This window comes from Corvus hawaiiensis, chromosome 23, assembly GCF_020740725.1.
Source record: "Corvus hawaiiensis isolate bCorHaw1 chromosome 23, bCorHaw1.pri.cur, whole genome shotgun sequence".
Taxonomy (NCBI): domain Eukaryota; kingdom Metazoa; phylum Chordata; class Aves; order Passeriformes; family Corvidae; genus Corvus; species Corvus hawaiiensis.
The window spans coordinates 5,719,424-5,856,570 of record NC_063235.1 but is presented as its reverse complement, the minus strand read 5'-3'; the positions used below and the strand labels follow the sequence as shown (position 1 = coordinate 5,856,570).

At 57.3% G+C, this 137,147-nt stretch overlaps 4 protein-coding genes and 1 long non-coding RNA gene across 20 annotated transcripts; all 5 read left to right on the top strand.

The window, feature by feature from the left end:
- The first annotated feature begins 3,873 nt into the window (after nt 1-3,873).
- PTP4A2 (protein tyrosine phosphatase 4A2) lies at nt 3,874-25,430 on the top strand. Its single transcript, XM_048327004.1, has 6 exons — nt 3,874-3,939; nt 11,285-11,980; nt 13,677-13,769; nt 17,975-18,105; nt 20,489-20,563; nt 23,200-25,430. The coding sequence occupies exons 2-6, from the start codon at nt 11,885-11,887 to the stop codon at nt 23,306-23,308; spliced, it is 504 nt and encodes a 167-aa protein (XP_048182961.1). The 5' UTR covers nt 3,874-3,939; nt 11,285-11,884; the 3' UTR covers nt 23,309-25,430.
- A 10,977-nt stretch (nt 25,431-36,407) lies between these two features.
- Nucleotides 36,408-48,252, top strand: LOC125337364. Its single transcript, XR_007208026.1, has 2 exons — nt 36,408-37,369; nt 47,927-48,252. It is a non-coding gene; the product is annotated as an uncharacterized LOC125337364 (long non-coding RNA).
- On the top strand, nt 39,199-43,483 carry LOC125337361. Of its 5 annotated transcripts, none has more exons than XM_048326998.1 (2): nt 39,199-42,276; nt 42,818-43,483. In XM_048326998.1, the coding sequence occupies exon 1, from the start codon at nt 40,925-40,927 to the stop codon at nt 41,828-41,830; it is 906 nt and encodes a 301-aa protein (XP_048182955.1). In that variant the 5' UTR covers nt 39,199-40,924; the 3' UTR covers nt 41,831-42,276; nt 42,818-43,483. The 5 variants fall into 5 exon arrangements, with proteins under 5 accessions (XP_048182955.1, XP_048182959.1, XP_048182958.1 ...); XM_048327002.1 differs by lacking the exon at nt 42,818-43,483 and having other exon boundaries at nt 39,199-42,038; nt 42,186-42,639; XM_048327001.1 differs by lacking the exon at nt 42,818-43,483 and having other exon boundaries at nt 39,199-42,073; nt 42,186-42,639.
- Nucleotides 46,738-48,252, top strand: C23H13orf46 (chromosome 23 C13orf46 homolog). Its single transcript, XM_048326992.1, has 2 exons — nt 46,738-48,039; nt 48,125-48,252. Exon 1 carries the CDS (start codon nt 46,749-46,751, stop codon nt 47,697-47,699), a length of 951 nt encoding a protein of 316 aa, XP_048182949.1. The 5' UTR covers nt 46,738-46,748; the 3' UTR covers nt 47,700-48,039; nt 48,125-48,252.
- Nucleotides 48,253-73,790: 25,538 nt separating this feature from the next.
- On the top strand, nt 73,791-134,801 carry ADGRB2 (adhesion G protein-coupled receptor B2). 12 transcript variants are annotated; one of them, XM_048326975.1, is made up of 32 exons: nt 73,791-73,891; nt 108,530-109,340; nt 115,411-115,494; nt 117,410-117,574; nt 119,049-119,213; nt 120,491-120,655; nt 121,304-121,468; nt 121,542-121,643; nt 122,036-122,142; nt 122,760-122,954; nt 123,049-123,117; nt 123,225-123,333; nt 123,408-123,554; nt 124,533-124,608; nt 124,678-124,780; nt 125,451-125,494; nt 127,293-127,419; nt 127,939-128,042; nt 129,410-129,512; nt 129,759-129,909; nt 130,152-130,221; nt 130,334-130,400; nt 130,525-130,610; nt 131,163-131,261; nt 131,946-132,117; nt 132,189-132,284; nt 132,412-132,451; nt 132,582-133,240; nt 133,509-133,544; nt 133,824-133,928; nt 134,069-134,122; nt 134,232-134,801. In XM_048326975.1, the coding sequence occupies exons 2-32, from the start codon at nt 108,545-108,547 to the stop codon at nt 134,424-134,426; spliced, it is 4,656 nt and encodes a 1,551-aa protein (XP_048182932.1). In that variant the 5' UTR covers nt 73,791-73,891; nt 108,530-108,544; the 3' UTR covers nt 134,427-134,801. The 12 variants fall into 12 exon arrangements, with proteins under 12 accessions (XP_048182932.1, XP_048182933.1, XP_048182934.1 ...); XM_048326976.1 differs by lacking the exon at nt 73,791-73,891 and adding an exon at nt 101,780-101,870; XM_048326966.1 differs by lacking the exon at nt 73,791-73,891 and adding an exon at nt 103,558-104,166 and having other exon boundaries at nt 121,307-121,468.
- The last annotated feature ends 2,346 nt before the right edge of the window (nt 134,802-137,147 follow it).

The window sequence follows — 137,147 nt, the reverse complement described above, 5'->3', positions numbered from 1 at the left end:
TATACCTTTTTACAACTTCTGTATTCTCAGTGCTTTTTGCTTCCATTCTTGGACTTGTTTGTCAAGCTGAGAGACTCAACATTTTAGAAGCTTCGTAGCCAGGGATCAGTGTGCCCCAGAGCCCAAGGTGCTCTCCAGAACACATTCTGTAAACCAAGATAGAACCATCCAGGGGAAGGTTCCTTGGGGAGGGGGAGCTCACTCGAGCCTCTCCTTGGGGAATCTTTGATAGATCTGCTAATTAGAAAAACCTATAATGTTATACCCGATCTTTGGGGACACACTCGGCGGGGTGCATCTCGATGCATAGGACCTGGACGTGTGCACCTAAGGGTTCTTAAAATAAATACCAAAGTAAAATCCCTTTCCCCCTTCTAACCGTGTCTGACTCTTGATTTTAAGACCAGGGAAAGGCATCAGAAGAGACCAACTCATCCGCTCCATCAGCGCTGCCACTGTAGTGCCTAAACCGCATCACGCAGCGCCTCTAAACACGGTGACTCCACCGCTTCCCCAAGCATCCCCTTCCAATGTCTGACCGTGAATGAATTTTAATATCTACTTTGAGTCTCCCCTGTCTCAGCTTGAGGCCATTTCCTGTCGGTCAGCCCACTCTTCTCACAGTAGAAGAGACCGGCCCCACCTCACCACAAGCTCCTGTCAGGTGCATGTGGAGAGCGATGAGGTCCCCCTTGAGCCTCCATTTCTTCAAAGTAAACCCAGCTCCCCCAGCCGCTCCTCACAAGACACGTCCTTTCACCTCGCACAAGCCTTTGAGGGGCCCAGAACTGAACGCAGCACTGGAGGTGCGGCCTCACCAATGCGGCTTAAACAGAATCATAAAATCTAAAGCTGGAAGAGAACCGATGATGGCCTTGGGAGCGCGGGCGGGATTCGAACCGGCGACCAGACGGGAACCGCCGGCTGCAGGATTCGAACCGGCGACTTCAGGATTCGAACCGCCGGCTGCAGGATTCGAACCGGCGGCTGCAGGATTCGAACCGGCGGCTCCGCTTCTCGTGCCCGCGCCACATCGGTCCCGGGGGCCGATGGGAAAAAAGTGCCTCGGTGGAGGCACTGCGCATGCGCGCTCGGCTTTTCCGCCAGGCGGCGGCGCTGAGGCGCGGGAAGGGGCTGAGGGGGGACCGGGGACCCGGGACCCGGGACCCGGGACCCGGGACCCGGGACCCGGACCCGGACCCGGACCCGGACCCGGACCCGAGACTTTGGGCTGCCCGGCTCACAGCGCTGCCCTGAGGTACAGGGGTAGTGCTGCTGTGAGGGCTCAGCGTGTCCCTCCTGCCACTGTCACCCTGAGGGAGAGGCTGCGGTAGTGAGGGCTCAGCGTGTCCCCCCTGGCCTTCAGAGACCAGCAGGGCTTTGGCAGTGTCCTTGTGGGAGCTGAGGCTTCCTCTGCCTGCCCCTATGTTCCTGTGGAGCAGAGCCCACTCTGGGGATGAGCCCTTGGTGTCTCTGTCTTGGCTCTGTGCTGGAGGACAGGGCTTTGGAGAGGAGATGTGTGCAGGTGATGTCACACAGTGCTGAAAAAGGAAAGAAAAGAGCCTTAAGGCCTCTGATTATCAGAGCTTATGTGACTCCAGTTATGGCTTTGCAGAGCCATTAAACCCAGCAAAGTGGCACTGAGCAGCTTCTCTGTGTATTTTGAGGGACAAAGGTTTGCTGGTTCGTTTTTTCCTCTCTGTGGATCCGCCCTCAATTTTGCCCCTTCATGGACGATTCAAGTTTCTTTGCTGATGGGTTTGGGCAAGGAGCTGGACCTGGTGGCCCCTACTGGTCCCTTCCAACTTGAGATATTCCATGATTCTATAAATGCAAAACCCCTTTTGTGCAGGGGTTTCTGTTACTGTGGTGTGTAGAGGCAGCACTTCACTAGCACAGACACATTCCAGGCACCGCAGCTGCTTAAATTAGCATAAAACACGGCCTTCTATTAATATTTCGACAGTCAGAGCACGGGAAAGGGGAAGACAACAGCTTTTATAACTGGGGAGATTCCACATCTCCTCCAGCCTGTGCAGGAAAGAAGGGATTCTTATTTATCCGCCTCTCCCTGAGCTGTGAGAAGATGTCACCCCATGTTTGGGCACACGTGGCACTTGGTAGCCCCAGCTGGGACCGGCGGCTCTGAGTGGCTCCTTCTCAGCGGGATTGTGACGGGAGCAGACCCGGTTTTCCAGGTGGGATTGGGAAGCGGGTGTTTCCCAAGCACTCCTGAGGCCACGCTGCTGTGCCCAGCGTGGGGTTTCCTGCCCTCCAGGATCCTGCTCCCACCACGCTCTTGATGCCTTTTCGTGGTCTTAAAATCAAGAGTCATGCACGGTTAGAAGGGGAAAAGGGATTTTAATTTGGTATTTATTTTTAAGGATCCTTAGGTGCACACGTCCAGGTCCTATGCATCGAGATGCACCCACTGAGTGTGTCCCCAAAGATCGGGTATATCATTCTAGGTGTTACTAATTAGCAGATCTATCAAAGATTCCCCAATGAGAGGCTCAAGTGAGCCCCCCTCCCCAAGGAGCCTTCCCCTGGATGGCTCTATCTGAGTTTACAGAATGTGTTCTGGAGAGGACCTTGGGCTCTGGGGCACACTGATCCCTGGCTACGAAGCTTCTAAAATGTTGAGTCTCTCAGCTTGACAAACAAGGCCAAGAATGGAGGCAAAAATCACTAGGAATACAGAAGTTGTAAAAAGGTATAACAGGGGTATAAAACAAAAGGCAAACAATCTTCATGGCATCACTCTCAGTCCCGGAATGCCGTGCTCCAGCCGGGAGCGGGGAAGGGAACACCAGGCCAGGCCGGGGACAGCTCCTTCATTAACTGCCGTTCCACCGTGTGCTGGCGCTCCCGAGGGACAACGGGGCTTCCAGAGGGGGCCAGGGCGGGACGCACCAGTGTTTCCCACTGTGTTCTTCACCCAGGTCCCGCTCCCCAAATCCCGATCCCGATCCAGATCCCGATCCCGGTCCCGATCCCGGTCCCGATCCCGGTCCCGCCGCGGGCTCAGGGAAGCGGAACCCGTGGGAACCCCCCGGAGGACCGAACCACTGGCCGCTGGGGTGGGGGGGAAGGGGGGGAGCGGGCTGTACCACTGCGCTGGCAGGGTGGGATGCTGGCGTGGAAGGCTCCGCATGCACGTGCGGCCTGAGGGCCGGTCCAAGTGCCCCGGGGGGGGCCGGGGCGCACCAAAGGTGACTGGGGACGGTCGGTGCCCGCTCAGGGCGAGCCGCCCTCGGGCCGTACCAATGCCCAAGGGGGGTAGAAAGAGGGCTGTACCATAGGGTATGGGGGGGGGGGTTGTTATAAAAGCAGCGGGATGGAAGGAGCCGTTCTCCGCTGCATGGAGAAGGGGCACCTCCCACTAGAGCAGGTTGCTCAAGGTATTATCTAACCTGGCTTTGAGCAATTCCAGGGTCGAGGCATTCCACAACCTGCGCCAGTGCCTCGCCACGCTCACAGGGAGGCATTTCCTCCTAATACCCAACCTATATTGCTCCTTGTGCTACCACTACAGTTCCTGACGAAGGATCCCTTTCCGGCTTCCCTAGATGCCCCTCCAGACACTGGAAGCTGCTGCGACACCCTCACGCAGCCCTCCTTTCCCCAGCCATGCCCCCCACCTCCCCCCCCGCGGCGCCTCGAATGGACGCGCCCACCGCGCTGCCCCGGGGCGGGGGCGCGTGTGGGCGGACCGTACCACTCTGCCGGCCGTGGGTGTGAGGGGCGGGCCGTACCACGGGGCCGCGGGCGGGAGGGGGGGGGCGCGGCCTGTGCGCGAGGAGCCGTGTGGCGGCGCGCGGGCTCTCGGTGTCTCCGGCCGGACCGGGCCCAGCGCAGCCCCAGCCCCGTCACGGGCCCCGCCGCCCGCCCGCGACCCCGCCCGACCCCGCCCGGCCCCCGGCCCGCTCAATGCCCAGGGTGAGGGGGCAACCGGGGGGCTTCGGGGGAACGGAGGGGACGTGCGGAGGCTGGAGCCGCCGCCCCGGGAGCCGGGGAAGGGGGGGAATCCCGGGTGTTGCTTGGCGTGTTTGGAGGGGATTCCCTGCTCTGGGGGGGGGGGGGCTCTCTGATCTGGGGAGTCTCCTTAGGCCCTTGTGGGTGGTTTGGAGGGGCTTTTGTGCTCTGAGGGGCTGTTTTGGAGGGTCTCGGGGTTGTAGAAGGCTGAGGCGTTGATTTGGGGTGGGCTTGGCGGTCCAGGAGGCTCCCTCTGGGCTGAAGGGCTGGGTTTTGGGGGGGGGATTTGGGGGTCTACGAGGCTCTTTCTGGGCTGAGGGGCTGGTTCGTGGAGTCCTTCCTGTTCTGGAGGAAATTCCTGGCCTGTGGGGTTTGTTTGGGGGATCCTTTGGGGCTTTGAGAGCTCCCTGCGTGCGAGGAGGAGGTTTGGGGGTCGCTGCTCACCTTTGGGGTCCCTCCTCTGCTTGGGGGGGGCTGCACTGGGGGTCCCCCTGGGGCTGGTTGGGGACAGTGGCCCTGACCTGCAGCATTGGAGGGGTCCCTTCTACCTGCAGGGCTGGTTTGGGGGGTCCTCCCTCACCTGGGGGAGGGGCTGCGAGGAGTGAACCCCAAGGGAGGGAGTCCAAGCCCCCCCTTGCAGCCGGTTTTGGGGGGATGTTGAGGAAGGGAGGGCGTTTCCTGTAGGATTGAAACAGTGGGAGGACAAGGAGGCTGCAGGAGGGGTTGTACCTGGTTTTTGGGGGGGGTTCTACCTGGTTTGGGGGGCGTTTGGAGCGGGGTGTTTGAGGGGAGGGGTGTTACTTATTCCTGTGTGGATGGGGGACAAGTTTGAGAAAAGCTGAGGATTTTTTTAGAGGGGAAAGGGAAGCTTCGAGGCGGTCTGTAAAGAGTGAAGGGTTTTTTCTGTGTTTAGGGCTGGAAAATAGAGGGGGAAAGGCTGGGGAGGGTGACATTTCTCAGGCTGGAGGGGGGCAGATGGAGCAGGAAAGGAAGGGTGTCCAGGATGTGGTGGTTTTCCTGGGGTTGGAGTGGGGGCAGGGCTGCGAACGCCGGGGCCGGTTTGTCTGGATAAAGGGCTGCCCTGTGGGATTTGGGGCTGGAAGAGGGGGGAGCCGATGAATTCTAGGACAAGCAATGCCTCAGGAAAGCCCTGGCGTGGCCCAGGGTGCTGCGAGTGACCTGCGGGAAGGTCTGAGTCAGGGAGGGACGGATTAATTGGGAATGTCAGCTCGGGGCGTGCTGTGGGTGAGAAGGAGCTGAGCTTTGGGATTTGGGGCTTTGGAGCACAGGTGAGGAAGTGCTGGAAGTGGCCTCCCCTCAGTCGCATGATGGTTCCTGGGTGTGATTAGTCACGATCTGCATTTTCTCCCGGGGCAGTCTGTGCTCGCTGGTTTCGGGGCGAGGAGGAGGAGGAAGGCAGAAATTTGGCTTTGAAAGACTCCTGTATAAATGGAAACTCGCCTCAAAACTCCCCTAACGAACCAGGCAGGGTCTGACTCAGAACTGCAGTTAGGATTTAAAGGAGAGGGGAAAAAAAAAAAATTAAAAAAAAAAAGAGAAACCCACCAGTAGCAGCAGCCAGAAAACTCTGTCTCCTTATGACTCAACATGTAGAAATACTTGGATTTAATCAGCTCAAACTCAGCTGGAGTTAAGGTAGGAGTGTGGATGCACAGCCAGGAATGTGGATCTTACTCAGGGTCTAGTTGTGATTTTTTTTTTTCTTTAGCTACACCTCATAAACTTCAGTGAATGATTCCAGGCTGAATTCCCTGCAGAGATCCGTCCTTCTCTTGCACCCTGCAGTGCTCCAAGCTTTCTGTGCGTCAGGGCAGAGCTGAGGGTGCTTCCCTGACTCCTGCCTGGACTTTGACCCGCTCTGGAATTCCGGGTCTGTTACCTGTGGAGCGGTCTGGGAGGGAGAGCCAGGTGATTCATTGAAAAGCATGCTCCAGGAGGGTGATCCACAGCTGGAAAAGGTGTAGGGCAAGCAGGGAACTTCCTACAAGAGCATGGAGTGCCAGGACAAGGGGGAACGGCTTCACACTGACACAGAGTGGCTTTAGAGATGAGGGAAAGAATTCCTCCCTGTGAGGGTGAGGAGGGACTGGGGTGGAATTCCCAGAGAAGCTGTGGCTGTCCCATCCCTGGAAGTGTCCAAGGTTGGGTTGGAACAACCTGGGATGGTGGAAGGTGTCCCTGCCCACCTGAACCATCCTGAGATTTGTGTTTTGGTGTTGTGTATTTTGGCCGTGTTTTGGGAGGGCAACTCGTGTTGTCAGGGATGTTCCTGCGCTGGCAGAGAGCAGCTCGGTGCTGTCGGTGCCTCTGGATCAGTTTGACAGCTGGAGATTTGGAGCAGCTCAGTGTAAACATTGGAAATCAGCCCTGCTGGCTTGGAGGTTGCTCTTTTTGGGGCAGGTGAGCTGAAGCTGGATCAGCCTGGCAGCTCTTCAGGCTCTTATACAAGAGTATAAAACCCCTTTAGAGAGGCTTTGCTATCATCCCCTGGCTCGTTTTGCTGATTGTGAAGGGCTAAATGAGCCTGAAATCTCCTTTCCCAGCTCTAAGACCTCTCCAGGTTGGCTCCATTCGGGTCACTGTTACTTGTAGCTTTTTGTTGCCCCTTGTTTCTCTCTGTGCTGTGCTAAAAAGTTCAGTTCTTTGCTCTCTGCCCTGAAAACCGAGCTGTGCCCCGGAGAATGGGCTGTGGCTGGGAACAATCGGGACTTTGTGGCGGGCCAGTGACATTTATCAGTCAGCCCCAGGCTCAGTTGTCAGCCTGGCTTTAACTCCTCAGAGGAGCCAGCTCCACTTTCCCAGCAGAGGTGGATGGCAAACTCAAATTAGCGAGATGAGCGAGGTGCAAGTGACTCAACTCTGCAGCTTCTGTGTTTTCTGTGTGATTTTTGAAGTTGCTTTTAAGTCTTGCTTGACTTGTTAATGGGGTTTTGGTGTTGGGTTTGATATTTCAGCTGGAAGTGTGAGAATATTTAGTCTGAGTTGTTTGGGGGGAGCTGCTGATCAGGCAGGGCCTTGTTATCAAAGCCCAGCTTAGACAACTCAGCATTCTGATTTTTAACAAGGAGTTATTGATGTCGCAAACAAATTTCTGAAAGTAATTTTTGATTTTACTTGAATATAATTCTGTGGCTTAAACAAGATTGTAGCTTCATTTTTATTTATTTATTTTTTTTCTCAGCAGGGCCTTTTGCTTTTGACTTCAAACACTTTTAGCAACTTCGACTTCAAACACTTTCAGCAACTTTCAACTTTTTGGGCATGGAATGCAAATAACATTCAAATATATCCTCTAAAAGCTTAAGCGATGGGTGGGGAAGGTGTTTTTAAAAAAAAACCCCAGTGTCAGAACAGCACTTTAAGAGAGGGAAGAGCATAAAGCACCTTCCTGGAAGAATTATGGCAGTGTCCAGTTGCTTCCCAGTGCTTCCAGGGTGATTTCTGCATCCATTCCTGTTTAGGGATGGCAGCTCAACTTCCTGAGCTTTGCCGCAGGCCTGTCCTCCCCCTGAGCAGGTGACAATTGTCACCATTTCCTGACGTGTCACTTTCGAGCCGAGGAGGCTTCTTTCATCCATCCGGAGGTTTTTGTGTTCCTGCTCGGGCAGATCCGTATCTGCTGCGGCTTTTACACAGCTTTGGTGCGAAAGGAAACGAGTGAGTCACTCCCAGAGCTTGTCAGCGAACTGGGAGGGACTGGGAGGGAGCTGGGAAGGAGCTCCAGCCGCCCGCGGGGGTGGACAGGGTGGAACAGTGAAATTTTTTTGACCTCACCCCTCTCCGGGCACGTGTCAGTCTGAGCAGGCTTCCTTCAGAGAGGGTTTCCAAGGAGTTCATCCAAAACCATTTCGTTCCAGGGTTTTCCTCCATGTGCTGGGAGAGGTTATTTTAGAAAAGATCTTTTTTAGGTTCTTGCTGATTTGTGTTCTAAGTTTTAAGGCTTGTTTTGGAGGTCTCTGACTTCTTTCACTTGGGAAATGCTCCAGATGAAAGATTTTGGCAGTGGAGGGATCCAATGGGGGTCACTCAGTGGGGAATTTTCAGGAAGGGGAAGTGAAACCTGGCGTGGGCAGAGTGACAGAAAAAGGCCTGGCCTGATGGCAGGATGGCAAATTTGATGGGATCCACTGGTGGTGCTGATTTCACGTGTGGAAATGCCAGAGATGTTATGGAAGAGAAAAATCCAGCAGCTCACGAATTTAACGCTGAACGTGGATTCTCCCTTAGAGGAACAAAATGATTTGGGATGGCTCGAGGCCTTCCAAACACCCAAGTATCCTTTTTATTCCGAGTAACAAATTAGCAGGGAGTGCTGTGCATCCTGTGCCCTGGGGCATTTGGAAAGGGGATCCCAGTGACCTTTCCAGGGGGATCCGTGTTTTGCAATCCCTGGAAGCTGCAGCTGTTCCGAGCTGTTTCTCTCTCTCTCTCTCTCTCTCTCTGTCTCTGGGCAGCTCAGTTTTGGAGGAGCCGGTGGAACTGGGAATTCCTCATGGTGTGATTCCTTGTTTTTCATTTACCCTGGACTGGTGTTGGCTCAATCGAGGGCCACTGGCTCTGCTGGAATCTCTAATTTAGGAATCAATGCCACAGCAGCCCCTGGAGATGGAGGTCGTGGGTGTGTTGGCTTTTCACTTCCAGCCATCTCCAGAGTGCCTCCTGTCGAGCCAGGAATTCATTTCCCTGATCTCTCCTGATCAGTTATGACCTTGGTTGATTTATGCTGCTTAATGACTGCCCTTCCCATAGGTTTTCAGCTTATTTTTACCCATTCATGGGATTTTAAAGGAAATTCCTCTCAAATTTGCCTTGGATCAGGCTCTCCCTGGCCGTGGGTGAGGGGAGCCCAATCCTGGTGGCATCTCTGTGTGTGTTCAGCTACAGCTTCCCTAAATCCCTCCCACCTGCACAGATCGATAACCTCTCCATGCTGATTGATAACCATTCCCTGATAACACCACCAGGAGCTGCCTCCCAGGCACATCCTTTCAGCCCCAGGAGTGTTTATTCCCGGCTGTTTGTCCTGCTGGGTCTCTGCTTTTCCTCCTCCTCTTCCTCCTCTGCTTCCTCCTCGGATGTTCTGCTCCCTTTTCCAGGCCAGCCACGTCAAACACGCTGTCATTTTTTGGTTGCTCTCCATGTCCTAGCTCACTTTCTGCCTATAAAATCGGAAGGTTAATTGGCTGAAAAACGATTCCTTGTTTGCTGCTGTCCACAGACCTGGTTACAATTTATTGCCATCAGTTCTCTCGGGGTTTTGAAGTGTGAATTTATTTGGTAACATGGGGAGGGAGATTTTTAAAAAGTATTTACTTGGGGAAATTGGACGTTGTAGACAATAAGTTTTCATTTTCTTAATTAGAAGCCTGATTTTTCTTTTTAAACTTGATATTTGTCAGTAACCCAAACTTTTAAAATTCGACTTGCGTGCTACATCAACTCCTTATCCTGCTGGGAATAACTTTTTCAGGCTTAAATACAGTGCTTTACATTTTTAATCACTCCTGAGCTAGGAGCTAATTAAATGCTTCAGGAATATCCCTTTGGGAAGGGGAGCCGGTGTCATTCCCGTTTTTCAGAGGAGGTGAGCCACTCCAAAAGACTTGGCCAAGGTCACCAAGGAGTTGGTGACTCCTTGCCATGCTTAGGACACGTGGAAATGAGATATTCCACTTCTTCATGACCTGGTAAATTGTTTGTACAACCACCTTTTAAAATAATTGGGGTGAAATTCCCTCTTTGATTTGAAGTGTATCCAAAATGACCCTGATTTGATACCACTTCCAGGGCAAAAATAGCTCTGGATGAGGCTCTTCCAACCCAAATCTTGGAAAAGGAAATCTAGGAATGGAGTTTCTCCTTTCTCCTCATTTTGCCATTAAATTATTTATAAAAACCATTTTTATTCTCCTTAATTAAGTTCTAATTGGGCTTTCACCTCTAAGTTTTCTATGATCTATGAGAGAGCGAATTGATAAATGTAAGGACTTGAGTCTGATGTGTTTAGAGGGCACTCTCCCATCTGGGCTGAGGTTCCATCCTGTGGATAAAACATCCCAGGATTCATGGAGGAAATTTGTATTTCAGTCACTCAGAGCAGGAGCTGCGTTAAGGTCGGGGGAGGTGATTGAACACAGCTTTTCTCTTGCCTCTGGCAAGCTAATTAATACCATTTTTGGCACTGAAAGCTGTACTTTAAGGGAATAATTGCTGTTCTTTGGGTGATTTTTGACTTGATGGCAGTGGAAAAGGTAATTTCGTAGCGCTTAATTTGCCTGTTTGAAAGTGAGGATCTCATTAAACACTGAGCACTGCACAAGTTTGGGATGGGAACTCCGTGGGGGTGTGTTTTTCCCTAATTATCCTCACTCCACTGTGCCACGGTGACCTTTCCACTCCAGTTGCAGAAGTCTGTGACTTCTGCCTGCGGGGTGGGATTTGATCCATCTGATTTCGACCTTTTTTCCCCTCAAAAAAGGAGGTGTCAGCAGCGACTCCTTGGCTTCATTATTTTTGAAAGCACTGAAGAGCCACGTTGATAATTTAATATTTCGCTCCTGATTCGAGGTAGTTGGGGATAAGTCCATTTTCATCTCCCTAAATTTCATGGTTTGTTCCATCCTTCACTGCTGAAACATTTGTATTTTGAATTTTGGGTCTTCAAACTGGCTGCCTTTAAAGCCCAGGTCTGTAAATAGAGATAAGGCTGAGAATAACCAAAAGTTATTATGGTTATAACTGAAATAATTGAGAATAACTAAAAGTTATTGCAGCTAAATGACCATTTGGCCATCACTTTGATAGATTTCTGGGGGATACTTCAAGTTGGGTGAAATTTATCTGCTAGCAAGAGCTCAAAGACATGAAAAATTGATTATACTCTTATTATTTTTTTTTTATTCTGCTCTTACTTCTGCTCCTGCTGCTGGTTTTGTTCAGAAAATAGAGCCACAGCAGTGCTATTTTTTATATATTTGGGCTCCAGCCAAGCAGGTGGGGCTGTGCCCATGACATTTCCAAGTGTGTGCTTGGCTTTATGCTGTTCTCTGTTATTCCAGGACACCTGGTTGGGGGCACAGCGAGAATTCCATGTTCTTAGTGGCTCCAGGAGCAGGAATTACAACAAATCCCGAGAGAATATTCACAATATTTGGGATTAGGGCTCTCAGAACTTCTATTCATTTGGGGTTTTTTTCAGTGTTGGCCTTAATTTTGAGTTCCTCTGGGCGAGTCAATGATGGAAACAGAAACCACCAACGCTTTTCCCGCTGTTTTTCCCTGATTCCAGGTGTTCTGTTGGAGGATACTTGGCACATTTATGGCGATTCTGAGCGTCAGGGCAGACTTCTGCCAGGCCCAGCACAGCACCCTGGCTGCCAAGTGAGCTGAGGGGGCTCCCCACGGGTGTGCCAGAATTCCCTTTGCCTTGAAGACTCCGGGAACACAGCGGGACGCGCTCAAATTTATGGGATATCTCCTGCCCATTGGAAGCAGATTCCTGTCACTGACTCTGGCAGAACTCAGCGCCAGGAAAACGAAGTGGAGACAAAACCTGCCCTTACTTCCTTCGCCTCACCAGTGCCTAAATGTAGAACAGGCTGCCTAGTCTTGCATGTAGTCGGAATTTCGGGAGTCTGAAGGATACCACCCGCCAGGAATTGAGGATTCTGAAGCAAACCTGCTTTTCTAGGAGCAAAATCCCTGAGGAACAAACCCGTCAAAGCAAGCTCTGATCAATCCCAAGCATATTAGTGGTCTTTTTGATGTTTTCTGCTGTGAAACGTTTCCAAGGTCATTGATTTTTTTTTTCCCTCCCCTTTTATTTTTCTTCTTTTTTTTCTTTTCTTTTCTTTTTTTTTTTGGCCCCTCACACATTTTCTTTGCCATTATGAACCGTCCAGCCCCCGTGGAAATTACATACGAGAATCTGCGTTTCCTGATCACTCACAACCCAACCAATGCAACCCTCAGCAAGTTCATCGAGGTAAGGAGGCCAAAAAACAATTCCCAAATTCCTCAGAATTCCTGCTCAGGTGCTGACCAGTCCTTCCTCACCTCTGCTGCTCAGTGCTTTGCCTGTTACCTGAAATTAAAGGGTAAAATTTAAGGGGTTTTTGTCTTCATTATTCACATTCTCCTCACAGTACGAGGAGAGAAGCCACTGATGATTTTTTTCTAAGCCACTGATGATTTTTTTCTGAATTCTTGCATTTCTTGGCTTGAAAGAGCTTCAGTTTTGGGATACAAACACACCCCCCCTTACCATCAAGGATTTACTCCTTGGACAAGAGTAATGGGTTCAAACTGGAAAAGGGAAAATTTAGGTTAAATATCCAGGAAATTCCTCCCTGTGAGGGTGGTGAGGGGTTGGGATGGAATTCCCAGAGAGGCTGTGGCTGCCCCATCCTTGGAAGTGTCCGAGGCGAGGCTGGATGGGGCTTGGAGCAATCTGGGATAGGGGAAGGTGTCCCTGTCCCCTGGAACTGGATGGGCTTTAAGTTCCCTTCCCACCCAAACCATTCCATGATTCTGCTGTTCTTGTCCTGGTTTTTGAATATTCTGCGACTCCAGATGTTCTTTTTCATTGAACAATGGTTTTTGTTGGTTTTTAATAAACCAACCCCTTGCTCAGCTGTTGCTTTTCAAGAAGCAGGTAGGAGTTGGAACTGAGCTTTCTCTTCCCTCAGAGGATTAAATGCAAGACTCAAACAGAAGTTTAAATTTACAGGATGAGTTATCCAGCTCCTCTGTCCATCCCAGAACTGTCAGGGATTTCAGGTGCCAGAGCTGATCCATGAAAAGTGGCCTCTGCTGGGTCACCCTGCCAGAGGAGCCAAGTGCTGTGGGTCACGCTGTGACTGACATAGTGACATCTTAAATACAGCAAAATGCAATTTTCTGTGCGAGTGGCAGATGGGCTCAGCAGAGGAGCAGCAGCACAGTGGATTTCACATCTCTGTGCCCTTCTGGCTTCTCTCAAGAGGGCTTTTATCTGCTGTGTGCAGGTTTTTGTCATTCCAGAGGGATCCTGTCATCTCCAGCTGCTGCCTGAGTGTCCCTTCACGTGGGTCTGCTCAGATACCACTGCTCCATTTCCCTCACGGCCACGTTTTGTTTTTATTTCACCCCCGTTATTGAGAATTTTCTTCCCTTTTCAGGAGTCTCTCTCCAGTAGATACTCCTGTTAATTGTGAGGTGCAATAAGGATTCAGCTCAGACACCAGAGGAAATTCCTACTTGCTTTATGAACCTTCAGAGTGAACTGGAGCAACTTTTGTTTGATCCTCTGATTCTTTATCTGGCACCGAGTGCTACTTATAGTGCATTACCAGGAAGCTGGACTATGGTGGGGTGTGTGTTCTGTTCCTCCCTGCCTCCAAATGTCAACACTGGCTGAAGCAAACAGTCCCAGGCTTCTATTTAAAGAGGAGGAGAAGAAGCTGCTTGGAGGATTTAAGCAGCTATTTTAACTTTGCTTTTAAAATTGTAATTTTTTTCCCCCTCAGAGATGTTTCTCTTTTGTCCTCTCTCTTGTAACTCGTCCTCACAAACTTTATCTCTTGCTCCTTCCTTGGGCAGTCACCTCGGTGCATTGAAACTGTGGAAAATGTTGAGGTTTATAGCTGGTAAAATGAGATTTATAATTCATCAGTGCTCACATGTTTTCCTTTCCCTTCAAGGAGCTGAAGAAGTACGGGGTGACAACCTTGGTGCGAGTTTGTGATGCCACTTATGATCAAGCTCCAATCGAGAAAGAAGGAATCCAAGTTCTAGTGAGTTGCCTTTAAAACTGGCTAAAAATGTGAATTTTCATGTGTAGAACTTGTGGGAATCTCTTCATGCTTTGGGCAAGAGCTTGGGGCTGCTCCAGCTTGGCCAAAAGGAAAGTAAAGTAGCACCAGGTAAAGGTGGCTTTGGGAAACTCACTGGACCTTTGTGTATTTTTGGATTTGTTGGGATATTTTGTTTGCTTTTTTAGTGATTATTTTTGGTAAAATCTGGTGTTCAGCCCTGTGGTTGAAGCCTGGTTTGGTCCTTGTCTGTGGCCACGGCATTTTTTGGCTTTGCTGTTGGTTTTCTCAGGATGTGGATAAAATTTCCGTTCCTTGCTCTTACAGAAAGCTCCACTTTTGAGCCTGTAGGTGACACATTAATACAGATTTCTGTGGAATGGCTGCAGCAGGAGAGAGTCATGGAATCCTGGAATGTTTTGGGTCTGAAGGGATCTTAAAGCTCATCCATGCCAGGGGCAGGGACACCTCCCACTATCCCAGATTGCTCCAACCCAACCTTGGACACTTCCAGGGATGGAGCAGCCACAGCTTCTCTGGGAATTCCATCCCAACCCGTCCCCACCTTCCCAGGGAAGAATTCCTTCCCAAAATCCCATCAAACCCTGTCCTCCTGACCTCTGACTGGCACTTCCCAGTTCAGCAGGTGGAATTCCTTCCCTGCTTAATCACAGCTGCCATTGTGCAATGGTGTCTGACTGTTCCAGGGGAGGTTTTTTTAAGAGGTGTGTGCTCACCCTGAGCTTGCAGGCAGTGTTTTTCCAGGCAATACTTGGGAATTATTAGAGTGTGCCTGATATAATCAGTTTATTTTGCTGCAGTGAGTAACACTCGGGTGTTGTGAGGGCAGAAATTGCACCTCAACCTTCCTGCAGCTCTCCATTGCCTCTTGCTTTCCGTGGCTCAGCCGGAGGAAAACTCCTGCAGTTTTCCATGAGGAGAAAAAAACTTGTATCCTGGCGTATCAGTGAAAACTCCAGGTCAGTCAGGTTTCTTGGCTTCCAGCCCTGCAATGCTTTTATTCCAGTTCCAGGCAGCCACGTGAGCTTCAGTGTTGTTGGAAAAGTCGCTCCTTGCAGGGCTGCCCTCTGGAATTGCGTTTTTCCTCCTTCCAGAGTTCCAGAGCTGTCTGGGACTTGGACACGGAGGTGTTTTTGGACACACTGCTGTGAAACCTCTCCCTGGGATACTCCTCAGGCTGCCAGAGGTTGGAAGGATTAAATTGTGCTGCAGAATCCCTCTGAGCCCTAAGTTAAGCTGGGGCTTGGGAGAGAATTCCTGTGCCGGAGGGGAGATTCTTCCTGAGCTGGCATGGAATTCCCACCTTTTCCAGGCTGTGGGGCAGCTGCAGGAGCTGGGCAGTGCTCTGGAGCCTGTGTTTCTAAAATAATTCAAGGTTTTGGTTCTCAGGAAGCTTTCAAACCTCAATTTTGAACCGAAAGCTGCTCTTTGAGGAAGCTTTGCTAAAAAAACTGGAAATGGGGTTTCCTGCAGCTCTGCCCTGCTGTGGAGCCTCTCACTTTGAGCAGAATCTCCTGTCTGAAGACATTTCCCTCAGCCTAAAAAGCCTCAGCACACTGCTCCAGGAGGGAGATCAATCCAGCTACTCTTCCCCATGAATTCCTGCTTTTTTTTTCTCCCAGGCAGAGCCCTGTCACTGCTCAGAAATGGGATCGAGTTACCCCCGGCTGAGAAAACACCTTGCTATTTAAAGCTAATATTTGCCTGTAAAAAAGAACATTAAAGATTAAAACCGCAGCCTGGGGGTGATCAGTGCCTCTTTTAGCACCATTTAATGTCTTTTTTTTTTACCCTGCTGAGGTCAAAAACTCAGTGAAACCCCCGAAAATGAGAGTGTTTTGGCAAAGCTGGGAGTTGGATCACGGGTAGAACGTGGCGGCTCCGGAGCTTTTTTCCAGATGGCAGAGTGAGAAAGTAGGGAATGAGCTGTTCCCTGGGTGCAGCAGGAATACTATTGCCTGCACGTGTTTGTCAGCAGGGCTGGGATCCAGGAGCTGGGCATGGATTTAGTTCCTGTGGGCTGGGTTCGTGTGGCAAGGCTCAGAACACAAATGGGACCGTCAGGAAAACCGGGAGGGATTTTTATTCCTGGGAGGATTTTTTTGGCAACCAGAGGGGTTGTGGTGGCTTTGTTCATCTTCAGGATCGAAGGGATATTTCCTTGTCCTCCTTCTTTCACTCCTTGATTTATTGGATCGGATTTTCTTGACCCTCTGTGCCCCTCAAGAGCTGCCACCAGGATGCCACAGGCAGGTGGAAGTGCCCCGTTGGAGGTGGGAATTCCTTGCCATGCGATTCCAGGCTGGAAGTGGAAGCTGTGGGCTCATCCTGCACAGATTCAGGCCAGCTCTGGGAGCTCCTAATTCCAGTATTTTTGAAGAAAAGGTTCTTTGTCACCTCAAAGTTCTGTCGCTTCTTCACCACCTGGAGCCAGGGCAGACCTGGAGCTGTTGGGCTGTTCCAGAAAAAGGGAAAAGAGGATAAATCCCTTTCCTTTCCTGCCTCTCCCCCCTTCCCACTGCTGCAGGGAGAGCTGTGTTTTCCCTTTGTGCAATCCTGGTTATTAATCACTGTTTTCATTGTGCAGCTCAGAAATGGCTTTTCTGTCCTGTCCAGCAGGAATCCAGGGGTGGCAGAACTCGGAATAAGGAAAAAATTCCTGCAAAACTCTGCTGCAATTCCTTCCCTGGTGCCAGAATTATTCTTGTTCCTCATTCTGGACTGTGTTTTAGCAGCTCTGGGATCAGCTGGGGTTGACTCAGGCCAGCCCAGGAGTTGTGTGAATATGAAGGAAAAGATTTAATTTAATTTATACACAGAAATCCCGTTTCAAAAGCAGCATCCTGCAGTCTGTACCTCTCTTCCTGGGACAGGGGGTGCCACAGCCCTAAAATAATCCAGGCAGCACTGTGGGGTTGAGTGGAAAATCCCATAAAAGCCTTTTATTAGAAAGAACAAGTTTTACTTGCTGATCTTATTCCTGTGGCCTTTTACTTTGCTGTGTTGTCCCAGATATTTTTAATTTTCCAAGTACTTTAACAAAGGAGTTCTCTGCACTCTTCAGGCTTGGAGAATTCATCCCATATAAAGTTATTTCAGTATTTTTGGGGGTTTTGTAGCTCTCAGACTCATTCCCACTTTGCAGCACATTGCTGAGCTGTTGTTTGTTCTTCAGGAAGTGTTGAAGTGCATCTCAGAATGAAAACTCCGGTGGTTTTCGGGTTTCAGAGAATATTATTAAATCAGAACCTGTTCTTAAAGTGCTCCAGGAAAGGGTTGTTTGTGCCTGATGAGGGGAGAGGGCTCCTTTCAAAGCAATTTCCTTCCATTTCCAGAGCTTGTGGAATAGTCCAGGAGTTTTTGTGGTAAAATACATCACCATCATCTAAAGAAAAGTGCTAAATAACTACAAAATACTGGGTTTTTTCCCCCCCTTTACATCCTTTCTCCAGCACTCCCCACATCCAAAAGGATTATAAACTGTGGGATGTTGTGCTTGGGCCTGCAAGGAAAGATGTGGAGCACAAATTCCAGGAGAGTTGTGTGTCCTCAGGAAAATGGGAAGCTGCTTCCATGGCATTTTTGATTGTTGATATTAAATGTGGCCTGGATTTACTGCTGGCTGCAAAAATGTGGCTTTTAGCCATTATTTAAACACCTTTCTGCTTGTGAATGTGGGTTTTTTTTTTCAAATTAAAACCATCCAGGTGATTGGTAACTCCCTGATTCCCAGCAGCTGGAGGAGCTGCTCCATTGGAACTGGGAATTTTTAGGAACAGCTTCTCCTCCACAGAGCCTGAAGCACAAATAGGATTTCAGAAGGAACTCTGCAGAGTTCTCCTCTCTCCCGTGTTTATTTGAAAACACCTATTGATTTTCACATCTTTTTTAATAAAATGGGATTTCAAGGGCAGCTATTTTTTCTAAAAAAATCCTTCATTGCAGAGGAGTTCGTGTGGGGTTTATTGCAGAGTGCAGTTAAATGGTTGTTAAACATTTAATGTTGCATTATAATATCGACCTACAAACTCCTGTGCCACCAGAAAAACACCCCCAGAACTGTGTTTATTATGCCTTTTTTTTTTTTTTTTTTCCCACTAAATCCAGGATTCTTCTCCCACTGCTGGAGGTTGTGGATTTCATGGAATTTTTTTCCCCCCCCTCAGGATTGGCCGTTTGATGATGGAGCACCACCCCCAAGTCAGATCGTGGAGGACTGGCTGAACCTTTTGAAAACCAAATTTCGGGAGGAGCCTGGATGCTGTGTGGCTGTTCACTGTGTGGCAGGCTTGGGAAGGTCAGTGCTCTGCTCTCCTGGCTCTAAATGGGATTAAGATGTCATTTCTTTTGCAGCTAGGTGTTTAACAAACCCCAATTTCTCTGTTTTCTCCCAAATAATTTAAGCCAACAAGCTCAAATTTGTGTCATTAAAGCAGCAGGGACTTAGTGCAGCTTAAAAATACTCAGTGATTTCAGAACTCTGATCAAAAACCTTGGAGAGATGGGTCAGAACACTTCTGTCAATCATGAATTCAGTAATTTAAGAATATTATAAAATCATTAATTTAAAAGTGTTAGGAATTCATTAATTTAAAAGTATTTGTGCTAAAACAATAAACACTTCTGTGCTACTTCACATAAGTAGAATACATTTTTAATACGTTTTTGTTTTATTTCCTTCTCTTTTCCACTGATAAACTATCCTGTGGAAATTAAAAAAAAAAAAGCCATTTAGGAGCACTAATTTAATTACTTTTCTTCCTCTCAAGTGGCTTCCCTTCAGTTTGGAGAAGTCAGCCTGGTGTTTCTTCCTCACCACTCCAGCTTTGAGGAAGAACCTTTCAAGATTTAAAAAAAAAAATGCTGCAATTCCCAAATGGAATCCCTGGATGTTGTATTTATCCTGGGGGATAAACGGAATTGAAGTGTTGGTGCTGTTCCAGTGTGGCATTAATTAACATCTTGAAGGAGTGGAAAACAAAGATTAAAGAGTGGGGAGTGCATCAAGTTCTTAAATTCCCACCTCTGCAAGAGAAGAGAGGAGGAGATGAGGAGCCAGAGGGAGAAATGGCCAATATTTCATGGCACAGGAGCCATTAACATTTGTTTTCCCATTTGGGCTCTGGTTTTATCCAAGGAACATCTTCAGGACCTGGCCACATGTGGCTCGAGTGGTTTTTCCAGAGGTTTCTCCTCTCTTGTGTCACCTCCACACCTCAAATCCATCTGCTCCTTCCACAGGGCCCTTTCCCTGCTGCTCTCAGGCACAGGGAAAAGCAGGAGCTGCACAGAAATCCTGGGTTAATCCAGAAAATTGGTTGCCTGCAGTGGGGAACTGAGTTCAGGCCTAGAAAAGAGACAGCGATTTTATTTCGATTTTATTTCGATTTTATTTCGATTTTATTTCGATTTTATTTCGATTTTATTTCGATTTTATTTCGATTTTATTTCGATTTTTCCTATTTTTTTCCTATTTTTTTCCTATTTTTTTCCTATTTTTTTCCTATTTTTTCCGATTTTTTCCAATTTTTTCCGATTTTTTCCGATTTTTTTCCTATTTTTTTCCTATTTTTTTCCTATTTTTTTCCTATTTTTTTCCTATTTTTTTTCCTATTTTTTTTCCTGTTTTTTTCCTGTTTTTTCCTGTTTTTTCCTGTTTTTTTCCTGTTTTTTTCCTGTTTTTTTCCTGTTTTTTTCCTGTTTTTTTCCTGTTTTTTCCTGTTTTTCCCTAGTTTTTCCCTAGTTTTTCCCTAGTTTTTCCCTAGTTTTTCCCTAGTTTTTCCCTAGTTTTTCCCTAGTTTTTCCCTAGTTTTTCCCTAGTTTTTCCCTAGTTTTTCTCTAGTTTTTTCCAGTTTTTTCCAGTTTTTTCCAGTTTTTTCCAGTTTTTTCCAGTTTTTTCCAGTTTTTCCCTGTTTGTTTTTCCCTGTTCTCTTTTAGTCTCTCCTATTCTCTTTTAGTCTATTGTATTTCATTCAAGTGCCCTTAGAGTTTCAAATTCACACTTGGCAAGTGAATAATTGTATTTATGCAGGTGCAGGGTGATAGTGGGAGTCATTCCTCCTGAATTTTGTTATTTTACCCCCATGAATTGTCCAATTCCTGGCACCTCTTTAATCCTTTTTTACTCCACCCTTAGAGGTGCCTGTTGCCCTGTGGGGTGAACATCAATCCAGGAGAAAATCAGTGTATTCTGGGATTCTTGCTTGTTAAAACCACTTTTTTTTTCCACTTAACTGACTTCCAAAATGAAGATCCCAAAGCAGAAAATTCTCTTTATTCCCGTTTCTTTACAGAATGTACTTTAAAAAATAAATATGTGAATATATATGAAGCCGTGTGTTCATAGCTCTGCCTCTGTACAGCTCAATCCACGCTGTAAAAGGCATTCAAGAAGATGTTAAAAAGCAGAAAATCAGGTTCAAGTGAGATAAAAAAGCATAAAAATCCAGAATTATTATCTCACACCCCAACCACTAAAGAGCTGCTATTGATTTTTATTTCCTTTGGAAGCAGAACTCCCTTCCAAAAAGTCATTTTACATCAGGCAAACTCCTTCCTGTGGGTAATACTCCAAGAAAAAAACCCTTCAGCTGCTTGTTGGGAGAGGAATTTGATGAATTTTGAAGGGTTCAATTTATTGTTTCTGTGGATCTTCCTTAAATACTGATTTTTTCCTGCAGGGCTCCTGTTCTGGTTGCACTTGCTCTCATTGAATGTGGAATGAAGTATGAGGATGCAGTTCAGTTTATAAGGCAGTAAGTGAAAATTCCCATTTTTTTGCTTCTTTTCCCCAGGAATCTTTCATTCCAGTGGTTTTGACAGGCCTGTTAAGGAAGAGATTTGGGGTTTTTTAGGAGTTTTAGCCTGAAATAATGGCATGGCTTTGCCATAAATCTGAGCTTCGTGCCTTTCCCTCTCTTCAGAGGGGAGGATTCTCAGGTGATTTTTCTCTTTCTGTTTAAAATCTGGATTTAAATGTGAAGAAAAACCTTAAGTATTTTGATTTTTGTGAGGTAAAAGTGCTGAGAATGGGGCTGTAAAAGTTAATTCTAATTAATGAGGATTAACAGGTGATCTCTCTTTAAAATCTGGGTTTAAATGTGAAGAAAAACCTCAAAAATTTTGATTTTGGTGAGGTAAAAGTGTCAAGGATGGGGCTGTAAAAGTTAATTCTAATTAATGAGGATTAGCAGGTCATCTCTTTCCTTAAAATCTGGGTTTAAATGTGAAGAAAAACCTCAAAAATTTTGATTTTTGTGAGGTAAAAGTGCTGAGAATGGGGCTGTAAAAATTAATTCTAATTAATGAAGATTAACAGGTGATCTTCCCCACTTTCTCCTTGAAATCTGGGTTTAAATGTGAAGAAAACGCTCAAAAATTTTGATTTTTGAGGTAAAAATGTCTAGGATGGGACTATAAAAATTGCTGGTAATTAGTGAGGATTAACAGGTGATCTCTCTTCTTAAATTCTGGGTTTAAATGTGAAGAAAAGCCTCAAAAATTTTGATTTTTGTGAGGTAGAAGTGCTGAGAATGGGGCTGTAAAAATTAATTCTAATTAATGAGGATTAACAGGTGATCTCTCTTTAAAATCTGGGTTTAAATGTGAAGAAAAACCTCAAATATTTGGATTTTTGTGAGGTAAAAAGGTCTAGGCTGGAGCAGTAAAAATTGCTAATTAATGAAGATTATTGGGTGATCTCTCTCCTTAAATTCTGGATTTGAATGTTAAGAAAAGGCTCAAAAATTTTGATTTTTGTGAGGTAAAAATGTCAAAAATGGGACTATAAAAATTGCTGCTGATTAATGAGGATTAGCAGGTGATCTCTCTCTTTAAAATCTGGGTTTAAATGTGAAGAAAAGCCTCAAAAATTTTGATTTTTGTGAGGTAAAAGTGCTGAGAATGGGGCTGTAAAAATTAATTCTAATTAATGAGGATTAGCAGGTGATCTCTCTTTAAAATCTGGGTTTAAATGTGAAGAAAAACCTCAAATATTTGGATTTTTGTGAGGTAAAAAGGTCTAGGCTGGAGCAGTAAAAATTGCTAATTAATGAAGATTATTGGGTGATCTCTCTCCTTAAATTCTGGATTTGAATGTTAAGAAAAGGCTCAAAAATTTTGATTTTTGTGAGGTAAAAATGTCAAAAATGGGACTATAAAAATTGCTGCTGATTAATGAGGATTAGCAGGTGATCTCTCTCTTTAAAATCTGGGTTTAAATGTGAAGAAAAGCCTCAAAAATTTTGATTTTTGTGAGGTAAAAGTGCTGAGAATGGGGCTGTAAAAATTAATTCTAATTAATGAGGATTAGCAGGTGATCTCTCTCTTTAAAATCTTGGCTTAAATGTGAAGTAAAGCCTCAAAAATTTTGATTTTTGTGAGGTAAAAGTGCTGAGAATGGGGCTGTAAAAATTAATTCTAATTAATGAGGATTAACAGGTGATCTCTCTTTAAAATCTGGGTTTAAATGTGAAGTAAAGCCTCAAAAATTTGGATTTTTGTGAGGTAGAAGTGTCAAGGATGGGGCTGTAAAAATTAATTCTAATTAATGAGGATTAACAGGTGATCTCTCTTTAAAATCTGGGTTTAAATGTGAAGAAAAACCTCAAATATTTGGATTTTTGTGAGGTAAAAAGGTCTAGGCTGGAGCAGTAAAAATTGCTAATTAATGAAGATTATTGGGTGATCTCTCTCCTTAAATTCTGGATTTGAATGTTAAGAAAAGGCTCAAAAATTTTGATTTTTGTGAGGTAAAAATGTCAAAAATGAGACTGTAAAAATTACTTTTAATTAATAAAAATACAAATTAAATTCTGGGGGGGGGGGTGTCGAGCCAACAAACAGAGGAGCTCAGCATTCCCAGGGGAATTTTGGGGGCACATTCCCATCTTGGGGAGAAAAACCTGGGGCAGGATGAATTCAGTGACAACATCCCTGGAAATGAAGCTCAGCAGGTGAGATTTCTGTGGAGGGAGCTTTGCCACGAAGCAATTCCAGCTTTTCCTGGCTTCCCAGGGTCTCCAGTTTTCCTTGGATTGCTGGCAACAGATTTTCCTGCCTTTTTGGAAATTCTTTTTTTTTTTTCCCTTTATCTCTTTGTCTCTTTTAGCTGATAAGCAGCACCTGGGGAGGGTGACCTTGATGTTGTTCCTTAACTACTGCAAGGCATGGGAATAAAATCTCCCTTTAAAAAAAAAAAAAAGCTGGAATTAGATCAGGATATTCCCCTGGAATATTGTGCTGGTTTATCCCCCCTCTCCCAAGCCACGAATTCCAGCCAAAATTCTGCTTTTTCGAGCTAAAAAACCTCATTAAAACAACAAATAATCTGCCTGAAGTGAGCGAAGTGGTGCTTTTTCCATTGATATCCTCCTTCCTTGTGTTTTTTTAGGAAAAGGAGGGGAGCTTTCAATTCCAAACAGCTGCTTTATCTGGAGAAATACCGGCCTAAGATGCGATTACGCTTCAAAGATGCCAACGGTCACTGCTGTGTTCAATAAATAAACAAACAAAAAGATCTCAAAAGGAAGGCAGAAGTGAGCAGGGGGCTCTTCTCTGGACTCTTGGCACCTGGAAATGTGAATCTGGAATCAAAACAAAACGTCATCAAATTAACGGTGGAGTCAGTGCTCCTCAACCTGTGTCCTAAAAAATAATAATAATAAAAAAAAATGGGTGATGATGATTGAGAGGAAAAAAAAAACCAACCCAAAATTAAAAAAATATAATAATAATAATAATAATAATAAAACCCAATTAAGAGAAACATTTCAGTGAAGGATTGTTTTCTCCTTACGCTGCAATCTGCGAGGAGAAAAGCAGTTTCTGACCCTTCTGTATTTTTAACTTTTTAAGAAAAGAAATAAAGTCAACTTTATGTCTGAGGAAAAGCAGCAGAGCATTGGCTTGTGCAGGGAGTATTTTCTTGAGGAAAGCACCCCCCAGTCAGGGCCTGAGCCATGAATTCCTCTTTAAACTCTTGGAAAAGGAGGTTTTTTTTGGTTTTAACCTGGCAGAGACACGAGGAGGAGCCTTTGTGGCTGGCTGGGAACAGCCTTAAGCCCCTTTTTGGGCACATCCCAGGGGATTGGGTGATGTCTGTGCTGGGTGTTTCCCATGGAATTCTGACTCCTGGGGGGCTTGAACAGAAACCTCACTGCCTAAACCCTCTGGTGATTCTACTTTTGAGAGTGTGTGAGATTCTCTGTGTGTGTCAGTCTTGATTTTTTTTTCCAAAGAATTTGGCTGAAATGTTAATTACTCCCTTTCTGTTGCTAGACAGAAAATCCATCCTGGCACAGGACTGATGTTCCAAAGTGTCCTGGGTGAGCAAGGGGCGATTCAGACAAGGACTTAAAATTAATTTCTCTGTCAAAAAGATGGAAAAGGCTTTTTTTTTTTTTTTTTTTTTTTTTTTTTTTTGCTGCTGCTATCCACATTCCCTGCCTTGCTGAGCGCAGGAAATTGGGATTTGGGGCCAGGTGTGAGGGAAAAATGAGGGGGGATTTTCTCAACTGAACCACTGATTGCCTTCTTCTTTTTTATTGGGGTCTTTGGGAGGGAGAATCCCTAATTGCACCCCAAAATCCTGGCACCCTTCATCAGCAAACCCTAACAACTCGGATTTTTGGAGATCTTTTTGTGGGGCTGCCAGGGAACCAATTAAGGGATTTTAGGAGCAATTTTAGCCAGGCTGCTTCTACCAAACACACTTTTTGTAGTGCCCTGCCTCAGGGGTGACCTTGTGCACCTTCTCCTGGATGTTTTTCCATAATATCCAGCCTTGGAAGGGTTTGGATCCAGGTTTAGGACTCTGTTCCCTTGGGATATTTTGCTGTTGTTCTGTACCTGCAGCAGGTGTGGCCTCGTACCCATCCTCCCTTCCCAGGATTTCTCCCTCTTCCAGACTCCTGCACGAACCTTTCCAGAGCACAGGGAATGGACTTTTGCAATTCCAATCCTTGGGAGAGCTTTTAGAAATTTAAGCAGAAAATGTCAGTACTTGTCAAGCCCCTCAGGTGAGGTCCCCAGCCCCCGGTGCTGTGGTTGTGCTGAATTCCCTCCTCCCTGTGGAATATTCCTGAGTCTTTCCATGGATCGAGGAGGGCTGGGAGTGTTTGTGGTGTGGATGCTGCCCTGAGGAATGGCCCGAGCCCAGGTGGGAGGGAAATGGTGCTGAAATCACCCACTTCTGGCCTTTACCTTCCCCTCCTGCACTCCCAGCCTGAAGTTCCACCTTTCTGCAAATAAAAAAATGGATATTTTTTTTTTTTTTTTAGCAAAAGGAATCCTGCTTTAAAACCAATTTGACAAATGAAGTCAGATTGGAGGGGAAGGTGCTGAGCTGGATGGAAAACCCCAACCCCAACTCCTCCTGAAGAACAATAAAACAGATTTTAAAGGCTCTCTGTATAACTTTGCATTCTTCCCCCTCCTCCCCTAATTCCCCTCTTGATTATAATGTACTAATTATCATCTCCAGCCTTAATTTGAGGGGGAAACAGTGAAGAAATGCAGATTGTCACAGTGTGGGGCTGTCACTGTGCCCCCCTATGTCCCACAGGCACAACTCCTGGCTCAGCCCTTGAACGTGGTGCAATAAAGTTCTTGCAGTAAAATCTCTTTTTCCTCTGCCTCTCGATGCTTTTATTGCAGCTCATTAATGGGGAATAATCACCTTTAATTAGGTTTAATTATCTCCACGAGTCGTGGTTTGGAATTGCTGCTGGAAAAAGCTGTTTTTAACAGGGAAATAGGAACAATTCTTTTCCTTTCTTCCTTTATCTTTTTAAAAATTTAAAAAAAAAGGTGTAAACTTACCTTGAAACAAACCAAACAACAGCTCTGACCTTTCCCAAGAGCTGTTGCCAAAACTTTTCTGGACACCTGGCAGCACCTGAATGGGGGGATTGTTTTGGGGTGACAATAGGGGAAATTTGGGATCCTGGATCCCAATATTTTCCTTAGCACTGGAATGCTGTTTGTTGAATTTATTTCAATAATTTCAGGTGGGTTTTTTTATTATTTTTCCTTACAGAAGTCGATCTGGGTAATTCCTTTAAATAATTCCTTTAAATAATTCCTTTAAATCATTTCTTTAAATCATTTCAGGTGGTTTTTTTCCCCCTGGGTTTTCACAGATAATGATCAGCTTTGCTCTGCTGCCATCAGAGAAATCTCCTTGCAAATAGGTGTTGGATTTCTAACATTTATCAGATTTTTCCCACTCCCAGAACAAATTTTTAGTCCCTGTTGGCTGTGAGAGAACAAAACCTTTGGGAGGAGAGGCTGGAAGTTCCAGCTCCTCTTTTTTAGCTTTTTTTTGGGTTTTCTAACACCAAACTCTTGTTTGTTTTTCAAAGTTTCTGGTTTTTTTTTTATTACCACACCCTGAAGTGAAATGTCCTGCTAATTAAAAGCTAATTTAGGATAAAAATTAGCAGCTCCTTAATTGGAACTGAGATCTTTCCTGTGTTGACAGGAGTCACTTTTTCCTCTGGATGGTTTTTTTTTTTCACCAAAATCTAGGCTGGTGCTGGAATTGGAGATAGAGCTGTGATTAAAGTGTTGTTTCTATCACTTAAAATGTTGCTTTTGGAGCAGTTAAGGATGATGGGCACAGGAATCACTTCAGAGAATTCCAGGCTGGATTGGGTTGGGAGAGAACCTTAAGGATCATCTCATTCCAGAGGCTCCAACCTGGACACTTCCAACCTCACCACGGCCCCAGGATGTTTGAAAAGATTAGAAATTCCTGAATTTCAGTGGAACTCTTCAGCCCAGCTCTGTGGTAAATGACTCCTGATCTCTGTGGTTCTGGTGTCCTGCGTTGGGTGGATTTGGGGGGTCACAAATGATCCCAGAACTCCTCCAAGTGGAAATGTCAGACATTCCTGCCTGCAAGTAGATTGATTCCTCCTGAAATCCCAAGGGATGCACCAGGTAACATTTCCACAACCCCTTTCAAGCTCTCCAGGGCTGATTAAACTGAAATATTCCTGCAGGACCCCAACTCTTTGGGATGGAGTGGGAATCTTAGGCCCTTCCCTTGTTTTAGCTGGCCTTAAATCCTAAATCAGCAAAGAGGAAGTGAAATTTTAACTCTTTTCCATGCCACAAATTCCCTCTGGATCCTGCTGACCTGGGAGACATCAACAGGAAAACTGGGAGCCTCAGAGAGTTTGGGAATTTTTGGGTTCTCTTGCCACGCTGTTCCCTTTGGAGCATGGAGCAGAGCCCTCGTGCCAGGGTGGGGTTGGTGCCAGGTACTTTTTGGGGTCACCAGCCAGGATTTTGTGTCTTGGAACAGCTCTGGGGGAATGTGGAGGCTGCCAGGGAGATCCTTTATTTTTCCTTTTTTTTCCTTTTTTTTTCCTTTCCCCCCCCTTTTTCCCCCCCTTTTTTTTTTTCCTTCTTTTTTCCTTCTTTTTTCCTTCTTTTTTCCTTTTTTCCCTTTTTTTCCTTTTTTCCTTTTTTCCTTTTTTTCCTTTTTCCCCTTTTTTCCTTTTTTTCCTTTTTTTCCTTTTTTCCTTCTTTTTTTCCTTCTTTTTTTCCTTCTTTTTTTCCCTTTTTTTTCCCTTTTTTCCCTTTTTTCCTTTTTTCCCTTTTTTCTTTTTTCCTTCATTTTTCCTTCATTTTTCCTTCATTTTTCCTTCATTTTTCCTTCATTTTTCCTTCATTTTTCCTTCATTTTTCCTTCATTTTTCCTTTGTTTCTTCCTTTGTTTTTCCTTCGTTTTTTCCTTTGTTTTTTCCTTCGTTTTTTCCTTCATTTCCTCTTTCTTTTTTCTTCTTTTTTTCTTCTTTTTTTTTTCTTCTTTTCTTTCTTCTTTTCTTTCTTTTTTCTTTCTTTTTTCTTTCTTTTTCCTTTCTTTTTCCTTTCTTTTTCCTTTCTTTTTTCTTCTTTTTTCTTTCTTTTTTCTTTCTTTTTTCTTCTTTTTCTTTTTTTCTTTCTTTTTTCTTTTTTTCTTTCTTTTTTCTTTCTTTTTTCTTTATTATTTCTTTATTTTCTTATTCTTTATTTTTTCTTTATTATTTTTTCTTTATTATTTCTTTATTTTCTTTATTCTTTATTTTTTTCTTTACTCCTAATTTTTTTTCTTTATTTTTTCTTCATTATTTTTTCTTTTTTTTCTCTATTATTTTTTCTTTATTTTTTCTTCTTTTTTTCGTTTTTCCTTTTTTCTCCCCTTTATTTTTTTCTTTATTTATTCTTTATTTATTCCTTATTCTGGAGGGGAGCTGGGATTTGAGGTGTCTCTGCCCTCTCCTACAGGGCTGAACTCTACACATGGAGAAGGAAAACCGGAGCCAGCTCCAAGGAAAATCCCCAATCCAAGCCTGGAGATGGATTAGAAGAGCTGGAGCAGGGAAATCGCCAGGTAAGGAATCACTTCTCTGTCCAGAGGGAGGGAATCTGCTCCCAGGTTATGGGATTGTCCTCTGTGGAAGGAGGGAATCTGCTCCCAGGATTGGAAAACCCTCTGGAAGGAGGGAATCTGGGAATTTGGAATGTGCTGCCTCTGTGGAGAGAGGGAATCTGGTCCCAAGATATGGGATGTCCTTTGTGGAAGGAGGGAATCTGCTCCCAGGATATGGGACACCCTCTGGAAGGAGGGAATCTGGTCCCAGGATGTGGGGTGTCCTCTGTGGAAGGAGGGAATCTGCTCCCAGGATATGGGATGTCCTTTGTGGAAGGAGGGAATCTGCTCCCAGGATATGGGATGTCCTCTGGAAGGAGGGAATCTGCTCCCAGGATATGGGATGTCCTTTGTGGAAGGAGGGAATCTGCTCCCAGGATATGGGACACCCTCTGGAAGGAGGGAATCTGCTCCCAGGATGTGGGGTGTCCTCTGTGGAAGGAGGGAATCTGCTCCCAGGACGTGGAAAACCCTCTGGAAGGAGGGAATCTGCTCCCAGGATTCCCTCTGCGTTCCCTAAAGCCTCTTTTCCAGGGAGTTGCTGCTGGCTGGAATCCTTCCCTGCCAGCGCCCTGAGGGGCCGCATCCCGAGGCGATCCCGATGGGATGCCGTGGGAGCTCCCAACATCTGGAGCGTTTGCTGGGAACGTGGAGCCCAGCAGGAATCCCTGGCTGCAAAAACCCCCTGGGCTGTGGGACTCGTGACCTTCCCGGGCTGCTGCTTGGTGGCTGTTTTCCCATTGTCCCTGTTTTCCAGAGGTTATTCCAGCTGGCTGGGCTCGGGGCTTTGGGGTCCCTGTGGAGAATTCCACAGGCAGAGGCTGCCTCTCCTCTGCTGGGTGATTTATTGGTGTTCCAATTCCCAACAGTGAAAGGGAAGAGGAGATTCCAGCGTGGAATAGAAATGGCTGGAGCAGGGATCTGAAGTTTTCCTGAACCCGTCAGGGCCTGGGGGGAAATGTTCAAATGTTGAAATGCTGAAATAGCAGCAGTGTGTTGACATCTGATCCCGGCTGCGGGAGTTCGGGGAGAGCATCCTGGTTTTCCAAGGGCTCGGATGGGATTGATGTGTTCCCGAGGAACGCTTCAATCCCATCCTTCCAGCGCCTGGCAGGGAGGGGAGCGAGCAGCTGCTCTGCTGGGAGATCACTGACAGAGAGGCAGGGAGTGAGTCAGAGCCTTTCCTGCCATCGCATCAGGAGCAGGGCAGAGAAAAATAGGGATTTGATGGATCCCAAGGGATGGAGGGGCCGGCTGAGGCTTTGGAGTGTGTTGGGCCCAGGGACTGCAGCAGCTCGGAGCGGGGATGATCCATGGATTTCTCCCCTTTCCTCCTCCCTGGACAGCAAAAACAAGGTCAGAGAATCCCATTAAGGTTGGAAAAGGCCCCAAAGGACAACGAGTCCAACCTTTGATGGATCAGCTGGACCTTGTCAGCCACATCCAGCCGTGGTCTGAAACTCCTCCAGGGACGGTGACTCCACCAATTCCTGACAACCCCTCTGCGGAGAGGATGGAGGGGAACAAAATACTGCCGGGGGAAAATCCAGAGGAGTTTTGAGAGCTGCCTCATCCCCAGCTTAATGCTAATTCCAACCTTCCCAGCTGTTCCTGCTGCTCCTGCCCGGCTGGATGAGGGACAGGGCCGTGGTGTCACAGCCGGGATTTGGGATGCGCTGCCGGTTCAGATTCCTGACACCCGGGGTTCAAAGTCGGTGGAGTGGCGCGAGGAAAAACAGGGATTCTCTTGAGAAAAACCGGGAATGTTGGCAAGGAAACCGCTCTGCCAGTGTGGCACAGGGAGTTGTGTGTGCACACATGGGATGGGGACTGCAGGGTTCGCTCAGAGCTCCCTTCAAAGCTTTGTGTTCACTGCTGGGGATCCATCCCAGCCTGCTGGAGTCGTTTTGTCCCTTCCTTAACGAGCCAGCCGTGCTTCCCTTTCTCCACAGCCAGCCTGGAATGTTAAATGGAAAGGGTCAGGAGGGAGGTGACAGAAATCACAGCTTCGGGAGCGGGGATTCTTTTAAGGAGAGTCCCTTAAATCCAGACAAAAGCTCTGCGCTTCCAGCGAGCTCCTCCCCAGCCCCAAACCCATCCCGGCTCCGACATTCCCGTCTTTGTCCCTTAATGATGGCAGTGAATTCAAACACCCCGGGAGGGCTGGGAAGAGCTGCCAAGTTCCTGGGATGCTCCTGCTTCGACTCCCCACGTGTTCGAGGCTCCCGGAGCGATGAGGGAGCTGAGTTTTCCTTGGGAGCTGAGATTCCCACACATTCCCATTATCCTGGAACCGGGTGTGACGGCTGAGCTGTGGCTGTTTCCTGGTTACCAGGTAATGGCGCTGTCCCAGGTGAATCCCGTGTGCCTGCAGAGCTGATTTATCACCCGCCTCTCCCGTTGGAAAGCTGGATCCAAGATTTCCATTAATTCCGTGGCCTCGGTGAGGAATCAAAGCAGGGCAGCGGAATTGAACGGTTGGAATTAAAGTGGCTTTGAATTAATTCTGGTGCTCACAGAGCCGGGGCTGCTGCACAGAGCAGGGCTGGGAGGCTCTTCTGGGCAGCTCTTTGTCACTTGTCACCTTCCCCTGCCCCGCAGCTGGGTGACAACTGAGCCAGAGCCTTCTCCGAGCGTGGATATGTGGGAAATTCCTCTGGGAGCAAAGTCCCAGGCGGCTCTGCCGCGCTGCTGGCACTGCCCTGCTGTCCCCTGTCACCCTGCGGTGTCCAGAGAATCGTGTTCCAGCCACTGGGAATTCTGCCCTTGGAAGCTGCAGCGATGACAGCGCTGCTTCCTTGTGAGGCTGAGCTTGTCCCTCCCAAACAAATCAGCTCTGAGGCAGGGCTGGGAGCTGGGAATGCTCTTCCCAGCTCTCCTGTTCATGGATGGATGCCGTGTGCACTGGAATTACTCCACCTGTTTGGTGCTGATGGGTGGTTGGGATCAGAGCAGCCGGTGACATTTTTCTCCAGGCTTATCTTTGGGGGACAGAGCCAGGCCTGCCACAACCTGGAGCAGAGGACAAAGCTGCGGTTGTGCAGGGCCAGGAGAAAGGAAAAGCCCAGGGGATGGGCTGAGCGCTGTGTGTGATATCCCTGCTCCATCCCTCCTCCATCCCTGCTCCATCCCCGCTCCATCCCCGCTCCATCCCCGCTCCATCCCCGTTCCCATCCCTGCTCCATCCCCGTTCCCATCCCCGTTCCCATCCCTGCTCCATCCCTGCTCCATCCCCGCTCCATCCCTGCTCCATCCCCGCTCCATCCCCGCTCCATCCCCGCTCCATCCCCGCTCCATCCCCGCTCCATCCCCGTTCCCATCCCTGCTCCATCCCCGTTCCCATCCCCGTTCCCATCCCTGCTCCATCCCTGCTCCATCCCTGCTCCATCCCCGCTCCATCCCCGCTCCATCCCCGCTCCATCCCCGCTCCATCCCTGCTCCATCCCCGTTCCCATCCCCGCTCCATCCCCATTCCCATCCCCGTTCCCATCCCCGCTCCATCCCTGCTCCATCCCCGCTCCATCCCCGCTCCATCCCTGCTCCATCCCCGCTCCATCCCCGCTCCATCCCCGCTCCATCCCCGCTCCATCCCCGCTCCATCCCCGCTCCATCCCCGCTCCATCCCCGCTCCATCCCCGCTCCATCCCCGCTCCATCCCCGCTCCATCCCCGCTCCATCCCCGCTCCATCCCCGCTCCATCCCCGCTCCATCCCCGCTCCATCCCCGCTCCATCCCTGCTCCATCCCCGCTCCATCCCCGTTCCCATCCCCGTTCCCATCCCTGCTCCATCCCCGTTCCCATCCCCGCTCCATCCCTGTTCCCATCCCCGCTCCATCCCTGCTCCATCCCCGCTCCATCCCCGTTCCCATCCCTGCTCCATCCCTGCTCCATCCCCGTTCCCATCCCTGCTCCATCCCCATTCCCATCCCCGTTCCCATCCCTGCTCCATCCCCGCTCCATCCCCGCTCCATCCCCGCTCCATCCCCGTTCCCATCCCTGCTCCATCCCCGTTCCCATCCCCGCTCCATCCCTGTTCCCATCCCCGCTCCATCCCCGCTCCATCCCCGCTCCATCCCCGCTCCATCCCCGTTCCCATCCCCGCTCCATCCCTGCTCCATCCCCGCTCCATCCCCGCTCCATCCCTGCTCCATCCCCGCTCCATCCCCGCTCCATCCCCGCTCCATCCCCGCTCCATCCCCGCTCCATCCCCGCTCCATCCCCGCTCCATCCCCGCTCCATCCCCGCTCCATCCCCGTTCCCATCCCTGCTCCATCCCCGTTCCCATCCCCGCTCCATCCCTGTTCCCATCCCCGCTCCATCCCTGCTCCATCCCCGCTCCATCCCCGTTCCCATCCCTGCTCCATCCCTGCTCCATCCCCGTTCCCATCCCTGCTCCATCCCCATTCCCATCCCCGTTCCCATCCCTGCTCCATCCCTGCTCCATCCCCGCTCCATCCCCGCTCCATCCCCGCTCCACCCCTGCTCCATCCCCATTCCCATCCCCGTTCCCATCCCCGTTCCCATCCCCGCTCCATCCCCGCTCCATCCCTGCTCCATCCCCGCTCCATCCCCATTCCCATCCCTGCTCCATCCCTGCTCCATCCCCGTTCCCATCCCCGCTCCATCCCCATTCCCATCCCTGCTCCATCCCTGCTCCATCCCCGTTCCCATCCCCGCTCCATCCCCGTTCCCATCCCTGCTCCATCCCTGCTCCATCCCCGCTCCATCCCCGTTCCCATCCCTGCTCCATCCCCTGCTCCATCCCCGTTCCCATCCCCGCTCCATCCCCGTTCCCATCCCCGCTCCATCCCTGCTCCATCCCTGCTCCATCCCCGTTCCCATCCCTGCTCCATCCCCTGCTCCATCCCCGCTCCATCCCCGCTCCATCCCCGTTCCCATCCCTGCTCCATCCCCGTTCCCATCCCCGCTCCATCCCCGTTCCCATCCCTGCTCCATCCCCGCTCCATCCCCGTTCCCATCCCCGCTCCATCCCCGTTCCCATCCCTGCTCCATCCCTGCTCCATTCCTGCTCCATCCCCGTTCCCATCCCTGCTCCATCCCTGCTCCATCCCCTGCTCCATCCCCGCTCCATCCCCACTCCATCCCCGTTCCCATCCCCGCTCCATCCCCGTTCCCATCCCCGCTCCATCCCCGTTCCCATCCCTGCTCCCTCCCCGTTCCCATCCCCGCTCCATCCCCGCTCCATCCCCGTTCCCATCCCCGTTCCCATCCCCGCTCCATCCCCGCTCCATCCCTGCTCCAGCATTAATGCAGGAACTCAAGGTCAGAGGCTGCCCAGCTCTGGGAGCTGCAGGCACAAAGAGCCTGGAGGAAAAAGAGGAGGAAAGGTTTCATTCTTTATCTCCTGGAGCCGTGTATCGATTATCCCTGGCATCTCAAAGCCTGTGATGGGAATGGGTTTTTCTTTTTTCTGCTCTTTTAAGAGAGGTTTTGGCATCTCTTGCTGGTGGCGTGGCCTGGGACAGGGGAGAGCCAAGGGCAGCAGCTTCCCTGGGATCTCAGGTGCTCCTGCTGGCGCTGCTGAGGCAAATGGTGCTGCTGATGGGAATTTGGGAAGGCTGCTGTGCTCTGCTCCACAGGGATCGGAGAGGAATTGGAGCCCTGTGGGGCAGGGAGTGGTCATGGGGTTAAGAAAACGGGGTCAGCTCTGAAACAGAAGGGTTGAAAAAGCCAGTTTTGTCGGGATTTTGGGATGAGGAGCTGCTGTCAGCTTGGCTCTGCTGCAGGGTCCTGTTGTGACGCTGTCACAGCCTCATCACCTCCTCCTGGGGCTGTTTGGGATTGGTGTTCCCCATCCTTATCCCCTGGAGAGGATGCTCCTGCACCTCCTTGGGATGGATCGTGGCAAGGCCCCGCTCCAACCCCATGGAAAAGCCCATCCACAGCTCCAGGAGAGCAGGAATTTCTGCTGAGCAGGGCAAGGGCTGAGCCTCATCCCAGCCCTGGCTCCGAGGGGATCCCGTTGTCCCTGTGAATGGATCCTGTGGAGTGCAAATGGATCTGGGCTGCAGCACGGGCATCCCGCAGGACACTTCACACCCAGCCTGGCCTCAGCATTCCCTGGCCACTTTCCCGCTGCTGCCAGCTCCTCCTTGGCCCAGAAACACGGCATGGAGAAAGCAGGAGAGGCTCAGAGGTGATTCCCAGGATCCTGGCCTCTCTGGGATAACAGGAGGCTGTTTCCACTTTGAGATTGTTGAAATCAATTCCTTGTTTTGGGGGAAAACTCTGCCCTGCTGCCTCCTGCTCCTTCCTGCTCTGTGAGCTCTGGGAATGTGTCCCTGTGGAAGCAGGAAAACTTTCCTCTGGAGCTGGACCAGGAGCTGGGCACAGTTTTTTAAAGGAGCTGAGTTATTGCCTTTAACCCTTCCCAAAGTCTGGGATTCCTGACCTGCCTCAGGACCCTTCTCTCTGCACTGGCACCATCCTGCTCTTCCTCACATCCTTCCCTTCCCTGGAATCCCTTCCTTTTTTCAGTTTTACTCCCTGCAAAATCATCATTCCAGGCAGGTGGAGGCCTTGGATCATGAATCTCCTGAGTTTCCACTGCCTGAGCCCTACCAGAACCAACCTCCCCAAAACTGGGAATGGGATCTTTGGAGCAGGATGGGCTTTGATGGGTGCTGCTCCATCTTTTTCTCTTGCCACCTCTTCAGGCAGCTCCCTGGAGAGGAGCCTCATCCCTCTTATCCCAATGGAAAAACAACAGCTCCGTGCTGCTCCATCCCCTTTTCCTGGGGTTATTCCAGAGATCCCTGCAGTGCCCTCGCTGTCGCTCATCCACTGGCAATTTTTGGTGCTGGGAATAAATGTGACCTCACAGGGATCAATCTCCTATTGGAAATGCAGTAACACAGCCAGGAATTGCTCTTGGAGTCAGGCTGGGAGGGCTCCTCGAGGCTTTAATGCAGCGGGAGCCTCTCCCTAATTGATGGGAGCTCCCAAAATCCGATAGGATCGATCCGAGGGCACGGAGGGAGCAGCATTAAATCCGTGCCTCCTCAGGACCTCCCAGGAGAAGGGCGAGAAATAGATTTGGAGCCTCCTGAAGTGATTTCCTGGCAGGACACAGAGCTCTGCCTGCTCAGTCCCATCCCCGTGTTCCCGGCGTGGCTCCACGCTCCATAAAATCCTCATTATCCCCGTCTCCTTGGTGTTTGCCCCGGAGCTGAGGCAGCACAGGGGTGGCAATGGCCATCCATAAAGACTGAGGGAATGTTCCCTGCTCGCCTGGAACCCAGGGAGAAAAGGGTCGTAAACCACCAGGGAATGTGTCATTCCCAGGGAATGGTAGAGGGTGACGAGCTGGGAGCAGCCGGGGCTGCCTCGTGTCCGGCTGTCCGGCTGTCCCGCTGTCCCGCTGTCCGGCTGTCCTGCTCCCTGCCAGAGGGAGTCGCACGTGCCAGGGCTCGGAGCAGGGATGGGAGCGAGGGATGTGTCCCTTCCCTTCCCTTCCCTTCCCTTCCCTTCCCTTCCCTTCCCTTCCCTTCCCTTCCCTTCCCTTCCCTTCCCTTCCCTTCCCTTCCCTTCCCTTCCCTTCCCTTCCCTTCCCTTCCCTTCCCTTCCCTTCCCTTCCCTTCCCTTCCCTTCTTCCAGACTGCTCCCTGCCCCCTCTCTGCTTCCAAACTCTGCTCCCTGTCCCACTTTCCCTCTCCATTTCCCGTCCCCTCCCTGCTTCCCCTCTGTTCCCTCACTGTTTTCCAGGTCTTTTCCCTGTCCCCTCCCTGTTTGCCCTCTCCATTCCCTGTTCCCTCCTTGCTTCCAGACTCTGTTCCCTGCTCCCTCTCTGCTTCCCCTCTCCATTCCCTGTCCCCTCCCTGCTTCCCAGCCCTATTCCTTGTCCCTTCCCTGCTCCAGGTCCCCTCTCTGCTTCCCCTCTCCGTTCCCTGTTCCCTCCCTGCTTCCAGGCTCTGTTCCCTGCCCCCTCTCTGCTTCCCAGCCCTATTCCTTGTCCCTTCCCTGCTCCAGGTCCCTTCCCTGCTCCAGGTCCCCTCCCTGCTTCCCCTCTCCATTCCCTGTTCCCTCTCTGCTTCCCAGCCCTATTCCTTGTCCCTTCCCTGCTCCAGGTCCCCTCCCTGCTTCCCCTCTCCATTCCCTGTCCCCTCCCTGCTTCCCAGCCCTATTCCTTGTCCCTTCCCTGCTCCAGGTCCCCTCCCTGTTTCCCCTCTCCATTCCCCATCCCCTCCCTGCTTCCTCTCTCTGCTCCCTGTCCCCTTGCCGCTGGCACAGTGCCAGTCCCACCTGGAATTCCTGGGATCCCTCTCCAACCCCACCACACACACCCCGCACTTGCCCGGACCTGGCAACACTGACCCTTCCCAAACCCCATCCCGGCCCCTTTTCCATGTGCTCTGCAAACTCCGCCTCAGGGATGAAACCTGAGGATTTGATGATGCTTTCCCAGCTTTTCCAGGAAGGGCTGTAGTAGGATGAGATTTCCAGGTGTTCCTAGGAATCTCCTGCCCTGGGAGAGAGGGATCAGCTGTCAGTGATGCTCCAGCTCTCCCATTTTCCTGGCTCCCCGCTTCCTGAGTGACTTTTAAAAAGCTGTGGAGCGTTCCTGGAGTCACATCCTGCAGGGAACAGAGCGGGGTGGGAGCAGATCCTGAAAAGCCCTGGATGCAAGGGGAAAGAGGGGGATTGGCCCGCGTGGGAAGGAGCCTTGGCAGCGCCACAAAGAGCTGGGGGGAAAAAAACCGGGAATCTGCGATTTGTTTGGCGTTTCATTCCCGGTTTTCTCACATTCCTCCGCCTGACTCACAAACCTGCTGCTCTGCATTTCTGGGATTCATCCTGGATGTCCTGGAGCTCTGCAGCCTCCCTGGAATCCTGCTCCTCCCAGGATGGATCCCAGGGCATCCCTGCTCCGCAGGGAAGTTTTTTTCCCTTGGAAACAGCTGATTGCTGTTTAATTAACAACACTTCCCACGTTCCCTGAGCTTTGGGAATTGTGCAGAGGAGCTTTTCTCCAGGATGCTGCTCTCTGTGCTTATTCCCTAAGCCGGGATGAGTCGATCCAAGAGGTTCCCGTAATTTTGGAAGTCGCCCTGGATAATCCACAAACACAGAAGGATCAGGAACAAATCCGTGACAGCGGGGAGAAAACAAAATTTCATCCAAGGTTTTTTTTTTTTTTGATTCCATGGAGAAACTGATAATGAACCTCCCTTCTTCCCGAAGCGTTGCCATGGCAACCGGCGGGATGTGCCGGGATCCGGGGATGGATGCGAAGTGTCACCCGTGAGGGGAGTGGGGACAGCTGCTGCCTTCGGGGCACCTGGGATAGAGGGGCTGCGGCTGGAATAAAGGATTCCAGCTGGAATAGAGGGGTTACAGGTGGAAAAAAGGAAATTCCAGCTGGAATAGAGGGGTTCTAGCTGGAATAGAGGGGTTCCAGCTGGAATAATGGGGTTCCAGGTGGAATAAAGGGGTTCCAGATGGAATAATGGGGTTCCAGGTGGAATCAAGGAGTTCCAGGTGGAATAATGGGGTTCCAGGTGGAATCAAGGAGTTCCAGGTGGAATCAAGGGGTTCCAGGTGGAATAGAGGGGTTCCAGCTGGAATAGTGGGGTTACAGGTGGAAAAAAGGAAATTCCAGCTGGAATAGAGGGGTTCCAGCTGGAATAAAGGGGTTCCAGCTGGAGTGAAGGGTTCCAGCTGGAATAAAGGGGTTCTAGCTGGAATAAAAGATTTCAGCTGGAATAAAGGGGTACTAGCTGGAATAGAGGGGTTCCAGCTGGAATAATGGGGTTACAGGTAGAACAAAATTGTCCCGGCAGGAAATAAAAGAATTCCAGCTGGAATAAAGGGGTTCTAGCTGGAATAAAGGGGTTCCATCTGGAATAAAGGGGTTCCAGCTGCAGTGAAGGGTTCCATCTGGAATAAGGGATTCCAGCAAGAATTCCAGCTGGAATAAAGGGGTTCCAGCTGGAATAAAGGGGTTCCAGCAAGAATTCCAGCTGGAATAAAGGGGTTCCAGCTGGAATAAAGGGGTTCCAGCAAGAATTCCAGCTGGAATAAAGGGGTTCCAGCTGGAATAAAGGGGTTCTAGCTGGAATAGAGGGGTTCCAGCTGGAATAACGGGGTTACAGGTAGAACAAAATTGTCCAGGCAGGAAATAAAAGAATTCCAGCTGGAATAAAGGGGTTCTAGCTGGAATAAAGGGGTTCTAGCTGGAATAAGGGGCTCCAGCAAGGATTCTGGCTGGAATAATGGGTTCCAGCTGCAGTGAAGGGTTCCGTCTGGAATAAGGGGTTCCAGCAAGAATTCCAGCTGGAATAAGGGGTTCCAGCTGGAATAAAGAGGTTATTATCCTGCTCCAGCAAGGATTCCAGCTGGAATAAAGGGGTTCCAGCTGGAATAATGAGTTCCAGCTGAAGGACACGCAGTGCTAATCCCAGTTCCCTCTCCATCCAGGCAGGAAGAGGCTCCCTGTGCTCCCTCCACCCCACAACAACCCCTGTGCGTCGCTGCTATTTGGGATTTTTGTTTGTTACCTTTTCCCCCACTCCCGGGAGGAGCTTTGGGATCAAACTCAGCACTTTAAAACCTTGTCCCAGAGCCAGCTCCAGGTATGCAGGAGGGAATGGGAGGATGTGGATGGGATGCGCTGGGATATGGATCCAAGTCCCTGCTGGGAACGGGACCGTGACGCTCTCGGCTGTCAGGGCAGTGCCACCGATGGGAACAGGGAAGGAGCCACTCAGGGAGGGCCAGACCTGCCTGGTACAGCTGGCAAAGCATCCAGGAACAGCTTTTTTCCTGGGAATGGCTGTCAGGAAGCAGCAGGAGATGGAAAGGAGCCAGCCTGGAGCTGCCTGGGCACGGCAGGGCCGGAGCTAGGCCCGGGAGGCTCCCTGAGAGGGGAGGCAGCTTTTCCCTGGCTCTCGTTTTTCCAGCCTTTTCCTGCTGTTAAAACCTCCTGGATTCTGCTCCAGAGGCTGGAATTGCAGAGCTTGGAAGGGCTGGGGGTGGGGGGGGGTCTCCTCTGTGCCTGCTCCGTGTTCCTTTGGTTGTGGGCTTGAAGATGGAAAATAAAAGCTGGGAAGTGGAGCAGGGAGAACTCCTCCAGGAGTCAGAAATCGGGAATCTCCCGAGGGATGTGAATATTCCTGGTTATTCCACAACCTGCCATCCTCCCTGCCCTCGTGTCCTTGTTGGTCAGCAGGGTTTGGAGTGGGAATTTGGGAAAAGCTCTTGGATCTCCTGCAGAGGCAGGAGCTGTCGCTGAGCCAGGGGCAGAGCAGATGGTGACCTGGTTTTGCCAGGGAAGGGATGAGGTTGGGAATGCACCGTTGGAAGCGGGATATGGGGAAGAGGCAGGGCCTGGGATGCACAGGGATTCATTGCAGCCAGCTCAGCCCCGGTCTTTTGGAGAAATAAATCCCTGTGGTCCTTAACTTTTAACCCTGGGATTGGGATTTGTGTCTTTCGTGTGGAAGGATTGATCCATCAGGTGTGTAAGCTCCAACTGTTCCCACCAAAAATTCCAGGAGAAGTGGCCCTTCCCCAGCCAGACCCCGATTTAACATTCCAGCCCCATCCCTGAGAAAGATTTCCCCGGAACAGGGAAAATTGAGGATATTTTCCCGTTGTTTCCCCATGGACTGTTTCAAGCTGATTCCCTGTTCTGCCTGGGAACATCTGTTTCTCCTTGGATTCTTGGATTTCTTGGCTCCAGGAGCTTCTCCCAGGAATTTGGCCACGTTTTGCTTCGTGTTCAAGCTTTGTGAGGGGTTCAGCTCCAGGGAAATGGGGCTTGGAGCTGCATTCCTGCTCCTCATCCCACTCCTGCCTTGGAAAGAACTCAATTCCTGGTAGTTTTTGCTGGAGCAGGAGGTGCCTGAGGCAGGAGGATCCTGAATCACCTGGAGATGTGGAGCTGGGAGGCGCTGGATGAGTTTCCCTGGGAGGGATTTGGCTCATTTGGAAGCATTTTGGGCACTTTGCTCCTTGCAGGGATAAGATCCACACTGGGATACTCGGCTCTCATTCCAACCAGGAATGCAAAACTAACAGGAAAAGGATTTCCAGGACTTTTTCAGGCTCTCCCATCCCTGGAAGTGTCCAAGGCCAGGTTGGAGCAGCCTGGGATAGTGGGAGGTGTCCAGAATGGAACTGAATGGGATTTAATGTCCCAACCCAAACCATTCCATGATTCCCTGCTGGGAATTCTGCCCTGATCCCACAAAAGCAGTGGGGCAGAGGGGCTGCCCCCCCACACCCAGTGGCCCAGCTCCCAGGAATTCCCAGACCTGGCCACAGGATGGATATTCCAGTTTATCCCAAGGGTGCTGTGCCATGGACAGGTTTTTGGGAGTCAGGGAGCGTTCCCAGGTCTGGGGAAGCAGGAAAATTCAGGAACGTTCTGCTGGCAAATGGGGATTTTTGGGAAGTAATAATGAGAGGCTGGAGGTGTTCCCAGCTCTAGAGAAGCAGGAAAACTCTGGAATATTCTGCTGGAAAATGGGGATTTTGGGGAGGCAATAATGGGAGGCGGGGAGCATTTCCAGGTCTGGGGAAGCAGGAAAATGGCTGGAATGTTCTGCTGGAAAATGGGGATTTTTGGGAGGTTTCTGGGGGGTAATAATGGGAGGGAGGGAATATTTCCGTGTCTGGGGAAGCAGGAAAACTCCTGAATATTCTGCTGGAAATTGGGGATTTTGGGGATGTAGTAATGGGAGAAAGGGAGGATTCCCAGGTCCGGGGAAGCAGGAAAATAGCTGGAATGTTCTGCTGGAAAATGAGGATTTTTTGGGAGTGTAATAATGAGAGGCAGGGAGCATTCCTAGGTCTGGAGAAGCAGGAACACTCTGGAATAGTCTGCTGGAAAAGGGGGATTTTGGGGAGTTTTTTGCAGATAATAATGAGAGAGAAGGAGCATTCCCAAATCTGGAGAAGCAGGAAAACTCAGGAATGTTCTGCTGGAAAACAGGAACCGTGCAGAGCGAGAGAGAGGCTGAGGAAGGTTCTGGAAATCAGGGCAGGGGAGGCAGACGAGTCACTGGGAGAATCAGGGAAATCCCAGCAGGATTATTCCGAGGGAAAAATCCAGCAGGCGTTGGATCTCAGGAATCACCAGGAACTTCGCAGGGCACCGACCTTGGCACCAAACCCCCTTGCGTTTGATGGGATTTGGCTGCCGAGCCATGGGCACGGATGCATCCCTGTGGGAAGGCGGGGCAGGTGGCACCGGGCACGGGGCCAGTGGTGGCCGCAGGGTGGGGGACAGGGCTGTGCCCGTCCTGTGCCACCCCCTGGCTGGCACACCGGCACCCCCAGCGCTTTTCCTGCCGCTCCTGCAGGGGATTTGAGGAATCCCCACATGAGGACGAATCCCTGTCCCTTTGTCGCCCGCTGCCAGCGCCGGTGCCCCCCGCCGTGTCCCGGATTTCCCGCAGGGAATGGGGAATGCTGGCAGGGATCCGGCTCCTCGCTGCTCTCGGTGGAAAAGTGTCCCTGGGTTTCGGGACAAGGGGACGCTTGTGACATTTCCTGGCGCCGGGTGGCAGTGGGGGGACACGCCCCGCAGGGAGCGGTGGCACTGCCCAGGGCCAGCAGCTGGCGGCTGGCAATTGTTTGATTCCAGGTGATCCCTGTTTGATTCCAGGTGATCCCTGTTTGATTCCAGGTGATCCCTGTTTCATTCCAGTTGTTTTATCCCAGGTGATCCCTGTTTTATTCCAATTGTTTGATTCCAGGTGATCCCTGTTTCATTCCAGTTGTTTTATCCCAGGTGATCCCTGCTTATTCCATGTGATTCCTGCTTTATTCCAATTATTTTATTCCATGTGATCCCTGTTTTATTCCAGTTATTTTATCCCAGGTGATCCCTGTTTCATTCCAGGTGATCCCTGTTTCATTCCAGTTATTTTATCCCAGGTGATCCCTGCTTTATTCCAATTGTTTGATTCCAGGTGATCCCTGTTTCATTCCAGGTGATCCCTGTTTTATTCCAATTGTTTTATCCCAGGTGATCCCTGTTTTATTCCAGGTGATCCCTGTTTCATTCCAGTTGTTTTATTCCAGGTGAAAATTGTTTATTCCAATTATTTTATCCCAGGTGATCCCTGTTTTATTCCAATTGTTTTATTCCAGGTGAAAATTGTTTTATTCCATGTGATCCCTGCTTTATTCTGGGTACCCCCTGTTTTATTCCATGTGATCCCTGTTTTATTCCAATTGTTTCATTCCATGTGATCTGTGTTTATTCCAATTGTTTTATTCCAGGTGCCCCCTGTTTATTCCATGTGATCCCTGTTTCATTCCAGGTGATCCCTGTTTTTTTCCAGGTGATCCCTGTTTTATTCCAATTGTTTTATTCCAGGTGATCCCTGTTTCATTCCATGTAATCCCTGTTTTATTCCAATTGTTTTATTTCAGGTGATCCCTGTTTCATTCCAGGTGATCCCTGCTTTATTCCAATTGTTTTATTCCATGTGATCCCTGCTTTATTCTGGGTACCCCCTGTTTTATTCCATGTGATCCCTGTTTTATTCCAATTGTTTCATTCCATGTGATCTGTGTTTATTCCAATTGTTTTATTCCAGGTGCCCCCTGTTTATTCCAGCTGCCCCCTGTTTCATTCCAGGTGATCCCTGTTTTATTCCAGGTGATCCCGGTTTTATTCCAGTTGTTTTATCCCAGGTGATCCCCGTTTTATCCCAGGTGATCCCTGTTTATTCCAGGTGATCCCTGTTTCATTCCAGTTGTTTCATTCCAGGTGCCCCCTGTTTATTCCCAGTCCCATTCCCGGAATAGTTCCCATTCCCCACCCCGGTGCTGGCTATAAACTGATTCTCCTTAATCCCAAAAAGATCCCGCAGCGCCGCCGCTCAGGCGGATTAAGGGACTTTTGGGGGAATTTGGGAGGACGGAGGGATGAGCATTCCTGCTTTGAGCATTCCATGGAATTTCGCTGCTTCCTCAGAGCATCGTCCCTCTGGATGTGGGGTTTGAGTGCCCTTAGGTGCTCCCGGCGGGCAGAGGGGACCCAGCCCTGCTGGCACCTGCGGGGAAGCTCGGGAATGTTGGATAGAGCTGGGAAGAAGATGGGAAAGGGTGGCAGATCAAAGTCAGGCCCGTGTTTGCCTCCGAAGCTGTCCCACGGGAGCTTCCTGCCCGCTGGAATTGGCCTTTTCCAGCCCCATCGCCGGCCAGAAGGAGCCTTTCCTCCTGTGTTCTTTCCGTTCTCTTTCGGATTTCTTTCCAGTTCCTTTCTGACCTCTTTCTGATTTCTTTCTGCTTTTTTTCCAAATTCTTTTTCATTTCTTTCTGATTTCTTTCTGATTTCTTTCTGATTCCTTTCTGCTTTTTTTCCAAATTCTTTTTCATTTCTTTCTGATTTCTTTCTGATTTCTTTCTGATTCCTTTCTGATTTCTTTCTGGTTTTTTTTTCTGATTTCTTTTTCATTTAATTTTAATTTCATTTTGATTTCTTTCTGATTTCTTTCCAGTTCCTTTCTGATTTCTTTCTGATTTCTTTCTGGGTTTTTTTTCTGATTTCTTATTCATTTAATTTTAATTTCATTTTGATTTCTTTCTGATTTCTTTCCAGTTCCTTTCTAATCTCTTTCTGATTTCTTTCTGCTTTTTTTCCAAATTCTTTTTCATTTCTTTCTGATTTCTTTCTGATTCCTTTCTGTTTTCTTTCTGATTTCTTTCTGGGTTTTTTTTCTGATTTCTTTTTCATTTCATTTTAATTTCATTTTGATTCCTTTCTGATTTCTTTCCAGTTCCTTTCTGATTTCTTTCTGATTTCTTTCTGCTTTTTTTCCAAATTCTTTTTCATTTCTTTTTCATTTCTTTCTGATTTCTTTCTGATTCCTTTCTGATTTCTTTCTCGTTTTTTTCTGATTTCTTTTTCACTTAATTTTAATTTCGTTTTGATTTCTTTCTGATTTCTTTCTGGTTAATTTTAATTTCATTTTGATTTCTTTCTGATTTCTTTCTGATTTCTTTCCAGTTTCTTTCTGATTTCTTTCTGTTTTTTTTTCCAAATTCTTTTTCATTTCTTTCTGATTTCTTTCGATTTCTTTCTGATTTCTTTTTCATTTCATTTTAATTTCGTTTTGATTTCTTTCTGATTTCTTTCCAGTTTCTTTCTGTTTTTTTTTCTGATTTCTTTTTCATTTAATTTTAATTTCGTTTTGATTTCTTTCTGATTTCTTTTTGTTTTCTTCCTGATTTCTTTCCAGTTTCTTTCTGATTTCTTTCTGATTCTTTTCCGATTTCTTTTTATTTTCTTTCTGATTTCTTTCGATTTCTTTCTGATTTCTTTCCGCTTTTTTTCCAAATTCTTTTTCATTTCTTTCAGATTTCTTTCGATTTCTTTCGGATTTCTTTCGGATTTCTTTCTAATTTGGATGGATCCAGGGCTCCCTGGCCTTGGCAGAGGAATTCTCATCCTGAGGGAAGCTCTGGATCAGCCCCCAGGGTCCCCAGCCCTGGGACAGCGTCACCTTCGGTGTCACCCAACCCAGCCAAGGTGCTCCTCCTCCCCTTGAGCTCCCCTGTCCCGAGCATCCGCCGGGAATTGTGCCGGGATCCGCAGTCCCAGGAGGTCTGGGAAGAGCTGCCACCAACTCCTGAGGGTCCCCAAGGGGGACGTGGCCACCAGCGCGGGGCCACAGGTGGTCCCGTGCCACCAGCCCTGGGAACTGGCAGCATTTTGCTGCCCTCTAGTGAGGTCTGGCAGCCCCCGACGTCCCTTGGGGGGGTCCCCACGGCACCCCCAGCTCCTTTTGGGGACCCTTTTGGGGACCCTGAGGGGTGGTGGCACTTGGTGATGGTCCCTCCGTGTCCCCCCTGCAGGACGAGTGGCCAGCTGTGACCCCAAAGCGGCTGTGCCCCCCCTTTCCCACGCCCCCCTTGTGGCCCTGCCTTGTCCTGGTGTCACCAAGGTGCCACCAAGGTGCCACCTCCTGCCACCCGCTTCCCTCGGGATGTGCCCTTTGCCGAGCGGGCACTGCCCGGGCGGCTGCTGCGTGTAAATAACACTGATTAATTGAAAGGGAAATCAAATCTAGGCTCGCTTGTAATTAGATCATCCACAGGCCCCTGGCTTAATTAATTATGTTAATAAGGCCGGGGAAGGCGTGCAGGGGATGGGCACAGCAGGGGCTGGAGAGGGATTGGGAGCAGAGGGAATTTGGGGGGTGCTGAGCTCTGGTCCCCCACAGCAGGGATGTGACCCCGACCCCTGTCCCTGGCGTGGGGATCAGTGGGGCCCAGTGTCCTTTTCCAATCGTGGAATGATGGGAAATCCTCATCCCCATCCCAAGGGGGCTCAGCTGATGGGGTTTGAGCTCTTTTCTCCTGATCCCCCCAGCCCAGCTCGCCCTGGACCCTTCGCCGTGGTCCCTGAGCCCCACTCCGGTTCTCCAGCCTGGGACTGGGAGAGCCCCAGGAACTTCACCCCTCCTGCCCATCTCCAGAGCTCCCGGGGCTCCTGCAGAGCATCCCTGTCCTGGGATGTGAAATATCCCAGTCCCGGGGTGTGAAATATCCCTGTCTGTCCTGGGGTGTGAAATATCCCTGTCTGTCCTGGGATGTGAAATATCCCTGCCTTGTGGCACAGAGCATCCTTGTCCTGGGATCCCAGAGCATCCTGGATCCTGGAGTGCAGAGCATCCTTGTTCTGGGGTCAAGAACATCCTGACCCTGGAGTGCAGAGCATCCTTGTCCCGGGATCCAAAACATCCTTGTCTTTGGGTCTGGGGCATCCCTGACCCCGGAGTGCAGGGCATCCTTGTCCAGGGGTCAAAAACATCCTGACCCTAGATCCCAGAATGTCCCTGTCCTGGGATGCAGAGCCTCCTCATCCTGGGATGCAGAGCCTCCTCATCCTGGGATCCAGAGCCTCACCCTGGGATGCAGAGCCTCCTTATCCTGGGATGCAGAGCCTCCTCACCCTGGGATGCAGAGCCTCCTTATCCTGGGATCCAGAGCCTCCTTATCCTGGGATCCAGAGCCTCACCCTGGGATGCAGAGCCTCCTCACCCTGGGATGCAGAGCCTCCTTATCCTGGGATCCAGAGCCTCACCCTGGGATGCAGAGCCTCCTTATCCTGGGATCCAGAGCCTCCTCATCCTGGGATCCAGAGCCTCCTCATCCTGGGATGCAGAGCCTCACCCTGGGATGCAGAGCCTCCTTATCCTGGGATGCAGAGCCTCCTTATCCTGGGATCCAGAGCCTCCTCATCCTGGGATCCAGAGCCTCCTCACCCTGGGATGCAGAGCCTCCTCACCCTGGGATGCAGAGCCTCCTTATCCTGGGATGCAGAGCCTCCTCACCCTGGGATGCAGAGCCTCCTCACCCTGGGATCCAGAGCCTCCTTATCCTGGGATCCAGAGCCTCACCCTGGGATCCAGAGCCTCCTTATCCTGGGATCCAGAGCCTCCTTATCCTGGGATCCAGAGCCTCCTCACCCTGGGATGCAGAGCCTCCTCACCCTGGGATCCAGAGCCTCCTTATCCTGGGATCCAGAGCCTCACCCTGGGATGCAGAGCCTCCTTATCCTGGGATCCAGAGCCTCCTCATCCTGGGATCCAGAGCCTCACCCTGGGATGCAGAGCCTCCTTATCCTGGGATGCAGAGCCTCCTCATCCTGGGATCCAGAGCCTCCTCATCCTGGGATGCAGAGCCTCCTCACCCTGGGATGCAGAGCCTCCTTATCCTGGGATCCAGAGCCTCACCCTGGGATGCAGAGCCTCCTTATCCTGGGATCCAGAGCCTCCTCATCCTGGGATCCAGAGCCTCCTCATCCTGGGATCCAGAGCCTCCTTATCCTGGGATCCAGAGCCTCCTCACCCTGGGATGCAGAGCCTCCTTATCCTGGGATCCAGAGCCTCCTCACCCTGGGATGCAGAGCCTCCTCATCCTGGGATGCAGAGCCTCCTCACCCTGGGGTGCAGAGCCTCCTTATCCTGGGATGCAGAGCCTCACCCTGGGATGCAGAGCCTCCTTATCCTGGGATCCAGAGCCTCCTCACCCTGGGATGCAGAGCCTCCTTATCCTGGGATCCAGAGCCTCTTCACCCTGGGGTGCAGAGCCTCCTCACCCTGGGGTGCAGAGCCTCCTTATCCTGGGATCCAGAGCCTCCTCACCCTGGGATGCAGAGCCTCCTCACCCTGGGATGCAGAGCCTCCTCACCCTGGGGTGCAGAGCCCGCCCAGCGCTCCCACAGCAGCCGTGCCGTGCCGTGCCGGGCAGGCCGAGGCCGCGGGGTGCCGGCAGAGCTGCCCGCCCTGAGCAGCTCCGTCCCGGCAGGAGCATTTCCCAGGGGGAGAGGCTTTTCCCGGGAGGAGGAATTCCCTGGCAGCGGCTTCCCCGCGGCAGAGGGCAGCAGCAGGCTGGGCACGGGCACCCGGCACTGCCGCGGGCTTGGCGGGGCTGTGGGGCACGGGATGGGCACCCCCGGATGTGGATTTGGATTCCCAAATCTCGGATGATTTGTGGCAGGGGGATAATTCAGCGCCTGAAGTAGAACAGGGCTTGAGCTTCCCTTTCCTTTCCCTTCCCTTTTTCCCCCCAGTTTTTCCTCTTTTCCACCCCTGCATGCCAACAGGATGGGGTTGAGCTCTTCCCAAGCCCATCCCATGCTCCCGGCTCTCCATGATTCCCAGAAAAGGCGCTGGCGCGGCGTTTTCCTGCTGTTTGATGGTGTTTTATCCCCCAGGGACACGCGGGGAAGCGCAAGGACAAGGACACGGACGTGGGATACGGGCGGATTCAGGATTGGAAGGATTGCTCCCTGGAGTTTTGCCGGGAAAACAAACCTGGAATTAACAGGTAATTTTTCCATATTTCCACCTGCCTTTAACTAAAATAATCCCAAATTACCGCCTCCCAGCCCAGCCTTTGCTCCAACTTCCAGAAGACTCCGGAACGGCGACTTTATAGCCCAAAACTCCATAAAACCAGAGCTGGAATTACCTCGTTCTCCTGGGGAAACAATTCCAGGTTTTATCTGTGGATATTAAAAGGGGATGATTGTTCCGTGTAGTTAAATATTTTCCTTTTTTTTGTTGTTTTTTATATATGTAATTTAATCTTTATGGATCCGGACAACGCTGGCAGCCTCCCGGGGATGGGAGAAGGGATTGGGAGAAGGATTTTGGGGGAATTTGGGACTGTGGTAAGGAGCTGGAGACCTTCCTGGCTTTCCTCATCCTGGCAGGAGAAAAGAGATGGGGAGATGATTTGGGGGAGAATTTGGGATAAGGACCTGGGGATCTTCCCAGCTCGGCAGGAAAAAGGGGGTGAGGACAAGGATTTGGGGGGAATTTGGGACTGTGATAAGAAGCTGGAGACCATTCCCAGCTCGGCAGGAAAAGGGTGATCGGGAGAAGGATTTTGGGAGGAATTTGGGACTGCACTAAGGACCTGGAGACCTTCCCAGCTCTTCCCATCATGGCAGGAAAAAAGGCATGGGGAGAAGGATTTGGGGCTGTGATAAGATGCTGGAGACCCTTCCCATCGTGGCAGGAAAAAGAGGATTGGGAGAAGGATTTTGGGAGGAATTTGGGGCTGCGATAAGGACCTGGAGACCTTCCCAGCTCTCCCCATCAGAAAAGAGCCGGGATAGAGTTTTAGGAATGGGAAGGACCCTGGCGTGGCCGCATCCCACTCCCGGTGCCGTGGCACGGCTCCAATCCCAGGTAATTGGATTTACAGGGAGCGCTGTATCCAATTACAGCGCCCTAATTAACGGCCCGCAATTACAAGTGCGCCGTGCCTCGCTGGCAGCAATTAGGATTAATTTTTCCAGGATCCACAGGCAGCCGCTGATTGCAGGATCCGCGGGAGCGGAATGCGGGTAATGGAGCTGGCAGGAGGAGCAGGAGGCACCTCCAGGGGTGATGGATGGGCACAACCCTGGGATTTGAGGGTCCTTCTGGCTCCTCCCTGGGATAAGGAGGATGTGGAATTGCTGGAGCAAATCCAGAGAAAGGCCTGGAGATGCTCCGGGAGATGGAGCTGCTCTGGAGCCAGGCTGGGAGAGGTGGGAATGTTCGCCTGGAGAGGGGAAGGATCCAGGGAGAGCTCAGAGCCTAAAGGGGCTCCAGGAGAGCTGGAGAGGGATTTGGGATAAGGGATGAAGGGACAGGGAATGGCTTCCCACTGCCAGAGGGCAGGGATGGATGGGATATTGGGGAGGAATTCCTCCCTGGGAGGGTGAGGAGGGGCTGGGATGGAATTCCCAGAGAAGCTGTGGCTGCCCCCTGGATCCCTGGAAGTGTCCCAGGCCAGCTTGGAGCAGCCTGGGATAGTGGAAGGTGTCCCTGCCCGTGGAATGAGACGCTCTTTAAGTTCCCTTCCAACCCAAACCATTCCATGACTCCATGGTTCTATGACGAAGCTCTGGAATTCCTAGAGATTCCCTGGGATATTCCCTGGGATATTCCCATGCATGGACACACCAGATTTGGGGATGAGGAGCAACATCCCTGTGTGGCACATCCCATTTTCCACACGGCTCCAGTCCCTCTCCAGCATTTCCCATCCCTGGGGGTGTTGATTCCTCAATCCCTCCCTGCTGGATCCAGCCGCTGCCGAGCCATTCCCGGAAAAGCCTGAGGGATCACCAGCTGGGAATTGTTTTATTCCATGACAATCCTTGGCTGGGAAAGCTGCTGCAGCTCCAGGTGTCTGCCCTGCAGCAGCGCTGGGATTCATCCCCTTTTCCCTCCTCAGGAAAAAAATCAAGTCCCAAAGTGAAAAGAGCCTAAGGAATCTCCATCACTCCATTAATCCCTGGGATTTTCCTGCATCCCAGAGCTCGTGGCAGCACCCAAGGGGCAGCCAGACCTCCAGGCTTCCTTGCCAGGCTTCATCCCGGGATTTCTGGCCCTGGAAAAGCAGTGGGATCATTTCTCCTCATTGCTCTGTTTGCTGTTCCTCATTATGATGTTCCCAAGCATCCGCCAGTTCCCGGCTTGGGACATTAATCCAGCACAAGCCAGAGGCTTATCCAAACAGGGAATCTTCCTCGGTGATTTCAAACTAAACTTGATAAATCCTTCATCAAAGAAAAAGGGTTTTCATCTCCGAAGGGTCCGCGGAGGAGCTGAGCAGGGATAACAGCTCCAGAGCTGCACATCTTCATTTGCTCCCGGATTTTCCCCGGGAGCTCCATGTTTGCTCTTGTTCCCGCTGGATTTTTTCCTGCTGGTGGAGAAATCCCGGCTTGGGGACCATTCCCAAGGCCGTGCTCTTGGCTTTGGTGTCCCACATGAGCCGGGATATGGTGCTGGATCTTAGGGATTTGTGGGATGCACCAAGAGGGAAGCGCTGATGGGCAGGGGGGACCTTCCCTCCACCTGTGTCCAGGGAAACCCTTTGGTTGTCCCTTCCTAGGATCATCCCAGTGGCTTTTTGCGGGATAAGTGGGGACATCTGCCCATGTCCCTGTCAGTCCCTTCCTGCCCACCCTGAGCCCTCTATTCCCGGATTTGGGAGTGGCAGGATGTGGCAGTGGGACCCAGTTTGGTGCCAGGGACATTCCTTGGGGTGCTCTCAGCTGCATCCCCCCCGATGCTCAGCTCCTTCCCAGGAATCGGGAAGCTCCAAACGGATCCCTGAGAGCCGCATCTCCGGCCTCTCCATCTTTTTATTCCGAGCTCTCTCTCCTTCCTCTCCCTCTCCGAGCCCCCTCAGCTCCTCCGATGCTCGCGCAGGGCTTTGATCTCCGGAAAGCCCCTTCCCTTCTCCAAACCCTCTGGAATGCTCGGAGGAGCCTCATTAAAATAGATGAGGCTCCTTTTGATCGCCACGGTGCTCCCAGGACCTTTCGCGGTGCCGGGCTTCAAGCGCGGCCGCTTCCCTTTCATCCCTGCTCCCAGCTCTCCAGCCTGGAAACCCAGAGCTGCTCCTCACCTTCCCGGGAAAAGCTGGGGGATCCCAGTCCTTGGGGAGCCCGCGGGGATGGGGCGGGAGCGCGATGAATCCCTGGAAGCTCAGCAGGGATTTAGAGAGGTGGAAAAGCTGGAGGGATTCGGGGAAGCTTGGCAAGGACACAGAGACGGTGCTGGAACTCTGGGGAAAACGGGAAAGGGAAAAAGGTGGAGATAAAAACGATCCTGGAGACAAAAAGGGAAAGGGTTGGGAAGCGAAGAGGAGGCAGCCAAGGGCAGCTGCACCCCTGGGCAAAGCTCGTCGGGTCTTTGGAGCGACGTGTATGGGTTGGATAAACCGGGAATAATTAATGAATTCTGTCCCTTCCCATCCCTGGATCAGGATCTGGGCGCTCCCTGCTCCGAGCAGGGCTGCGGGACTGGGATGGGAACTGGGATGATGGGGTGTGAGGGTGCAGGGAATGGGTTGGGGAATGCAGGATACAGGGAATGGGGATGTGGGATTACAGGGATATGGGGAATCAGGACTTCAGGACAGGGGTGCAGGCTGCAAGGATTTGGGGACACAGGGATTTGAGGACACAGGGATGCAGAGAGTGGGGATGTGGTTTACAGGACTCAGGGGTGGCAGGCTGCCAGGATATGGGGTTACAGGGATTCAGGGAATATGGGATGCAGGCTGCAAGGATGTGGGAGCACAGGGGTGCAGGACACAGGCGTTTGGGGATACAGGGAATAGGGATGTGCGATGCAGGGTATGGAGGCATTCCAGGAGAATCCTCCAAGGGAAGTGTCCCCGCTTCGGACCTGCCCCTCCTGCTGAGAGGGGACACGAAGGTGGCACCCGGGGCAGCCAGCGGGGCCACAGGGGACCTTGGGGACACTGAGGGCCCCGCGTGGCTCCCGGCCTTTCCAGCTCCATCCCCCCGGGAGCCAGCCCGGCCCGCGGAGGCAGCAGCACTCCCTGAGCAAATACTGGCCCAGGCTGTTAAAATGAGGCGAATCCTGCTAATTAGGGCTAATTAACGGCCGGGTGGGCAGCGCCTCCCGCGTCCCACCGGCAGGGCACACCCAGAGCCGGCACCGTGGGCAGGTCCCCAAACCCCGGTGGCATCTGCCCCCTTGGGTGAACGGCAGTGCCAAGGGTGGCACTGTGACAGCGAGGATCACAGAGCATCACCGAGGACGGCACCGCATCCCCGAGGATGATCCTGTGCCATCGGGAATCCCGGCGCGGCACCAGGGATTGCTCTGTGCCACCAAGGAGGGCACCGTGGCGCCGGGGATGGCGCTGGGCACCACACCCCGCTGAGGATGGCACCGTGCCACCGAGGGGCACACCGTGCCACCAAGGTTGGCACTGGCTCACCGAGGATCATGCCATGCCACCAGGGATGTCACACGGCCCCCCTGTCCCACCATGGCCCTTGTCCCACCAGGGTCCTGTGGTCCCTTGTCCCACCAGGGTCCCCTCATCCCACCTGGTCCCTTGTCCCATCTTTGTCCCTCTATCCCACCACGGTCCCTTGTCCTATCATGGTCCTTTGTCCCACCAGGGTCCCTCTGTCCCACCAGGGTCCCCTGTGTCCCACCACGGGCTCCTCATCCCATCATTGTCCTTCTGTCCCACCAGGTTCCCTTGTCCCATATTTGTCCCTCCATTCCACCACAGCCGCTTGTCCCACCACTGCTCCTGCATCCCACCACGGTCCCTCCGTCCCACCAGGGTCCCCTGTGTCCCACCACGGCCCCCTCATCCCATCATTGTCCTTCTGTCCCACCATTGTCCCTCCATCCCAGCACGGTCCTGCCTGGCAGGGCCCGCGCTGAGCCCTTAATAAGCCGTGATTCACACCCTGTTCTTAATTAGCGATTCCGTTAACGGTTTGTAATTCAGGCACGACCCTGATTGCATCCGAGCGCTGCTTTATTTCTTCTCCGCCGCTCGCATTCTGAGCACTAATTACGCCTCTTTGGATGCTAATTGCTTCCCAGCCCTCTGCCGCTGTCTTTCCTGAGCAACATTTATTTTTCATGCGTCCGTGTGTTTAAACTGAGAAAAGCCGGGAGGGAGGTGGGAGGAGGGAGCGGCGTCGGTCCAAGGCTCCTCCGGGATCAGACGTGCCGGGAAAGGTGAGCTGGGAAGTGCGAGCGGGGAGGAGTGGGCGTGGGAAAGAGCCGGGATGCCTCCTCCTCTTCCTCCTCTTCCTCCTCTTCCTCCTCTTCCTCCTCTTCCTCCTCTTCCTCCTCTTCTTCCATCCTCTGCTCCAAACCCCTCTGTGCCCCCTCAGGATGGGGGTCCCGAGGCCGGCCGGGATTCACCGAGGTCCAGCTCCTTTGGGACATTCCAGACCGGGTGGAAACCGGGTTCAGGCCGGGCTCGGGATGGAGCCCTGGGGGAATCAGGACGGGGCGCTGGAATAGGAATGAAGCCGGGGGGGGGTTCAAATTGTGGTGTGGATTAGGGATGAAGCCCTGGGGGATCAAGACGGGGCCCTGGATGAAGGGATGGAACCTGGGGAGCTCAGTCTGGGGAGCTGGATTTGGGATGAAGCCCTGGGGGGGGGGGGGGGGGGGTGGAGAATCAGTTTGTGATGCAGGAATAGGAATGAAGCCTTGGAGAGCTCAGCCTGGGGTGCTGGATTAGGAATGAAAGCTGGGGGACTCAAATTATGGTGCAGGATTAGGGATGAAGCCCTGGGGGGGATCAGGATGGGGCCCTGGATTTGGGGATGAAGCCCGGGGGAGATCAGGATGGGGCACTGGAATAGGAATGAAGTCGGGGGGGGTTCAAATTGTGGTGCAGGATTAGGGATGAAGCCTGGGGGGATCAGGATGGGGCCCTGGATTCAGGGTGAAGCCTTGGGGGGGGGGGGGGGGGGGGGTGGAATCAGGTTGTGATTCAGGAATAGGAACGAAGCCCTGGAGAGCTCACTCTGGGGCCCTGGATTCGGGATGAAGCCCTGGAGACTCAGGTTAGGGATGAAGCCCTGGGGGGTTCACATTTGGGGTCTGGATTCGGGACGAAGCCCTGGGAGCTCAGGCTGGGGCAGGCAGGAGATGCCCACGGCATCCCCGGGGCCGCGGGGACAGCGCGGGGCAGTGTCACCCCCTCCGGTGACCTTCCCGGGGTCCCTTTTGGGATCGCCCCTCCTGTCCCTGCTCACGGGATGTCCAGGAGCCACCCGAGCCCGCGGAAGAGCCTCTCCTGCTTTGTTCCAGCTGGGAAAAATCCCGGCCCCGCAGCCCCGCGGGTGTCCCGGGCAGAGGCAGGGTCGCCTTTGATGGCCCTCGCTAATGAGTGGCTCATTAACAGCGGTTTAATTAGCTCAGTGACGGGGCCGTGGTGGTGAAGAGGCGTCAGCGCCGAGCGCCACCGACAGCCAGAGCCGGCAGTGTCACCTCCCTGTCCCCTGCTGTGCCAGGCTGGCCCTGTCCCGCTCCGTGCCTCAGTTTCCCCACCCCGAGCAGAACACGGGGACGCATCCCGGTGGCAGGGCCAGCTCTGGGATGTTCCAGGGATATTCCAGGGGGGATGAGGATTATGGACATGCGGGATGGTGGCGGTGATCACCCAAGGTCACACCGTGGGGGTTCTGGTGCCCCTGGCTGCCCCCAGCGTCCCAGGAAGGCGGGAAGAGCAGGGGAGATATCCATGTTTTCCTGCCTTTTCCAGCACTTTCTGCAGCTGGCACGGCACGGGAGGATCAGGGTCGCCGGTGCCAGGCCTGGAGGAGCTGATTCCCGGGCCAAGCCCGTTGGAATTTGCATTTTGCCTGGTGTTCCATGAATAGTTAATGGAGAAAACCCACAGAAGGGTCCCGCCGCAGCATGGAAAGCATCCCATGAATATTCATCTGCCGGGAAGCCGCGGCCAGAGACAGCTTTGAGTGACAGCTGTCAATCACCCAGCCCCGGGCATCCTTGCGGGGAGGCCGCGCCTGGCACGGGGGGTTTGGGGGGGGGGGGGGGGCCCATTGAGGGGTGCAGGAGGTGGCACCAACATTCCAACCCCGGGATTTGGGAGCTCCGACGGGTGGGGGAGACCCCATGGATCCAGGAGAGGCTGGAGCCAGGCTGCGGAGGGTTAAACCGCGGGATGGGAGGTGGGAGGTGGGAGCCGCATCCTCCTGATTAGCGCCTGCATTGCGGCCCATTAATGCACAGCGTTATCGAGCCGTCCTTCCCCGGCGATGCTCCCGACAAATCCACCCCCTTTCCCAGCTTTTCCCGGACCGAGTTTGGGCTCATCCCGCCGTGTTTGGGCTGTGGTAGAGGCTGCGAGTGCACCTGCGAGCCTCACGCTGCTCTCCATTGACGCAATCGTGTTTATTTCTTTCAAATATTTGGCAGCGGCCGAGCGGGAGCCGAGGAATGCGAAATCCCATTTGCATCGGATTCCTGCGGAATGGCCCCGCCACCCCGGCAGGCGCCGGCCAATTAAAGATCCATCAGGAGCAAGGAAAACAAACTCATGGATCCCTCACGCTCCGTGTTAAAAGTTAATGACAGAGCCGGCACCTGCGGCGGGAGAGGGGAGCGGCGCTGGGAGGAACGCAGGGAACGGGGGGTGGGAGCAATTAACAACCGGGAAAAGATGAAGGGAAGCGGTTAGGAGGGGGCTGAGTGCGGGCACGTGTGAGGGAGGCGCGCCAGAGGTGCCGCGGCCTGGAATCGTGGAATGGTTTGGGTTGGGAGAGCCATAAAGCTCATCCCGTTCCATCCCTGCCACGGGCAGGGACACCTTTCCCAATCCCAGGCTGCTCCAGCCTAGCCTTGGACATTTCCAGGGATGGAGCAGCCCCAGCTTCTCTGGGAAATCCATCCCAGCCCCTCCCCGGCCTCACAGGGAAGGATTTCATCCCAATATCCCATTTATCCCGCCCTAAAAGGCAGTGGGAAGCCATTCCCATTTGTCCTGGCACTCCAGGCCCTTCTCCAAGTCTGTATCCATTTCTTGGAGCTCCTTCAGGTCCTGGAAGGTCACAAGTAGGTCATTCTGAAGCTTTCCCTCTCCAGCTGAACATTCCCAACTCTCCCAGCCTTTCCCACAGCTGCCCCATCCCTCTGGACTCCCCTTGGTGCCCACCTCGCTCCAGCAGCTCCGTGTCCTTCCCAAACCCGGATCCAGCCCTGCAGGGAGGCTTTTCCCACCTTTCTGGGAGTTCCTGGGATGCTTTTCCCACCTTTCTGGGAGTTCCTGGGATGCTTTTCCCGCCTTTCTGGGAGTTCCTGCAGGGATGCTTTTCCCGCCTTTCTGGGAGTTCCTGGGATGCTTTTCCCACCTTTCTGGGAGTTCCTGTGGTGCTTTTCCCGCCTTTCTGGGAGCTTCAGGGATGCTTTTCCCGCCTTTCTGGGAGTTCCTGGGGTGCTTTTTCCGCCTTTCTGGGAGTTCCTGGGGTGCTTTTCCCGCCTTTCTGGGAGTTCCTGGGGTGCTTTTTCCGCCTTTCTGGGAGTTCCTGGGATGCTTTTCCCACCTTTCTGGGAGTTCCTGGGGTGCTTTTCCCACCTTTCTGGGAGTTCCTGTGGTGCTTTTCCCACCTTTCTGGGAGTTTCAGGGATGCTTTTCCCGCCTTTCTGGGAGTTCCTGGGGTGCTTTTCCCGCCTTTCTGGGAGTTCCTGGGGTGCTTTTCCCACCTTTCTGGGAGTTCCTGGGGTGCTTTTCCCACCTTTCTGGGAGTTTCAGGGATGCTTTTCCCACCTTTCTGGGAGTTCCTGGGATGCTTTCCTGGCTCCCCAGCCCAGACCTTGCAGGGTTTGGGGTCAATCCTGACCCTTCCCCTTGGCTCCAGGGTGTCCGGCCGCGCTCTGTTCCCATTCCCAGCTGGAATAACCCCCCCAGCCCCACTCGGGAGTGACTCCAGCAGCTCCAGCTCCTCAGCACCGCTCCCTCCCCCCCTCCATCGATCGGATTTATTAAGCCATTAAATGATTTTGCTGTTTCAGAGCTCGCTCGATAAACGCCGAAGCCGCGACAGGAACGACCTTTCCCGTGGGCGGCTCCCAGGGAACAAAACCTGCAGCGCCTGGATCACCCTGGAGCTGCTCCCTCTCCTTCCTTTGGGATGTTTTCCATGGAAAAACGGGCGGCCAGGGCTGGTTTGGCAGCGCCGGGTTGGCTCCTGGCTGCTGAGCGAGTGCTGGGATCAGGGGGATGCTCCCAGCCCTGGGGCAGGGTTGGGGTTTTCCCACCCTGGGGGGTGATGGAGTGAAAATTCCTGGGTTTTCCAGGCCTGGAAAATGACATAAAACTGGGAGAAAAGGAGCTGAGTGTTCTGTATTAATCTTAAAACAGGGGCAAGAGGAGGAGGAGGAAGAAGAAGAGGAAGAGGAGGGGAGCCTCGTGTTTGCACCACGCCCCATTGCAGAGTCTGGATCCCAATTTCCCGGCGTTTTGCCCCATTCCGGAGTCTGGATCCCAATTTTCCAGATTTTTTCCCCATTCTGGAGTCTGGATCCCAATTTCCCGGCATTTTGTCCCATTCTGGAGTCTGGATCCCAATTTTTACAGAATTTTGCCCCATTCTGGAGTCTGGATCCCAATTTCCCGGCGTTTTGCCCCATTCTGGAGTCTGCATCCCTCCACATCCCAGCCTGGCCGCACCCCCAGGGACACTGAGGGAAGGCACCTTCATTTTGGGGACAACACTGAGGTTTTACGGGATCTGCTGCGGATTTTGGTATCAAACCCACCCTGGAGCCCCATCAAAAGGGGGATTTTTTTTTTTTTTTTTGAGGGGGATTTGTAAATCCACGAGCTAAATCCATGCTGGGAGAGGAGATGGGAGAGATCCCAGAAGTCGGATTTTCCAGCGGCTCTTTTGAACCGCGGGCTTTTTTTTTTTTTGGGTCGTTACTCTCTTTTTCATCATTATTATTATTATTTTGAAATTGGGTCTGTCACAACCCAAAAGGGAGAGCTGATATCTCGGAATATGCAGCAGAAACGTTTCCTCGCCGGCTTTAAACGGGAAAAAAAAGTGAAATGTTTTAAGTGTTACAATGGAATATTATTAGAAGGGCACCGGCAGGACGGGAACTCGCTGCTGGCACAGCAATGAAAGGAGAATAAAATCCAGCCCTGAAAGCTCAAAGCCAAACGGTCGCTTCCAATCCCTGACTTTTATTATATTATATTATTTTTTTTCCATTAGATATATTTTTGGAAAGGCGAAAAAAAAAAAATCAAAAATATTCATTTCAGAGCACGGTTTTTGATCCCGGCAGATTCCTAAAACCTCCCCTGATTTGCCAGCAGAAAATTGAATATTGGTTAAAAGAAACTCGAGATGCTCCAGCTCCACCCTCCCCCCCGTGCCAGGCTGGGGAGGGAGGAGGGGGGATCAAATAATTAATAAACTTAATGAGCAGAGCAACAGCGTTGATAAAACGGGAAAATCTCCCACCCTTCGCGGCTGGCATCGGAATTCCTGGGTCTCGCCACCACTTCCAGCCCTTGGAAAGCTTTTTTATCTCCCCGAGGCCATCGCGTCGTTAGCAGCTAATTGATTTTTCTCCCAACATCTTGGCGATGGAGCGGGGCCGCATCCTGGTTTTGCAGCCGGACAGACGGACTGACCGCAGAGCTGAGCCTTGTTCCCGCTTTTCCCGCTTTTCCAGACCCCTCCCAGACTGGAATATTTTCAATATTTCCCCCCTTTTTTTTTAATTTCACCATCGCTGCCTGCAGGGGATGATCCACGAGGGGTTGGAGCGGGCTTGGCTTTTGGTCTGGAAAAGGGAATTAGGGCTCGGCAGGGAAAACCTGGATCTCCAGAGCCTGATCCTAAACTTTGGAGCCACTCGGGGATGCCCCAAGCCCGGGCACCCCGGCACGAGTCCAGCGGCGGATCCCGGGATCTCCAGGAAACCGGGATTCCTGCCAGGAAAGCCGGCGGGAGGGGAGAGATAAATTAGAATTAGTTTTAATAAAACGGGGCTCGTTTTTAATCAAGGCCGGAGCGATTTTTCTCCGGCCTCTTCGCGCGGAGAGGATTTTCCCTGAAAAATGGGCGAATTTTCATCTCTCGCCGCCTGCAAATTAATTCCTGCCTGACAGCCGTGGTGCTTAATGGAGATAATAACAATTATTCCTGCCCCAGACAGCTCCTCCGTCCTGCGGGGCCGCGCCTTTCATTTTTCTCCCTGGATTATCCTAAATCCTTCCCCAGGCGCTGAAACCCTCGGGAGGGGGGAGACACTCGCGTGGTTTGAAGCCCTGTGGGTTCTCCCGTGCTCCATCCATCCCCTCGGGTAGTTTTGGTGGGAAAAATGTGGGATTTGGGGTCGGATCCGCGGATTGCAGCGGCGGCTCTGTGGGGTCGGGGCGGTGCCGCATTCCCAGGAATTATCCAGCAGCAGCACCCCGGAGAGACAGGGCCCAAATCCTCGAGAGATGAAGGGAACGGCGCTGGAAAACCGGGATTTGCAGCGGGAATGGGGTCAGGACAGGGCTGGGAGGGAGCCCTGGCTGAGGGGTTTGAGGTGTTGGGGCTCCAAAAGCCTCGGGGACAGCGGAGAAAAGCGGGGAATAGAAAACATCCTCGAGGAAAAGAGGCTGGAGAGGGACCTGGGGGGTTTTTCATGGCCTTATGGCATCGCGGGAGTGTGGAAAATCCCTTTTATCCCAAGATCTGCTCTCCCTGGACATGCACTGGGGGCGGCAGCTCCAACCTCGCCTCTTCCAGCACCTCATCCCTCCATCCCCGCCGCTCAGGCCTTTCCCGGGGGCCTGGAGCCACGTTTTTCCCGGCCTGGAATCCTTAATCCCCTCCCACGGCTCGGGATAATCTCCCTCCATCCGCCGAGGCCCGCGGGCTGCAGCAGGAGCTGATAAAAGCAGCACTAAAAGAAGGCGGCCGTAATTTCGGAGCCAAATTGGGTTTTCTGCCGCTTTCCCCGCGCGGGGCCGTCCTTCCCTCACATCCCTGCATCTTCCCAGCCCCGAATTCCCGCATTCCCGCATTTTCCCTGCACCTCTCCTCGCCCCCGGGATGTTTTGGCAAAGCTGCATTTCAAACGTGTGCTCCCCACGCAGGGCTGGGAGGGGCTGGGAGAGGCTCTGTCCTCCTTCCCAGAGCCTGGAGAGCTCCTCTGGAAGTGGTTTTATTCCCATTAATCCCACAAATATCTTCCTGGTGTCCCTGCTGAGGCCAGGGACACGGCACAGGGATGATGGTGCTGGGATAAGGAGTAAAGATCCAGGATTTTGGGATGCCGGGGCACTTCTCAGCCTCTCCTTGCTCCAAGGGGTCTGGAATTAGCTGTGCCAGGACCCAGGATCCCCCACAGCTGCCCCAAAAGTGCCCCTGCTCCCTCCTGGATGCAGTTTGCCTTCCCTGCAGTTGGAAAGAGGGGGAAAACATCCCCAAAAAAGCAACATTTGGGATAAAATTTGCTTTCCCCTGCTCAGGTGTGGCCGCTCCGCCTGACCCAGGGTCGCCCATCTGGCGCTCCGGGTGGATTTTGGGGAGCTGAGACCGCATTGTGACCCCCCCATCCATGCTCTGCATCCCAAAATTCCCCCTCTGGAAGCGCCGGTCCGGCTCTCCTGGCACTGCCAGCCCCCGCCCCGAGCTCGTGGCAGCGATTACCGCCCGCTCCTCGCTGCCATCCAGATCACAGCGCCTTTGATCCGCCGCGTTTTCCTTTTTGCTGCCATCTCCCATTCATCACCGCACCATTTCCTGACTTCAAACTCTGAAAAACACACCAAAAGCTCCTTTTTTTTTTTTTTTTTTAAAAAAAGGGATGGTTTCCCTAAAGGGACGGGTGGTGACACCCTCCTGTCCCCTCCGAGGCGGGGGCAGAGGGGACGCAAACAGCTCCGAGCTCCATCCCTGCTGTCCCTGAGCTTTGGGATGCTCTCGCTGATCCCTTAATTAAGGCTCGCCAGGAAGAGGGGAGGATTCAGAGTGGAGCCATCGGTCCCTAAATAACCCCGGGCCCCAAAAGAGCCTCTGCCCCCCCTCCGTGGGTGCCCGGGGCGGGGGCTCCTCACCCCGCTCCTCACCCGCGTGATCCCCCCCGCGCCCGCCACCGCCGCTGGAAAAGGTTCTTTTAATCAAGGGTAATTTTATGCATCATTAATAGCAGGCGTTGATTAGAAGGAAGGAAAGTTCAGCCGAGGGGAAGATGAAAGGAGGAGGCGGTTGGGGAAGGGGGCAAAGGAAAGGGGTTTTGGGGGGTTTGGGGGACAAAGGGGTTGTCTCGATGCTGAAGTTGGCGACAGAGCAAGGGGGTTTTTGGGGGGTCCCTGGGTGGTTGAGGTGCTTCGTGCTCAGCACCTGGGTGTCCCTGCTGTCCCCTACCGAGGTGATGGGATGCCAGAGGCCCCATCCTTGGGGATCCCTTTGGATCAGGAGATTGGGGATAAAGGGGCTCTCCCGATGCTGGAGCTGCCGGGAATGAGGGGAGGATTTTGGGGAGCCCCACACAGCCCCGAGCAGCGCACACAGAGATTTTTCGCTTCCTTCCTTAACTCCATTTTCTGCATTAAAGCGCTTTGGAGCGTCTCCTGCATCAAAGGAATCTCAGCCACGGGCGAGGGATCAAACCCGCCCTGAAATTCCCGTTCCCTTGGGGCAGGAAATGGAACCATCGATGCCCCACAACTTCCCCCGACCCCGCTGGCTTCTCCCTGGCTGATCCCAGCAGGATTTGGGGCTGGACGCTGATCCCGGGGGTCTGAATGAGGCCTGGTGCAGTGTCCAGCCCCAAATCCTGCTGGGATCAGCCAGGGATTCCCATCAACCCCACAACTTCCCCCGTCCCCCGCTGGCTTCTCCCTGGCTGCTCCCGGCAGGATTTGGGGCTGGAAGCTGATGCCGGCAGGATTTGGGGCTGGAAGCTGCTCCCGGCAGGATTTGGGGCTGGAAGGTGCTCCCAGCAGGATTTGGGGCTGGAAGCTGCTCCCGGCCTGTCAGACCCCCGGGCTCAGCCCAACCCTGGGGTTTCACCCCAATTTCCCGCGGCTGCTGCACTCCCTGGGAATGAGTTCCGATGATTCCTTGGAGACCGCCTCGTCTCTCCCTCCTCTTCCTCTTCCCGACCTTCTCCCGCTTGTTTTTCCCTCCGAACGCGGGCACGCCCGTAAATTTAAAGCCTCCACGAGGAAAACAACATCTGTTTACCCTCCTCGGATGCGCGGCACGAGGGGAGAAGGAGGGAACAGGCACCCGAATGTCGCCTCCGTGGATTAATTTTTCATTCACCCCCGGGAAAAATCCATCCCCAGCTCCTCCAGGCGAGGTTTCCCCTCTCCACCTCCATGGAGAAGGGACGGAAAAATCCCCGCCTCGGTTTTATTCCCCAGGATATAGAACCCAAACGCCCTGAGCGCCTTTGCTGATGGGGTGTGAATTTACGAGGGTTCACCCCCTAAAAGCTGCCGGGAGAAGCTGCCGGGGGATTCCCGCACCCCTCGGGGATGGAGGGTGATGGAGAGCTGGGGGCTGGGAAGGGGAAAGGTTCCTGCTGGGATCTCCCAGCGGAGCTCGCACATTCCCGGCGAAACTGCGAATCCCCCGGCGGGGAAGCGTTGATGAGCATGAAATAAATTACGCTTAATTGGATCAAAACATCGCCGCCGCTTTGTTTCCTCGCCGCCGCCGCCGCCGCCAGCTGCCAGGTGTGGCGACAGCGGTGGCACCAGCGGGGACGTGATCGGTGCCCGCTGTCCCCGCCCGATGCTGCTCTGAAATGTCACACGAGTGAAGAGGTGGATGTTTAATTAAATCCCATTTTCCCCCTTCCCTCATCCTTTCCCGAGGATCCATGGACGGCCAGCTGCAGACTTGGAGTAAAATATATTAAAAAAAAAAAAAAAAAAAGCCCCGAAGTTCCTCTGGAATATTAACCGTAATGAGATCAACTTAATTGAACGGTTTTACGATGTCATCCTCATTTCCCTTTTTAATTAGGTCCTTCTTCCATCACCACACGAATCCGTGGGATTGTGAACTTCCAGGAGCGCTTCGTTAGCGACAGCAGCGAGAGCTGGAGTCAGCAGGAGATGCTGGAGCAGCTCCTTTCGGGAGCTTTGAGGGAGGGAGCGATGCCGCGGGGGGCAGAATTCCCGTGGTTTTGGTGTTCGGGAGGTGGCAGGAGGAGGTGACGCTGAGCCCTTTGTCCCTTCTGATGGGAGCTGTCCCTTCCTCACCTCCGCTGTGTCCCGACCAGGAATTAATCGCACTTAGGAGCAGAAACAAGCCGCTAAAATCGGGATAAAATGAAAATAAAGAGGATAAAATGAAAATAAAGTGGATAAAATGAAAATAAAGTGGATAAAATGAAAATAAAGAGGATAAAAGGTGAGCTACGGCTTTGGGAGGCACTGGGGACTCGGGGCACGCTGGGAACGGGGTGTGACAGCCCGGGGCAGGACCCGAGGTGCCAGCGGGGCTGTCGCCAACCCCTCCCTGGCACCGTAAGGATCGGGATATCCGGAGCATCCCTTCCCTGTGCCCCCCTGATCCCTGCTCGGGCACGGCCACGCTGTTGGTGACAGCACCAAACACCCCTTTGGGCAGGCCCTGGCTCATCCCTGCCGCAAAAATCCGGGAATTCGGCTCCTTTTTCCCAATCCGGCCTTCCCAGGGATCGACTCCAAGCGCAGGGAGAGAAGATGCGGTGATCAAAGCATCGCGTGCCTGCGGCCGATTCCCCCTAGGAGAATCAGCACCCAGGCGCTTCCCGTGGGATCTGGGCGGGCTGGGAGCTCCCTGAACTCACAAAAACTTGGAATTAGGGCAGGGCCGGGTCCGTGCGAGGCGTTTGCCCCGCGTTTTCCCCGCTCCCCGAGGGCTCCGAGCAGGTATTTAGAGGGGAGAGCACTCAGTGCATTAGCGGCGTCTTCTGCTCCTCGCACGCAGCCGGGCTGTAATTAATCATTTATACAGCCCTGGGACCCCCGGCAGCGATTCCAGGGAGTAATTAAAGCTCTCCAGCTCCTCTCCCGCTCCTCTCCCACCTCTCCAGCTCCTCTTCCTCGCCGCTTCAGCCCGGCGAAGTTCTGACAAGGTGATCAATGATCGGGCCGCGGCTGCGGCGGGGGTGGGGGGAAGCTCCGAGGGCGGAGGGAATTAGAGCAGAAAAAGGGGCCTGGAGGAGGCAGCCCGGCCTAATGGAGCAGCCGGGGGAAAAAGAAAGGGAATAAAAAAAGGGATGAAAGCCGCTGACCCCCGGCTGAGTGCACGTGGTGCCGCCGAGAGGGAAACTGGGACCAGTTTCACCAGTGCCGGCTCTGCTTGCCGGCCCCAGAGATGCTCCAGGGCTGCCCTGTTCCCTCCTGGATGCGGTTTGCAGCTGGAAAGAGGGGGGAAACAGCCCAAAAAAGCAGCATTGGGGATGAAATTTGCTTCCCCAGCTGCCTGAGGACTCCTGGGATAGGCTGGAGGGGCAGCACAAGCTCGAGTAGTTTTGGGGTCCGAGGGAGAAGGGCCAAAACCCACGCGGGAAAGGTTTGAAATCGGCCCCAACCCAACAACTCGTTGGCTAAAATCCCGTGGAGAGGGAGGAAAAAAATAAAAATCCTCGGTCCTTAAAAATGCAAATAACATGGGCCGCTGAATGTCCTTGTTTTTCTGTAATTGCAAAATTCCTCGACTCAATCAGCCAAAGATAAACTGCGTTATTTAGGAGCAATTTGAAGGCAGACGGATGGAAAACAATGGGCCGGATTCGGCTCTCGGCGGCTCAGGAATGACGCCAGGATCCCGCCGGGATCAGCTGGGCCCTGCAGGGCTTCTCCCCCTTGGATGGAGACCGGGAATTGAATCCAAAGGCAGCGCCGAGGGGATGCCCCTGCCGGCAGGTGCCTGTCTCCTTCCAGGGAGTTTTTTCCTCTTGGATATTCCCAGCTGGATGGGATCCACAAGGATCATCGAGTCCAACTCCTGGCCCTGCAAACCAACCCCAAAAAATCCCACCCTGACCTCCAGCAGGTTTGGGACCGTGACCATTCCCTGGGGGTCCTTCTGTAGTGGATATTTCTCTGCAGAATTCCCAAATTTCTTCCAGCTGCAGCATCCTCCTGGTGGAGGCACAGCCTGGATGGGCCCATCCCGCTGCTGCATCCCTGGGGTTTCTTTAATTTTTAGGGAAGAGGAGGCAGAGGGACTCAGCTGGCACATTCTGCTCCCACATCCCTGGAGTTTATTTAATTTTTAGGGAGGAGGATGCAAGGAGCAGGAACAGCATCCAGGGATTTATAAAGGACAACTTTCCTGGTTTCCACGCTGGAAATAAATCACTTTGGGACCATCCCCGCCTGTCTCTGCTCTGCTGAGCTCTGCCCCAGCCGCCACATCCACGTCCCTGGGAGGGAAGAGCCGTGGCTGTGGCTGCTGCCACCACATCCTGGAGCTCTCAGCCGGGTGCCAGCTCGGGCTCGCCGCGCTCCCTCCTGCCCGGGAATGCTCGGATCCTCTGCTCCATTCCCTGGGAAGTGGGAGTTTGGATGGGTTCGTCCCTGTCTGCATTGCAATGGCTCAGAGGAGCTTCCCAGGGTGCTGGAATCCAGCTGGAGTTGGTGTTGGCTTTTCCATGTGAAGGAAATCCACTGCTGCTGAATGGGGCTGGGTGCTCATCTTTCCCTGGGTGCTCTCCCTTCCCTGGGTGCTCATCCTTCTCTGGGTGCTCTCCCTTCCCTGGGTGCTCGGCTTCCCTGGGTGCTCATCCCTCCCTGGATTCTCATCCTTCCCTGGGTGCTCATCCCTCCCTGGATTCTCATCCTTCCCTGGGTGCTCGGCTTCCCTGGGTGCTCATCCCTCCCTGGATTCTCATCCTTCCCTGGGTGCTCATCCTTCCCTGGGTGCTCATCCTTCCCTGGATTCTCATCCTTCCCTGGGTGCTCATCCCTCCCTGGATTCTCATCCTTCTCTGGGTGCTCAGCTTTCCTGGATTCTCATCCTTCCCTGGATTCTCATCTTTCCTTGGATTCTCATCCTTCCCTGGGTGCTCATCCTTCCCTGGGTGCTCATCCTTCCCTGGGTGCTCATCTCCCTTGGGTGCTCTCCCTTCTCTGGATGCTGTCCCTTCTTTGGGTGCTCTCTCTTTCCTGCGAGTTCACCTTTCCCTGGATACTCTCTCTTTTCTGGATGCTCTCCCTTCCCTGGGTATCTTCCCTTTCCCAGGCCCTCACTTTTCCCTGGCCACTTCCCTTCTCCTGGGTGTTCACCTTCCCTGGATGCTCCCTCTTCCATGAGTGCTTCTCCTTCCCTGGCTGCTCACCTTTTCCAGGCTTCTTTCCCTCCCCTGGCTGCTCTTCCTTCCAAGGGTGTCCTCTCTTCCCTGGATTCTCAGCTTTCCCTGGCTCATCTCCTTTCCTGGATTCTCTCCCTTCCCTGGATTCTCTCTCCTCCCTGGATGCTCTTTCTTCCCTGGGTTCTCACCTCCCCTGGATGCTCTTCCCTGGATTCTCTCTTCCATGGATGCTCTCCCTTCCCTGGATGCCCTCTTTTCCCCAGGTTCTCACCTTCCCTGGGTGCTCAGCTTTCCCTGGCTGCTCTTTCCCTGGATTCTCTCCCTTCCCTGGATTCCCTCTCTTCCCTGGATATTCTCCCTTCCCTGGCTCCTCTTCCTTTTCTGGATTCTCTCCTTTTTCTGGATCCTCTCCCTTCCCTGGCTGCTCTCCTTTCTCCACCCTACAAAAACCCTACAAACCCCAGCAATTCCACCCCCAATCGTTTCCCCAGCTCTTCCAGGAGCTCTCCCGGGAGCAGCGGAGCCAGGAGGCAGCAGGAGCAGGCAGGAAGGATCCCACAATAACTCCCAACACACCGGTAATTATTTCCCAACCATCCCATTCCCTTTTCTGCGCAGACCTACGAGGATGTAAACACGATTCCCTTTAAAGACATGATCCTGGCCATCCATCACCTCATCCCGACTTTATTATGCTCCACTCTCGGCGTTATAAATTACATTTTAATGATAAATTACGCACTCCCAATGCCAACCGGGGCCTCCCGGAGCCGGCAAAAACAATAAGAGATTTGTAGGAAGTGAAAATGGGAAAATGCATATTTATGAGTTTGAACGGTTGGGGGGGGGGGGGGGAAGGCAATTGTGAGCTGAAATATTTGGATTTATGGATTATTTCCGATTTTTAAAAGGTCTCTGTGTCTTGTCGAGCTGAAAGTGCCAAGTCATTCCAAGGAAGAAGGGTGGGAATCGCCCCTGGTGGTTCCTTTGGGACCTAAACTGGGCTGGGACAAAGCCTTGATGGGCTTTAATGGGCTGAGAAAATTCCAGGGGGAGATCTTCCGGCATTCCAGGATGATGGTGGCCTCGGCGCTGGGGTGGAACCCAGGGATTCCGTGGGGTGCAGCCGGGATGTGGGTTGGGAAAACGTCCGGAATTCGGGGAATGATGGGGTTGGGATGGGGGGATATGAGGGGATGGGATGGGGGGATAAAAAAGGGGGATTAAAAGGGGGGATGGGATGGGATGGGATGGGATGGGATGGGATGGGATGGGGGATGGGATGGGATGGGATGGGAGGGGATGGGATGGGATGGGATGGGATGGGATGGGATGGGATGGGGATGGGATGGGATGGGATGGGATGGGATGGGATGGGATGGGATGGGATGGGATGGGATGGGGGATGGGATGGGATGGGAGGGGAGGGGATGGGATGGGATGGGGGATGGGATGGGATGGGAGGGGATGGAATGGGATGGGATGGGATGGGATGGGATGGGATGGGATGGGATGGGGATGGGATGGGATAGGATGGGATGGGATGGGATGGGGGCATCCAAAGGGGGAATGTGATGGGGGATGAGGTGGGGGATGTGAGGGGGGTATGGGGAGGAGATGGGGGATGGGATGGGATGGGATGAGGGATGTGATGGGATGTGATGGGGATGTGATGAGGGACGAGGTGTGGGGATGTTATGGGATGTGATGGGAATGGGATGGGGAATGTGATGGGGGAATGTGTGGGAATGGGATGGGGGGATAAAAAAGGGGGATAAAAAGGGGGAATGGGATGGGATGGGAGGATCCAAAGGGGGGATGTGATGGGGGATGAGGTGGGGGATGTGAGGGGGGTATGGGGAGGAGATGGGGGATGGGATGGGATGTGATGGGGATGTGATGGGATTGATGGGGGAATGAGATGGGGGAGTGGAAAAGGGGAATGAAACGGGGGTAAGACGGGAATGTGACGGGGGGATGAGATGGGAGAATGGGGAGGACTGGGATGTAATGGGGGGGGGGGGGGATGTTATGGGATGTGATGGGGACGTGATGTGGGGACAGCAAATGATATCCCGTGAGGTAGAGGAGGATGGCCAGGAGGACACGTCCATGGGGGTACCTGGTTGGGGAGGGGGTACCTGGTTGGGCAGGGGGCACCTGCTGCCAACTCGGTGCTCTGGCAGTGCCGCAGGGATGGGGGGAGGACTCGGGGCCCTCTCCAGCCCTGGGCTGCCGAGCCGGCGCTTTTGTCTGCACATCCATTACTGGAGCAGCTTTTGACTCGAGCGGGGATGGCGTCTCTGGCCTTCAGCAAATGGCTTTCTCAAGGTGAACATCAGCTTTCTGCCAGAGCTTTTGGGAGCTTTTAAAAGAGCGGCCTTTATTCGGCTGCGGCGGCAGCTGCAGTCCCTCAGCGGGATCAGGGCCCCGCGGGGCAAAACCCCGGCAAGAGGAGGGGGGAAAAGGGGGAAAACAACGCGGGGAGGGGAACGAGAGAGGAGGGGCAGGAGCAGAGAAGGTGCTGAGGGTGAATCCATAGGGATGAACCACTCTGGAGGGAGGAGGGAGATCGTGCATGACCGTGGTTCCAGAGAGGAAGGTTTTGGGGAGTGGGAGGGAGGGAGTCACTCCTGGGTAGGGTTTGGGGACAGCCAGAGGACAACGAGGGCGAGGGCAGCACGAATTGGTGGCCGCGAGGCTGCTCCATTCCCGGCACTCGGGGTGAGGGAGAGGTGAGAATGAGGAGATCAAAAGGGCAGCGAGCGCAGGGGGGAGGAAAAGCTGACAGCGAGGAAAAGCTGCCGGGGACAGCGAGGAAAAGCTGCCGTGGACAGCGAGGAAGGGCTGACGGCCGCCGTGACGGCGACATCGGCGCCGCTTCCTCGGTCCCCTCCGGGCAGCGGCCTCATCCCGTTCCCGGTCTCCGTGGGGAACTGAGCCGGCCGCTGCCGGGCAGGGCGCAGGAGGGGCTGTGCGGGAGCACCCCGATCGTTTATGCATGAGCGGCCCCTCGGCTCACGCACAAGTGCCCAATTATCTCCCGCATGGCCACCCAAGCGAGCTGCGCCGAGCGCGGCCCCGGCCGCTCACGCGTGGGTGCCCCACACCCAGCCCGAGCCCCTCGCTGGGCCTGACGTGGGTGGTGGTACCCGGAGGGGCCCGGGTGGGGCTCGGATCCTGCCCTGGGAGCTCTGTTAGAGGTTCCGCCTCAGGATTCCAGGCCGGAATTCCAGAATTTCTGGCTGTTGCATGATCCTGGGGAGGGATAAAGGCGGTGCTGGGGAAGGGAAGAGCTGCTGGGGGTCTGGGATTTCTGCAGGTGGTGCAAAAGTGGGATGAGGGAGTCGAGGCCCTGAGAGGGAGCATCAGGGACTGCCTGGGGATGGGGTCTGTGAGCCCCTCGGGGCCTGGGGTGGCCCAGAGCCGAGCACTGAGTGGGCACAGGCTGTCCTCTGTGGGATTTAGGGACAAAGGGAGAGGATGAGCTGAAATCCGGGATGGGAGCTGGGATCCAGCACCAACACATCCGCTGTGGGACAAGGGGGTTTTTATTGGAACCATCGGAGCTGGAGGGGCAGAGTCCTGAGCAAAAAAATAGGTACCACGTTGGGCACCAGGCCTGGCTCTGCCAACAGCAAATGATGTCCTGCAGGTGGGAAAAATCCCAAAATCCAGCCAGGAATCCTCTGCACCACTGCAGCGCCCAGCCACGCTCCCGTCCTCTTGTCCCCTTGCCAGCTCTTTGGGACAGGGGGCACCTGGGGACGCAACGAGCCGGGGATGACCCTTCTCCCATGGCACAGCCTCTGTATTCCCTGGGATTTTGGGAAGCAGGAGGTGAGAGCTGCCTTCCTTCCTCCTCCTCCTCCTCCTCCCAGACAGTACCAGGGCGCAGGAAGCTGTTCCCAGCTATTTTTGGGAAGGCTCCCCGTGTCGGGGAGGGAAAAACCGAGAGGAGTGGGTCCATCTGGATGCCTGATTTTGTCCCCAGCGTGTCACCAGCCCCTCGTCCCTGCTCAGCCACCGCGGTGTCACAGGTGGGGTGGGAGAGGTGACGCAGGGATGGGGATGGCGGTGCTGGGAGCATCCCAGCATCATCCCAGCATCATCCCAGCATCATCCCAGCAGCCCAGGGCGGGACCACCCGGCCTCTCCCGAGCCGGGGGAAGTGGCAGCACCTGGCTGCTATATTTAGGAGGAATGTAGGGCAGGCTGGAGCATCCCAGGCCATCGCCTTCCCGCACGGAGCGCGGCATGTGAGGGCTGGGGCAGGCGCAGGGGGGCCCGAGAGGGCTGCTGCCCATCCGTGTGTGCCGGCACGCTCCGGCTCCGGCCAGCTGGCCAAGGGCTCGGGAGGTTTCTTCCCAAGGATTTTTCCCGTGGATGAGGGGTAACAGCGCTGCGGTGCACCCACGATGAGCCCCAGCTCTCGAGGGGTGCGCGGTGCCCCCCGACCCCGCTGTTCCTCATTCCTGCTGCTGCTCCAGGGGTTTTTATCCAGCTGCCGCGGGGCTGGAAGCGCCTCCAGCTCGGTCACGCCGATCTCCTCTCGACAGAGGCCTTTGTTCTGCTGCTCGGGAGAGGTTTAATCCCCATTGTTGTCATTAGCATAGGAGTACAGAGAAAGGTGAAGGGAGAAAAATCGCTCTCGTCCCTTAATTCCCTGGTCTCTGCAGCGTGGAGAGCGGAGCTGGCGGCAGCAGGGAGGTGCCAGCCCGGGGTCGGGAAGGATTTGGCACCCGGGAGGGTGCTGAGAAAGGAGGAATCCCAGCTCAGCCAGGATGGACACACTGCTCCTGGCTGGGCCGGGTCCTTGGCTGCATTCCAGCAGCTCCCAGATCTCTGGGAAGCTGATACGGCCTCGTCTGCATCCCTGTGTTCATCTCCATCCCTGTCCTCATCCCATTCCCTGTGCCCATCCCCATCTCTGTGTTCATCCCATTCCCTGTGCTCACACCCATTCCCTGTGCCCATCCCATTCTTTGTGCTCATCCCCATCTCTCTCCTCATCCCATTCCCTGTTCCCCTGCCATTCCCTGTGCCCGTCCCATTCCCCTGCTCGTCCCATTCCCTTTCTTCATCCCCATTCCCTTTCCTCATCCCATTCCTTTTCCTCATTCATTCCCTGTGCTCATCCCATTCCCTGTGCCCATCCCCATTCCCTTTCCTCATCCCATTCCTTTTCCTCATTCATTCCCTGTGCTCATCCCATTCCCTGTGCCCATCCCATTCAATTTCCTCATCCCATTCCCTGTCCTCATTCATTTCCTGTGCCCATCCCATTCACTGTGCCCATCCCGTTCCATTTCCTCATCCCATTCCCTGTGCCCATCCCATTCCATTTCCTCATCCCATTCCCTGTGCCCATCCCATTCCCTGTCCTCATTCATTCCCTGTGCCCATCCCATTCCCTGTGCCCATCCCATTCCCTGTCCTCATTCATTCCCTGTGCCCATCCCATTCCATTTCCTCATCCCATTCCCTGTGCCCATCCCATTCCATTTCCTCATCCCATTCCCTGTGCCCATCCCATTCCCTGTGCCCATCCCATTCCTGTCTTCATCCCATTCCCTGTGCCCACCCCATTCCCTGTGCCCGTCCCATTCCTTCTGCTCACCCCCATCCCTGTGCTCACCCCCATTCCCATTGTTTTCCATGTTTTTTGGGTGGAATACAGCCCATCATCCCCATCTTCCCACAGCGCTCGGCTTTGGCTGTCACGAGGTGCCTGGATGTCACCGATCCCTGCTGTGGCCATTCCCGATGTTCCTCTCCCCTGATCCCAGCCAATCTCCCTGCCCTGCCCATCAAGCCTCACCCCTGGCTGCTGTCACCTCCCTGTCACCTCCGCGGTGGCTGTGATCCGGTGTCACCACAGGATTCACCCCACTACAGAGCCCTGTGCCACCGGGGTCACTCTGGGGGGGCTCCCGGGGATCCAAGGGCTTGGAATGTGGGGCTGTGTCCCGGACTTTGTGGGGCGGATGCCACCAGGCCCCGGGGCCACCACGCCCTGCTGATTCCTGGGCTGTTCCTGAGGGAAGGAGAGAAAACGGGAAGAGCTGGGAGCCGAGCTGGGATTTTTTTTTTTTGGGGGGGAGCTTCTGGCTGCTGCAAACAGCTCCATCCTTGAAATTCCAGCAGGGATTTCCTCCCTCCTGCCGCCCCCCACCCGGCCGGGGCGGAGTGGCCGCCGCCGATGCCGCCGATTGGGGCATTAAATTTAAAGAGCTGATTAAGTGCCATGAAAACCGTGTCAGCTCCTTGTCAACGAGGAGAATGCGCCAGGGCTGCGGATTAGAGGCTGAGTGACTGCCGGGGATTGCAGGCAGACAGACGATCCATCAGCCGGGGGGATCAGAGGGAAGCATTCCCAGTCCTGCCATTCCTGGCCGTGTCTGTCCCTCCGCCTTGTCACAGGCGCGGTGGCACCGGGCTGGGCTGGGAGATGGAAAGAGGGAAGAGCCAGAGGTCTTGTAAAGGCTCATCCCTGCTCCTTGCTGACCCCCTGAGCCCAAAAATGCCCCAAAAATCCCTTTATGGGGTGTGCCTGTCCATGTTCCCCCAGCTCCCTCACCCGTAGAGATGAGGGGACAAGTGTGACAATGAGGACACATGGGGGTGGTGACAGCGGGGCCGAAGCCCGGGTGAGGTGGAGCCGGAGTTTTCCATCTCTCCCCATTTCCACCTCTCCACCTGGGTTCTCCTTCCCCCACTGCGTTCAGCCCCAGATTTGCCCCAGATTCCCTGGAAAAGCTCCAAGGATGCCCAGCTCGGGGTGACGACATTCCCCAAACCCCAAGCAGACGAGCCGAGGTTGGATTTGGTTGCAAACACGCCGGAATCGACCCACGCCGAGCTCTCCCTCCAATCCAGGGGCTCATCCAGAGCTCCGGCGCCTGCGGCTGCTCCCGCTGGCGGCTGCAGCTCCCTCGCTCCTGGCAGCGCTCCTGGATCGTCACCACTTCACACCCTCCCTGCCCGCCCCTGGAATTCTCGCCCGGCTCCGCAGGGCGCCGCGAAAATGGGGATGGGTATGGGGTTCAGCACCGCCCTCCCACCCATCCCATGCTCTGCATCCAGCGTGGAAATGCAGATCCCAGCACCTCCAGCTCTTCTCCTGCCTCATTCCCCACCTGGAACACCAGGAGAGGCAGAGGTTGGGATGATGGCTCAGCATGGATCTGCTCTGTGTGGTCGGAGCCGAGCTGGAGTGGCAGCCGCTGGGGCTGACCCGCCTTGAAAATCGGGAGATAAATAAATAAATGATAAATAAAGCGCTCCTCTGTCCTCCCGGGGCCCTCCAGCCCTTTCCCTCTCTTTCCCTCCGTTAATTAATTTAATGGCTTTATGATTGCGGAGAGATTAGCTGGGAGATATAGAATCTATATATAGAGGTATGGAGGGGACTATAGATAGCGCAGGAAAGCGAGAACAGCCCCCACTCCCCTGGATTTGGGAAGTTTGGGAGCGGAGGGGAGGCCGTGCCGCCGCAGGACGTGGATGGAGAGCCTGGATGCGGCCGGCTCACGGCAAAGCCCGGGAGATGCTCGCTGGGATTTAGGAGGGCTGGCAGGAAGGTGAGTGAGGGGATCCCAGGGGTTGGAATTGGAGCTGGATGGAGCTGAGGGAGGGGGCAGCAGCGTGTCCTGCCCTGGGGGAGTGGGACAGGGGGGGTGACAGCGCCCTGGAGGTCACAGCACCCTCTGCCACTGCTTTGGCGTCCCCTGGGTGCCCGGTCTGGCTGTGCCATGGAGCCTGCAGGGTCCTGGCAGAGATGGAAAAGCTCTGGCTCCACCCCACCAGGGCTGTGGTACCACTGTCAGCACCCCGACGTGTCCCCATTGTCACACTTGTTCCCTCGTCTCTCCAGATCAGGAACCTGGGGGAACGTGGGCGGGCACGCCCCATAAAGCGGCTTTTGGGGCGTTTTTGAGCTCAGGGGGATCAGCAAGGAGCAGGGATGACCCTCTGGCTCTTCCCTCTTTCCATCTGTACTCCCAGCCCAGTCCGCTGCCACCGTGCCTGGCAGGGTTGTGACAAAAGCCGTCCCTCTCCCACGTCGCAGCCAGCCTTGATCCCTCTGTGCCGCTGCTGTCACCGCTCCCTGGCAGCTCCCTTTGTGCAGGGAACAAAGCCAGGCTCCCAGGGAACACGAGTCTATCGCAGGATCGACAGCTGTCACCGAGGGAACATCCAGGAGAAGCCGCTGGCCCCTTCCCGCGGTGCCAGGGACGGGGGCGAGGCGGGGCTGAGCCCCCCCAGCTCGTGGCAGCAGCATGGGCTGAGGCTGGAATTTGGGGTGATGCTCCTGTGCTGGTGTTTAGTCCCCTTGGAGCACCGTGGCTCATCCCAGGGATGTCCCAGGGATTGTCCTCAAGGGACGACTTGTCCTTGTGTCACCCGCAAGCTGGTGGCTCTTTCCTTCCTGGCTCCCAAGAATTTGCTTCCTTGGCGTGGAGGGAGCTGGGGGCTGATGCTGGAATTGGGGGTGATGCTCCTGCAGTGGTGTTTGCTCCCTTTGGAGCTCATCCCAGGGATGAGGAGGCACAGGGACACCTTGTCCTTGTGTCACCCACAAGCTGGTGGCTCTTTCCCCTTTGGCTCCCAAGAATTTACATCCTTGGGGTTGAAGGAGACGTGGGCTGAGGCTGAAATCGGGGTGATGCTCCTGCACCGGTGTTTATTTCCCTTGGAGCACCATGGCTCATCCCAGGGATGTCCCCAAGGGACGCCTTGACCTTGTGTCACCCACAAGTTGGTGGCTCCTTCCTTTCATCCTCTCAAAAATTTACATCCCTGGGGTTCAGGGAGCTGGGGGCTGATGCTGGAATTTGGGGTGATGCTCTTGCACCGGTGTTTATTCCCCCTGGAGCACCATGGCTCATCCCAGGGATGTCCCTCATCCATGGGGGACTGGGACACCTTATCCTTGTGTCACCCACAAGCTGCTGGCTCTTTCCTTGCTGCTTCCCAAGAATTTGCATCCGGTGGGGTTCAGGAGACGGGGGCTGATGTGATGCTCCTGCACCGGTGTTTAATCCCTTTGGATCACCGCAGCTCATCCCAGGCATGAGGGGACACATGGATTTGTCCTGGTGTCACCCACAGGCTGTTTCCTGCCTTCCTCCCAGGAATTTGCACCCCTTGGGGCTGCACTGGGACGGACGGGAGGTGCCAGGCCCATCCCGGCCGTGCCCGCGCGGCTCCGTGGGCAGCTCCGGAGCGCTCCCGGTGCCCATCCATGAGCCCGGACGCCGCGATCGTGTTGGAATCTCCGGAGGCAGCGAGGCGCAGATTGACTTTGACAAACACGGCCCAGAAGCTGCGTCGTGGCGGATGCAAATTATTCAGCAGCTCCCGGGAAAAACGCGCTGTGACAGCGAGTGCCGGAGGGGGGGAAAAGGGGCTGTGACACCCTGTCACATCCTCTGCCAGCAGCAGCTGCGCTGTCCCCCCGCCCCCGGCACCCTCCCGGCACAAAGCGAGGGGGGACAGGCGCGGGGGTCCCCAAAGGAGAGGCTGGGAGGTGACAAAAGGGGGTTTGGCCGAGGGATGGAGCCGCCGGAGCCGTCGGAGGTGGCAGCAGGTCCATGGATGATGCTCGCGCTGAGGAGCTCGGGTGCAGCTCCAGGCAGGCTGGGGAGATACCCAGAGCATCCCAGTTCATCCCAGTTCATCCCAGGATTGCATTTTGCCTCATGGGGCTGGTCTGGGTGTGGGATTAAGCCCCGGGGGTGTTTGGGAATTGGCCGGGAGCTGATAACGGAGATACGGATCTGTAAGGCGTCTCCCGAGGTCACTTTCCCGATGTGATTCCCGGGATCACTTTCCCCATCTCATTCCCGGGATCCCTTTCTTCGATTCCCGGGATCACTTCCCCTATCTGATTCTCCAGGTGCCGGGCAGGTGGATCTGGCAGGAAAATCTGTTCTCACCTGAGATTCAATTCACGCTCGGAAAATAAATCCCTCCTGGCTGCGAGCCTGCGGCAGGACCCTCCCCGAGGATGTCCCCAAGTGGGTGACATTAGAATTGGACATCTCAGCCTTTCCCGGGATGTTCTGGACCCAAAAAGCTGCTGTTTCCATGAAGAAATTCAGGTTTGGAGCCCATCCCCTGCCCCATTCCCAGGCTGACACATTTTGCCTGGCTCCCAGGCCCCACAAAATCCGAGGCCCTCGCGAATTCCCGGGATCAGGCATGCAAATCCTGAGGAGGAGAACGAGGAGCGAGCTACAAGGGGAGAAGCTGTTGGGAGCCAATCCCTCTCGGAGGTGGCATTTAAGCAGATGGAGGAGTGGAGTGGAGCTGTCTGAGGAGGATGTGATGGAAATGTGAATATGGAGAGGAGGCTCCGGCTGCCTGCCGGGAGCCGGGATCGCCGTGCAACAACATCCCCCAGCCACTGCCCCCCAGCCATCCCCGTGTGCAGGCCCTTGGGAATGGCAGGAAGGGATTTTAGGGACCGTTAAAGGGATTTTTGGGAGGTGGATAGGGCTGGATCACCCTTTGGAAAAGCTCTCACTGCCTTTGCTGCCCTCGCTCCGGCTCTGCCTGGGAAAAGACAGGGAATGTGGCACATGGATGGTGCCAATTCCACGCCAGGAATTGCTGGGACAGCAGAGCTGCTGCGTGACGCTGGTGGCTGGACCAGAGAGCCTCCCGTGCCAAACCCTCCCAGCTCCAAGCTGGATCCTCATTCCAGAGGGTTTGGAATTAATATTTATCTATCAGCGGCTGCTAATGAGGCCTCTCAGTGATGCTCCTGCTTTGCGTTGGAGCAGATAAAGGCGGGTGATGTGCGAGAGGAGCTGCGGGCTGGCTCGGGGATGTGCTTTGCCTCCAGATCAATACCAGGGCTCAGCTAAAATTTTCCATGATGTTTTCCACGTTCTGCTTCTCGGGGAGGGGGGACACGTGGTGGGAGTCGGGATTTTCCCCTCCAGGTGTTTCCCTGTATTTCCATGGCTCGGCGTCCCGGTGCTGTGGCAGGGCCAGGGATGAGCGGGGCAGGAGGGAGGATTCCTCCCGGATCCCTCTCCATGCTGCTTCCCATCTGCTGGATTATTTCAGCATTTAATTATTTACCGCAGGCTGTGTGGGCAGCTGTACAGAGGCAGTTATTGCTTAATTGAGCTACTTGACTCCAGTGCTGCCAAAACAGGAACGGGAGCGGAAAAAAAAGGATCCCCCTCCTTGTCGGGCAGCTCGGGAAGCAGGGACAGCACAATCCCCTGGGAAAGATCCGGCTTTCCAGGGGAAATCTGGGGTGCTGCCACCCTCATCCCACCTTGCTCCCGACTGAGGGAAGCTCCAGGGAGCGGTGCCAGAGCCGGGATGTTCCAGGCAGGTGACCAGCGGTGGCAGTGGCCTGCCAAGGGGGTGCCAGCACCCATCTGCCAGGTATCCCATGCCTGGAGCCGGGATGTCCCCAGGAATCTCTGCTCTTCCCCATCCACCAGCAGAGAGCTCGGGGTGTCGCCTCCAGCTGGGACTGGCAATGAGTTTTGCGGCGTTTTCCCATTTCCCAAAGGAAATCCAGCCCCAGGCTCTCCTCGCCCCTTCCACCGCTGTGACCTCCCCGTCTGGCACCAAGCCTGGTGTCCTCAGGACCCCGTGCGCCTCTGGCTGGCGGTGGAGCAGCTCCATCCATCTCTATTTCCCAGGGAACACAGAGCTCCGTGGATGAAAGCTTGGGATAATTGATATTATTATGGAATCCAGCAGGATGCAGATTGGCACCGAGCGAACATCTGCCGGCTGCTCCTCAGGGAGCCCGGGGGAGACAGGAGGGAGAGGGGCCGATCCCATTTTCCTCGGGAGTGACGATGGGAAGGAGGATGAAGTAAGGAAAACCCGGGGGTGTGTTTTGGGATGTTCACGTGGGGGCATGCAGCCCCTGGGGTGTGGGATTTGGGATGGGGCTAGGGGGGGTTTTCACATCCAGAGGCATGGATGGGGTTTGGGATGGAGTCTGGGATGGGCCCCAATCAGAACTGGGGATTTATTGCCCTCCAAAAGCTGCGCGAGCCTGGAGGGAACACTTTGGGATGTGTAAAGGAGGGACGGGAGCCATAAATGTGCTCCGGGATGCTCCCGGTGCTGGCACAGTGACAAGGCCGGGACCTTTGGCTCCTCTCAGCCCATCAATCACTGAATCCATGCCCTGCAGCCTCCTGCTGGCATTGCTGGCATGGGGAATGGGATGGTGGAGGTGACAGGGACAGCAGGGACAGCAGGGACAGAGGGAACACTGCCAGGCCCAGGTCCCGGCGGGTCCCTTTGTTGGCTGCAGCCCCGAGCACTCCGGGGTGGCCAAAGAGGAGCCGATCTGTGGCTTGGGGACACGGAGGTGACCCCAGCGCTGGCATCACGGCTGGTTTGGCATTTCAGAGGCTCTGGCTGTCACCTGCAGCCACCTCGCTCCTGTTCCCAGCCTGGCGGGAGAAATTACATCATTTATAGAGGCTTTTTATTTCCTTTTATTTCCCCCCTGGTGTGGCACAACCACAACCACGCTGCCTCCGCAGCGCCGCTCTCCCTGCCCCTGTCCCTCTCCAGGCTGTCCCCAGGGCTTTTGTGCCTTCATTCCCCTCAAGGAGTGGCTGCCAGGACAGCACAAGGGGGACGCCGAGCTGCCATTCCTCTGGGAATTTGGGATGTCACACAGCCCACAGCGACCCCCGGCTCCATCCCTGGTCCTTTATGGCTCCCTGTCCCCTCAATGTTTTGGGGTTCAGCGCAGAGAGGGCGAGCCCAGCACGGGGCAGGGACAGGGCCACCTAATTAGGGTCACCACGGAGTTTTGGGGGACTCGTGGGCCCCTAATGAGACCCTAATGAAGGTAACAACAGGACTGGGTGGGTTGGGGTGGATTTGCAGCTCATCCACTGCAGGATGTGCAGCTGTGCTGCCTGGGAGGAGGAGGAGGAAGAGGATGGAGCAGGAGGAAGCTCCTGCCCTGTTGGGGAAGGTCGAGCACATGATGGGAAGCTCAGAGCACCTCTGGCCCTGCCTGGGACCCCGTGGTCCCCAAACTGGGCCACCAAAATGGGCCACTGGGCCAGGCCACCAGGATGTGGGGACACTGCTGCTGGGGGAGTGGGGAGGGGGGACAGCTTGGGGTCACCCCTGGGCTCCCTTGCGTGTCCCAAGAGCCGCAGCCACGCGCGTGGGGGGAGCACCGAGCTGCGTGTGGAGCAACAAATTAATTAAAGCCATCAAATAAAGCCGCACAACAGCCCCAGCGGGGCTAACGCAGGCTCTGGGTGCGTTTAGGCACGAACGCCCTGCCGGGATGGGCTCTCATTCCCAGCCTTTAATCCCGGTTTTCTCCTCCCCGCCCCGGCGGCTCCCGGCGCGGGTGCCCGCATCCCTCGGGAGCCGCGCTGTCAGCTCGCATCTCTCTCCGGGAGCATCCCGGCACCATTCCCAGCCTGTCTCCCGCAGCCCCAGCTCCGCCGGGCCCCCGGCGAGCGAGGATCAAACCGAATTAGCGTGAAGCTCTGGCAGAAAGATCCAGGGAAAGCCGAGCGATTCCCGAACCCGCTGGAGAGGGGGAGAGCGCGGCGAGGGAAGGGGCTCGGCGTGTTGTGGTTTTTGATAAATTCTTGATAATCGTGCCTGCTCGAGGAGCTGGCGGGATCCTCGTGTTGATGCAGGAAAAGGAGGAATCCCGAATCCCGGAGTTTCGGAGGAGCGCGGGGAGGGTTTTGCCGGGATTGGGAATGGGAATGGTGGCGTCGTGCTGCTGGAGGAGGTGCTGGGGCGGGGTCCTGCGTGTCCAGAGCCATCCTCAGTGCTGGCTTGCGTCCCAATCCATCCCCAGGTTCAAATAATCTCAGGAAAAGGAGTTTTCCCAGGAAATCTGGGCTCCCTCTCGCCCACCACCACCTTTTCCCAGGGAGCTCGGCGCGATGTCACCGAGCCCGGCTGGCCCTGTCCCCTCCCGCCAGGATGGCATCCAGCGGAAGGACATGGACGATTTCCCGGGATATTGGAGGCTTAATTACTCGGTCTTTGGGAATTTAGGAATTAAGAGTGGAAAAATAAACCAGGGCTGGGTGTAAAGGGAGGGGCGGCGGGTGGGATTTGGGGAAATTTTAGAAGGGGGCGCATATTCCTGTGAGAAGGGCAGGGGGAAAAAAGGAAGGGAAGGGAAGGGGGGAAAAAAGGAAGAAGGGAAGGGAAAAAAAAGGAAGAAGGGAAGGGCGTGGTGGAGCCGCTCCAGCGCTGTTTTGGTGCCGGGAGCGCAGCTGGAATTTCCCAGCCCAAGGATCTCCAAAGCCGCATCGGGAGAAGCCATCCCGCCGGGAAGGGACAGGGAGTTTGTCTCGCTGCCAGCTCGTGCTCGTCGCTGCCGCGCGCCAGCTTGTGCTGCTAATTGTCTGTTAATTGTAATGGAGCTGTAGTCAGGGGTGCTTTAATTAGCGCCGCGCCTCATCCAGGGAGCGGCTCACCGGAGCTCCAGGGCTCCGTGCCGGGCTTGCGGCACTCAGGGATGGAGGAACAGGCGTTCCTGTGGCATGGAATGTGCAAGGAATTCCTCGGGGAGAGCGCTGGGATGGCGCTGGAATGAGCAAGGGGAGGAGAGGGTCTTCTACTGGATTTTTGGAGAGGCCTCGACTACGGAGGGGTTTAATCCTGGGGGGGCTGTGGGATGCTGATCCCATTCCCAAAATGATGGGAGCAGGGAAGGAGCCTGAGGGGATCACTCTGCTCTGCTCAGCTCCACGGAGCTGCCTGGCGGCCCGGAATTTATTGGGTTTTTATCCTGAATACCCTTGGAATTGCCGCTCTGCGCCGAGCCCATCCCGGCGTTTCCTCTCCATTTCCCACTTCCATAAAACGCTGTGTTTATAAATCAGCTCCCATCCCTCCCTTCCCGCCCTTCCCGCCCCCTCTGTGCCGTGCCGGGCTGTTCCTGACTCATGGGATGTGGGGTTGATGTCTGTGGCGAGCTTCGGGAAAGCCAAAATCCTCCTAAACTGGAGCGGGACAATTCCAGCCGGCAGCGTTTTCCCTGGAATGCTCCAGCCCTGACCTTGGGACAGGACCAGGGACATCCGTGAGTGTCAGAACAGCCCCAAAGTCTCCTTCCCTCAAAATCCCATTTTCATCCTTTCCCCTGCACAATTTCCACCCCAAACATCGGGAAAGGAGAGGCTGATCCACCTTATCCAAAGTTTTTCCAGCCAAAATGATTCCTTTCCTCAAAATCCCGCTTTCACCCTTTTTTTCTCCGCCATTTCCACCCCAATCGATGGGAATGGAGAGGCTGATCCTCTTCATCCGAAGTTTTTCCACCCCAAATATCAGGAAAGGAGAGGCTGCTCCCCTTTATTGGAAGTTTTTCCACCCCAAATCCTTTGCTCCGGCAGCGTTTTTTTGGGTGCAGCGCTGCTCTGAACCCCCTCTCTCATCCAGCATCTCCCAATATTCCAAAATCGGTGCCTCCCTGCGATTTGGGAGCTTTGGGACGGCTGGAATGAAGCAGGAGGGTCTTTCCCAGCAGCCCCAAAAACAGTTGTCAGAGCTGCTTCGTGCGCTCCCGTATTTTCCCACCGATAAAACTCCTGCCTCAATTATCCCGTTTTTTATCTTTATGGCCCTGGCCGCTGCGGGAGATATTGGATCCATATCGGAGCGGAAGAGGACATGAAAAAAGCTCCTAAAAGCGGAGAGGAGATCAGTCACCCGCCGGCTGAAATACGGGGCTGTGATTAAGCATCCCCAGAATTTATGGCCCTTAAAATGTGTTCCACACTGAGCCGGGAGCTGGATCCTTTGGAGAGCCCGGGACTGGCATCATGGAGAGCGGGGACACCCCGCCAGAAAAACCCTCAGAGCCTCAGGGTTGTGATTTTGGGACGGTGATCAGCGATTTGTGCTGGGGTGGAAGGAGGTGACAAGGAGCAGAGAGAGGCGGGGACAGAGAAGATTTGCAGGAGCTGGGAATTAATTCTGGAAGTCCCGCTGAGGGCAGGATCCGTGTCCTGTGGCTGTGAGGACGCTGTCACCCCCCCTGACACCACCTGGGCGCGTTTTGGGGTGGTTTTAGGGTTTGATGTCCAACCCCTTCCTTGCTGCTGCTCCATCCCCGGAGCCCTCGGTGCCCCTTTTCCAAGGGGAACATTTATCCCGAGGATGTTTTATGCTCCTCATCCATTCCCTGTGCTGATCCAGGTGTTTGCAATCCCTGCGCCGGGGTTATGATGTGTATTAAAAAACCCCAAAAATCAATAGGAAAGGGCCAGCGGGGATGGCAGCGCTCATCCATCACCAGCCGCGAGCCGTCACCGTGGCCGAGGATTATCCCGGGAAAAGGACCCTGGAGCTCCATCCCCACGGCTCCTCCTGGGAAGGGGGGGTTTGGTCTCCCACCTCTGCTCGCCCCCTGGTCGCCCTGGCCATCCGTCACCCGGCCGAGGGGGTGGCAGCAGGGCAGGGCGTGAGGAGACAGGGATGGATGGGGAAGGGCTCGGCGGCGGCGGCGAGGATGGAACGCGGCCTCGGGAAGGGTGCGGGAGGGGAGGCGGGAGATTTGGGATTGGTGGGACAGCGCGGGAGCTGCCCAGGGCAACCCCAGTTCGGCTGCTCTGGACAGGGTCTGTGGGACAGCGTGGGATTCTTGGATATCGATGGATATCGATGGATATCGATGGATATCGATGGATATCGATGGATGGAGGCCACTGGAAATTTGGGACAAGCCCAGGTGACCCCCAGGACCCACCAGCCCCTGGGTGCCGAGGGTGGGGGGCTGCTGCTCTCGCTCCTGGGTGCCCAGGCAGGAGGAGGGAACTGGATTTTTTTTCTGGATTTTCCTGGATTATCCGGCAGCAAGGAGGCGTTGCAAGAGCTCGGGAACCTGGTTTGGGATGTCCCTCAGAGCTCGGTGGCTCTTTGTCGCTCCCCAGCTGTTTTTGGGGGATTTTTTGTGGCTCTTCGCGTTCGTTGCTGGCCCCGATGTGTGAGCAGGGAGGGAGGACGAGGAAAAATCAGCCGGGAACGGTGCCGGGATTGCCCCCCAAGTCGCGCTGGCAGCCTGGCACCTCTGGTTTATCCCAAATCCCGCCCCGGAGAGCCTGGAATGTGTGTTCCTGGTGGGGAAAGAGCCACCCCTGCGGCGCTCCGGGGGTGGGGACTGTCACTTAACAGCGCTTAATGAGCACTTCCAGCATTATGGAAATTCGCTTTTCACCCCGAGCAATCCGACAAGAGCGGGCGCCTTTTTTTTTTTTTTTTTTTTTTTTTTTTTTTTTTTTTTTGTGTCCCTTTTCCCTTTAATCTCGCCACGGATCGCTCTTTTCTTCTCTCCTCTCTGCTCCTTTTCATTTAGCAGCAAAGCGGGCCGGAGATCCCACCGGCTGCGGAATTCCAGCGGGGGCCGGCACATTCCAGAGGCAGGCACCACCTGGATACCTGAGACCCCTCCCCGAGCGGCCTTTTCCTCCGTTCTGATCCTATAAATCCCTCCCCACACCCCTCAGCACCTGGGCACGAGCATGAAGAAAACGCTGGAGAAGCTTTTGGACCCTCAGGATTCGGAGCTCCAGGAAAAATCCTGGATGTCGCATCCTTGGAAGTGCCCAAGGCCGGGTTGGATGGGGCTTGGAGCAACCTGGGATAGCGGAAGGTGGAACTGGATGGGTTTTAAGGCCTCTCCCAACCCAAAATTCTCCGTGAAGAGCCCCCAAATCCCATCCTGTTGATCTGAGCACGCACGTGTTGGATCAACCCTTCGGAAAAAACACTTGGCTTCGTACACATCCGCCTCCTGGAAGTACTTTGGAGCTCCTTCCCTTCCTAATTATTCCTGGGATGAGCAGGCAGCTCGAAGACCTGGGAGGAAACGTGTCAGCCACACAACGATTTCCTTGAGATCTTTTTTTTTTTTGCCTCTCCCCCCCTCCACCTCCTTCCAATGAAAGTTGGCTAATGGCTCGTTGCGAGAAAAATAATTGCCACTGATTTCTCCAAATTGCAGAAAATGTATTAATGACGCTTTTTTTTTTTCCCCTCCCCGAGACAGAAATAACGCAATTTGCATTTAAATGCGCCCCATCTTTGCAAACTCCGCTCGGTGTTTTCTTGCAGCCACATTAAAAAGAAAAAAAAACCCAAAAAAACCCCATAATACGGAGCGATTTCAGCGCCTCGGGGCACGAGCAGGTGCCGGGGGTGGGGACAGGGGGTGGCTCCAGCTCGGGGTTGTGGCACTGCCAGCCCCGGTGGCACCGGGAATTGGAATTCCACCGGGAATTCAGCCGGGAATCTCCAAACCTCTCCCCGTGCTGCCGGAAGGGAAAGCGGAGCTTGCTTCTCTTCATTAATAACTCGTCCCTTAATTTTACTGCTGCTTCATTAGCCAGACCCCACAGGGAATGGTGAAACCAGGGATTTATGGAGTGGGACACGAATGCCCCGGGATGGGGAAGCTCCAGGAACGGCCCCGTAACGCGGGGTGAGGATATTGGGGTGTCCTGTGCTGCTTCTCGGCAATGGGTGAGCACATGAGAGGTTCTGGGGTCATCAGGTCCCTTTCCCGCCTTTCTATCCCGCAGGAATCCCATTCCAGGGATGATGTTGGAGGGGTGCAGGGATTTGGGATCATCCTCTGTCCCCCGGCCCTGCACCCCCGTGCTCTCCTCCATCGCGGCTGCTGTGGTTTAATTCTTGATCAGGCATAAAATCGCTCGGGTTTAGGAGATCAGGATGGGCTCAGAACTGTGGAAACTGGACTTTTCCCTGGATTTGGCAGGGCTGAGGAGCTGAGAGTGAAATTCCCCCCGGTAGTTTCAGCCAGAGATGAAGAAATGATGATAAATCCTTGCTCTAATCTTCCTCTTCCCGAGGATCCTTCCCAGCTCCTCGTGCCCAGCTGGGCTGGGAAACTGAGGCACGGGGCAGCGGGGAGGATCTGGGGGTCTGAGGGATGATTTCCTGGGAGCTCAGGGTCTCCCTGACTCCTGGGATTCCTCCCTCCCACCTCTTGTTTTGGGATAAACGCGTTTATCTGGAGAAGGGAAATATTTGCTTTATCCCTAGAAAAATAACTCGGTTCCTCCCATCTGTGGGGTCGCTGTTCGTGCGGGCAGGACCCTTCCTGGGGAATGATTTCCCGGGAATTCACTGCTCCGCTGCAAAAGGAAAACCGGGAAGGAGAAATTCCAGGCGGGATTTGCCTGGGTGCGAGCTTGTGAGCCCCTTCCTCTTCCACCCAGGCAGTTTTCCAGGATGCTCAGGGATCCCGTTCCATCCGTGAAAGAGCGGTTTTGGGGTTCAGGATGCTGGGAAGTGCTGGGAATTCCTCAGGGGCGGATTTAATTCACCCACTTGTGTTTTATGTGCGGCTCCCCGGGCTCCTTCGGCTCCAGAAAAAGCAAAATTTTACCCTAAAAGCTAAAAGGAGGAGGGAAAAAGCATTCCCAGCTTTATTCCCTGCTCCCTGCCCTCTCCCGCCTGGCTCTTTCCAACACCTTCTGCTCTTCTCCCTCCTCCTCCTGGGGTTGCAGAACCTATGGAAAGGGCAAAAAATTCCCTCTTGGCATCCCCAGCCTGCGCCACATCCCGGTGTCGGGACTCATCCCGGGTGTTCCCATTCCTTGGAGGGGAGTGGAGGCACAGGATGCCCCAATCCATGATGTGCTTCCATGGTGCGCACGATATTCCCTGGAAAGAGGATCAGGATGCAATTCCAGGGGTTTTTATGGAGCCACCGTGCCCTCGGAGTGTCCCCAGCAAGGCCGTGGCAGTGGGGGACCTCTCCAGCCTCTCTCTCCTCCCGGAGCTCTCCCTCCCTTCTCTCCCCTTGTGTTTTCCTTGCAAACGGCTCGCCTTTGAAATTCAAATGTTGCCGTGGCCCTTTCCTCACCCTCCGCAGGAATATCTCCCTTTTCATCTGAAAATAATTAACAAATGAACAAAACTCCTGTGTGAAATTAAAATTCATGCCCAGAGGTGACCTTTGAAGCCCAGCACTGCTGCTGGCTTGGGTTGGGTGTGGAGATTTTCCCTTCTCTCTTTTTTGTTTTTTATTTCTCACGCTCTCCACAGCTCCAGAGGGCTCCTTTCCACCTCCTTTTCCCTCTCTCTCTTTTTTTTTTTTTTTTTTAATTGCCATAAACTGCATTCCTCCAGGGATGCTCTGCCTCCCACCGCCAGTCCTGGATGTCCCCGTGGGCTCCAAAATCTGCCCCTGGAGAGGGAGCTCAGCTCGGGCACAGCGGGCACAGCGTGTGGGATTTCTCTGGGATCAATAAGGTCATTAAATCCCCACCAGCCGGCGGGGCCGGGCTCCATCTGCCCGCTTGGCAGCCGGACACGGGGTCGGGGTCAGCTGCCACGGGAAGATAATTGTTTGTAATTAATAACAAAGGGATTCGCAGCAGGAGCCCTGCCCAGGGCAGGGAAATTCCCATGGGATCCCCTTGGGGATGGAGATGTCTCATCCCGGCTCGTTTGGTACTCAAGGATTTGCTTAGCTCCGTGCTGGGACTCACTTTGGGATCCTCTTGCCTGCTGGGATGGACTTTTCCCGCATCCCCCCCTGGAGAATCCAGCCGCAGAGTGGTTTCCTCCTGGAAGAGGAAGGAAATTTTGAGCCGGGAACGCTTCCAGGTGCAGCCTGGGGTGCCTGAACCGAAGGAATTCTGGTTCCCTTTGGTCTGGCCTTGCTTGGAATTCCAGTTGGGATGGATGGAGGGATGGATGGATGGATGGATGGATGGATGGATGGATGGATGGATGGGCTGGGACAACCCGGTGCCGAGGGTGGAGTTTGAGGAGCAACAAGGGCAGGAATGAGCCAGGGCATGAGGAGGAGGAGGAGGAAAGGCCTTTTCCCATCATGGAAACAGCCCCGCTGGCTTTGCCCTGGCGTCCAGGTGGATCCCAGCACGGGCTCCACTCCAGGGTTGCTCCCTGAGGATGCTCTTTGGGGCTGCGCGAGGACTCTCCTCCCATCGGAGCTTGGGGGTTCCACCTCCCGTCCTCCATCCCTGGCTCTGGGGAGCTGGGAAGGAGCAGGGAAGGAGCAGGGAAGGAGCAGACCCCCCGGCCCCCCCGCGAAGGCACAGCCGGCTCTGTAATTAAGCCAAGTGGGAAAGGTTGCCATGGCACCAACAGCAAAGAAACGAAGCTGCACCTTTATGGCTGCTCCAGAGCCTCCGGGCGTTCCCAGCCCCTCTGCCCGGGGCGCTGGGGAGCCGTGGGACACAGGGGACCCCCTGCCAGCCCCTGATCCCTGTTCCGCGTTGGTGGCGGGGTAGAGGCCTCGGGATGTGGGCAGCGGGACCCCGGGGCCGTGCCTTGTCTGCTCCACCGGGATCTGAGGTTGTCCCAGTGGGCTCCATCCCTCTTTTCCCGCTGCGCCACGTGGCCACATCCCTGCCTGTGCCCGCTGGGTGCAGGTGGCTCTTGGGGGGTTCTCGTATGGACAAGAGACTTGGGGGGCTCCCCCTCACCCCAAACCTGCTGCGGCCCCCACACCCCAACATCCCGGAGCTGGGCCTGGTGGAGGTGGCTCCATCACATCCCGTTGTCCTGGCAACGGGCGAGGATGCTGCGGAGCCATGCCCTGGCCTGTGCCCTCCTGCTCCGGGGGGCTGCCCTCACCCGGGAATGTCCCCCCTGCTGGATCCTTCCCACTGCTTTTCCCAGCTGGGCAGCGAGGGAAAGCGCTGCCCCCCTCCTCACTCCCACGCTGCACACGGGACAGGGGTCTCTGGTGGCACTTGGGTCCCTTTGTCCTGCCCGGGGACACGGGCACAGAGGCTGCGACGAGCGGGACAGGTCTCAGCCATTCCCGAGGCTGGGATTTATTTTCTCTCCCTGTGTCCCACATTCCGAGCCGTTCCTTGCCCTTTCTCTGGCCTTGCGCTCCTGTTGTGTTTCTGCCGCGACAGAAATAGCCCGAGAGGTGCTAAAATAGAATTAAGGATATGTAAATGCTGTTTGTGCTCGCCCTGTTGCCTCCTTCTTTTCAGCAGGAATGATGATTTCCCTGCCAACCTCAGCCCGGGGAGGCGGTTTGGGATCAGGGAATGCTGGGACACGGAGCTGTGCCGGAGGGCGAGGATGGATTTGTGAACTCCCCTTGGGGCCCATGATCCTTTCCCCAGAAACTCCTCTAAATCCTGGGGTTTTCCACCCAAAATTGGCCGAGCGCCGTCACGAGCTCCCCTTTGGTCACCCCCGGGGGGAACTCGGCATCCCACGCCGGGGGAGGCTTCGCACTCAGCATCTTCCCGGTAGGAATTTGGGGGGGCCTCCGGCTCTGCCCCGAGGCGCGGGGTTGGATTCTGGTGGAAGCAGAAGCTTCGCAGCTCCCTTGATCCCTCCTCACGCGGCGAGGGAGGGACAACTCGGGAGCGATGCCATGAATCTCGGCTGCTCCCGCGGCTGCCGAGGGGAAGGAATTAAGCACTTCGAGAAGCTGGCAAAGATCCCTGCGGGAGCCCTGCGGCGGCTTCTTCAAACCCATCCTTTCTCTCCCTCCCCTCAGAAGTTACAACACGCGGTGGCTGCCGCTGCCAGCGCCGATCCCAGCTCCGCTCCTGTCCCACATCCCCCGGCTCCATGGGCGTTATCCCATCCCTGCGCCCATCTGGGACACCTGGGAGACCCCTAAATCGCTGCTTGTCTTCCTTCCCCCGCCCTGCTTTGTCCTCGTGGGTCGTGCTGGGGAGGCTGGGAGGGCTCGGGGCCGTGGGTGTGAGGCTCTGCCAGCCGGCACAGATGCTGGATCCGCTCACACGACAGCTCCGCTTCCCCTCTCCAGATTTTTGCCCTGGAAAAGTAGGGCGCAGCCACGGCTGCCCACGTTCTCCTCATCCCCCCCCCATCCCTGGCATCTGCTGCTCCTCGTGCTGGGGACGGGGAAGCAGCCGGGGCCCACTGGAGGGGTGGGATTAGTGGGGTTGGATTTGGGATGAGACCCGCGGCTCACTCCGCGCTCTCCCTGGATAAACGCGGGCAGGGTGGCACCGCCCGGCAGTGCCACCGCTCTGTGTCACCTCCCAGCTTGGGAAGGAACATCAGGGCACCGCTGGGACTTCCAGGACCTCTGTCGCTGCCTCGCGATGGGGTGGAGCGGCAGGATGAGGTCCCAGCACGGCCAGGCAGCCACCCACGGGCTCCTCACCAGGCGGTGCAGGGAGGCAGCACAATCTGCATGTAAATGGGGATATTTAAAGCCGGAGCCGGGTGGGAAGCGAAGGAATCAATTTCCCAAGTGGGAGGGCGGGGTGTTATTTTTATATCACACTGGATACGCAGCTTAAATCTGGCCCTGGAAAGATGGAGGGGAAACGAGGCGGGTGGGGAAGGAAAATCGCGTCCCTTTGGCGTTCGGGCTCTGCAATCCCTGCATCCAGGAGCGCTGCCATCGCCGCCAGCCCCACGCTGTGTCCCCCTGCTGTCTGGGCCTGGATGAGGTGGCAGGAGGGGACAGGGACCTCCGCGTGCTCTTTTTCGTGTCCCCGTCGGGTCCGTGCCCTCGGCTCTGATCACTCCCTCCTCTCCGAGCATCTCCAGTTTTTTCCGTGCCACTGCTGGGCACGGCCTGGATCCGTGGGCGTCCTCACGGAGCTGTGGCTGCTCTTCCAGCAGCGCCGGCGGGCTTGGAGGTGGGCAGGGGCTCCTTTTGTGCTCGTCGTTAATTAAGAGGATCATTCAGAGGCACTCGTAGTGTAGTGTGTTGTCTCCTAATAGTTGCGATTCTGTCCCCGTGCCAGCTTCCATTAGCAACAAAACCCACTTATCTTGTTCTTCCCTATCTCTTCCCTTTATATTTTTATCCTCCCCTCTCCCTGCTAGTCTCTCTCTCCTCTTTTTCCCAGCCCCAGCACCGCAGTAATAATTCCACCAGTCGTCATCTGGCTTTGACAAAACATTGGTGATGTGACAGCTCCGAGCTATGAAATCTCCGTTACCGCTCGGTAATTAATTTACTAATTGCGTCGCCGCGCGGCTCCGGGCCAGCTCCTCAGCCAGCGGTGCCACCCTGACCCCACCGTGCCCGGGGTGTTCCCTCCATGTGCTGGGAATGGAGCCCCTGGAGGAGGACGTGGTTCTCCTGAGGAATGCGGGAATTGGGATGGAGGGAAAGGGGTGGCATGCAGGGTGGGGAAGGCTGAGTGCCCCCAGCACCACCCAGCTTTCTGCCCGGGTGAGCTGCCAGCGCTGCCAGCCACGCTTGGGTGATTTAACGTGTCACCTCCATCCTCTGTCTCACTGCAGAGAAGGTTTCAAAACTGGTCCATCGGTTGGGGAAAAAAAAACCCCAACATTTTCCTGCCTCTGTCCCGGTGGAAAATGAGCTTTTCCCTGGTCCCAATGTGGGATGGGATTTGCCACTGCCTTCCCACGGGGCGAGGGGCAGGAGGTGCCCCCAAGACCCGCTCTGAGCTGGTTTCTCATCCCGTGTCTCCTGCCGGTTGGGAATGTTGATAGAGGGAGAACAGAGATTTTTTCCCTCTTTCCCATCCCTTCCCAAACCCATCCAGACCCTTCCCATCCCACCCGGGGATTCCAGCGGCTGTGGAATGTTTGGATCTGCCCTGAGCGCAGGAGTCAAAATGAACAAAGTCTGCCGGAGCCGCCGGAGCCGAGTGACATCTCTCAGTCCAACACCTCTGCTCGCTGTGCTCCTGGAGGGAAATGTTGGGTTTTGCTTTGTTTTGCTGGTTTTCCTTGTGTTTTTTCCCCCCTTCGCCGTCTCAAACCCCAGACGGTGCTTTGTCATCTGCGGGAAAACTTCTCCGTGTCTCCAGCTGGAGAGATGGGGCAGGGCCTCAGCCAGGCAGGAGCAGCATTTGGGGTTAAATCGCTCTGTGACGGGTTAAACCCCCTCTATTTGGGGTTAACCCAGGGGATAAAACCCCCGATTTGGGGTTATCCGCTCCTGTTCGGGGTTGTGTGAGGAGGAGAGACCCCACTGCTCACCCCAGCCCATGGAAAATCCGCCACGGGCTGGCGTCAGGAGTGGGTGGAACTTGTTTTCCCCTTGGGCTTTGCATCCAGGGAGGCGACACGAGCTGGGATCACGGCAAGAAAAGGGAAACTGAGGCACGGGCAGGGGAGTTGGATGTCGTGGCCCCTGGGCACGGAGCTGGCTGGGCCGGGTGTGATCGTCACGGCCTCTTGATGGGGGGTTAAGCGCCCTATTCCCGGTGCCAGCCACATTTCAGGGCTGCCACCTCGTCGCCGGGTGAATAAATAACGTGTCGCCTCGGCCGCCGCGGGGCTGCTGGCGTGGTAATTGCTTTTTGGGAGACGCAATTACCGGGCAATGTTGTGGAACGTGTCGTGCCTGCGGACTGGATCCAACCCCGGCCGAGCGGGCGGTGGCAGCTGGTGACACCCCCGAGGGCACCGAGGGCACGGCTGAGCTTTGGGTGCTGCTCGTGGGCACCGCCCTGCTCTGAGCTGGGCTCTCTGCGCCACGCGTTGTCAGCCCCGAGGCCAAATCCAGCTTTTCCTGCTCTCCCCCTGCAGCCAGAACCCCCAAATCCTCTGTTTCGGGGGGCTTTGGGCAGGGGGTGGCACCTCCCCGCGTCCCCTTTTGTCGCGGGGGCTCTCCTTGTGCTGATCCCCCTCACCAGGAGCCCTGGAAAACCCTGATTGGGAATTTGGGATGGCAGAGGAGGGCAGGGCAGGGCAGCCGAGGCTCCGTCAGTGATGGTTTGGAGGCACACGGGGTGGTGCAGAACGCCCAAACCCTCCGTGCTTGAAATCCTCTGGTTTTCCTGCTTTTTGGGGGGGGATTTGGGCAGGGGGTGGCACCTCCCCGTGTCCCCCCCGTGCCCCGAGGGCTCTGCCTGTTCTTCCAAACCATCACTGACGGAGCCGAACAGCCTCGGCTGCCCTGCCCTGCCCTCCTCTGCCATCCCAAATTCCTAATCAGGGTTTTCCAGGGTGCCAGCTGAGGGGGATCAGCACAGCGAGAACCCCCACGGCACGGGGGGACACGGGGGTGGTGCCACCCCCTGCCCAAAGCCCCCTGAAACAGAGAATTTCAAGCACGGAGGGTTTGGGGGTTCTGGCTGCAGGGGGGGGTGACACCACCCCTTGTCCCCCTTTGTCGTGGGGGCTCTCCCTGTGCTGATCCCCCTCACCAGGCACCCTGGAAAACCCTGATTAGGAATTTGGGATGGCAGAGGAGGGCAGGGCGGGCGAGGGCAGCCGAGGCTGTTTGGCTCGGTGAGCGATGGCTCTGAAGCGCGGAGCTGTGGCTCTCAGCAGCTTTTGAAGCTGCGGGAAATTTGTCTTTTTGACTCGGCAAGGTGCTCAGGCGGGGAGCGAAATGCATTACGAGTTGAAAGGCTCCGAGAGAGCAGAGGGGAAGCGTTCCGTGATTCCAGCCCTGTTCCTCCCAGCCAGAGACACCCAGGGAACGCGATCCATTGTGTTCCCACATTCCTGCCCTCCCTGTCTCCAGCTGTTTGCTCCTTCTCCGGCTCCTGGAGCTCAGAGCAGGAGCAGGACCCCATTCCCAACCCAGCCCAGCACCCCTTGGAATGACCAGCCTGGCCTGGGAGGGTGAAGGAAACGCTGGGATGGGGCTGGGTGAGAGCCTGGATCCTGGGCAAGGATAAAGCTTTTCCCATCCTGAATATCCTGATGCTCCTGAGCGTCCCCCCAGGTGGGATTTGCCTCCCCCCAGGTGGGATTTGCCCCCCCCCCCCCAGGTGGGATTTGCCCCCTCTCAGAGGTGGGAAAGGAGCTGGGAGGAGATGGGAACTCTGATGCTGAGAGTTCGGAGCATCCCAATCCTCTCCTGGCCTCACTCCAGGTGGGTTTTGCCCCCTTCAGGAGAGGGACAGGACCTGGGAGAGGATGGGGGATCTCACCCTGAGTATCCCAACCCCTTGCTGGCCTCACCCCAGGTGGGTTTTTCCCCCTTAAGAGGTGGGAAAGGAATTGGAATGGGATGGGGGGGCCTGATGCTGAGCATCCTGAGCATCCCAATCCTCTCCCGCCTTCCCAAGGAGGGCTCTCCCCATGGCAGGTGGGGTTTGGGGGCCGTTCCCCGGGTGGGAGGTGGGACCCGAGCTGGGACAGCTCCCCGTGACGCGCAGGGAGGCGAAAATAGAATTCCTGGCGGTTCATTCCCGATAAAAAAACGGGAGCAAATTGCGAGCCGTGGGGAAGTGAGTGACAAACGCCGGTGTTTTAATGTCCTCACAAAAGCCTCGTGTGTAAGTGGGACTTTGCATGAGTAATTCCATACATTTTTAATGGCGGGCCCTGGGGGGGAATCCATCACACGGGCGCCGCCTTGAATTTCCCTCGTGCCAGGGAGCATAAAGGGCTCCAGAAGCTCCTCTTCCCCTCTTTTCCCTGGGAAACACCCCCTTGGCAAAGGCCTGGAGTCACTGGCTGGGCTGGGGAAGGTTTTTCCGGCCGTTTTTGGGGTGTTTTGGGCATGGAAAAAACAGCTCAGGATTGGGTTGTCCACGCTCTGTGGCTCTTCCTGGTGGCAGCCAGGGACGCTGGGATTGTCCCTCTGGGATTTGGGGTTGCACCTCCCTGCGGGGCTCCTGGGTTTTGGGAGCATCCTGAGGCCCACACGTGCATGGCTCCTCAAGATTCCCAGAGAATCCACTCCAGCCGGGGCGAGGGAGAGTGACAGGTCCTGCCAATAATGGTTTTTTTGGGGAAAAAAAATGCCCTTATTGGTATTCTGGATTATCCCAGCTCCATTCATCTCCCGTGGCAGGACACTTAATGTGGATTAGCAGAGCTTCCCTATGGATGCAGCACATGGAGCAGCACCCCTGGGCATCCCGCACCCAGCAGGGTGGTGACACTTGGGGACCTGGGACAATTTGGCAGCATCTCACCCATCCTCTGCCGCCCGGGGGAGAGGGTGGGAGGAGCATGGAAAAGCAGCAGGAGGGGGAATTTTGGGATGCAGCCACATCCCTGCAGGAGCCAGGGGCTAATGTGCCCCGGGGAGCCGCTCCAACCTGTGCCGGGGATACGGAACACCTCATTTACCGGGATATTTCTCTGCCGAAACGGGAGGAAGCAGCTGCTATCTGTACAAATAAAATTAGGCCAAAGGAGGAAAGTAATTTTGTCAAAGAAATAGGGAGATGCAGGGGGAGATGGAGAGGAGACAGATGAATAAACACAATCTACATAGGAACTGATAAAAATTCAATTTCTGCTCACACACGTCCCGGTCTCACTCACACCCTTCCTCTCCTCCTCTCCACGCTCTCCCCGGCGTTTTCTGCAGCCCTCGTGCATCCATCTGGGATGTGGGAGGCAAACACAATGATCCTCTTCTGTCTCCAGCATGCTGGAAAATTTTCCCTTTAATTATGGAGCTTTAATTCCCATCGCTCCAGCTTTGTGTTCCGTGCTTTTCCCCGGTGAGCAGAGGAAGCCTGGGAGAGCGGGATGGTCCCGGGATGGGGGGTCCTGTGGGCATGATCCCGTTCCCGCTGCGGTGATCCCAGGTTATGGGGAGCCTGGATGGGGATCTGGGATTGTGACACGTGGATGAGGGAGTTGGAAGGAGTTGGGAGTTCCTGGGAGTGATCCGTGGTCCCTGTGAGTTATCCCAATTCTCCCTGCGGACTCACGGAGCTGTGGGAGCACAAAGGGCTCTCCTGGATGTTTTTTAGGGCACTTTGAGATGGTTTATACAAAAAAGCCCCAATACTTCCAAAGTCTTCATGGGGTCACTTGTGCCTGTGAGCTGGGATTGTGCCTCTGATCCAGAACCATGCCCAGAGGGAAGGACCTCGGGTTCAGCAGGGAAATCCTGGCTGGAAAACTCCTCCATGTGAGCTTCAGGACTGACCACAGGCCGGCCTGGGAGCTGGAGGAGGCAGAGAGGCCGTGTTTGAGCCGCTCCTCACCCCACTCTGGTGTCCCTGTGCCCATCCCGGTCCCCAGTCCCTGCCTTTTCCGGCTGCTCCAGATCCATGGGAGCCCAGCCTGGGCTTTTGGAGGAGACCTTTCCTGCCTATTCCTTCATCCTCTGGTCCTGGGGGGAGCATCTCGGTGCTGACAGACCCTTGAGGGGCAGTTTTTGGCCAGGCTGCGATAGCCCCATTTGGTGCTGACCGCGGTGGCCCCTCTGCCCCTCCCAAATCCAGGGCTTTGAGTTCCCTTGGAAGAGCAGGAGGCTTTTCCAAGTGGGAATGGGGCTGTCCCAGGGCTGTTGCAGGGCTGACCCTTCCCCCTCTTCCCCCTGATCCCTCTCCCAACTTCCTCTCTTCCTTCTTCTCACCATCCCTGGCCTCTCATCCCCGTGCTCCGAGGTGTTGCAGAGCCACTCCTGGAATTGGGGACGTGCTCAGGGGGGTCTCCTGCGTGTCCCCTGCAGCGCGGTCCGTGTCCCCAGGGAGAGGGCGCTGGCTCCGGGCCAGAGGGCATGGATCGATGGGAGCAAAGCGGATGCACTTTCCAATCTGTTCAAAGGGCAATGGAGCATGGAAACGGCCACGCCGCCGGGGCCAGCCTGGGCTGAGCCCCCTCCTGCCTCTCACCGAGCCTCGGGGAGGCCGGGCAGGGTTCTGAACATCCCTGAGGGCTGCGCGTGGCACCGGAGCATCCTCAGGGATGCGGGACTTGCATCACCCCCAGGGATCCCTGCTCAGGGGACACGCAGGAGCGGGGACTCTGCTCCAGTCCCTTCCTCGGGGGTTTGGGAGGCTCCAAGAAGAGCTGGGAGAGGAGACAGAGGGTGCAGGGCACCCACGCCCCCCACCCCCCGCACACCCACGGCCCCCCTGCACACCCACGTGTGCGGAGGCTGAGCTGAGCTGCAGCCTGGTTTCCCTAGGAAACCAAGCGGAGCCCAAAATCCCGCAGGGAAGTGCTGGAGGGGCTCCAGAACGCGGCTGGAATAGCTCTGCACTCGGGCAGCCTCGCTGTCCCAGCCGCTGCTCCGGGGACACCGGTGGCAATGGTGGCACTCGGGTGGCTGGAGAGGTGCTGGTGGCAGCTGAGCCTGGAAAGGGGGATTTGGGATTGAAACATTCCTGGCGCTCACAGGTAACCGAGCTGGGGCTCTCCCCAGCGCTGTGGGGCTGTCACGGGTGCTGGCGTGTCCCTGCCATGGCCAGCATCCCCCAGAGGATCCCCTCCCGAGCCACAGGGATTTTGGGGTCTATTCCTGAAATCCCGAGGCTGAAATCCTGCTGCCACGGGCGCGTTTTCCTGGGAAGACCCTTTGGATGAGGAGGAGGAAGGAGTGCCTTGTTCCGGGATTGATCCTTGGGGAGCAGCGAGGGAAGAACCTCCCGCAGGTGGCCGGGTCACACCCTCACCCCGTGTGCTGCCTCCGCGCCTCCTCCACCTCCTCCTCCTCTTCTTCCTACACCTCCTCTTCCTCCTCCTCCTCTCCTCCTCCTCCTCCCAGGGCCTTTCACAGGCTGCCAAGCGAAGATGCGTTTACCGGTGCTGCACGCTCCGAAAGTTGCTCCCCTCCCCTCCAGGCAATTAAAGGGAAGCTCTTTCTCCTCAATCAGGCGTATTTGAATATGGAAATGATTTTTAATTACTCAGAGTCAATATCATTTTATCACCGAAATGTGTTTGAACGAGGTTCGCCCGTATTTGCAGGGTGTCTAATAAGCGGAATGCAAATTCACCCTGATCCGCGGGTTTCGCGTGTCCCGGTGAGCCAGAGGAAGGCGCTGCCCTTTGCAGGTTTCATTCCCAGGCTCCTGACGGGGCAGGAATTCCGGTTAACCCCTGCCCCGATGGGAAAATGCAAGGGGAGGGACACGGAGACAGCAACTCGTGGCCATCCCCGTCTCGCCTGGCCCCGAACATGCCCGGGGTCAGCTCCACGCGGAGCCGGTGACAGCTCGACAGCCTCAGATCCCCGGCTATTGTCTGCTGATTAATTTGCTAATTATGTTCCGCTTTAATCCGAGGGCCTGGCGGCGGTGTGGAAATGTCAGGCACTTGTTTATGCCCCGGGTTGCTGGCGGAGTGACAAAGGCAGCGTCCCGCAGGTGCCACCGCGCGTCACCTGGCCCGGCCGGCTGCCACCGAGCTGCTGCCTCTGCCGCTGCCTCCTCCCACAGCCCCGGGGCTGTCCCTTTGCCTCAGTTTCCCCCAGAGGAGCTGGGAATACCTGGATCCATCCCCCTGCCTGCTCCGGGGTGGCCTCAGTGGCGGCTGTCACCAGCAGTGCGGGGCTGTCACCGGTGCTGGGCATGTCCCTGTCCTCACCACCGTGGCTTTGTGCAGCTCAAAGCTGGCCCTGAACGTCCCCTCTGGAGCCACGGGGGGGGTTGAGGCTATTCCAGAGCCCCCTCCCGGTGCAGCCCCACCCAGTGGGGACCGGGACTGGCTGCGGTCCCTGTGCCTCTGTGGGGTTGTCACAGAGGGTGCAAAGGTGACCAGGGCAGCTTCCCTTGTGTCCCACAGCGTCCCCGTTCAGGTGTTACTGGAAAGCACTGGGGCTCCAGCCCGCTGGGGAGATGCCACCCGCTCGCTGACAAAGGGACAAAGGACGTGGCTGAGCGGTTTCCCAACATCCAATCTCTGGGTTTTCCTGCTGTGCAAAACCCGTCAGGTGTCGGGGTTGAGCTCCCGCAAGGCTGAGCAGCCGCTATCACCCCGCTGCCACTGCAGCCGGGCTTTCTGCAGCCCTCATGTTTATTAATCGAGATGAATATTTATGCAAAGTTCCTCGCCTCTGGAGCGGCTGCTCGAGTGCAGGCGTGATCTGGCCGCTGCTGCCGGGCTGGGCAGTGAGATGGCTCCGGGGGATGGAGGTGGAAAAGGGGCTGGGGGTGGGATTGCTCCTTGCCGGGCTGCTCTGGATCGGGGAGGATCTCCCAGGAGGGATTTATCCCCACCCCTCACTGTGGGTGAAAATCCCACACTTGTCCCACGGATGCTTTGCTCATCCCTCAGTCCCACAGGCCCAGCAGGGAGGTCAGCACCTCACCCGGCAGAAATTCCTCCAATTTTTCCCCAAAACTCTCCCCGGCGTGCCGGGCCCGGCAGCTCGAGCCCTTTGTGCTGCCCTGCCCTGTGCCACAGCATCCACATGGGCACAGACGGGCAAGGATCAGCCCCGATTCATCCTTGAGCGCGCAAAGAGCCTGGGAATATCAAAATGGAGATGCTGAGCTGAAATCCATCTTCCTGGGGACAGCGAGCGCATCCAGAGGTCTGGGAGCCACTTGGGATGGGCTGTTGGCCATGCCCTCAGCCCGGAACAAACCACTAAGTGAAATTTATTCCATGGTTTATTCATGTCCTTCCTCTTCTCGTCACCTGGGCTTCCCTCGCTCTTTTTTCCTGGGCTTTTCTCCCTGACACCAGCGGGAGAAAACTCCACGTGAAGGTCCCTGGGAGGGAGCGGTGGCCGCGGGCAGGGCCGGTGCCTCCATGCCGGTGATGGCACCGAGCGAGTGGCGAAGGCTCCTCCGCGGGCGCTCCCATCGGAGTGGATTATCCTGCAGCCCAAACTCCCGTGTTTGTGGCTGTTTCTGGGGTTTTTTTCCCGGCCGGAGCAATTCACCGCCAAGTTTACGGGAAGCGATTCAGACAAGCGTCTGTCGTTACCGGCTGCTCCGGGGCTGCCGTCCCCTCCAGGCTGGCCCCGTCTTCGAGCCGAGGTGCTCCTGCTACACCTTTCTGAAAAGCCCTGCCCTGCTCAGGGGAGACAATCCCTGGGGATGGAGCCCATGGCGGGCTGCAGGAGCTCGCGGGCTGGATGAGCATCCCCACACCCCCGGCCACGAGCTGGACTCAACTCTTCCCCAAATCCTCACTGGGCACGGAGCAGCTGCCACCTCGGTGACTCTCCCTGTCCCTGATTTCTGTGCCAAATGAAGGGGAAACAAGAGCTCTGTGTTGGAAGCAGCAGTGCCGGGTGCCTGGGGAGCCCCTGGCCGGCTCGGGGTGGAGGTGGGAGGGCTCGGCCGGAGCTTGGCTGTCCCGGTGTGCCCGGTCCCTGCGGCGCTGGAGGCCCTTAATGACGGTGGTGGCACCGAGGACCTCGTGTCAGCCTGGCGGGTTATTATGGCCTTAATGGACGGGTCTGATTCCCAGTGAGCCATAAAGCCCCGGTGTCACCACCTCCGCGCGCTGCTCTAATTACACCCTGCGAGAAGCTCCGCTTAAGCCCAGCCCCGGAGTCCGCGGGCACCGGAGAGTCCCCGATCGGTGTTTTCCCACATCTCAGCAGCTCATTAGGGTGAGGAGGAGGATGGGGGCTCAGAGTCTTCACCCTGGACAGCTGGGGAATGCATTGTTTTGGCTGGGGGGGGGGTCTCCAGTGCTTTTCCAAGCTATGCCTGGGAGGCTGGGGGGCTGAGCATCCCCCTGGCTGAGGATTTGGAGGCAGCGGCGCTCCCGCGGTGCCGGGGGAGGTTTGCAGGGATGCAGCAGCAGCAACAAGCGGCTCCGGAGAGCACCCAGTTGTCCTGGTAACAGTGGGTGCCTCCCGCTCCCACAGCTCAGCCCCCCCAGCGCCAGGGCCCCCCAGCTCCTCTGTGCCCGCCTGGAGCAGACGGGACTTGGCGGGGAGGGGACGCGGAGGATGGGAATGACTCCCTGGCTGGACAGGCGGCAGCAGGGGGATGGTGGCAGGGGGGGCCTTGTGGGACAGAGTGACACAAGCCAAGCTGGGCCACAGCTTCGGGGAAGACTCCATCGTATCCCGCGTCACATCCCGCATCACAACTTGCGTTGCATCCCCTGTTGCATCCTGTGTTGCATCCTGCATCCCACACCACATCCCGTGTAGCATCCTGCAGCGCATCCTGCAGCGCATCCCACGTTGCATCCTGCATCCCACGCCTCATCCCACGCTCCTCGCAGGGCAGCGATAGCCGGTGCAAGAGATCCCTTTGGAAATTCCCAGTTCCCTCAAACGTGCAGAGCTACTTGGCTGAGGGAGGGAAGTCGGGAATGGCCCAGGGAGCCGTGGTTTTGGGATTGTTCATCCACACAGCTGCTCTGATCTGTATTTACAGAGCCGGGGTCGGGAATATCCTCCAGCTCCGGCGGAGCTAATGCTGCTTTTCTCCTCGGGATAAAGACCAGCCTGAAAAGCTGGTTTGCTTTCTTCCAGCCTTGACCCGCAGGGGATGAGTGTCTGTCTGGGGACGCTGGGTCAGGCACCCAGGGACTGCAGGGAAGCGCTGGGAAAAGGGAATGCCAGCAAGGGAAGGAGCTGAACTGCACAAAGGTCTGGCGTGGATGTGATCCTGCTTTTCCAGTGGCGCTGGGCTGGATCGGGGCTGGTGCTGAGCCACAGATCCTCGGGGTGCAGAGCAGTGGTGCTGGCGCTGCCTCCTGCCCTCTCCATCCATCGTGCCCAGCCTGGATGGAGGGGACAAGGGACAGCTCTGAGCACCCCCAGGCCGAGTGCAGCACTCGCAGCTCTGGGCAGGATGTGTCCGGCAGAGGTGGACAGGCAGCAGCAGGAATGTGCTGCATTTCCAGCTGCGCTGCTCCCGCAGCGTGGCAGCCAGGCCGTGCCGCATCCTGCTGAGCTTCTCCTGCACACCGGGGGCTCTGTGGCCCTGACACCCCGTCCCCCCCGAGCCAGAGCTCCTGGCAAACAGCAGGATCCGGGCTGCAGCAGATCCTCTGTGCCAATGGCTCAGTCGCCCACGGACCACCAAGATCCTCAAGTTTATCCTGCCTGTGCTTCCCCTTTCGGTGCGAAACCGCAGCTCTGCAGCCCCCCGAGCTCCTGGGGGTCCGGCAGGCTCCACCTCACCCACACTTGTGCCACGTTTGTGCATGTGACAGCCCCATTTCTCCGCGTCTCTGCACCCCACACCCCCCTGCAGAACCCACCGAGGCCCGCACACGTGTGGGGACACACACGGGGCGCACACGCGCCCCACGTAGCCCCGCGTGCCTCGCACACGCGTGTGCAAACCCGCACTGCCACGGCTGAGCACACTCGGCGTTCACACCCCCCCCAGCCGTGCACACGCAGCCACAACACCCCCTCCCCCCACCCCGTGCCTGTGCACGACCCACTCCACGCGTGTCACACGGAGGGGGACACGCCACAACACCCCAGAGCCCGACCCCCCCCCCGCCCCCGGGTGCGTTTGCACCCCCACCCCCGCCGCCCCCACAGCGCTGCAGCAGCAGCAGCAGCAGCAGCCCGGGGGTCACCTCCCCCCGCACACCCGGCGGGGGGCGGGGGCGGCGGAGCGGGGAGAGGGGCGGGGGGGTCCCCGCCGTGCCCGGTGCTGTCACACCGCCCCGCGCCCGGCGCATGCAGCAAGTGCCCGAGCGGCGCGCGCCGCCGCCGCCCCCGCGCCCCCCGCTCCCCCGGCCCCCCCCTCTCTCTTCCCCTCCCCACCGCATCCGCCGCCGCCGCCGCCGCCACCGGGGCCCGGCGCGCTGCGCGCCCGCTCCCGGCCCCGCGCCCGCTCCCGGCCCCGCGCCCGCTCCCGGCCCCGCGCGCCGCCGCCGCCGCCGCCGCGCTCCCCCGGGCGCGCCCGGGCACCGGCTGCCGCCGCCGCCGCCGCTCGGGGATGGCCAGCCCGCTGCTCGCCGCGCCGCGCCGGGGCTACACGCGCTGCTAACGGAGCGCAGGTAAGGGCGGCCACGACCCCCTCCGCCGGTGCACCGATATCTCCCCCCCCCCCTCCGGTGCACCGGCACCCTCCCGTTCTCGGTGAACCCCCCCCCCCCCCCTTCCCTTTCCCGGTGCGGCGGCTTCGCTCCCCCCCGGCGCGGCGCAGCGGGGGCGGCAGCTCTCCGCCGATGCGGGCTGCGGCGGCCGGTGCTGCCGGTTGGCAGAGCCCCGGTTCCACCGGGGACCCCCCCCCCCCCCCCCCGCCCGCCGCTTCAGCTCCCACCCCAACCGCGGCCAACTTTCCTGCGCCGGCGGTGGGTCTGCGGGAACGGGAGTTGCAGCCGCGCCGCGGTACCGCGGGTGCCCCGTGCCCGGTGCCCGAGGCCGGCAGCGGCATTCCCGAGGCGGCCCCGGCCCTGCCGGGAAGTTGCGCGGGGCTGCGGCGGCGCGGAGGGCTCAGCACCGGGGCTGGTTGAGAGCCGCGGCGTGCCCGGAGCTGCCGGTCCTTCCCCGCGGGGCTGCCGGTCTCCCCCTCTCCCGGGCTGCCGCTCTCCGCTCTCCCGGGGCTGCCGATCTTCTCCTCCCGCTCTGCCCGTCTCCCCTCCGGTGGCTGCCGGTTCCTCCCCGCTCTGCCGGTTCTGCCCTCGGGGCTGCCGGTTCCCCCGGGTGTCCCGCTCCCCCTTAGGACGCTTGTGCCCCCCTCGAGGCTCCGTTTCCTCCCGCGGGGTGCCGGTGCCTCCCTATAAAGCAGTGCCAGGCTCCGGCAGCCCCACGGCGGAGGGGCTGCAAGCGTGTCCGTGGGCACATGTGTGTCGCTGGGCACATGTGTGGCACCGCGGTGCCGTGGTGTGTCACACAGCAAGGCCACGGGTGGGTGCAGGGCTCCCTGCTGGCATCCCTGCTGTGGGCACACGTGTGGATTGTGCCAGCCTGGCGAGCGTGGGTGCTCGGCGGGGTTGGTCACCCGGCGTTGTCACCCCTGGGCAGGGCCCTGGGGACTCGGCACGCACCGGGGCGCGTGGGCGGGCGCGTCGGCGGAGCCCCGACAGTGGGTGGGTGGGTGGGCGGATTCGCGGGTGGGTTTGTAGCCCTCCCCTGCCTGCTGGGGCTTTGTTCGGTGCCAGCGTGGGGGGCTGCGGGGAGCCGCCGTGCCACGGCACCCGGGGCCCGTGGGCGTGCGGGAGGGCACACGTGGGCCCCCAGCTTGTGTCGCCGCGGGCACGTGCGGCAGGCAGGTGGCAGCCGGGGCTGGGGGGGAGCTGCAGCCCTTCTCGGGGTTGAAGACCCTCGAGTCCTGGGGTTGGGCGGCACGAAGCCGTGCCAGGTGTACCCCACGCGTGTGCCCGCGCCGGTCACTTGTTGAGGACGACGAGGTTTTTCCGCAGCCGCGGCCGCACGGCCGGTGCAGGGGGCTCGCGAACAACCCTTGGCTTTTCTAGGTCGTGTCACTGCTGGCTGTGCTGGCTGGCGCCTGGCAGCGGGGCCGCCGGTGACGCGGGGAGGTGGCCCCGGGGTGGCCGGGCCGGGCTGTGGCAGAGAGCCTGGCCGGGGGTTCTGTCCCGGCCGCACGTGGAGCCGGTAGCGAGGGGCTGGCGCCGAGCTGTGGCACTGGGATTGTTCCCAGTGGTCGGGGACAGACTTGTCCCTCCCTTGAAGGCCGTGGCTGAGCTGAGGGGGGTCGTGGGGAGGCAGCCGGCTCCGTGGGCTAGCATGGGGAGGAGCGCGGTGGCGCAGCTGCTGTCACTGTCGCCGTCACCTGGCTGCTCTCTGGCCGCCCTCAGCAGGGAGGGTCTGTGCCCCATTCTCAGCAGGGTTCCTTGGGGATCACACGGTGGCAGTGGATGTGGAGCTGGCTGTGGGGCAGTGCCAGACGCCCTGTGCCAGAGCCCGGAGCTTGGCAGCAGCTCCTCTCCCAGGCCTGCCCAGTTGCCTGTCAAGCCTTGTCACCAGCCCCTGCTTTGATCCAAGGAGCCAGGATCCTACAAATTTGGGCTGTGCTGGAGAGAAAATGGACACGGAGCTGGCATGGCAAGCGCTCGCTCTCCGACCGGCGGCCGCGTGGCAGAGGGGCTCCAGCACTGGCTAGGACACGCTGCCAGCTCTTCCCAGCTCCCTCTGGCTCTTCTCAACACCTCCAAGGACCTTCGGCAGTGGAATCTTCTGCCAGGAGTGACTCCCTGCCATGCTGGAGATGGCACCGGGGGTGCTCAGCTCTTCCCGGTGGGCTCACGGCTGGTGGAGAGCGCGGGATGTGGGGATTTGGCAGCAATGGGAACATCCCGGCTGATGGAAGCCCCATCTACTCCCACAGCGGTGAGCAGGAGGTTGGTGCCAGGGCAGAGCTCTGGGTGGGGGCTGCAGGATGGACTCCCCATTTCCCCGTGCCTGGAGGAAGGTGATGCTCCAGCCCTGGGCTGCTGTGATGCCTCAACGCTTCTCCATGGGAATTTGGACTGAGGCCCCACAAACTCATTTCCTACCACGGGGCTGTCCTCTAATGGGGCCGGGGCTGGCTCGGAGCCACCCGGCTCGGTTGCCAAACGCCAGAAGCTCTGTAGCTCCTGGGCACTCAAGAGGGCCATCGTGTCCCCCCTGTGCTGATCCTGTCTGTTCCTTCTTGACGTCCTCCAAGAGCAGGATGGATCCAGGCCCCTTCTCCTCCCTGGGGCACCTCGGAGGCTCCCGGTGGGGCTGGGTCTGGATGAGGTGGTGGGGTACGAAAAAAATCCCCTTTTGGGATGAGCACAAATCCTGCTGCCAGTACCAGAGTCAGAACCCACCTTTGGAGCCCTCCCAGCCCTCCATCCCTTTGCAGGATGGAGCTGATGGAAAAGCTGAGGAAGAAACTCCTTTGAAGAGGCCGTGGGAGCACCGTGACTGCTGCAGCCGAGGGGGGGCTTTGCCTCCAGGGACCCCCCAGCTGTGCAGGGAGGGGGGGAGGCAGCACACGCCATTCCCTGGCAGAGCAAATCCCTAATCCCGGCGGAGATTTCTCTGTGCTGTCTCCCGGCCTTGCTTTTGGAGTGGAGTTTTACCAACAGCAGTTAAGTAAAATAAATAAAGAGGCCTGCGCTTGCCAGTGCTCGCGAGGCCGCGCCAGGGATTGGCAAAGCGGCACCATTAATTACAGCTCGGCACCGCTGCCAGCCTGCCGGCTCCAGGAGAGGCTGTGGCAGCACGCCGGGGAGCCAGAGGGAGAAGGGAGACGTGGAATCATGGAAGGGAGGGGAAACGTGGTGCTGGACACCAGGGGAATCGTGCCAGGGTGGCTGGAAGCTGCCGGGATGTCGCTGTCCCTGCTGGGTGTCTGCGTGTGCACACGCGTGTGCAAGCATGTGCCATGCAGGAATCCGTGTTTTCGGGATGGAGGCTGGGATTGCAGTGGAGTTTTTCCCAGGAATGGTGTTAATCTGTTGGTGGAGGGGCTGGGAAGGCCCAGGACACCCCAGCTCAGTGCTGGGGGTCCCCTTTGGAGCAGCTTTGGAGTTCCCGCATGCCTTTGAATTGCCGGGGAAGATCCTGGGAATTGGAGGGTCGTGGGTTCTCGCGGTGGGAATTGCTCGTTAGGGCTCTGTGCTTGTCGCTGTCACCTCCGGGTGGGCAGGGATGGGATCCCACAGGATGGAGCCTCACGGCTGTGCCAGGAGCCAGCCTGTTCCTTTTGGTGGGGAAACGAGGCTGTTGCTTGGTGGATCAACCCCCAGGACTCCCCAGCCCTTCCTTATTTTTATTCCTTTATCCCAAGCCTCGCTCATGTTAGGAATTCTCACGGATCCGATCTTTTTTTTCCCGTGGATTTTGTATTTTCTACAGCCTGTTAAAAGACCTGTTGGGTTAAAACCCACGTCCCTCCACCCTCAAATCTCCTTTGCTCTGCCATTAATCGTTTCTCAGATTACTGATGCCGAGGGGTTTAGTGCCACTCATTTATCACTTTTTTGGGGACTGTTCGGTTGTTCCTGGCTGGAGATGGTCACGATCTGGCCTCCTGCCGGGCCGGGATGATGGAGCTGGACCGGGATCCAGCCAAAATCCAGGCAAAACATCCTCAGGGAAACAACCTGTTTGTACGTCGGGAGCAGTGCCGTGCCGTGGCCAGGGAGAGCCGAGCTCCGGTCGGATCCTGCTCTTCCCGGAGCTGTATTCCAAGAGGGATGCGCCGGCAGTGATGGAGAGGGACCGCGCTCCGAGGACGTGGAGCCCGGGCTGTCGCTTCCGCCCGCCCGGCCGCTTCCCAGCTCTGTGATGGCTCTTTAAAAGCTTTAATTAAAGCTTTAAACCCACCCCCTTCCCTGCGCCCGGGCGGGAGCAAAGGCAGATGGAAGGGGCTGGAGCGGGCGCCTGCGGCGGGCGAGCTTGCCAGGCTGTGCTCGCCGTGCTCCGGGTGACATCGCCGTCCCCGGAGAGCACCAGCCACTCCCCAGCGGGGTGCGGGGGGTCCCTGGGTGGTCGCCAGCTGCCCCCAGGGACCCGGCAGAGCTGCCGGGATGCGGTCACCGCTGCCGGGTGGTTCATTCCGCATGGAGCGAGGTCGTTTCGGAGGCAGTGGCGGTGATGCCAGCGCGGCCGTGCCCTGGCACCGCGGCCAGGCTGGGCTCCCCCGAGCCGGAGAACGCAGACGGTGACGCTGCAGGGCGAGAGGTCCCCGCCGCGCTGCCGGGTGGGGGTGATGGTGACCTCTCCTCGTGTCACCCGGGTGACTCGGCGGCCCAGATGTTAAATATCTCCTCGGCCCGGCTCGCAGCTCAGTGAAATATTTTCACTGCAGCAGCAGCAGGAGCAGCGGCAGCTCGAGCGCTGCAGGGAGCGGGGCTGGTGCCGAGTGAGCTCTGGCCGGTTTGGTTCAGCCCCGGCCGTGGCTCGGTGCGGTGCCGGGCTCTGGGCAGCCGCAGCCCCGGCAGGTTTTGGGGCTGGGAGGAGGCTGCCCATATCCCAGAACACCTGGATCATGCGTGCCTGGAGAGGTGAGGCGTGGGCTGCCTGGCTGGGTGCATCCCCGAGCCTTCCAGCGGCCGGCTGGGTGGCGGGCGGGATGGATGGATGGATGGATGGATGGATGGATGGATGGATGGAAGGATGGATGGAAGGATGGTGATGCCAGAGCGTCCCTGCTCGCTGCTGCTGGGCGAGGGAAGCAAGCACCATCTTGTGTCCCTGCCAGGCTGCGGGAGCCCCAGGAGCTCGCTGCAGAGCAGCAGCGTGTCCCTGCCTGACCTCCTCCTCCTCTCCCTCCTCCTCCTCCTCCTCCTCCTCCTCCCCCCTCCCCTCATCCCCGGCTCTCCCGGAGCAGCGGAGGGGGCTGGGACTCTCTGGGAGACCCCAGGTCCTTGGTGGCCTCTCGAGTAGCACCAGTGAGGGATGCTCCCCGCTCCGGCTGCCGCTGGAATTCGGTGCTGTTGGGTCTCTCCTGTTGCATTCCCTGGGGTCTCTGTGTGGAACTTACTCCGGGAAAGTGGGGTTTTCTTTTACCCCAGATCTCCCCGCTTGCATCGGGGAGGTCCTGCCAGCATCCAGCCCGTGCTGCTCCCGCTGGGTCCATCCCAGCCCCTCTCTCCCCGTGCCCTGGAGGGGGGGAATGCCAGCCCCGAGCCCCCCCGCGCTGCCGGGGCGGCAGGAGCCAGCGCCAGCCTGTTGCATGAGAATCGGGATATTTTTAGCTCTCTAATGTCCCCGGAGTGGCTCCAGCGCAGGCTCGGCCAAGGCTCCGTGTCCCTCCTCGATGAGCCGGGGGATGCCCCAGTATCACCAGCTCGGCCAGGGGTGATCCAGGAGCAGGAGATGCTGTTTGAGGATGGAAAAGAACATCCCCCGAGCCGCGCCAAGCGCTCGGCGTCCCCAGCACACGGCTGGGCGGAGGCGAGCGGCGACCTCAGCGATTTTGGAATCAACCTCTGCCATGGCATCTGGCCCTGTGGCCACCTCCTCAATGTCCCCTGCTGCCCCCAGGGCTGTACCCTTGCCACCGCTGCCCCGGGCACAGGCTGAGTGATCCCGACACGTGCACGGCGGCCTCGGTCTCTGTAGAGCCGTGCTCCGGGCTCACTTAATAAGGCCACCGCGTGCATTATTTTATTAATGAGGTATTAAAAAGCCGCTCACGGTGATGCTCTGCATTCCCGGGGAGGTATCCAAGCAATCCATACTGAGCAGGGACTGCTCACCCTGTGCCCGGCTCTCAGGGCAGCTGTGGGGACACCACGCTGCTGGGGTGTCACTGTGCACCCCCAGCACATCATCCCGAGCTGCCAGCCTGTCCCCACCATGCTCCGGGGCACCAGAAAGAGCTCCAAGGGCTTTTATAGCCCTGTCTGAAGTTGTTTGGTGGCTCCTTGCCCAGATTGTGCTCGGCCAGCTCTGGGGGGTGAGCTGAGCACAGCAGGGTCACCGCATGGGGAGCTGCGGGGCTGCATCTCTGGTGGCTTTGGGGTGAAGTCCTCTGTCTGTGCTGCACTGTCCCCAACCTGAGGACACAGCAAGGAGTCCCCTGTAGCCCCCCAAGGTGACAGACAGGGACACGGACCGGGTGGGGACACGAACCAGGAGGGGACACTGAGTAACTGGGATGCTGCTCCCACATCAGCTGGGCTCAGGGCACGGTGCTGACCCCCAGCCCAGCTCCGCAGTGGCCAAGCCTCCCGGTAAGCCTCTGTCCATGTGTCCATCTGTCTGTCTGCAGGGCAAATGCCATAGGATGACCGCTGCTGGTCCCCTCTTACTGGCTGTGATATCGTCTGTCCTGTGGCTCACGCGGGGCTTCGACCCGGCTCCCAGCGCCTGCTCCGCCCTGGCCTCCGGCGTCCTCTACGGCTCCTTCTCCCTCAAGGACCTGTTCCCCACCATCTCCTCCGGCTGCTCCTGGACCCTGGAGAACCCCGACCCCACCAAGTACTCGCTCTACCTCCGCTTCAACCGGGAGGAGCAGGTCTGCACCCACTTCTCGCCCATGGTGCTGCCGCTCGACCACTACCTGGCCAACTACACCTGCGACCCCCGGGGCGAGGCCAGCCCCGCGCCCGCCCGCCAGCGCCCGGAGCAGCAGCAGCAGCAGGAGGAGGAGGAGGACGAGGAAGCCGAGCTGGAGCTGTGCGAGGGCGCGGGGCCCTTCACCTTCCTGCATTTCGACAAGAACTTCGTGCAGCTGTGCCTGGCGGCCGAGCCCGAGGCGGCCCCGCGGCTGCTGGCGCCGCAAGCCCTGGAATTCCGCTTCGTCGAGGTGCTGCTCATCAACAACAACAACTCCAGCCAGTTCACCTGCAGCGTGCTGTGCCGCTGGCTCGAGGAGTGCCTGCAGGCTCCCGGTGCCCGCCGCTGCGGCTTCACCCACGCCGGCTGCAGCTGCCAGGCCGAGAGCCCTCCGGCCCCTCGGCGAAACGGCACCCGGCCCCCCGCCCCTGCGCCCACCCCGGCGCCCGCGGGCCCCGACTGCTGCCCCACCGAGCTGCATTCTGCGAATGCCAACGAGCTCGACCTGCCCGAGGTGCCACACGGTGAGTGGGGATCGGGGATGGACCGCCCCTCGCCGCACAGGGGGTCCCAGAGGCGCTGCAGGGTGGTCGTGGATTCAGGGTGGATTCTGCCTGTGCAGGGTCCACGGGGAAGGGGGGGTGTTGGGAATTGTGCGTGGGGCAGGGAAGTCGTGCAGTGGATGGATCCTGTTTGTGAGAGCTCTGTGGGGCTGGAAAGGGCCAGCTGGGAGCTGTGCGTGCAGTGGGTGGCTCCTGGGGCTGGAGGGTGCCCGTGGAGCAGGGAATCTGCCATGGATGAATCCCGCCCGTGCACACTCCTGGGGTAGGATTGGTGCCTACCATGGCCATGGAGCAGGGAAAATGTTGCATGGAGCGCTGGCCATGGAGCAGGGAAAATGTTGCAAGGAGCAGGGAATCCATGGAATGGATGAATCCTGTCTGAGCACGCTGCTTAGGGCAGGAGGGTGCTGCACATGGAGCAGGGAATCCGTGCCATGGGTGAATCCTGTCTGAGCCCACTCCCAGGTCAGGACGGTGCCACCTGGGCACTGGGCATGGAGCAGGGAATCCATGGAATGGGTGAATCCTGCCTGCACATGCTCCCTGAGGCTGGAAGTTTCCAACGGGCCGCTGTGCGTGGAGCAGGGAATCCATCCAAAGTTCAAATCCATGGAGCTGCAGCTTGTTCTGCCCTTGCCACGGGCCAGCCATCCCTGGGAATGCCACTTTGCCACCACGGTGACCCCACTGCTGCTAGGGCTGATGCCACGGCTGCTCTGGCACATCCCACGGGGCTCCCTGGCCTCGCTGGCCCCCTCCCTGGCACGGGGCAGGAGCAGGAGCCAACTCTCTCTGCCTTGATGGAGACGTGGAAAACAATTTGCAGGTAAAATGACCCTTTCCCGTGGCAAATTACCCTTGACTGCTGCAGCCCTGGCGCTTGTTATTCCAGGCAGGATGTCACGGCACGGCGCCCGGGCTATTAACCAGGCGGAATGAGGCCATTTGCTCGTTCCGGGATTGCAGGAATGTCGGCTGAGGATAAAGCAGCCGGCACCGGGATCGGGGTGCCCGCGGCGGGGCCGCCTCGCCCCGGTGCTGCCCGTGCCCGCGGTGCCAAGGCCGGCGAGGTGATACGGGGATTTTGGGACACATCTGGCCAGCTGTTCCCTTCAGCGGCCCCAGGGTGATGCGCGGGCAGGAGCAATCCGCAACTGGCCAGCGCGGGGCCTTTATCCGGCAGATTAGGTGGCGGGGCCGGGCTGAGGGTGTAGAGATAATTTCATTGGGCTTTAGCATTTCTTTCAGGAGCTAAATGTCATTACGGGCAGATCCCCCACTAAATCCCCGGTCCGTTACAGCTGCAAGGCTCTAAATCACCTCATCCCGAGGGGAGCTGCTTGAGCTGATTTCATTTTATGGGGTTTTTTTATCCTTTTTTTTTCCCCTTTAAACGCAACTCCCCGGGGATGATTAAGAGCTCAGTGCCAGGGTCAGGTGCCAGCCCCAAGGTCAGCCTGGCTGAACCTGTGCCCAAGGGGTGACACCCGCTGTGGCCGGGGGCTGCTTGGGGAGAAACAGGATGTGGGATGGGATGGAGAAGTGTGGGATCCAGGATGGGATGGAGAAGTGTGGGATCCAGGATGGGATGGAGAAGCGGGATCCAGGATGGGATGGAGAAGTGTGGGATCCAGGATGGGATGGAGAAGCGGGATCCAGGATGGGATGGAGAAGTGCGGGATCCAGGATGGGATGGAGAAGCGGGATCCAGGATGGGATGGAGAAGTGTGGGATCCAGGATGGGATGGAGAAGCGGGATCCAGGATGGGATGGAGAAGCGGGATCCAGGATGGGATGGAGAAGCGTGGGATCCAGGATGGGATGGAGAAGCGGGATCCAGGATGGGATGGAGAAGTGTGGGATCCAGGATGGGATGGAGAAGCAGGATCCAGGATGGGATGGAGAAGCGGGATCCAGGATGGGATGGAGAAGTGCGGGATCCAGGATGGGATGGAGAAGTGTGGGATCCAGGATGGGATGGAGAAGTGCGGGATCCAGGATGGGATGGAGAAGTGCGGGATCCAGGATGGGATGGAGAAGTGTGGGATCCAGGATGGGATGGAGAAGTGCGGGATCCAGGATGGGATGGAGAAGCGGGATCCAGGATGGGATGGAGAAGTGTGGGATCCAGGATGGGATGGAGAAGTGTGGGATCCAGGATGGGATGGAGAAGCGGGATCCAGGATGGGATGGAGAAGTGGGATCCAGGATGGGATGGAGAAGCGGGATCCAGGATGGGATGGAGAAATGTGGGATCCAGGATGGGATGGAGAAGTGTGGGATCCAGGATGGGATGGAGAAGCGGGATCCAGGATGGGATGGAGAAGTGTGGGATCCAGGATGGGATGGAGAAGCAGGATCCAGGATGGGATGGAGAAGCGGGATCCAGGATGGGATGGAGAAGCAGGATCCAGGATGGGATGGAGAAGTGCGGGATCCAGGGTGGGATGGAGAAGTGTGGGATCCAGGATGGGATGGAGAAGTGTGGGATCCAGGATGGGATGGAGAAGTGCGGGATCCAGGATGGGATGGAGAAGCGGGATCCAGGATGGGATGGAGAAGCAGGATCCAGGATGGGATGGAGAAGTGTGGGATCCAGGATGGGATGGAGAAGCGGGATCCAGGATGGGATGGAGAAGCGGGATCCAGGATGGGATGGAGAAGTGTGGGATCCAGGATGGGATGGAGAAGTGTGGGATCCAGGATGGGATGGAGAAGCGGGATCCAGGATGGGATGGAGAAGTGGGATCCAGGATGGGATGGAGAAGCGGGATCCAGGATGGGATGGAGAAATGTGGGATCCAGGATGGGATGGAGAAGTGCGGGATCCAGGGTGGGATGGAGAAGCGGGATCCAGGATGGGATGGAGAAGTGTGGGATCCAGGATGGGATGGAGAAGTGTGGGATCCAGGATGGGATGGAGAAGTGTGGGATCCAGGATGGGATGGAGAAGCGGGATCCAGGATGGGATGGAGAAGTGTGGGATCCAGGATGGGATGGAGAAGCGGGATCCAGGATGGGATGGAGAAGTGTGGGATCCAGGATGGGATGGAGAAGTGGGATCCAGGATGGGATGGAGAAGCGGGATCCAGGATGGGATGGAGAAGCAGGATCCAGGATGGGATGGAGAAGTGCGGGATCCAGGGTGGGATGGAGAAGTGTGGGATCCAGGATGGGATGGAGAAGTGTGGGATCCAGGATGGGATGGAGAAGTGCGGGATCCAGGATGGGATGGAGAAGCGGGATCCAGGATGGGATGGAGAAGCAGGATCCAGGATGGGATGGAGAAGTGTGGGATCCAGGATGGGATGGAGAAGTGTGGGATCCAGGATGGGATGGAGAAGCGGGATCCAGGATGGGATGGAGAAGTGGGATCCAGGATGGGATGGAGAAGCGGGATCCAGGATGGGATGGAGAAATGTGGGATCCAGGATGGGATGGAGAAGTGTGGGATCCAGGATGGGATGGAGAAGCGGGATCCAGGATGGGATGGAGAAGTGTGGGATCCAGGATGGGATGGAGAAGCAGGATCCAGGATGGGATGGAGAAGCGGGATCCAGGATGGGATGGAGAAGCAGGATCCAGGATGGGATGGAGAAGTGTGGGATCCAGGGTGGGATGGAGAAGTGCGGGATCCAGGGTGGGATGGAGAAGCGGGATCCAGGATGGGGTGGAGAAGCGGGATCCAGGATGGGATGGAGAAGTGTGGGATCCAGGATGGGATGGAGAAGTGCGGGATCCAGGATGGGATGGAGAATCCAGAATGGGATGGAGATCCTCCTCCAGGGGATCCAGCCCATCGCAGGGGTGGCTTGCTGGGGTTATTTCCCCCGAGCCTGGCGCCGGGTGCTGGCCAGGGGGCTCCCTGCAGAGCTGGCAGGGCTCAGTGCCACATTCCGCCTCTCCGCCTGCCACGGCCGCAGCGCAAACTCCGGCTCCTTCTCCAAATTACATTTGACATTCAATTAAAGGCTGGAGCGCCCGGAGGCTCGGTGTTATTGCGGCGCCGGAGCCACGGGGGTGATGCGCTTGCCTCGGCCACCCCTCGGTCCACGCCGCTGCCACCGTCCCCCCCGGGCGGCACCGCGCTGAGCCGCGGGGCCGCAGCACAGAGCGCCCTTCATACGGCGAGGGGGGGGTCCCGGGCTCCCACCTGGCCTCCCCCCGGCCCCCCGGGGTGGAGAATGGTCCCCTTTCAGGGGGATGGTGGCACGCAGGGCCGGGGGCCTGAATAGCGCCTGTGAGCCGAGGCTTGGCGGGCGCCCAGCGCTGATCTCAGCGGCTCCTCCGCCGCAGCGACGTGGGGCTGGCGCCCGCCCAGAGCCTCCCCACAGCGGTGACCCCGGGCTCCCCGGCGCCCGCGTCATCCCCGCCGTGGGGAGGCTGTCCCGCGGGGGTTCAGGGATGTGGATGGAAGCACGTGGGCGGGAAGGGTGGATGGGCTGGAGTTTTGTGAGGTGGCTTTGGGAGCGTTCGACCCTGGTGCTGCAGGCTCTGGTGGGGTTGTAGCCCCTTCAAAGTGACCCCCTCTTTGGTGGCCTCTGGGTGACCCCGCTGCATGGAGGCCAAGCAGTTCAAATTTTGGGTTTCCCTTGCCCCAAAGCCATCCCCGTTCAGACACCAACCCCAAGCAAGGTGCTGCTGGGATAAGGACACAACCGGCCTTGGGATTCACCGTGAGGTGCCCAAAAGAACACCCCTGATGTCCCCCTGCCCTTGCACCCACCAGCTGTGCTGTGGTGGGGTGCTGGGGGACCCCAGGGCAGGGTGGGGTGCAGTGCTGGGATTGGCCACAGCCTTCCCCGTGGCGACAGCCGAGGATTTAGTGCTCTCCGAAGGAAATTGAATTTGGTGTCTCTGTCGAACACAGCCCGGGAGAACGCCCTCGTATATCCTCGGGATTTATGGCTTTCCCGAGGCTCTCACCGTGCCGTGTGTAATTCTGCCGTGGCGCTCCCAGAAGGGGGTGGCCCTGTGAGGAATTCAGCTCGGCCCCACAGACCCCCCCCGGCATCCCCTCAGTGTCCCCAGGTCCCCCTGTGTCTCCCATGCCACCGGGAATTCCATGGCCTGGAGTGGAATGCCCAAGGACAGGATCTGAGGGTGCCAGCAGGGAGACCGGAAGGGTTACCCTGAGTTAAGGCAAAACTCGATAAATTTGGGGTTTTTTTGGCAGCACAGTCAGTGTCAGAGCAGGCTGTGCTCCCTGCCTGGGGCTGGGCGTCCCGGGAGCCACCGGGAGCCCAAATCCCCCCAGCAGTGCCAGATGTCCCCACACCACCTCCCCTCCATCCCTTGGGGTCATGGCTGTGTTTGGCTGGCAGCTCAACGAGGCGCTTGTGCCATCCCTGGCTGCTCTCCCACTTGTCACAGCAGTGGGGTGACCATGGCATTTTGGGGGTGACATCCCTGGGGTGGCATCAATGGTGCTGTGCCGCTATCCCCAACCACACATCCGGCAGAAGCAGCTGGGATGAATCCATGGGAACTTCTGGACCCCGATTTGGGGACAAAGAGCCCTGCTGGAGGACAGGGAGGTGGCCCAGGGGTGTGGGGGAGGCCGAGGGAGGCATCCCCCTGCGCTTGCAGCCGCGTCCCCCGCCGAGCCCCGCACATGCCAGTTAATTTCACGCCAAGTGCTCTTGATGGATCACTTGTTATTTTTGGTGAGCCGAGCCATAAATTCGTGCCACCTCACTGCAGCAAGCTGGTAAGTGGGGACGGCAGAGCACCTCCGCCTGGCACGGTGGGGACACAGGCACCCTGCCTGCACCAGGGACGTGGCACCCTGGCCTGGGGTCCAGCTGCCATCCCTGCGACACTTTTGGGGTGGCTGTGACGCAAGTTTAGGGGGCTGGGAGCGCGCTCAGTGATGCTCAAACATGTCTTGCCCTTAGGGATGTGCTGTGACTGCTCAGCATGGGGCCAGGCATCCCTGTCTCCCCCTGTAATGTCCCACGGTGGCTCGTCCCCATCCCTGTCCCCATCCCTGTCCCCTGTCCGCTCTCACCCAAGCGCTTCTCTCTTTTAGGCAATGCGGTCGAGGAGAACCAGAAGGTGAAGACCCAGTGGCCACGGTCAGCAGATGAACCCGGGGTCTACATGGCCCAGACAGGTACCAGGAGCAGGCAGGGGACACTGGTGACACTGGGCTCGTGCACTTGGGCAGGGGTGATGGAGATGGAGTGAGTCCCTTTAGCATCCTGCCCGCAGACTGGCTTAATTTGCTCCATTTATATATTTCTTCCTCTGCACTTTCCTCCGAGGGTTATAAAGCAAAAAAAAAAAAAAAAAAAAAAAAAAAGAAAAAAAAATCTATTAATTGTTTCGTTCAAATGTATTTATTTGGCAAATCCATCTGGGTAATTTGAGCGTGCTGCTCCCCCCTCCCCGGCCTCTCTGATTTATGGTCGGAGGGCTCGGAGGCGAGCGGGAGATGGATGGGCCCCAGCTCCGCTCCATGTGCCTGGCGTGCAGAATTCCTGGCCACACTCAGCTGCTCCCGGGGGTTCTGCCCCACTGAGAGCTCCTGGGCAGAGCATGAGTGACCCCATGGTGACCCTGTCCAGTTTCGGGGTCCCCATGTGACACAGAGCAGCCCCAGCACGTTGTCACCGCCGTGGGTGACACGGAGCTCACATCCTGCCTGTCCCCAGGACAAATGGTCCCCTTTGGAGCCCTCCCCTATATATCCCTGTTTAATTTAAACGGATGGGCTCTGCTGCCGGGCTGTCCAAGAGCCTCAGAGACATCATCAACCTTAATAAGAGCGGCTTGTTGTAAATGTCAGTGTGTGACAGGGTGGGGAGAGGGAGCCGTGGAGGGCTGCCCGTGCTGCTGCTCATGCTGCCCACCCTGTCCGTGCTGCCCACTCTGCCCGTGCTGCCCGTGCTGCCCACCCTGTCCGTGCTGCCCACCCTGTCCGTGCTGCCCGTGCTGCCCACCCTGCCCGTGCTGCCCACCCTGCCCGTGCTGCCCACCCTGCCCGTGCTGCCCGTGCTGCCCACCCTGTCCGTGCTGCCCACCCTGCCTGTGCTGCCCACCCTGCCCGTGCTGCCCACCCTGCCCGTGGTGCTCACCCTGTCCGTGCTGTCCGTGCTGCCCACCCTGTCCGTGCTGGCCACTCTGTCCGTGCTGCCCACCCTGTCTGTGCTCCCCCCCTGCCCGTGCTGCCCACCCTGTCTGTGCTGCCCACCCTGTCCGTGCTGCCCACCCTGCCCGTGCTGCCCACCCTGCCCGTGGTGCTCACCCTGTCCGTGCTGTCCGTGCTGCCCACCCTGTCCGTGCTGGCCACCCTGTCCGTGCTGGCCACTCTGTCCGTGCTGCCCACCCTGTCTGTGCTCCCCCCCTGCCCGTGCTGCCCACCCTGTCTGTGCTGCCCACCCTGTCTGTGCTGCTCACTCTGTCTGTGCTGCCCACCCTGTCCGTGCTGTCCGTGCTGTCCACCCTGCCCGTGCTGCCCACCCTGCCCGTGCTGCCCACCCTGACCGTGCTGCCCACCCTGCCCATGGTGCCCACCCTGTCTGTGCTGCCCACCCTGTCTGTGCTGCCCACCCTGCCTGTGCTGTCCGTGCTGCCCACCCTGCCTGTGCTGCCCACCCTGTCCGTGCTGCTCACCCTGCCCGTGCTGCCCGTGCTGCCCATCCTTCCTGCCCTGCCCACCTTGCCCATGCTGCCCATCCTATCTCCTGCCCACGCTGCCCACCCTGCCTGCCCTGCCCCTGCTGCCTGTGCTGCCCACTGCCCATCCTGCCCGCCCTACCAGCACCGCCTGCTGTGGATCCTGTCCCTCACGCCAGCTGTGATCCCATGCCCCAATCCCTCCTCCAGCTGGATCTGGTGCCGAGCCTAAAGAGCCGTGTGGCCTCACCTCACTGACACCCTCAACGTCACCCCTGTCACCCACACCACCTCATCCTCACCCCTGTGCTCACCAGTGCCACCCACCCACGTCCTTGTCCCCTTTGTGGGGCTGCACTGGTGGCATGTCCCGTGTCCCCCCGGGCTCTCAGGCTCCCTGTCTCCCTCAGGGGACCCGGCGGCGGAGGAGTGGTCTCAGTGGAGCGTGTGCTCCCTGACGTGCGGCCAGGGCTCCCAGGTGCGGACGCGCTCCTGCGTCTCCTCTCCCTACGGGACGCTGTGCAGCGGGCTGCTCCGGGAGACCCGCACCTGCAACAACACCGCCACCTGCCCAGGTACGGGGGACACCGGGGACACCGGGGACACAGCGGGGCTGAGCTGCCGGCTCCCCGCAGGGCTGAGCAGGCGGGTGGGGACAGAGGGACTGCGTTACTGGGACATCTCTGGGATCTCCTTTAGCTGCTGTGGTGGATGAGGAGGGTGGCTTGGCATGGTTGTGGTGCCCACCCCGTGCTGGGATGCTCCGAGCCCTGTTGACATCCCTCCATCCTCTGGAGCTCCTCTTGGAAAACCACAGGGGAGGTGTCTGGAGGGGGTGCCGTGCCCCCTGTGCCCGGTCAGCGGTGCTGCTGCCGGGGATTTGCCTCGGGAGCTCCTTTCCATCCTCTCTCCTGGCGAACTGTGGGCTCCTCCTGGATGTCCCCAGGACTGTGTGCGGGGGATTTGGAGCCTGGCATTCCTGACGTGGGGCAGGAGGGGGCTGAGCTGCTCAGTGCCTCGAGGCAGGTGACAGGCAGGATGCTGGAGGTCTCCCTTTGGTGTCCGTGGTGGTGTCCGTGCGTCTCGTGTAGGACACGGGAATCAGAGGGACCTCAGGGTGCCACAGTAGCAGCCGCACTGCTGATGCCTTTTCCTGGTCTTAAAATCAAGAGTCAGACACGGTTAGAAGGGGAAAAGGGATTTTACCTTGGTATTTATTTTTAAGGATCCTTAGGTGCACACGTCCAGGTCATATGCATCGAGATGCACCCACCGAGTGTGTCCCCAAAGATCGGGTATATCATTATAGGTGTTACTAATTAGCAGATCTATCAAAGATTCCCCAAGGAGAGGCTCGAGTGAGCCCCCCTCCCCAAGGAGCCTTCCCCTGGATGGTTCTATCTGAGTTTACAGAATGTGTTCTGGAGAGCACCTTGGGCTCTGGGGCACACTGATCCCTAACTACGAAGCTTCTAAAATGTTGAGTCTCTCAGCTTGACAAACAAGGCCAAGAATGGAGGCAAAAATCACTGAGAATACAGAAGTTGTAAAAAGGTATAACAGGGGTATAAAAGAAAAGGCAAAAAATCTTCATGGCATCACTGCCCTGTCTGAACCTGGGATGTTTCACGGGCTTTGCACCTCCAGGACATGCAGTGTCCACTCCCCTCCGTACCAGGGAGTGCAGCCCCGTCCTGGCACTCCGAGGACATCGGAGCATCCTTTAGGATGGTCCCTGATCCTTTCCCGGGAGCGCTGAGCTCCCACGGATGCGAGGGGCAGATTGTGCTCTGTGTGCTGACATGGATTGGGGTGACCCGTGTGTGGCTTTGGGGGGGGATGTGCGCCGCCAGTGCCAGGACCCCAAAGGGGAGGCTGGAGCAGGGCAAGGAGTGGCAGCAGCACCGCTGCCAGCTCAGGGATTTGGGATGATGACGGGGCAGGCGGTGCCGGGGACCGGGCAGGGCATGAGGGGTCTGCCACGCCAGGACCCCTTGGTGCCAGGAGGAGGAGGAGGAGGCTGGAGCTCGCGGCTGTGCTGTGTTGCAGTTCCCGGCGCGTGGGAGGAGTGGTCCCCGTGGAGCCTGTGCTCGGTGACCTGCGGGCGAGGGGCCAGGACCAGGACGCGGCGCTGCGTGGCCTCGTGGCGCGGAGGGAAGGCCTGCGAGGGCCCCGAGCTGCAGGCCAAGCCCTGCAATATCGCGATCTGCCCGGGTCAGTACCTCCCTCTCCCCACGCTCCTTCTTCCCGCCGGGAATGCCAGGAGACAGCACCGGATGAGTGCCAGGGCCACGCTCCCGGTGCTGTGAGGGATAGGTGGCACTGCCATGGGGACCTGGGACAGCCCGTGGGCACAGGGGTGCTGTGACGTGGGGTGCACCCTCCCGTCTCTGCTGGAAATCCAAGTGGAAAACCGGTGCCATTGGCTGTACTGGGGTCTCAAGACCCCAGCGTGGGCAGGGGTCCAGAGGAGGGGGTTCTTTTCCTACCCATCTGCTGCATCTGGCACTGGGGTGGCACACGGACATTGTGGGACACAGGGAGGTGACAAATAGGGTCGGCTGCAGGGTCTGTCCAGGCATGGGTGGCAGCGCTACATCTGTCCCTTCCTCCTGCGTGCCAGGAGTGGCCGTGGTGGTGGCTGTGGGGTTTCTGTGGTGATGGACAGGGACGCCATGTCTTGGATGGTGTCCCCATGGAGACCCCATGTGGGAAGTGGGGGGCTGGCAGGGAGTTCAGAGCAGGAGGGAGCTCGGGAGCTGCTCCTGCAGCAGGTCCGACAGGGATGTGGCACCTGTGGCACACGGCTTTGGCCACGGCAGCTCCATGGAGATGCTGCTGGAGCTCTTGAGCTTGGCAGGGAACGATGCCAGGGATGTTGGATTTGGTCAAAAAGCAATGCCAGGGATCCTGAGTTTGGTGGAGAGTGATGCTGGAGCTTCTGGATTTAGCAGGACTGATGCCAGGGATGCTGGATTTGGCTGGAAGCGATGCCAAGGACGCTGGATTGGGCCAGAAGTGATATCAGGGATGCTGGGTTTAGCTGGAAGCGATGCCAGGGACGCTGGATTTGGTGGAAAGCGATGCCAGGCCTTCTAGATTTGGCAGGACTAATTCCAGAGATGCTGGATTTGGTTGGAAGCGATGCCAGAGATGCTGGGTTTGGCAGGACCCATGCCAGGGACACTGGGTTTGGTTGGAAGCCATGCCAAGGATGCCAAAAACGCTAAGTTTGATGGGAGCAACACCCAGATCCCCACTGTGAGCGTGTCCCTTGTGGTGCAGCCGGTGTGGGGGGCCAGTCCCAGTGACAGTCCCCCCACCAAGGACAGGATCCAGCCCTGCCTATCCAGTCCGGCACAGGACGAGCCGGCACATCCGTAGGTTGGACCCGTTGCCCGGTGGTGGTGAGCCCGGTGGCGAGCCGGGGCCGCGCGGGCCGAGCGGCCGCTGTCCAGTGGGAGCTGACGGCGCTCTCCTTGTCCCCGCAGTGGAAGGGCAGTGGCTGGAGTGGGGCGCCTGGAGCCGCTGCTCCGTCACCTGCGCCAACGGCACCCAGCAGCGGACGCGCAAGTGCAGCGTCTCGGCCCACGGCTGGGCCGAGTGCCGGGGGGCCCACGCCGACGCCCGGGAGTGCTCCAACCCCACCTGTCCCAGTAAGGCCCCGCGCGCTGGGGGGGAAGCGGGGGGACGGCCACGCGGCGGGGCGCGGCACCCAGCGCGGCCCAGCCGTCACGCCGCCGCGGTGTCACCGCCGGTGACACCCGGGGTGCTGGCAGCCCCCTCCGCTGCGGGGGAGCAGGAGCCTGAGGGTGATGCCAGGGATCACCGGGCACGTCTCAGCTGGAGGAGTTGGGGCTTGGCGCTGTTCTCCGAGCGGGTCGCGCTGGGGACCCGTCGGTGCCAGGTGGCTGCGGGTTGTGCCGTGCTTGGGGCGTTCAAGCACGAGTGGTCTCTCGCGTGTGCACATGGGGCTGGGGACGGCTCTGGGCATGGGGGACACTGGGCAAAGGATGGACCATGAGGTCCTCATCGTGTCCTTTGAGACGCTCCTTGTTTTTTGGGAGAGGCGGTGGCGTCCGTGCCATGGTGTTTGTGGATGGTGGCAGGGAGTGAAGGGCATCTGCACCAGGATGCCAGTCTGCTCTAAAAGAGATTTACGGCACCGATCCATGGATTTCACACCCCGCGGGATTTCGGCTCCCAGCGCGGGGGGCAGCGCCGATGGTGCCCCATCCCCGTCCCCGCGGGTGCCGCTCTCCCTGCACTCAGCCGGGTGTCCCACAGTGTCCCCATCCTCACAGCAGACAGCAAGTGGGGTCCTTGGAACCACTGGAGCCTCTGCTCCAAGACCTGCGACACCGGCTGGCAGCGGCGCTTCCGCATGTGCGAGGGCACGGGCATGCAGGGCTACCCCTGCGAGGGCACCGGCGAGGAGGTGAAGACCTGCAATGAGAAGAAGTGCCCAGGTATGGGGTACCCCACACCCCAGCGCCCCTCACCCCGCATCTGGGCAGTGCTGATCCCCCTCTTTACCCCCAGCCTACCACGAGATGTGCAAGGACGAGTACGGGATGCTGCTGACCTGGAAGAAGACGGCTGCCGGGGAGATCATCTACAACAAATGTCCCCCCAATGCCACAGGTGACACCAGACGCTCCCCAGGCTGGCGTAGGGCAGGGGGTGGTGGGTGGCATTGGGGTTGAGCCACCTGGAGCAGGGCAGGGAGTGGTGGGACGAGCACCTCCAAACCCCAGGGGCGATAGGTGGCATGAGGGACAAGTGGCCCAAACCTCTCTGACCTGGAGCAGAGTAGGGGATCGTGGGTGGCATTTGGGTTGAGCCACCCCAGAGCCCCAGGGGCAGAGGGTGGCATTGGGGTCGAGACACCTGGAGCAGGGCAGGGGTGTTGGGTTACATCAGGGATGAGCATCCCGAAACCCCTCTGACCTGGAGCAGCACAGGGGGCTGCGGGTGGCATTGGGGTGCTGGGAGGTGATTCCAGTGCCAGCCCCAATCCCAAATCTCTGTCACAGGGTCTGCCAGCCGCCGGTGCCTGCTGAGCCCCCATGGGGTCGCCTATTGGGGTGTGCCCAGCTTCGCCCGCTGCGTCTCCCATGAGTACAGATATTTGCATCTCTCAGTAGGTGCCCGCTCTGGCACAGCCCCTTCTGTGCCCTGTCCCCCTGACAGCCACATCACTTCTCCATCTGGGCACCACGTTGGGAAACTGAGGCAGGGCTCCCTGGGTGGGTTGGGAAAGGGGACCCCACCCAAGCTGTGTCCTTGGGAAATGGTTCTTGGGATGGGAAGGTTCCCTCAGACTCCCATGGAATCCCCTGTGGGGTGGGAGCAGGCATCCCATCTCAGAGCTGGAGGGGGATCCTGGTTGGAGTTGTGTTTCTATGTCCTTGGGAAAAGGCTTTTGGGATGGGGAGGATGCCCCCAGACCCCCCTGCATGTCCCCAGACCCCCCTGCATGTCCCCAGACCTCCATGAACTTGGACTAAGGCCCCAATCCTAGAGCTGGAGTGTTCGAGTTGCATTCCCATGCCCTTGGGAAAAGACTTTTGCGATGGGGAGGACGCCCCCAGACCCTCATGGATGTCCCCAAACCCCTGTGGACCCCCTCACCCCTCACATCCCACAGCCGCCTTCATTAACACAATTAGCTCTGCAGTGTCCCCCCGGGCTCTGGGGGTGATAAGGGACACTCAGCAGCGCTGGGAGGTGACACCGCTTGTCCCCACTCCGTACCAGCTGCGGGAGCACCTGGCGAAGGGCCAGCGGGTGCTGGCAGGGGAGGGCATGTCCCAGGTGGTGCGGAGCCTACTGGAGCTCATGGCCCGCAAGACCTACTACAGCGGGGACCTGCTCTTCTCCGTGGAGATCCTGCGCAACGTCACCGACACCTTCAAGAGGGCCACCTACATCCCGTCCTCCGAGGACGTGCAGGTAGCGGGCAGGGGGACAGCGAGGGTCCCCTCCCCGGGGAGGTGGCGGTCGGTCGGTCCCCAGCCCCCAGCCCCGCTGAGCCCCGTCCCCGCAGCGCTTCTTCCAGGTGGTGAGCTACATGGTGGACGCGGAGAACCGCGATAAGTGGGAGGATGCCCAGCAGGTGAGTGGCACGAGGGGATGGTGGCAGCTGGGATGGCCCCACCACGGGGGTGTCCTCACTGCGGTGGCGCATCCCGGTGGCTCCGGAGCTGCTCCCGTCTCCCGCAGGTCTCTCCTGGCTCCGTGCACTTGATGAAGGTGGTGGAGGACTTCATCCACCTGGTCGGGAATGCGCTGAAGGCTTTCCAGAGCTCCCTCATCGTCACGGACAACCTGGGTGAGCGGCAGGGCAGGCGTGGGGACCTGAGGGGAGGCGGGAGCGGGAGGTGACCGCTGTGTGTCCCCTGGCAGTGACCAGCATCCAGCGGGAGCCCGTGTCCGCTGTGTCCAGCGACATCAACTTCCCCATGAAGGGCCGGCGGGGGATGAAGGACTGGGCCCGCAGCTCCGAGGACAAGCTCTTCATCCCCAGGGAGGTGCTGAGCCTCGCCTCGGCCGGTGAGCAGGAGTGCCCAGGCATGCGCACATCTGGCAGCGTGCACATCTGGAGGTGCACGCACATCTGGGAGCGTGCACGTCTGGAGGCGTGCGTGTGCTCGAACGTTCCTGCACATCTGAGATGGCGCGCACGCGTGCGCCTGCACATCTGGAGGTGTGTGTGCTGTGGGCGTGCACATCTGGAGCGTGCAGGTGTGCGCACGTGTCTGTGAGCCTGCGCATGGCAGTGCACATCTGGGAGAGCGCAGGCGCGTGTGAGCCTGCACATCTGGAACTGCACATGTGTGCGTGAGCCTGCACATGGCAGTGCACATCTGGGAGTCTAGAGGCGTGCACACCTGAGTGTGCACATCTGGAGCACGCAGGTGTGCGCACGCCTGTGTGAGCCTGCACATGGCAGTGCACATCTGGGAGAGTGCACGTGCGTGTGAGCCTGCACATCTGGAGGTATGCACATGTGTGCACGTGTCTGTGAGCCTGCACATGGCAGTGCACATCTGGGAGAGTGCACGCGCGTGTGAGCCTGCACATCCGGAACCGCGCGCGCGTGTGTGAGCCTGCACATGGCAGTGCACATCTGGGAGTGTAGAGGCGTGCACACGTGTGAGTGTGCACGTCTGGAGGTATGCACATGTGCACACGCGTGTGTGAGCCTGCACATCTGGAACTGTGCACGCGTGTGCACGTGTGTGTGAACCTGCACGTGAGTGCACATCTGGGAGTGTAGAGGCGTGCACGCGTGTGAGCGTGCACATCTGGAGGCGCGCACACGTGCACACACGGGAGTGCACATCTGGTGCAGATGTGGGCTTACATTGACACACCCATGAGCTGAATCCCCGGGCGCGTGCAGGTGAACGCCTGCGCTCTGGGGCTGGGCGTGCGTGCCAGCGCACATCTGGGCGCACATCTGGCAGCCCCGTGCGTGCCCTGCGTGTCCCCTCCCGTGTGTCACCGAGCTCGTGGCTCTCTCTGCAGAAGCGGAGGAGTCGTCGCACTTTGTCATCGGGGCAGTGCTGTACCGCACGCTGGGGCTCATCCTGCCCCCGCCCAGGTGAGTGGTGCTGCCCGCGGTGTCCCCTGCTGTCCCCCGGCCTGTCACAGCCCGTGTCCCTCCCCTCAGGAGCCCCCTGGCCGTCACCTCCAAGGTGCTGACGGTGACGGTGCGCCCGCCGACCCGGCCCGCGGAGCCCCTCGTGCTGGTGGAGCTGTCCCACATCATCAACGTGAGTGTCCCGTGTCATCAGGAATGTCCCTTCCCATGGCACCAGTGGAGTGTCCCCCTTCCCATGGCACCAGTGGGAGTGTCCCTCTCCCATGGCACCGTGAATGTCCCTTTCCACATCACCAAAGTGAGAGTCTTCCTCCAATGACACCAATGTGAGTGTCCCCCTCCTCATGTCATCACCCTTTCCACACCAGCGTGACTGCTCCTGTCCCTCATCATCACTGAAAGTGTCCCCTCCCACGTCACTGTGAGTGTCCCCCCTCTGTGTCATCCACACAAGTGTCCCTGTCCCACGTTGGCACCGTGAGTGTCCCCTCCCACCATGTGTTGCCCTTCTTCATCATCGACCCTCCTGTGTCTCCAGCGAGTTCCTTCATCACCACCACGAGTGTCCCCTTCTCCTCCCACGCCATCGATGTGTCACCCTCCTGTCCCATCGCTGCGTCACCTCCCAGTCCCATGTGGGTCCCTCCAGCCTTGTCACCTGCAGGCACTGAGAGCCAGGCAGGGACCACCAGCTCCAAGTTTGTGGCCACAAACTGGTCCCTGTGCCCACAGTGGGGACATGCCAGCCCTGGCACACCACGGGGATGTCCCCAAGTGCCACATCTCCTCGTGGGGTGGGGGTAAGGCTGGGGGGGAGCTCTAACCTGTCCCTGTGTCCGCAGGGCACGTCCCACCCGCAGTGTGTCACCTGGGACTACTCGAGGACGTGAGTGAGGGGCAGGGACACAGGGACACCCTGGTGACAGGGCAGGCTGGCAGTGCCAGGGGGCTGCTGGGAGGGAGTGGGAGAGGGGGTGGGAGCATGGATTGGAGCAGGGATGGGAGAAAGGATGGGAACAGGGATGGGAGAAGGGATGGGAACAGGGATGGGAACATGGATGGGAACAGGGATGGGAACATGGATGGGAGAAGGGATGGGAGAAGGGATGGGAACAGGGATGGGAGCAGGGATGGGAGAGCAGGGATGGGAACAGGGATGGGAGCAGGGATGGGAGAGCAGGGATGGGAACAGGGATGGGAGCAGGGATGGGAGAGCAGGGATGGGAGCAGGGATGGGAACAGGGATGGGAGAGTAGGAATGTAGAGCAGGGATGGGAACAGGGATGGGAGAGGGGATGGGAACAGGGATGGGGAGCAGGGATGGGAGCAGGGATGGGAACATGGCTGGGAGAAGGGATGGGAGAAGGGATGGGGGAAGGGATGGGAACAGGGATGGGGGAAGGGATGGGAGAACTGGGATGGGAACAGGGATGGGGGAAGGGATGGGAGAACAGGGATGGGAGAGCAGGAATGTGGAGCAGGGATGGGAACATGGATGGGAACAGGGATGAGAGAACAGGAATGGGAGAGCAGGAATGTGGAGCAGGGATGGGAGCAGGGATGGGAGCAGGGATGGGAACAGGGATGGAAACATGGCTGGGAGAAGAGATGGGAACAGGGATGGGAGAACCGGGATGGGAGAAGAGATGGGAACAGGGATGGGAGAAGGGATGGGAGAACAGGGATGGCAGCAGGGATGGGAACAGGGATGGGAGAGCAGGAATGTGCAGCAGGGATGGGAACAGGGATAGGAGCAGGGATGGGAGCAGGGATGGGGAGCAGGGCCGGGGAGCCGGGACCATCCCTTCCCGTATCCCAGCCCCACTGGCACGGGTGAACTGAGCTCCCACGGGATCGATGTGGCCCCGGAGCCGCGGGGCCGCCCGCGCCAGGCTGCCAGATGTGATTTGTTAGTGCTGGCAGGAATGAGGGAAAGTAGGGCAGGAAGGGGGGCGGGCAGCGCTGCGGGGTGGGGGAGGGCACTGCCAGCCCCCCTGCCCAGGTACCCGCGGGTCACTGGTTCCAGTTCATCCCCCAAACCCGTGGGGAGGTGTCGGCTGTGATGAGCGTGGCAGGTCTCAGCCCGGCCCCAAGGACAGCCCCCAGCTGTGCCACAGACCCAGTTCCCGGTTTTCCCGACGTGCTGGGAGCTGGGGCTGCTCTCCCCGGGCATGGCAGTGTCACCCCCCTCGCTGCTCCCTCGCTGGGGGGGTCTCCATGGTGAAGGGGTCCCCATGACAGGAGGGTCCCCAAAGACGGGAGGGGTCCCCATGGCAGAGGGGTCCCTATAGCAGGGGAATCCCCAAAATGGGGGATCCCCGTGGTGGGAGAGGACCCCATGGAGGGAAGGTCCCCATGGAAGGAGGGGCCCCACAGGGAGAGGGAATCATCACCCCCCCCGGGAGAGGACACAGGTGCCAGGGGGCTCTTGGGGCTGCTCCTGCCTGTCCTGGCACTGCCCCTGCCCCTCCCAAACCTGTGTGGGATGATTAAACCTGAAGCCTTTGCGCTGCACCGCTCCCAACAAGATCAGCCCGGGGCAGGGATCCCCTGGCAGTGCCTCCCCGCCTGCCGTGCCTACCCCAAGGCAGGGCCAGGAAGGGGTTAACTCCGGAGAGGCGCGAGGGGCTGCGTGTGTTTGATCATTTCAAATTGCTCTCCCTCGCTCTCTTCCCATTAATCAGGGATGCTGGCTTGGGAAACTGGGACACGGAGAGCTGCCAAACCCTGGAGACCCTCCCGGCGCACACCAAATGCCAGTGCCGCCAGCTCGCCACCTTCGCCGTCCTCGCCCAGCTGCCCAGAGACCTGGTAGGGGACAGCGTGGGGACAGCCACGAGCCTGCTGGGGACACGCGATGTGGGTGGGGGGTGATCCCCGGGCTGGGGGCGGGGGTCCCTAAGGGAGGGTGGGGATGGGCAGGCGGCATTTCCTGCTAGGACGAGGTGGGCACTGGACGGTGAGGGTGTCCCCCACCAGCCAGGGGAAGGGTCCCACCCCCCCCAGCACCCCCAGCAGGGTGGGTTTTTGTGGGCAGGGGGTTGCCACAGTCCCTAGAGCTCCATACGGGGCACTGCCGTGTGCCAGGAGGGGAGGGGGCATCCCTGGCCCCCCGCCCCATTGCTATTCCGCCCGCGTCCCCCGTTGGCATGGAGATGGGCACGGGTCCCCGGGAAGGCGCCTTGGATGTGCCACCGCTGCCACCGACCCCCTCTGGCACTCGAGGGTCCCTAGTGAGGGGGTGGAGGGCCCAGAGTGGGCAGGGGGCTGGCAGAGAGCAGTGGGGGTGGGGGAGGTGGGCTCAGCCAGTGCCCACCGGTGTCCCCACAGGCCATGGACCCCTCGGGGACGCCGTCGGTGCCACTGATGATCGGCTGCGCCGTGTCCTGCATGGCCCTGCTGACCCTGCTGGTGATCTACGCGGCCTTCTGGAGGTGACCCGAGGGCACCTGGGGACCTGGGGGGCACCTGGGGCTCGAGGCTGTGTGGGGAGGGGGTGACAAAGGGGGACGTGGCACCGGGAAAGGCTCAGCATCAATGGGATTAATGTGGTGGGAAGGGAAAACCTGGGTGGGAGAAGATGCTTGGGTGGCCTGGCACTGTCCCCGCCCCGGGACAGCACCCATGCAGTGGCAGCACGGGACATGGGACAGGGACACGGGACAGGGACAGGGACATGGGACAAGGGACATGGGACATGGGATAGGGACATGGGACAGGGACAGGGACAGAGACATGGGACAGGGACAGGGACAGGAACATGGGACAGGGACATGGGACAGGGACAGGGACATGGGACAGGGACAGGGACTGGGACATGGGACAGGGACAGGGACAGGGACAGGGATATGGGACAGGGACAGGGATATGGGACATGGGACAGGGACAGGGACATGGGACAGGGACAGGGACAGGAACATGGGACAGGGACATGGGACAGGGACATGGGACAGGGACAGAGACAGAGACATGGGACATGGGACAAGGGACAGGGATATGGGACAAGGGACATGGGACATGGGACAGGGACATGGGACAGGGACAGGACAGGAACATGGGACAGGGACATGGGACAGGGACAGGGACAGAGACAGAGACATGGGACATGGGACAAGGGACAGGGCTATGGGACAGGGACAGGGACATGGGACAGGGACAGGGATATGGGACATGGGACAAGGGACAGGGACAGGGACATAGGACATGGGACAGGGACTGGGACATGGGACAGGGACAGGGACATGGGACAGGGACAGAGACATGGGACAAGGGACATGGGACATGGGACAGGGACATGGGACAGGGACAGGGATATGGGACATGGGACAAGGGACAGGGACAGGGACATAGGACATGGGACAGGGACTGGGACATGGGACAAGGACAGGGACATGGGACAGGGACAGGGATATGGGACATGGGACAGGGACATGGGACACGGACAGAGACATGGGACAAGGGACATGGGACATGGGACAGGGACAGGGACAGGGACATAGGACATGGGACAGGGACTGGGACATGGGACAGGGACAGGGACATGGGACAGGGACAGGGATATGGGACATGGGACATGGGACAGGGACATGGGACAGGGACAGAGACATGGGACAAGGGACATGGGACATGGGACAGGGACATGGGACAGGGACAGGGATATGGGACATGGGACAGGGACAGGGACAGGGACAGGGACATGGGACAGGGACAGGGACAGGGACATGGGTCAGGGACAGGGACAGGGACAGGGACAGGGACAGGGACAGGCTGGCCCCCCCGCCCCACGCCGCTCCTGCCGCAGGTTCATCAAGTCGGAGCGCTCCATCATCCTGCTCAACTTCTGCGTCTCCATCCTGGCTTCCAACATCCTCATCCTCGTGGGCCAGTCCCAGATGCTCAGCAAGGTGGGTGCCACCACCCTGCCACCACCCTGCCACCACCCTGCCACCCTCGGAGTGGGGTCCCAAGCCACTCGCCTCGTCCCCTGCTGGCTCCCAGCAGCAGATTGGATTTGGATTAACTCGATCCCGGGATTAAATCCCCCGCGCCGGTGGCTTTGACACAAACCTCGCCGGGCGTGGGGGTTTAACCGCCGAGATGCCGGGCACGTGGCCGCGTCCCCCTGATGTCCCCGTGTCCCCACCCCGCAGGGTGTGTGCACCATGACCGCCGCCTTCCTCCACTTCTTCTTCCTCTCGTCCTTCTGCTGGGTGCTGACCGAGGCCTGGCAGTCCTACCTGGCGGTGATCGGCCGGATCCGGACACGCCTGGTCAGGAAGCGCTTCCTGTGCTTGGGATGGGGTAAGAGCCCGGCACGGGTGAGAAGGGGACACCCCTCGCCCCTCCCTGATACCCCCCAGGCTCATCAGAGGGGAAACTGAGGCACAGGGGAGGGAAGCAGACCCAGGTGTCTCAGCTGTGGCAGCCTCAGGCCATGGGGAGCTGTCAGAGGAGCCCCATCGCTGTCCCCACCCCTGGGGTGGCGTTGAGGGGACAATGCCACCTTCCTCCAGCTCCTCCAGCCTCGTGTCGCCCCTCTCCAGGCTTGCCAGCCCTCGTGGTCGCTGTCTCTGTCGGCTTCACTCGGACCAAAGGCTATGGGACAGCGAGCTAGTACGTGGGGACAGGGGACACGGGGCGGGGCACGGAGGCTGCTGCGGGCTGGCTGGGAGCTGGGGATGGCGACAGGGCCATCCCCTGACACGCCACCCACGGTCCCCTGCAGCTGCTGGCTCTCTCTGGAGGGCGGTTTGCTCTACGCCTTCGTGGGACCTGCTGCTGTCATCGTGCTGGTGAGCTGCCCCCGAGCCGTGGACCCCCCAAAACTCACCCGGGGGGGGGGGGGGGGAGGGCTCGTGCCAGCTGCTGCCGCGGGCAGGGGGGCTCCGTGCCAGCCCTGAGCCCGCCCTCCCGCAGGTGAACATGCTGGTGGGCATCATCGTCTTCAACAAGCTCATGTCCCGCGACGGCATTTCAGATAAGTCCAAAAAGCAGCGAGCTGGGTAAGTGCCCTGCGCCCCGCGGGGGGGGTCCCCGGGGCCGCCCCCCGCCCCCTGCGCCCTGCCGGGGGCTTGGCATGGAGGTGCCCCGGCAGCGGGCTGAGGGCGGGGCAGATATCACCGCATCACTGGGCGGCGGGGGCCAAGCCCGGGGTGACCGCAGCCCCTTGTTGGGGGCTGCCGGAGGGGCAGAATTTGGGGGGCAGCCATCCCCTCTCCTTCCCTCGGGGAAGGGGGGTCCGCAGGCCGCAGCTCCCCCTCCCTGCCCGCCCCCTCCCCTGCCGCTTGGCCACCCCCCCTCGCCATTAACAGCTGCCGCCCTCGACTAACCCGGCGCTCTCTCTCTCTTCTCTCTCTTTCTTCTCCTCCTCCCATTCGCTTCTTGCCTGTGTCCGTCCATCCATCCCTCCATCCATCCCTCCATCCATCCCTCCATCCCCCCCCGCCCCCTCCCCGCCGTCCTGCCTTGCTCCCCCCACCCTCTCCCCGTGCCTGCATCCCCCCCGCGTGGCCCGGTCCTGGCCGCGGGGCGCCGGGGGGGCGGTGGGCTCGTAGCTCCAAGCCCCCCCCGTGCGGCAGCCTGCTGCTGAAATGCACCAAGTGCGGCGTGGTGTCCAGCGCGGCCATGACCTCCGCCACCGCCAGCAGTGCCATGTTAGTGCCCGTCCCGCGCCCGCCGCGCCCCCCGCCCCGAGCACAGCGCGGGGGGACACTCTGGGCATCGCCCCGGGGGGGTTGGGGACGGGTCAGAGGTCTCCAAGGGGAAGGGTGACGCTGTGTGCTCGGGGCGGGGTGCGCGTGTCCCATCACGTCTGCATGGCATGGCTTCCCATGGCAGGTCACCTCATCGCTGGGGTTGGGGGGCTCTTCTGGCCTGGGGGTGGGGGTACGCGCTCGGGGGTGTCCCCGGGACCCTCTTCCCGGCGTGTGAACTCCAGAGGCTGCCGAGGTCCCCGCTCATGGGGGTTTAGTCACGACAGAGGCAGCCCCGAAATTTACTGCTAAAATAAAAAGAGAAAAAAACCCCATCCCCTCTCTGCTGTTCTGGTGGCCGCGGGAGGGTGGCGGTGGCCCCGCGTCCCCCCAGCACCCTGTGGCTGTGTGGGGAGAGGGACACACCTTGGGGGGCTGGAGCCCACAGGTCCCCTCAGGCCTCAGTTCCCGGCTTGGGGACACCGAGGAAGAGGGGACAGCTGGGTGACACAGCCCCGGCCATGCTTGTGGGGCGCGGGGCAAGGCTCGGGGGGCTGCTGCGGGGGCGGAGGGCGGTGCTCGGGGGGCTGTCCCGGGGCAGCTCCGCCCCTCGGGCTCACCCCGGCCCCTCTCTCCCTGCGCCAGGGCATCGCTGTGGAGCTCCTGCGTGGTCCTGCCTCTGCTGGCGCTGACCTGGATGTCGGCCGTGCTCGCCATGACCGACCGGCGCTCCATCCTCTTCCAGGTCCTCTTCGCCGTCTTCAACTCCGTCCAGGGCTTCGTCATCATCACCGTGCACGGGTTCCTGCGCCGAGAGGTGGGGCGGCCCCGGAGGGGTGCCGGGGGACAGCCCTGGCCGCGTGGCCGTGACCGGCTCTGTCCCCGCAGGTCCAGGACGTGGTGAAGTGTCAGATGGGGGGGTGCAGGAGCGAGGAGAATGAAAACTCGCCCGACTCCTGCAAGAACGGGCAGGTGCAGATCCTGGTGAGTGGGTCACCCCTGGAGACCCCGCCGCTGCCTGTGCCGGCCTTGGTGCTTCATTTCCCCGTCTCTCTCCCTCTCTTTCTCTCCTCTCTCTCTCGCTCTCCCCCCTCTTTCTGGATTTTTATAGACAGATTTTGAAAAGGACGTTGACCTGGCGTGTCAGACAGGTGAGCTCTCCTCTCTTCTCACCGTGCCACACCTGGGAGGGACAGGCAGCACGAGCCAGGGGGTCTCTCCGGTGTCCCCACCCTCCGTGGGACCCCCAGGGCTGGCTCTGAGCCCGCTCCCTGCCCACAGTGCTGTTCAAAGAGGTGAACACCTGCAACCCCGCCACCATCACGGGCACCTTGTCCCGCATCTCCCTGGACGGGGACGAAGACCCCAAGCTCAACACCACCTCGGAGGGAGGCCTGGGCTTCTCCAGCCTGCCCGGGAACATCCCCCCCGCCAGCATCCTGGTGCAGGTGCCCAAGATGACGCCCAACGTGGTGGCGGGTCTGACCGAGCTGGGCGAGCCGCCGGCGCAGCAGCTCGGCCTGGAGGCGCCGGGTCCCGTTTACCTGTGCACGGAGAGCAGCCTGCGGCCCCTGGAATACGGCTGGATCCGGGCCCCCGAGCCCCCCCGCGAGAGCGACTACATGATGCTGCCCCGCCGCACCGGCAGCCTCAAGCCCTTCCCCCGGGACGAGGGGACGCTCGGTCCCGGCGCAGAGGAGGCGGTGCCCGGCGGGACGGGGCGCCCGGCGGCCGAAGGGGATGCTTACCCTGGTTTTGTGGCCGTGGATCACGTCAACGTGAACCTGAACCAGCCCTACGCGACGGTGAAGGCTCCCTACGGTCTCCAGTTCAAGCAGCACCCCACGGTGCGGCAGATCCTGGCCTCGGAGCTGTCGGAACGCAGCCGCACCATGCCCCGCACCGTGCCCGGCTCTGCCATGAAAGTGGGGTCCCTGGAGGTGAGCGGGGGGCTGGTGCCTGTGGACACTCGTGTGGGGAGGGACGTGTGTGCCAGGACACGTGTGCACGTGTAGGGTTGCATGAATTCCCCCCGTGCTCCCCACTGGGCATCTCACCCTTGGTGGGATGAGCTCCGTGTCCCCAGCCGGGCATAGACTGGGGCTGGCATGAGCCCCCAAACCTTGTTTCCCCTCACCCCGGACCTGCAAAGACCTTTCCCTTTTCTTCTCCATCTCCTCCCCCTGCTCCTGCCTGTCCCCCTGCCAGAGGAAGAGGTTGCGGTACTCTGACCTGGACTTCGAGGTAAGTCCTGCCATGGAGGTGTCACCGGTGCCATCGTGGGGGACTGACCCAGTGTGTCCCCACTCCCTTTGCCCCGCTGGCAGCTCCTGAGCTCTGAGGGGTTTAGACCAGGCCGTAACAAGCGCTGGCTCTGGATTAGAACACCAATGATGAGCGTGGAGTGGGCTCTGCTGCTTGTCTGGGATGCCCCAGGAAGGCAGGGAGGGGGACAGGGATGGGGACAGTGCTGAGGGACAGCGGGCAGCGCCGATGGCCACAGGCTCTGCTCTGCCCCCGCAGAAGGTGATGCACACACGGAAACGCCACTCCGAGCTCTACCACGAGCTCAACCAGAAATTCCACACGCTGGACCGGTACCGGGCTCCGTCCACCGGCTCCTCCAAGGTGAGGTCCTGGAGGCCCCACCCTGCCCCTGATCTGCACCCTAGAACCCTTCACCTCCTCCTGCATGGACTGTGGCACCCCGGGGACGTTGTGGGCACCCAGGGGCGCTGCCGGGGCTGAGCGCTGGGCTTTTTCCGCAGCGAGAAAAGCGGTGGAGCGTCTCGTCGGGAGGCGGGGACAAGAGCACGGCCAACGTAAGTCCTGGAGCCCCCTCGGGGGTTGTCCTACCCCATCCTGGGCGGGACTGGAGTGACTGTACCCCGGGGCAGTGGGACAGAGCCACAGCTGCCCCTCACCCCGCAGGATGTGACCAGCCCCGAGGAGCAGCGGCCGAAGGCTCCGGCCGCGCCGCCCAAGCCATGGAGCACATTCAAGGCGATGACACTGGGCTCGCTGCCCAGCGCCCAGCGGGACCGGCTGGAGCTGTGCCGGGCAGACTGGGACAGCCCCTGCGGCGGCCTGGACGCGGCCGACGGCGACTTCCAGACGGAGGTGTGAGCCCCGCGCCCATCGCCGCCGCCTCCGTCCCGTGCGCGGCCCCGCGAGCCGAGACGCTGGGTTTGCTCCGTGCTCCGGGGCAGCCGGGGGGTCCCTGCCCGGCCGGAGCCGCTTCCCTCCCCCCGGGAGAGCCGACTCCCACCCGTCCTCGCCTGGTTCCTCCTCCTGCCACCCCCCGGACGCGGGTGCGGAGGGGACCCGAGCCCTCCCTCCTCCCCCCACCCAAAAATGCTCACCCACGCTCACGCCTGCACCCCCACCCCGGGGCAGGACCGGCCGTCGAGGCCCTCAGACCTTCGTTCTTTTCTACCGGGATGTTTCTTCACGCCGTGCACCGTGTGCACGCGAGCGGCCGCTCCCTGGGACCCCCCCCCCCCCACCCCGGGACCCCCGCGGCCGCCCCCTCCCAGCCCTCCCCACCGTCCCCACCCCACGGGGCAGGTGCTGTCGTTGTTGGAAATAAAAGTTCACTCTCTGTGGTGCCGTGGGGCCGCGGCCGCCGCCTCGTGCTTCGCCTGGGGGTGGCTTCGCCCCTGCTCTGTCTGCACCCCCCTGCCCACAAAATCCACCGAGTAGGGTTGATCCTGCAGCCACGCGTTGCAAATGAGTATCTGATCACGGGAGCCGGGAGCAGTAATTAGATCGTAATTAATCTGTGAGCAAATTAGGAACTTGGGAGGCAATCGCCGCGCGGAGCCGCTCCGGGTGGGCTGCCCGGCGCTGCCGGAGCATCCCGGCATCCGGAGCTGGAGGACCTCGGAGCAGGAGCTGTGTGAGGAAAGCGCTGCTGGAGGAGAGGACATCTCTGCCTGGTGGCTCTCAGCACATCTGGGATGAGAGATTTTGATCCATGGTGGGGATCACGGCACCAAAACCCTCCCGCTGCAGAGTGCTGGAAGGTGCTGGCTGTGCCGTGGTGCGAGCAGATCCTGGTCGTGGCTATTCCTTCCCTCTGGGAAAAGCCTCTCGGGCTTGCTGAGGACTTCCTTTGGACAGGACAGGCTTGGAAAGAGCAAATGACGCTGCCTGGCTTGGGCTGGTGGCCGCTGCCCAGTTTGGACCATGGGACAGGACAGGAGATGTTGCTCCCAGCCCCCCCACGCCTGTGCCGGGACACTGGGACAGGATGTGACCCTTGGAGTGGGAGGGTCTCTCCCCAGCCCCGAGGGACGGCCCAGTTAAGATGGAAGCGCCGATTTAAATTTCATAACCCAGTTCATCCCAGCAGCGCCCAGTTTGGGTTTGAGGCGTAGGAAGAAGCCAGCTGGGGGTTCCGACGCGGTGATGGGAGTGAAGAGGAAGGGATGGAAGGAGCCAAATCCTTCCACAGCCACCTCCTAGGGGGGATCCAGCTGCACGGGGAGGGGGCTTGCACGAGCGTGGGGGCTTTGGCTGCCCATGCCAGGGGGACAGGACTGTGGGTGACAGTCAGGGGGCTGCCGTGGGGCTCAGTCGTGGCTCCCAGCCCCATGGAGGGCGTGGGTCAGGGACACCAGGTGTCCCCCCGCTGGTCCCTAATTCTGCTGATAAAGGCAGCCACATCCTCCGGCTCTGGTTTTTGGGAGCCACCACGCACTGGGATCCCCCTGCCCTCTGCTCTGGGGGATGCGGGGCCCGCTGCAGCTCCCCTCCTCTCCTTCCCAGCCAAACACAGCCGCGAGAGGCAGAGTCAGGGTTTCCTGGGGCATCTGTTGGCAATTAGCAGCTTTCATTACTCATGGAGACGCCAGATGGGGCGAGGGAACGGAGCCCGGGCGAGAGGCACAGGCTTGTGGTGTGTCCCGGCATAAGGGACAAGGGACAGCCCCCAGTCCTGCGGGATGGGGGGTACAGGGTGGGTCAGAGGAGATCCCGGAGCTCTGGAGCCATTTTCCATCTGCAGCTCCCGTCGGAGCCAGGCTGTGTCCCCCCAGCGCCAAAAATGTGCGGTTTGGGGGGCGGAAATGATGGAGAAGCGGCTCTGAGGCTGCGCGGCCGCGGGGGGACGGGAGCTCCCCGGAGCTTCGCCCTCCGCGAAAGAAATCTCTCCAAAAAGAGGCAAAAGTGCTGTTCTAGCACCGCGGATTCAAAGGGCCCAGCGAAGCTGGAAAGAATTCCTGCAGGCGTTTTCCTTCCCGACTGGAATTAGAGGGGGCGAGGGGGGGGAACTGTGCCTGGATTGGTGCAGGAATTAATGCTGAACCGCTGAAATCCTCGCCGCAGGAATTCCCTCCTGTGCCTTGTCCAGGCCAGCAGCTGCCTGCGAGCCAACGTGGTCCGGACGGCGTCATCCCAACCCTCATTCCCGGGATTTGGGGAGCCTTTTTTTTGGGGGGGGGAAGGCTGAGCTCGGTGTGGGAAGTGGGGAGCCCCAGGGTAACACAACCGCCGCGGTGACGCTTCGGGCTCGGAGGCAAAATTATCTCCAGCCCTAAAATTGTCGGGCTCTGCTCCGGCTCGTGTTTCTTGGCAGGCGGCGTGGCAGTTTCTTGGAAGCACAGCGTGCCTCTGCTTTTTCCGTACTGGGATGGTGGGCAGGGGCTCCAGGATCCTGCTTTCCATCCCCCCGCTCGGCGCCGCTCCAAGGGAGAGTTCTGGGGAGGCGGGATCCAGCTTCTTTTTCCCCTCTAGAAACGCCGATCCCGTGCACCGGAACAGCGACGGGAAGCAGGAGCTACGTGGAGCAGAGTTTTCCACGCTGCTGCCACCCCTGGGGCTGCCAGGGTCGCTTTGTGCCATTGG

Coding starts and splice junctions, on each gene's coding strand:
- PTP4A2 (XM_048327004.1), top strand. CDS start 11,885: ATGAACCGTCCAGCCCCCGTGGAAATTACATACGAGAATCTGCGTTTC. Junction 11,981..13,676: donor CCCTCAGCAAGTTCATCGAG/GTAAGGAGGCCA, acceptor TTTCCCTTCAAG/GAGCTGAAGAAGTACGGGGT. Junction 18,106..20,488: donor TGTGTGGCAGGCTTGGGAAG/GTCAGTGCTCTG, acceptor TTTTTCCTGCAG/GGCTCCTGTTCTGGTTGCAC.
- ADGRB2 (XM_048326965.1), top strand. CDS start 103,879: ATGGCAAGCGCTCGCTCTCCGACCGGCGGCCGCGTGGCAGAGGGGCTC. Junction 128,043..129,409: donor ATCTACGCGGCCTTCTGGAG/GTGACCCGAGGG, acceptor CTCCTGCCGCAG/GTTCATCAAGTCGGAGCGCT. Junction 132,118..132,188: donor ACGGGTTCCTGCGCCGAGAG/GTGGGGCGGCCC, acceptor CTGTCCCCGCAG/GTCCAGGACGTGGTGAAGTG.
- LOC125337361 (XM_048326998.1), top strand. CDS start 40,925: ATGGGAGAAAGGGAGGATTCCCAGGTCCGGGGAAGCAGGAAAATAGCT.
- C23H13orf46 (XM_048326992.1), top strand. CDS start 46,749: ATGCAGAGCCTCCTTATCCTGGGATCCAGAGCCTCCTCATCCTGGGAT.